This window comes from Gouania willdenowi, chromosome 6 (assembly GCF_900634775.1).
Source record: "Gouania willdenowi chromosome 6, fGouWil2.1, whole genome shotgun sequence".
In the NCBI taxonomy this organism is placed as follows: domain Eukaryota; kingdom Metazoa; phylum Chordata; class Actinopteri; order Blenniiformes; family Gobiesocidae; genus Gouania; species Gouania willdenowi.
This window is the reverse complement of record NC_041049.1, coordinates 33,694,983-33,824,590: the sequence shown is the minus strand read 5'-3', so window position 1 is coordinate 33,824,590 and position 129,608 is coordinate 33,694,983. Positions and strand designations below refer to the sequence as shown.

At 38.9% G+C, this 129,608-nt stretch overlaps 3 protein-coding genes and 1 long non-coding RNA gene across 5 annotated transcripts; 1 reads left to right on the top strand and 3 right to left on the bottom strand.

The window, feature by feature from the left end:
- Positions 1 to 8,736: 8,736 nt before the first annotated feature.
- dbx2 (developing brain homeobox 2) lies at positions 8,737 to 14,300 on the top strand. The gene is made up of 4 exons (XM_028451474.1): positions 8,737 to 8,966; positions 11,136 to 11,216; positions 13,061 to 13,245; positions 14,005 to 14,300. Exons 1-4 carry the CDS (start codon positions 8,756 to 8,758, stop codon positions 14,194 to 14,196), a joined length of 669 nt encoding a protein of 222 aa, XP_028307275.1. The 5' UTR covers positions 8,737 to 8,755; the 3' UTR covers positions 14,197 to 14,300.
- A 937-nt stretch (positions 14,301 to 15,237) lies between these two features.
- szl (sizzled) lies at positions 15,238 to 17,715 on the bottom strand. The gene is made up of 4 exons (XM_028451077.1): positions 17,435 to 17,715; positions 17,184 to 17,350; positions 17,013 to 17,105; positions 15,238 to 15,548 (listed from the first exon to the last, which is right to left on the bottom strand). The coding sequence occupies exons 1-4, from the start codon at positions 17,713 to 17,715 to the stop codon at positions 15,238 to 15,240; spliced, it is 852 nt and encodes a 283-aa protein (XP_028306878.1).
- Positions 17,716 to 37,145: 19,430 nt separating this feature from the next.
- mov10l1 (Mov10 like RNA helicase 1) lies at positions 37,146 to 110,444 on the bottom strand. Of its 2 annotated transcripts, XM_028448238.1 has the most exons (26): positions 109,944 to 110,444; positions 109,679 to 109,872; positions 99,589 to 99,748; positions 98,610 to 98,722; positions 93,230 to 93,417; positions 92,463 to 92,603; positions 86,454 to 86,732; positions 86,178 to 86,375; positions 71,065 to 71,179; positions 63,177 to 63,354; positions 54,187 to 54,254; positions 54,035 to 54,126; positions 53,910 to 53,965; positions 51,104 to 51,195; positions 50,956 to 51,028; positions 50,707 to 50,888; positions 50,463 to 50,609; positions 48,813 to 48,934; positions 48,635 to 48,734; positions 48,311 to 48,457; positions 47,888 to 48,061; positions 47,643 to 47,792; positions 44,972 to 45,079; positions 39,013 to 39,153; positions 38,814 to 38,905; positions 37,146 to 37,270 (listed from the first exon to the last, which is right to left on the bottom strand). In XM_028448238.1, the coding sequence occupies exons 1-26, from the start codon at positions 110,029 to 110,031 to the stop codon at positions 37,231 to 37,233; spliced, it is 3,438 nt and encodes a 1,145-aa protein (XP_028304039.1). In that variant the 5' UTR covers positions 110,032 to 110,444; the 3' UTR covers positions 37,146 to 37,230. The 2 variants fall into 2 exon arrangements, with proteins under 2 accessions (XP_028304039.1, XP_028304040.1); XM_028448239.1 differs by lacking the exon at positions 39,013 to 39,153.
- Positions 110,445 to 112,676: 2,232 nt separating this feature from the next.
- Positions 112,677 to 114,243, bottom strand: LOC114466085 (uncharacterized). Its single transcript, XR_003674379.1, has 3 exons — positions 113,908 to 114,243; positions 112,975 to 113,088; positions 112,677 to 112,864 (listed from the first exon to the last, which is right to left on the bottom strand). It is a non-coding gene; the product is annotated as an uncharacterized LOC114466085 (long non-coding RNA).
- Between the last annotated feature and the right edge of the window lie 15,365 nt (positions 114,244 to 129,608).

Here is a 129,608-nt window from a genome sequence, read left to right as displayed (position 1 = left end):
ATGTATCAAAAATAAGGATAATCCATGTTCTTGTGCAGAAAAAGGATTGATTAAGTAGAAAGGGGAACACTTAAAGGTGCAGTCTGCAACTCTTATAAAAGTGACTTTTGTCATATTTGCTAAAGCTGTCACTATGTAAGGACAGTTTTACACTAAACTAGTAGTTTGTGTGAAAAAAACAGGCTCATTGAGCTCCGCCCCCTGCTCCTCCTGCAGCCTTTGGCAGATTGCCAGAATGCACCGCGACCGAGCAAAAAGAACCAATCAGAACTAGGATGGTGTTTGATGGGCTGTCTGACAGCTGTTGCTCACAGTCCCCGCCCTTTTCCCGGGGCTATAATGCTGTCTTTTTTACAGTGTATGGTCTGGAAAAGTAGAACATGGAATTAGTGACTTTTCTGCTTGAAAGGTAATTACTGCTGCTTGATTTACATTATGTTTAATTTGTAATTGTTACATTAGAACTTTGTGGAACTATGTGTTGTTCATGTGTGCGCAGCAGCCTCCGTGTGAGCTGCTGTAAGTGACACTGTGTTGTTGCTGTTGCTGCTGCTGCTGAGGTGTGTGCACATTGAGAGAGAGAATTGCCGCAGTAATATGCTTTTAACAGAGCATGTTATTATACTGTAATTTTGCTGTCTGGCTAACGTTAGCTTGTTAGGTACTCTGAGGGAGGGACTTTGGAAAGTTTGGAGGCAGGGCAAGAGAGCAGCGGGGAGGGAGAGATAGGGGTCATAGAGTCGCGGACTGCACCTTTAAAGAAGCATACGCCAGAGCTGATACTGAAGCTAGAGCACAAGAGGAATTCTCTAAGACTAACCACGCTGAGGGTGAGGGGTAGTAATGAGATTGAGCCCAGTGCTGCAAGACTCTGAAGTTTGCCGCCCAGAAGTAAAACTTGAAATTTGGTAGAGCAAGGCTAAAGATTTTGGTCTCTGCAGTAAGACTCTGCCAAGTTTAGGAACTTTCAAGTTCCAGATGAACTCACTAGATTATCAATTTTATGAAAATAGGTAAAAATTGAAAAAGGTATGAGCAATTTGGTATGGTCATCTTGACTGAATTTATGTGTGCGGTTAAGGACAACGGTTGTAAGGAACCTATCACAGAGACAGTGGATCGATTTACATATTCTACATATCAAATATAAGGACAATCCATGTTCTTGTGCAGAAAAAGGATTGATTCAATAGTGGATGATTCAAGCCTGTTCTAATTCTGTCCCTGTCCCTCTTTGCTCATTGGTGACGGCGGCAGCGCTGCAGGCTGCTCCGCTCACTGCTGCGCTCACTGCTACAGCTGTTACTATGAAGTGATGTCAATTCAATTAATTACAATTCAAAGCACACCAGACATTTAATGCCAATAAAGGCTGTTTCCCTGTTTTCATTTGATAATTGGATGTTGAATGAAACCCACTCCTCTGATATGGCCACTCGTTTTTCTGCCAAGACACCAGTTGCTTTGATGTCCCTGCACACTCCACAACCTGAAAGTACATTAAAACATGGTTAAAATTATATAACATTAGTTTTTACAAAGTAACATTGCACTCTTTGCACTTTTAAATCTACAACTTAAATACCACATTTTTAACATTTACATCAATTCATTGGTGATTCCTTGTATAAAAAATATTAAATTACCTCCCTTCCCTACAAACATATGCTACACTTTTATTAACACATCTAACAGCATTCATTATTCTGCACATTTGCATGTTGACTGGTATTGACCTAACTTTCTGTCCTTCCATTCTAACCAAGGATGCCTGTTTTTAAATTCCCCAGCCTTATTTTGGGTCCACAGAGCTGCCCAAGAATTCAGATATAGAAAGAAAGAAATAATACAGATACAGTAGCAAAAGCATTTCTAATTCTATTATATCCACAAGCACACACACATGGCTTTATTGGCTGCACAGAAATATCAACATTACACACAATTCACAAGTTAGCTTGACTGACAGCTAGATGCAAAACCAGCTAGCATTGGAAGACTACTTGGCAGAAACGCTAGCGGCGTCAGGCTCATCTTTATCGCTAGAACCTTCATCGGGAGCGTCAGAGGCCGAAGGGCGCTTTTGAAAACAATCAAAAAGCGTGACTTGTTTTTATTTAATTTTTTGTGTCAAAAATCAACACTTTACTTGCCATAAGGTAGTGGTGGGCAATATGGAAAAAAATTATGTTTTCTTTGTAATAATCACAATCACAATTTTATCACAATTTTTTTAATTCAGATGATTTAGACTATTTTCAAGTTATTTACTAGTAAACAAACCAATTCACCCACTTAAAACCATCACCCTAAATGGAAAAAGGAGATACAAGATAATTTTAGCAGTGGTGGGCCATCAGGGCCAGCAAGGCCTTCCCTGCTGGCCTAAACATAATCAGAAAATAAATTTCATTTTAATATTTTTTTTTCATAAATATGTATTAATATGTATCTGTCTCGACGGTAAAGCGCAGCCTGCGCTTTACCGTCGAGACAGAGCCCAGCATAGAGAGCTGCCTTTGGACGTAAATGGTTGTCATCTTGGGGAACTGACTGCGCATGCGCAAACACATAAAAACATGCTATGGGAACAGAGGCAGAGCAGCAACGTGACTTTGAGAAGGGGTGTGGTCTCCTCCTACCTTACAGAGGTTAGGAAATAGCAATGTTTAGCGATTTGGGCTATGAAAAGCACAAAATGCTGACACTTTCAAACTTATAGGTATTGTAGGCAATCGGACAAATAATCAAAATATCAATTCATCCTTGGTAGGCACTGCCTACCTTGCCTACCCTGACTGGTATATATATATATATACCTGATATTGTAGTTTTCTATATTGCCAAAATAAAAAACTCAATATACTGTATCTTGAATCTCGACATATTGCCCAGCCCTTATACCTACATCATAAAACAGCCTAAAGTAAAACATAAATGGATATATGAAGCACATTTGTTTATTTAATATACTTTATTATACAGTTCATATACAAGTCAACACATTGCATATTTACTGTTAATTTCACGTTGCTTGTCTGTAAGTTAGACATTAATTTCTCATGCTCAGTCATGTGGTTCTCTGGTATTCACTAATGACTTATTAGACACATTTATTACAGACTTTACATCCTTTAACACTTTTTGAAAGGAGTGTATATTTGTGGCGCTTGTGATTGGCTGATTTTTTATGCTGACTTACGTCGTTCCTTCCGCTGTGGAAGACGTTAAAATCTCAGTTACTAATCTTACAAATCGTGCAACTGTGTCCTATCCTGCTGCTCTTTAGGAAGGTAAACTCTACGTCACATTTTCCAAGGTATTTTCAAGAGTTCTTTGTTTTTTTCTCACCAGAACATCTTCTTACATTCATCCATCTCTCTACTGAGTTGTTTCTGGGTTTGTTGCCGCTGTCGGCACTAATCTCGCAAGAACTGCCACTCAGGCCATTTCAGGAGGCAGTTCTCGCGTGGCTAGTGACGGTGTTTAGTTTGGAGAGAAGGAGGAATGTTTTTATTTATTTATCTTTTAATTATTACATTAAAATACGGGCTATTTACGGGAAAATACTAATACGGGAAGATGGCGGGAAAGAGGTGTAAAATACGGGAGTTTCCCGGCCAAAACAGGATACTTGACAGGTATTGATAGAATGTCTGTAAGGATAGCCACTGCCTAATTATGCTTTTTGTCACAAATACAAAGTAGCAGGATTAGTGCACAAAGTGACAAGATGCACCAGCTCAGATATTTCTATAATGCATTTTATTTGAACTAGATTTATATTTGAGAAAGTAAAAGTATCAAGACCCTTTTATTAGTCACTAGCAGTTCTATATCAACATTTTGTTCCACTTTTGACTTTTCAACCTGCAACTCACGCTTAGCATCTCCTTCTAGAGCGGCGAGCAAAAGATGGCCTCAACATGGCCTTCACCTGAACCTTCCATTCTCCAAATTTAGCTCTGTTACCATCAAATTTTGGGATCCATGCAGCCCCCATGACATGAGAAATTGGGCCATAATGGCTGGACTATTGCTCCCCTCTGCTGGTGGGTGAACGCTAGTACCTGAAGTTGAATCCATTTCTTATCAGTGGAGCTGGTGACCTGTCGACAGCGCCAAATAATGTCACACAAGCATGTGAGTTTTTCCAAATTTACACCAGCATGTCATTTATCCACTGACAGAAAAAGGGCAACATCCAGATACCTTTCAGACATGTATACTGCATTTTCTTTACCAATAAAAATGGATAGGAAGCCAAGATAAAATGTTCCAAAGTTTTCACAGTAAATACAATTTAAAAAATAGTCGAGTCCATCCAAACCCGTGTCTATTTCGTTTTTAGTTGAAGTTTGTCTCAGTTCACCATATTATATACATATTAACACTGGGTTTCAATACCAATGACAGCCAGATATTTCCACATTTGACATTTTATTTTCTGTTTTGCAACCCAGTCTGTGAACAGTTTTAACTAAAGTTTACATTTTGGTGCCAACTGAGGTGAAATATTGCATCAATTTCTGCCCTTTAGGGTTAGAAATATAATAGAACAGTATTTTGTTGAAACACAAATCCATTATTATGAGAAAATATAAATGAAGGCAATTCATTTAAGAAAGAAAAAAAAAGTTGGTCAACCCACTTTAGTGGATGACTACTATTTGAGAATCCTTGCACCACAGAAACTAAATTGGATTACATTGTTGTCAATTTTTATTTTCCTCCTACTGAGTTGTGTTTATAGATATGTTGAGCTATGACAGTATCTAATCTGCACATTCCCACTAAGTCCTGTTGTGAATGTGTGCAATGAGCTGACTCATTGGCTCCTCCTATTGAATGGCCTGCAGCCATTCACTTACCAAACAGAAGCTCATTAGAACTCTATAGCCACACAATTGTGAGACTCACATTAGACACTTCCTGCTCCCGGGCGCAGACATCGCACACAAAGTGCCAGTTTGCTGCTAAGCTAAGTACATTGTCCTCCTGATTCACAAAACCTGGCCCTCCATTCACAATATTAAGTTCGAGTGGTGGAATATCAATTGCTTGTGCAATGGGCCAGTGTCTTTTAAGAGCTTTGGTTGAGTTTGAAAAGGAGGTAAAGGATCTCAGTCAGTGTGTAGAGCTCGAGCTTTCAACAGGGCCATTGTTGGGGATCCTGAAAGAAGGGTCCCCTGTTTTTCCCTCCAATTCTAAAAATACATCAAATGCATTCACATGAGTTTGCTTCATACTGAGTCCAACCATTTAAACATTTCTTAATTATACCACAAACTCCTGGAGAGCTTTATTGGATTGAGGCAAATTACAAAGCACCTAATTATGAGATTGGTACTGGGGATGTCACGATTACCAGTTTTCACAAATAATTGCAGGAATAAACGTTATGATTTAGTTTCCTAAAAACTGTCAATTTCCAGAAAATATTATGTCTGAAACATACGGTATTAGTACATCAGCCATGATGTACCAATCCAAGCCATTATTATTATTATTGTTAACTTGGGCAAGAAATGCCTATGTGGCCAGAAATACAGTAGCTCTGTATCCCTGTGAGTGATCAGCACCAGTGGCCATATCCTCCTTCTTCTTAGCGACTCATCATACGACTCATCACTGAGCATGTGTACATGCTGATATTCTTGCACTTTAACCTAAACTGAAAAAAAAACTCAAAGCAAGTCTGTGTTTGCACCTGTAGCCTTTCACACTTTATTTTGTTGTTGGAGGAAAAACACAGCTGGTTTGTATGTAATTTAGTTATTTATTCATTTATTCTTCACTTTGTTTACAGTATTGCTTTTGTGTTAAAGTGGAAGCTAAGTTGCGAATGGGCAGCTGTAAGCCAAAAGCTAGTCTTTTCCTTGTGGTTTCTCTTCACAGGTTCAGAAAAAGGCTCATTTAATATTTTTTGTAATGTCATTTAAAGAAAGAACTCTCCCAAGTCTGCCTAGGTAGAGGTCCTCTAGGCTTTATATGTATTCTCAGAGAAGTACATAGTTATTATAGCATTTATTATTTACATAGCAGATGAGATTATTGTTTAATTTCAAATGGGGTTATTAGGATTTTCTCTTACTTTGCATTTTTTATATATGATTTTGTTATGAGAGCATCCAAAAATAGAAATACATTTAAATTCCAGACCTAGAAGGTCCGTTCATGTGATTTTACTTATTCTTGGTAGTAATTAATGCAAAAATAATCATGATAATTGAATAATCACAATTACTTCCCTGACAATAACCACACATCTGTAATTGTGACATCCTAGATGGGCGACCGAGGTCATCCAATAACCAAAGGGTTGGCGGTTTGAATTGCTCTATCCAAGACAATGGCCATGGTTACATGATGTTTTTTTAATTCAGAATTAGTTATTCCGAATTCAATTATTCGGAATGAAAGTGTTCTGCTTCGTGTTTAAATGGAGATAGTAATTCCTTAGGTTTACATGGAAAACAGGTTAATTCAGCTTTATTTAATTCCGCTTTAGGTCTGGGGGTTGGGAAGGGTTCTGATTGGACAGGGAGAGAACGTGATGTATTTACGTCTAGTGGAAGAAACACACAATACATTTTTCATTTTTGGCTACAACATAGAAGACCACATAATAAGTACTATTTTCACTTTTATTTTGAAAGTAGGTTTGAAGCAGTATCTGGATGATAACATACTGTTTCACTTTGGTCTGCTGAGCAGAAGAGGGACATAGAGCAGCGGAGAAGTTTTTCCATTTTTTGTTTTTCTGACCTGAAGCAAAAGAGCTTGAATTTGAAAAACAAGGTGTTTTCCATTTTTTCATTTTGGTTTTGGAAACAAATGTCAAATATCGTTTTTCATGTTATTGTTACATAATGAAAAACGAATGAACGAATGATACACGGATCATCCACGCATCATTAGTGAAGCTCTGGTGCTTCATGCCACGATGAAGCCTGGTCCGTGTGTGTGTAATAAGTCTGTGTGTCTGTGTGAACGTCCGCATGTTTATGTTTCCGTTCATTCATTCTTTTCATCATATCCATGTCTTCTAAGGCTCTTATTAAATAAATAGTCTCGGCTCGAGTTCGGGCCGCCATCTTGGACTATGTCCTCACCAGCGTGTCACCTCGACACAGAATGACTTAAAGCAGAATTAAGTTTACAAAGTCAGTTTAAAGAGGAATCAACTTTTATTCTGAAATAAACAAGTATTAAAGCTATATATGTGGCTACTGTCATCGTGTCCTTGAGCAAGGCACTTTACCCATATTTGCCCAATGAATGGGTTTGAATTATGTATGAATGTTGGTGGTGGTCAGAGGGGCTGTAGGCGTGAAATGGCAGCCACACTTCTGTCAGTATGCCCCAGGTGGCTGCGGCTACAATGTAGCTTACCACCACCAGTATGAAAAAAAGCTATTTATAAATCCAAGCCATTATTATTATTATTATTATTATTATTATTATTATTATTATTATTACACACTCTTCACCTTCAGAGTGAAGGTGATGATTGTGATTGTTTGTCTTCTGTCCATCACAGCCTCATACAAACATTCTAGACAAGACATCATGTGACAGAGCGCCAAGACTTCTCCACCAGTCTGAAGAATAAAACCTCAAATTTGATTACAAGCAACCTTTGGCTCTCTGGCCGTTGCACAAAAGGCTGAGCTGTCTAAGCCAATTTCCATGCTCAGCATGAGGTATCTGCACACGCAGCTTGGAGAACCCATTCATTTGCACACACACCCACACACACACGCACGCACGCACGCACGCACGCACACACACACACACACACACACACACACACACACACACACACACGCACACACACACACACACACACACACACACACACACACACACACACACACACACACACACGCTCCCTGATTGGAGTTGATATGCCTGTTTACTGTTGGAGCCGTCACCCCTGTTGTTGGACATTCTATCACCATGTTGAGCACCATTATTTGGGGTGTGAAAGTTAAACAAGCCCTTCATGTAAACATGACACTTGCATGTATGTTTGTGTACACTTGTGTTCTACAGTTGTACGTCGCATGAAGAATTAAACATTAGTTGTTGTTTTGTCCTGTTCAAGCTCCTGTGAAATCAGCTACTAAAAAGATCAAATACATCTTGTTCTCCAGCAGATATTATCACAATAAGGACTTTTTTCAAAGTGTATTAAACAAACACCTGAAGGTTCTTCCCTTGCAGATATTTATTATGAGAGTAAATAGCTGTCATTTACACGCGATTGTGCAAACAAAATTAAATTGTGAAGAAGAGAAAACTGAGAGTATGGGCAATGTTTCTGGCCCTCAAAAGGAAAACAGCTTGTTTTAAATGAACTCCAGTGGCACTCTGAGGGAGGCTGAAAAAAAGGAGAGAACTATTTACTGCTTTTCGGTGCGCGTTAAACTTTGGCCAGCACCTCATTGTCTCCGATGTCTATCATTTAATAGGCTAGTTGACATAATGAATGAGCCAGACCCACCTTCTGCCACTCTAGAAAGGACTCATCTGAATTGAAAGGCATATTAGAGCCTCTCAGCCAATCACAGCACAGCTCTGCAGCAAAAGTGTAGGCCCAAAGAAGGAAGAGCAGAAAAACTTTTGTTTTCTCCAGGGTTTAATGAAGTTGGCTAGGTCGCTCAAGGAGGGATTAGAGAAGAATTTAGTGTCAGTAAGCTGCAGGGTCACTGTGCACATGATGGTCTCAGTCCGAGGCTGCAGGACCAACATGGCTGGCATTCCTCCTTCTTTTCCAGGATTTGGTAGCTCAGGAAAGAGCTTTCTCATCGACAACCTGTTGCAAACACCCTTAAACCGACCAGATGGGACAAAAAATGGACACCTGAGTAGAGACTGGAAAGAGCAGGGAGTCCACCACATTCAGAGTCCAGGTCCTCAGCGAAGGAAGAACTTAGGAGGACCTGCTCTGCTGCACTCAGGTAGAGAAAGAACAGCAGACAACGCCTTCACTTTTTTTTTACATTAAATCCAACAAACCAGAGGCCACATCTTTATCTAGTAAAGACTCTGGACTCTAGTTTATTGGGTGTTTATTGTTAGCTGCTAAAAAACAACACGTTGCTGATTCTTTTCCTTAAGTTTACTGTTTTACTGTTTTACAAAACCTTTGATTTTATTATACTATTCGGTAATTGTAGTTAAATGCAAAATAATCTGGAAGGTGAATGCATTGGATGCAATATAGTGCAGAGGTTTTGAGGGGTCGTGGAGCTGTTTTCAGTGGGTTGTATCCATTTGCAAGCAAAGAAAAAAATTACATATTTCTTGTGTTAGTGCAATTTTACTTGCTTTTGACAATAGGAAGCAGTAGTTTGACAATCATGTTGTTGTTTTTTAATCGTATTTAGTTTTCTTGATAAAACCAGCAAAACCTACACAACCATTCATGAGATTAACAGTAATATGATACATGCACTACAGTATACCCAAATTAACCACATTTTATTATGGCTGCTCAATAACTTAAGTTTTTAAAGTTTGGGTTGCAGCTTGTTTTTAAGGGGTGATAGTAGGTCAGAATCAGGTGAGAAATATTGATCTAGTGCCTAAGTTCCCAAAGTGAGGTACGGGTACCCCCGGAGGTACGCAAATTGTCATGGGGGTGCGTACAAATAACACATTGGTCTCTGTAAGACTACCCATAGTGAAAGAGAAACAATCCAAAAAGCACAAATATGACAAGAGCTACACTGCTTTGCGCTATCAAGAGTTTGATGACCTTTGCCACCACGTTCTTGTGTAAAAGTGGATTTTCATCTTTGACAAACATGAAAACAAATTACAGAACAAGACTTTGAGTGGAGAATTATTTGAGACTCAGACTCTCTCTAATTCAACAGTGCAGAGTTATGTACATCCTCTCAACCTCACGTTTCTCATTAAAGTTGTAGTAAGTTGCACATTCACAGTTTCAGGGTGATGAAAAAAAGAGATTTTTTTCTCACAGAAAATTCCAAGAGGATAGTTAAATAAATCAAGTGATAATTCTAAATAAAAAATTTTTATTGTGTCCTGACAGATTCTTATTATTTTTTTTAATTCTATGTTAATCCTCAACAGGATAGAGAGACAAATTTCCCAGTAGGGCTACGTTGTATATATACTATATGTACAAATAGGAAATAGGGAGAAACTGGAGAGAAATAAACTACTTATTCATAGACTACATGGAGGAGGTGAGAGAAATGAGTGAAAAGAACGAGGAACAAATAAAAAACGAGGTTTGTATGTTTGTACGATAGATTGTAAATAATACATTATTATTATTATAATTATTATATAATTTAAGTTTTGTAAATAGTATTAATTTTTAAACCTTTTTTTAATAAAAGAATGATAATTTAACTGATAATAGAGCTTGCAGTACTTAAAATAACTGTTGTGACTGCTGAAAGAAAACTCTCATTTCATTTGGTTTTCAGTGTGAGAAAAGCTTCATATTCAGGCAATTTGTTTTTTATTTTCTGGTTCTATTCATTTTCAGTTTAAATAATTGTAAAATGTGATGTTATTTGTGCATCTCTCCATTCTGTTACACTGGTGAGGTGGTGAAGGAAACATGTATTTGAAAAAGGGAGCACGAAGCAACAACTTGAGGTGCTCCTGAAGTTTGGCCATGAGCACCAGACCAAAACATTTATTGTACCCCTGTCTATAAAGCTACTGAGAAGAACTTTCAGAGGAACATGTACTTGTCTTACTGTTAACACTATTTCACCTGAATTTAGAAAACCCAATAATTTTCTTTTTTTTTAAATTCAGAGCTAAAGTATCCACAAACTCAAGGCAATAAATCCAAAATAAAATGTCCTCATTATCTCATCAGTAGGTAAACAAGAATAATCATTACAGCCAGTTTACTGATTTTTTTTTTTTTTTACATTTATTTGACAAGAATGTTTAACTCATTTTTGAAAGTGACAGTGTCAACAACATTGTTTATTTGAAAAATGAAGAGACAACTTAATCCTGTTCAAAGTTAAAGAGGTTTCTTCTCAAGTTATTTAAACAAGCCAAATCCCCAGTGCACTGGAAAACCTGTTACTTTCAAACATCTGTGGCATGACTGTCTGTCTGTACTTTTTTAGGTGTGCTGAATAGTGTGTTCCTGAGGAGTCCTTATGTGCTGGCCTGCTGCGGTGGGTCTGGCCCCCCACCCGTTTTCCCCAGTAAGTTTTTCATCCCTCGTCAACTGCAGCAGCAGCTAATTACTGATGCAATACCAGAGTGCTAATTATGCGTTCATCCCTTTTGCACCACTCTATTCATAAGTATTCACGCCTGTTTGGGATGGGGAGGGAGGGAGGAAGGGAGGGTGTTGCTGGGCTTTTAGGGGTCCCAGAGGCATCCTGCTTTGTCCTTACAAAAGCACATATTCACTGCAATGTCAATCTGTAAAGCTAATAAACACCTTGTTCTTTCAAATTGCAATGATAGCCACCAGGTTATTACTTCTATAAGACAAAAAAGGGATTTAAAGCATTTTTTTTGAATTGCCAAATTCACAAACATGTACAGAGAGCTACAGAAAAGAACATTTTAAAAGATCAATGACAATTTTCCTCATTCACTTTACTCTATTTCAAACAAAAATGAATCTTTGTTAAAAAAAAAAAAAAAAATCTATGTGTGGAGCAGCAGCTTTTATCTACCTTTATTGTTATTTATGAACAGCTCCAAAATTTGTGAATGCACCTGTGCTGCTTTTAACCCATCACTGAAGAGCAGTAGGCAGCCACGGTGCAGTGCTAAAGGAGGAATTACGGTTAAGGGGATTGCTTAACATTGATGGCTTATGTTGGATTGGAATGGGTGTCCCTCCAGCTACAAGTCCATTTCCTCAACCACTAGGCCACCACTGCCCAGTTGATTGAATCCTGTCTTTGTGTTTTGGATCATTGTCATTTCCCAGCTGTGAGTTATTGGTTGCTGCATATTACTATGGTCGTCATTGGTTGTGGACAAAAACACAAATCAGAAATCTTTCATCCCACACCTCCCCTAAGGTCCTCTTAGCAGGCGGACACTTTCCCACAGTGCCCAGCAACAGAACAAAGCAAACTTCATCCATGACCAATTGGCACATTCAGTCTGCTATCAACACGCGACCTCTCTGCAATTTTTCACTGCAGCAATGAACTCCAGGGAGCACAAAAAACTGCTCCATTTCCTTGCAGAAGGGGCAGGACCAGGAACATCCCCCGCTCATTGTGTGGCCAAAGAGCCCGGCTCACGGATCCCCCGTCCTTTCTCCCCTCCTTCAGCTCTCATGCCTTCCCATTGGAAATTCCAAACACGGACATAAAGCATTCAAAGAAAGTGACTTTTATAGACTTATTCGAGCTCATCTTCACATACAAACTAGCTTCTAACTTGCAAGAGAAAAGATTTTGTGTTGGCTACTGAACCATCCAGTAATTGCATTCCCATTGAAGTGCTCTTTTGTGTGCATACCACAGAGCTTCGTAGTCAACCCACTCGAGCAGACACACACGTTGCCCAGGAATGACCAAGTAATAAGCTCTTTAAGAAAAGCTATTGACGAGTGAGAGGCATGTCCAAACCCGTTTTGTGCTACCTAGAGGTGGTCCATGTGCAGATTTGTCGTACAGATTAAAAAGGCAACGCTGAATGAGTTGGATAAATTGTCCCACTTGACTTTTGTTGTGCGTGCACCTGTGAATGAAGCGGCGTGGGATTGGTCCCCATAGGTCACAAATCCCCTTTCTCTTTTAAATTGGATTTTTTTTCTCTTTAGTCACCCCCAAGTTGTTAAATTGGGCAAACAGAAAATGAGTGATAAAGTAACTGTGGAAAGAGCAACTTATTGTCAGGAAACATTCCCATCCCAAACACATTAGCTTATTTTGCAAAACTTTCTTATTTTTCCTCAAAAAAAGGGGACATTTTTTATTTTTTTTATTTCGAGTGCATCATTGACCCACATAATCACATCACCTTTCATGCCTATGTTGGGAGTTGTAAAACTTCTTTGTGTGCATTTATGTTTCAGAAGGGGCCAATATTCAAATGTGGCCGTCTAGCGTGAGTCCCAAATCACGCAGAGGAATCCTAAGGAGGGCGGTGTTCTCAGAGGAACAAAGAAAGGAACTGGAGAAAACCTTTAGAAGACAAAAATACATCAGCAAAAGTGACAGGAACAAACTGGCAATTGATCTCAGTCTGAAGGAGTCTCAGGTATGAGTGAGAGGAGCATATTAAAGAGAACCTGTAAACTGCTTAGATGATCTTTTATTTGCCTTACAGAACATTTTTAGCTCAGACGATGTTAGACTTCCCATGATGTGATAGCATGATGATCAGAGGGTAATATATTTAAACACTATGAACTTAAAATACCTGACAACATGCAGTATTATCAGTGGTGGACAAAGCATTGAATACCAGAACCTAAGTGCACACTGACTGCTTTTCTAATTCAACAAAAGTAAAACCAAAAATTGCTCAAATAAAACATATTCAAATAGAAGAAGAAAAAAGAGGAAAATTAAATCAAAGAGCTCCAGAGCCACAGGCCCCTGAACTAAAGAGACAAAGATCACCAAATCCTGGCCTCTCTGCACCTCCATCATTCTAACACAACTCATTTATTTATTCCTGAGCTCCTTAAGGGCTGCCGCCCTGCCTATTTTATATGTCTTACTGCTTAACCCTCTGCTTAACACTAACAATTGCAAAAGACAGGTTACTGGGGAAAACACAAAAGGACCTCAATATCTGGCCTATCTCTTAAAAATACCCAGCATAACACACCTGACTGGCTTGAGAAAGTCAGACCTTTTGTAGAGAAGTATGATGCTATTCATTTGACTAAGTTGGGGCAAGGAGACGTCTTTAACAGGCAGGACCGCAACACTCGAGGAGCCTGGGTGCAATGCTGAATAGACTGTAAATGTGTGCTTTGAGTCTAAAATGCTAAATTTTCTGCTGTTTAAGGTAAAGATTTGGTTCCAGAATCGCCGCATGAAGTGGAGAAACTGCAAGGAAAAGGAAATTCCAAACATTTGCTCCCCGATGGACGAGCTCATGGCTCAAGGTCTTTCTCAGGAAGACGAGAAACCCTCACAGACTCACAGTAATGCAATAACAAAGAGAGCTTCCACACAGAAGACAAGCAGGGACACATGAGATACCATCAGGAGAACTAAGGACTCACACATCCAACACACTTAACAGGAACACTGTTAAAATACAATGATTATAATTATCTATCAAAAAGTTCATGTTTATTAATCCCCTGAATACCAATGCCACAATGTGTTGCTTCAAATACGCTAGTAATGGATTCCACCAATAATCTTACTCCTTGTTTCCAGATCCAAAAGATTATTTCCAGGTTACCTCAATAAGACATGTTATTTTGCTGTTGCCACAACTTTGACCACAATATGCTAAAGTTCCTCAATATCTCCACATGCTTTTCAGACATTTCCTCACACGTGATCTCAGTCAAATTTTATGAACTACATTCTGCTGTAAATCATTTTCATAATAGCCACTTAATCAGCTGTAAATAAAAATTTTCAATAACGTGTTTTTTATTGTGTTTGTTTCTTTTCGATTGTTTAACTTTAATTCCATCCATCACTCTCCATAACTGTTGAGTGATGGTCATTAGTGATGTTTTTCACTTCTAAAAAACAAAACCAGGGTATCCAGTCCCGCACATTCCAAACCTGTTCATACTGATGCTAAAAGTGTCAAACCCATAGTGGTTTAGAGGTCAACTTCAGCCAGTGAGACTCAAATATTGTTAGCAGTTTTTGTAAGATGAACTTGCAGTTTTAACAGTTTGGTGTACTAGTTTATCATTGCCTCTCAGTTGACATGTGGCTTAAAATGACATTCAATAAAATACCATTGTGTATTTGGCTTTAGCTTCAGATTTATTAACCGCTTTTACTTTCAGTTGAAAAAGAAAGATCTCAGAAGTAAAGGAATACACATTTTAAAAGTGGTTTTAAAGGAACATTTTTATTTTGAAATCACCACAAAATAACACTATTGTTATAGAAATATAATTCATCTAAAATCAGTTAATATTTATATTCAAATGTACATATTTGAGTGCATCCATTGCTGTGCTAGCACAGCACAAAGTACACAGAGCTGCAAAGTAAGGAGAGAAGCTCTGCTTCAGTTCTTTATATTCTTTCAAATGACCCTGACCTAACATCTGTGGTACTGCCACTTGCGGATGGCCACTGCAATGTTGGCGTCCTTTTTGTGCCATGGAAAGAGTCGAGTGAGTGCCATAGTTCCGTCAGGCAGCACTGAGCCCGTCATCACATAAAGCTGGGAGCGGCCCAGACGCACCAGAGAGCGGGCACACTTCAGGTTGATGAGCAGCCACTGCTGGAGCAGATGCCGGCTGTCGTAAGCCATTAGAGGCCCCTGATGAATGAACTGAACTCGACCCCTGATCTCCAGCTCTGGTTCTCTTCCAATTTGGCGAGGACGATGAAGATGAAGGGTCAAAGCTGGAGGGAAAGTGAGAAAAACCAACGTCATTTGCAAAACTGGATGTAATCGTAGGAGACAATATAGTAAAGCTCACAATTGTTCCTCTTTTTTGTAATTTTTTATAATTCTAAAAAAGGAAATTGTGCTAATTAGAAAATGAAACTCTAATCACTAAGGGAAAAAAGACCCACATCTAAAAGTAATAAGAACATATATAGGCTATAAGTAAAAACTATGAAAAATAACATGTAAAGTAGTTATAGCAATGAACTTCAGCAGTAATGAAGTTATTGAATGTTTTATCATTTATATTTTTATTTTACTTTGTTTCACAACATACTGTGTAATAGTCTTTTTACTGACTATATTGATTGTTTATTTAACTTTAAGTTTTATCAGATGACTTAACAGCATTTTTTACCTACTGCTTTTTTTTTATTATTATTATTACTATTTCTCTCAGCCTGTCTTATTTTGACTTACTTTTCAGTGGTTTGAATAATGAGCACTGTTTCCCCTTTTTGTTATTAGCTTAAAGTTATTTGTTATGTTAAGCAATTTCTTGCTGGGATAAATAAAGTATTTCTTATTCTGATTATGTTTCTTAACTTGGTTGTGACCGAAAAAAAGGTCACGACCCTGTTTTCTGGGGGTCGTGTACTTTTACATAATGTTAAAAAAAAAAGAAAATGTCTTTATTATTATTATTTTCCATATGCTGTCATCTGTTACTATTTTAAAAATAGGAGGCATTCATTTGGTTCTTTGGTTTTGAAGTATCTAACTACTGATAATATGTACTTTTTTGTATAAAATTATAATATTTGTTTTTACTTCATGCATTACAAAAGAAGTAAAAAAAAAAAAATCAATGTTTTTTTGCCAAAACCAAAAATGTTACTGCACAGCTACTAAATTGAAAGACAGTGACAATATAGCAGTGGTTCCCAACCTTTTTTGGATAGTGACCCTATGTTGATATGATTTTTTTTCTCAAATTAGTTTTTGATCATGTTTGTTATACTGTATTACAAATACAGAGTAGCCAGGAACAATGACAAATTGGGCTGCATTTTAGTTGAACTAGATTTATATTTGACAACGTGAAAGTATAGAAAACAGTTGTTTAAGATTGTGCGTTGGTTTGATTAAAAAAATTCAAGCGACCACCATTAAACTCCAGGCGACCCGGTCCTGACCCCAAGGTTGAAAAACCCTGCATCATAGTATCTATAGTACTGGGCTATATCTCACTGCATGATATTATGGTGTAAAATACATGAAAAGCTGGCCTTGATGATTATTTCAGCTTATTTCTCATGAGTGATCAATGATATGCCCTCAAGCCAAATGAATTGAAAACCACTGACCTAAAGTTTGTGTAAGAGATATTGGATTCACTGCAAACTCAATCTACCTACCGCAACCAATTAAGTTACCTTCACCTTGTATTCAAGCTACAAGTAATGTCTGTGACATACCAAAGTCGTAGAGGCAAAAAGAGTGAAGGACCACTCTAAGGGGAGGATCTCCATCCACAGATGGGCAGTTCTGGCAGGCAGGTTTGGGTAAATCTGTAGGCAAGGGTTAAATTACTTAGAAAGTCAAACTCTAAGACATTGCAAATGTGGCTAGTGAGAGGTCAAACTTACCTTTAGGGATGTGGGTAAATCTTGAATGTGGAGACAGACACATGTCATCCTCATCAGGAAAGCGATCACAGTCCAGAACTTCAGGCCACTGACGTCCCTGGCACGAGAGCGCCGAGGCACAGCTGTCCCTCACCGCTATGCAGAGACTGCGGCAGGGCCAAATAAAGCTGCAGGAAGGAAGGATGTACTGTTAAATCATGACCGACACCAGTAACTGTTTCACAGTATCTTTCCATTAAAGACCATCTTACTTATCAAGGCAGACCGGCGCCATGAGAGAGCAGAGGAAGGCCTGAGCCTGAAGATGGCAGCCCGTCAGCAGCAGAGGCTTCCACTCCTGGGAATACGGCACCACCTCAGCTTCAAGGTCACTGTGACCCAAAAAATTAGGTAGCCTCATCTCAGAGTATCCAACATCCTTACACATGGTGAACTGGGAAGGGATGGCGACACATCGAGTGCTCTGACCAATATCAAAGGCCAGCATAGGCCTACAGAGAAGCACTAGTACCAAAGTGAAGAAAACAGCCATAATGAGAGGTTTAGTCTATTTGAGGGGAGCAAAAGGGGTCCTTCTTTGTCCTGCAGTGACGTCTCCTGCTGCTGCACATGCCTTATATACAGTGAGGTCAGACAACCCCCACAGCCAGTGAGTCTGTCATCAATTACCTATCAAAAAAGGCTAGACGATTCTTTTGGAGACAGCCGCTTTCTTTGTGAGCGCCACAGACAAAGAGGAGGAGTTGTGTGAGTCAGGGGGCTGGAAAGTTCTGCTCAAACCAACCTGAGAAATTGGAAAACCCAAGAAAGCATGAGAAATGTGACCTTAACGTAAAAATTCAAAAGTCTTCCTTTGATAATGTATTTTCCACAATCAAATGAACAGCAAACCTTGGGAAAAGGTTGGTGAATGTTGATTCAATTGTTAAGCATTAAAAAAAATGTTAACACTTATAAATTGACATATCCTATAGATGAATTTAGATGATTGATCTAAAGCTGAAAAAAATAAGTTTTGTTATCAATTTATGTAAGTAATGTCTTCAGAGTCATTTATTGCACCTTTTACCCTTCAAACACACAATACCCCTTTCTAAGTGGGCATTGCCATTTTGGATATTTCAGCCAATTAGCTTTTGCTCAACCTCATTAAACCAGTAGCAGTTCCATGACTCTCTCACAGTATGTCAAACATGTTGACCTCCACAAGCATGTCTTTAAAGTACTAATTATTCTATAATGCAAGTTCTTAATCACCTCTCATTCTTATAAGTATACATATAATAGTCTTTCAGTTTAGCTGTCTTTGTAAATGGGGTTAAGTATCCTATTAAATAAAATGAACAATAAATTAATAAAACAGACTTTGCATATGACCAAAAAAACCCCAACACCACCACTGTGCAGGTAGACAGAGGGAGGCTGCTCAGAAAGACCAGAGAGGTTGTAAAATGAAAAAAGTTATCTTGACAAAAAGGTCCTGACACTCCTATTTCAGAACGCTTATAGCCTGATTGTTTAGGCTGCTGGGTAATCTTTATCTTTAATGTTGTACCAAGCAATTTTCATACTTACTTCAAATCTATTTAAATATGAAAAACGTATTCTCTTTACAGCCTTGCTTTATACAGTCTCCTGTTGTTTTTTCTGCAGTTATCTTGGCTCTGACCAAATGGTGGAGGGAGAAGGTCTCCACCCCCATTCTGGATCTGCTGAAGGTTTCTTCCTGTTAAAAAACGTTTTGTTTTGTACTTTTCATCGTCACTTATGCTGCTCTTTTGGATTTTTAAAAAAAAAAAAAAATTTATGGCATTTAACTGAATGCACTTCTAGCACAGCAGCAGCTGCAATGCTTGGGTTTTGACAGTCCCAACAAACAAAGCATAGGTTAGATCCTATAATTCAGATCACAGGCAGTCTCCTCCTTGTCTGGATGCCTTCAACCAACAAAGAAGCTGCATTGAAGCATCACTGTGTTTGTTTGCTTTTCACATACATCAGATGCATATGTATTGTTAAGCCTTGTTCAAAACTCACTAACAACTGTGCCATTATGCTTCCAGAGACGCCTAGGGAAAGTCCATCTTTCTCAATCCTACTAGGCATAAAGATGGTGAATCAATGCTTCTACTGGTTCTTGGAGTGAATAAGGGCTTCTCCTGTTTTATGTGGATGAGTTTAGACAACAAACAGTGATAAACAGGGTAATTAGAGTCACAGCTCAGTCTAAGAGGAGAACACGTTTAACAAGTGGCCCCTGCCAGGAGCCCAGCAGGGGTGTGTTGTTGGTCCTAATGATTGCCCTGTAGACACTGAGTCTGTCATGATAATGTTTGTCTGCTCCCGTCTGTGTTCATTTCATTCATTTGTTTGTTTGTTTGTTTTTCTACCATGGCAATATTTCAAATCATCCATATACTGTAAATGAAGAAAACACACAAAAAATCAAAACAAGAAAAAACAACTATATCAACTTAAACATATTCCACGGCCATAGAGGAACTGGAAGAAGAAAGCTTATTTTACCTGCCTCTCAAGTCACAAATAAACAACTGAAACAGAAGGTCTTCCTGGTTACAGTCACTCTGTAATCAATACAGCATCACCATGACAGAAAAAAAAAGTAAATGCTTTATCTGCCTCAAGATTTATACAAAACACAGATACATATCTATCAAGTTCATACAGTGCAACTATACTTTTTATAAACATTTTTTTTTAAAACTATAGTATGTTCACACAGCCCTGAAAATAACTCTGGAAGGTATATCACACATTAACCTCTATTAAAAATAAAGTACCATTAAATGGACAGGAACTACTGTATGCAAGGGAGGGCAGGGATGTGCAAGAAAAGATAAACCAGAAGAAATAGTGGTAAATTGTTACACCAAGAAGAAGAAAGGGGAATAGTGTGGTGATAACCTCCCAGGTATTTATGAGGCTTTCTGCCTCTTCAGCACTGTTGGTAAAGGTGTTCTTTCATGTCTATGGTGACTTTATCAATTGTCTGATCACCAATGGAAGTGTGCACAGGTGTGTTGGAGTGTGATAATTATAGTGTGTCTGTCTCCCACTCTGTCTCAGTGCTTCCCTGTCTGTCTCCGCCTGTGTGTGTGTCTCCCTGTTGGTCTCTGTGTCCCTGTCTATCTTGGTCTTTGTATGAAGGTGTGAGTTAGTTGTATGGTTGTGGTTACATTCAGGTTCGTCAGTGGGCAGGTGTGTCTGATCTAAACAGCCGGTAACATTATTGAAAAAAAATGAAAAATGAAATAGGTGAACCCTTCTCTATCCTATATGAGTCACAACCTCTCATCCCCAAGCTCACCTCACTTGTAATTGCGGCAATAAATCAACAAACTATATGTGATTATGTTCTAGCAATTAGCAACACAAGCATGTATTATCATAAATCAAGGGGGAGGGGATTAATTTACCAACTCTCAATCCACGTCTTCCCATAGACATGCCGTTGGTCATGGATGGTCTTCTTCTAGGCCTGTGTGGGTGTGTGCAAAGGCCATGCATTGATTTCATTAATTGTGACCAAGGCATTCCCAAGCAGAGAAGAAGGTTCTCCTCCATCAGCTAGCGATCATGTGGGAGTGTCCTCCAGTGCACCAGGACAGGCTTGAGGTGATGAAAAAGAAGCAGCAGTGAGCTCTGGTTTAAAGCTTTAAACCTCTTTGTTAGAGCTCTGTTCCACTGGGTCCATACAACTTGTTCGGGTCCTTCTCTTGGGTGAGCAGTAGTGTCCAGACGAGGTTGCTCTCTCACAGCGCGCACTCACCAGGTTTGATAACATGCAGAGGGATACTGTGGAAGAAACAGACAATAACCCAGCTTGATGGCTCTAGGAAGGAGGACCAAATCCGGGAAAGCTGTGGCGTTCCCTGTTCAGGAGTACTTAGAAACAGAAGGAGGGAAAACATTAAAACCCAGATGAATCATTTAAAACTGCACTTTTTAAGATTTTTCTTACGTTGGATTATATTATTTTTCCTTGGCGTGAAATGATCATGTTTTGAAATTGGTCAGGTTGTAATTTTCAAAATATTACCACACTTTGTCATTTGTTTTGGTATGAAATGTCAGGAAAAGTGAAAAAGGGAAAGAGGGTTAGGAAGCAAGCAAGTCTTTTTTGCACGAGTTTGTGTGTGTTGTATTGTACAACCTTTTTGCTGATGGCCATTTGTATGGTGACTATTCACAAGGACTGCCTCCCCTTTATCTTGCCCCCAGATGTAGTCTTCACACTGCTGTTGGGTAGAGCTCACACATGAGCGAGGAGCAGTCAGGACTTTGTGGGTTCAAGCCTTTGAGTGGAATCTTTCTGTGTGAAGTTTGCATGTTCTCCTCGTGCTGGCATGGGTTTTCTCCAGGTATTCTGACTTCCTCTGACAAGTGAGTGTGTTTGTGAGTGTGTTGTCCTGCCGTGTGCACATAAAGGCCACCATGAGAACGAAACGGGTTGGAAAATGGATGTATGGAAAAATGAAACGAACACATAATTTTTTTACCAAAGATTTTCAGAGGAGAGGTAGGTTATACACATTAACAGTTAATTTTTTTCTAAAAACGATTCAATTTTGAGCAAAGACAATAATCTATAGAAGAGGATTGGGTTATAGATTGTTTTGACATTTAATAAAATACATCACAGGCATTCTAATTTACTAGGTGAGATATTAATGAAATTTAAAATCCTGTATGAGACAGACGACCATCTGAACATGGCCAAAGATGGAAAGTCATCTACACAGTGATTAATCACAAGATAATACAGGAAAGAAACTGTTTCTCTACTCAATAATGTTTGCATTTCAATCAAATCTAACACACTGAATGTAAGTAATTAATGAAAATTGCAGAAATGAAAACACCACTAAAAGCAAAATGTTTTTCTCTAAAATCCGATCCACAGCTACTGTTCAGAGTAATATGCACTTCTTAAAGGTTAGAAGTAGGGAGGGACCGAAATTGAAATTCTTGGCCGAAACTGAAAACCAAAAATGAAAAAGCCAAGCATGAAAATTGAAAGAAATTATTATGCAAATAATAAGTCCCATTGTGTTTATGGCTCTGAATGTGTACTAACCTCAATAAAATTAAAACATTGCAACTGTATAAATATCATATAAAAGCAAGGAATCTCTGTCTGTCTGTCTGTGTGCGTGCATTCCTCAAATATCTCTGTGAATCAGGATCAAACTGCTCTGAGAATTTCAACATGGCTGCTGCTTGATTCAATGTTGTGCAACGTTGGATTTTTTTCAACTGCAATGATACGGTTAATAAATTATTTTTTAAATGCCGCGAGCATTGTCCACCTGAGCCGCCACAGTCACTTGTGCTCCAGAGCCAATCACTGCACATCGTAGCCACGTGCGCACCATAGCCAATCACTGGAGAGCCCAGCCCCACGTAAACACGCTCAAGAATTCACCTCCTAGAGGGACAGCGAACAGGTTTTATGCAAACTGTTGTTTTCGTGCGTGTGGCTTTTTAAACTAATATGACACCATAGCCCCTCCCCCCTCTGCTCAGCGCAGACAGAAATGAAACACACACATATTGACCAATCAAATGCGGCTTGAAGAGAAAAAGAGAGAGAGAAACAAAGCACTTCCCAGTCAGGAGCCGGCTCACATCGTTCACGTCAAATAGCCTGCTCTCAGAGCCGGTTTGTTAGCGACCACTAGAATGAGTTACTACTCAACGTAAGGCTGTGGGTGTATGTGTCTGTGAATGTGTGTGTGTGAATCTATGTGGGTAAGTACACGTGCAGCAACCTGGATGTTCTTGCATGATGTGACATGCATGCTGATTGAATTACTCCCATTTTGTTACATGCATAAATATTACATATATTTAATCATTTACTGTACAGTATATGATTAAAACGACCCTCACTTAAACTAACCCTCACCATTACTGAACAATTTCTCATTCTAATAAAATTAACAACAGCCGTCATTCTCTATCTACCTCATCAATTTCTGTCTTAAAACTAATTATTTAGAACTTAACATGTTTGTTTAAACATACTAAGGGTTTGTGTTCAACACCAATGCAACATCTCAACCATGATAAACAATTCATACTTATTACAATATTTGACCAAACATATCCTTTAATTATCCACAAAACAGAAATCTAACCAGATTTATCCTTCAAAACACTTTCAAATATCATGCTGTTGCATTGCTGTTTTTGCTTTTTCCCAATGACTAAAAAAGGCATCGGTAGTGGTACTTTCACATTAGTGTAATGGGGTTCAACTCCCTACAGTGTCCTTGCTAAAAGCCAAAACTGAACTGAACAAGTTAATATTAATGTTTTAAATAATGAATCAACTAAAAATATGAAAAAATATATTATACACATTCCAACAATGCCTAATATAAAATAAAATGTTAAACTTGTCTCACTTGTAAATTAAATAATATTTTACAGGCCAATAACTGACTGAGCTGCTGGAACAGGGTCAAATTAAATATGTTCTCTCATTAAATTCTGTACATAGTTTCTCCTGCAAGCTGCTTTAATCCCATCCAAGTAATGATCTTTTAACGTGGACCAAGTACCATGGTGATGTAGTAAAGAACCTCTTTGTGTAATGTTCGCTGACAATCTAAAACCAGATTCATGCCGCGGATGCTCAGCCATTCAGTGCAGCCATGCTTCAGCAACACGGACCAAACAACAGGTTTGAGTTGACCGAGGCTTATACGTAACTATAATGTGGTGTGACACAGAGGCATAAAACACACTTACTGTACGTGCCCCATCAATTCTGCTCAGAAAACTCTTTGGTGCTCCGCTGGCCCATTTCCAGACAAGCACGCGCTGAGCAACGTGTTTGCTTGCGTCATCAAAACATCCTGTTTCGGTCAGCTTTTTTGAGAAAAAATATTAACTTAATAAAAGATAACAGTCTGACAAAATTTGGAAACTGCTGCTGTTAAACTGTTAGGAGTTAGGTTAAGGGGAAAAAGTGTGTTTTGTTCTATGTCCTATGTTTGTGTTGACTTTGCATGAATGACATGGAAAGTTTTGTGGTCATAAGTCCAGATGGGTGGAGATAAGAACAACTAAACGTGAAACAGCAAATGAAGTTTCAAAATGGCTGACCATGGGTTGCCTGAAGTGATCCGCTCAGACAACGGGAGCCACTTTTCAAGTGAACCCCTCCAGAAGGTGGAAAAAGTATTTTGCAATCAACACAAGTTTGGCTCTGTATCAACCAGCGTCACAGGGTCTGGTGGAAAGAGCCAACGAACCATAAAGGAACAGCTTAGGGCTGGGCAAAAAATCGATTAATTGAATTTTTAGATAAAAATGATTTTTGTTTTGCAAAGTCAAGTTAAAAAAATAAATACAATTAAATGTTTCTTTCTTTCTTTTTTTTCCCACCAGTTTTTTCGGACTTTTTCGCGTTCCGCCCTTGTGAGTTACCGTAGCGCGATGTGAGCCAGCCCCTCTTTGTTTACATATGTTTACCCATTGTGCTAAGGGAAGAGTTTATTATTGTTTTAATTGTAATGTTGTAAAATATGTATTTATCCGATTTCTTAATCAGAGAATTGAAGCCACTGTGAAGTTGCTGTTGCACTTTTGCTTAAACCTGGGTTAAAGCTTGAAATTGTTGAATGACAGAGCCTCATTCACTTTTTATTTTGGGATTGTTCTATGCATTTTAACTCCCAACCAAATTCAGCTCAGAATCAGAACCAACTTTATTGGCCATGTAATGTATGTTATACACACGAGTTATTTGACTTGGTGAACTGTGCTCTTTCTCACAATGTAAACAATAAATTATAACAATCAACTAGAAAAAATATAAACATAAATATAAACAGTAGTTAGACTAATGTGTGAAAAACTAAATAAAATAATATAACAAGATAACAATAACAAGACTGTTTTTATGGCGGGTAGTTTTGGCGTACAGTGATCTGTAGCGTCTGCCGGAGGGGAGGAGTTTGAACAGATAGTGTGCAGGGTGTGAGGGGTCTGCAGTGATGCTACCTGCCCGTTTCCTGACCCTGGACAGGTATAAGTCTTGGATGGAGGGCAGATCAACACCAATGATCTTTTCTGCAGTCCTGATTATCCGTTGTAGTCTGTGTCTGTCTAGTTTGGTTGTAGATCCAAACCAGACAGTGATGGAGGTGCACAGAACAGATTGAATGATGGAGGTGTAGAACATGATCAGCAGCTCCTGGGGCAGGTTGAACTTCCTCAGCTGACGCAGGAAGTACATCCTCTGCTGTGCCTTTTTCCTGGTTGTGTCTATGTGGGAGGACCACTTCAGGTCCTGTGAGATTGTGGATCATGGGTCACGGACTGACACCTCATGATGTGTTAAAGGGGAGTAAAATGCCAATGCACAAATCCAAGATCCCTTAATTTGAAAGGGCATTATCTGTTGAACAATGTACCAGCTTTATTTGGTAAGATTGTTGCAGTGTGCAGTTCAGCTGCGTTTTTCTGTCTGAGTCACAGTTTAAATCTCATTTTTCCTAATACAAATGACACATTTAGGTTTGTGTGAAAGCCCAATTTCATTAAACAACTGTAGGAACTGACATTCCTGCGTTCAGAAATTATACAGGCGTATATATTAAAATGTAATGTATTCACTTTTGTCCCATCTTGGTAACTGGAAAATGTGTAAATGGTGAACATATTAGAAAATGCTGATGGTGAATCCTTTGGCATACTTCTGCTGCCCTCTCCATAGGTTCTCATCTCAGTCAATGTTTCCAGGTGTCTTCAATTGAAGCGATCATATACTGTAACTGGCTGGTTAATAATCTTTAAACCATCTGTGTTCATTTCTGATCAATGAATAGTGCAGTGGAAACAGAAGGGAAATGTTGCAGGTTTATAATATTGTCCATAAAATAAGCAAAGAAGAAAAAAAGAAAAGGAAATGGAAAAAACTGCTCAACAGTGGCAGTTTCAATAGACTCATTCTGAGCGTCTCTTTTGCAATATTATCTGGTCACGCCCAGGACACGGCTCAAAACAATGGGCGACAGGGCCTTTTAAGCCGCTGCCCCCCGCCTGTGGAATGCCCTCCCAAACCACCTCAGGGCCCCACAAACGGCGACATTTTTAAGAAAAAACTTAAATATCACATTTTTACAGAAACGTATTTTAACAGTTAATGTCTCTTTTAGTCCTGTCTTTTAATATATGTTGTGTTTTATTTATTTATTTTTTAATATTGTAGCACTTTGAGATTTGGTATCAACTGTAAAGTGCATTACAAATAAAATTTATTATTATTTTTATTAGTATGTGTTGTGTAAATTGTAATTGTATCCAAACCTCAAGTACTAGTTTCAATTAGTGTGTTTTTCACTCTAGCTTATCAGTCACCCCCAAAAATTAAACTTAACCACAATTCATTCCAAAAAATCAGTGTATCATTCGTTCATTATTATGTAACAAAAACATAAAAAACACTCATTATTTGATATTTGTTTACAAAACCAAAATAAAAAAACAGAAAATGCCTTGTTTTTCAACTTCAAGCTCTTTTGCTTCCGTACAGCTTTTGCTGTCAATGAAATCAGACGAAACTTATCAGTTAATAAAACTCCAGGCTTGTCTTAAAGACATCACATCCTGGATGAACCGTAACGTTCTCCTTCTTAACCGGTGATTTTATTTGGTCCAACACACTTTAGAGAGAAATTATCAGAGCAAATAGTGTCTCTGGACGGCATTACATGGTCACCCAGTACCACAGTAAAAAAAACGTATACTTTAATTCTCATATTAAGCAAATCTCAAGGACAGCCTTCTTCCACCGCCGTAATATCTCTAAAATCAGGAATATCTTGGCCCAGAGTGATGCTGAAAAACTAATCCATGCATTTAGTCTCTTAGTCATATAGTCTCTGGTCTTTGGAGAGAGCAGACGTGTTTTCATTCGCTCCGATAACACGACCTTGGCTACAGCTGGCTACAGCTGAACAGCCTGAAAAATTGGGCCCAAGACTGAAGGAAAATGGTGAAAAAACCGCAGGGAGGCCCTTCAGAACCCAATTCGGGTTTGGAAGAGGTCAAGGAGATGATATGCGAGGGTCTACGAAACCTATCTGCCGAGATAAAGTCGTTAGAAAGGATGCTGGAAAACTCACTGGAAAACCTACAAAGCGAAGCGAAGGTACTGAAAGAAAATAATGAAAGAAATGCTGAAGAGATAAAATTGTTGAACGCCAGGGTTGAAAAGTTGGAACAAAAGGAAAGAGAGAAAGATGTCATCATCACAGGAGGAGGAGGAATAAAAAAAAAAAAAAAAAAAAAGACAACACTGACTACAGATGAGAATACACAAAAAAGGACTGTTCAGAACAACTCAAGAATGTTTGACCAGAGAGACATGTAAACCCATGTAAATTTGCGATGGTAAAACAGGGGACGGGACCCAGATAAGCAAACTGCTTCTCTCGTCTCCTTTTTCGGCATGTACAAAAAAAAAAAAAATGTAAAAAAAAAAAAAGTGAATGTAACCATGTCGGAAATAAACTGAATAAATAAATAAATAAAATAAAAATTTGTTACATCTAGATTTGATTTTTGTAACTTCCTACTGTCAGGATGTCCTAGTAACTCACCAAAAAGTCTTCAGTTAAACCTGAACTAAGTAACTTGCTTAGCGCTCCCCCTAAAGGTTCCTTTTGGTTATGTCACTGTTGTAAAAACACCCCCCGCCGCCTGCCCCACCCTACAGATACATGTGTACCTTTGCTCTCCCAAGACGGTAGCAACCAATCATTGAAAAATCTTAATACAACAGTGACACTAAGGGTGCTTTCACACATAGTCCCATGTGACTATGTGAACAGTATGAGGAAGAGAGACAGGTAAAATAAATGATGTAGGAGTAATTTGGAAGGGAGTGTTGAAATGAGTGTGATGTGTTAGTTTGTGTGCTGACTGGATGGATGGATGGATGGATGGATGGATGGATGGATGGATGGAGAGATAGAGAGATGTGTGTGTTGCTGCTGAGCTGTCACTACATGGAGTTGCTCAGTTCCTCGGACAAAGGTCTTCTCTGACTTTTTTTTCTGTTGGCTCCGCCACAATATAAGTTTGAGAAAAATGAATTTGTAGTGCAGCTACGGGGCTGGTCATAATCTAGCATTTGTTAGTATTGGGCTGCCGTAAAGCAGTACATTTTGCCACTGGGTCGGAGGCAGTAAAGTTGCAAGTGCTGCTTTCTGACCAAAGACAGCAGGGGGGGATTAAAGACCCCCCAATCACCCCATAAACACTTGTATACTTGGCTTTATAAAGGTGAAAAAGTTACTTAGTTCTGCTTTATTTCAGAATGCTGCAGCCAGAATACTAACAGGTACTAACAGGAGAGAGCATATTTCTCCAGTATTGACTTCCCTCCAATGGCTTCTTGTAAAATCTAGAATAGAGGTTAAATTCCTCCTGTTACCCTGTTTGTGCCCTATCGTCCGGGCAAAACACTCTCAGTCTGCTGGTCTTCTTGAAGTTCCTAAAGTGTCCAGAAGTAAAATAGGAGGCAGAGCATTCAGCTACCAGGCTCCTCGCCTTTGGAACCAGCTCCCAATCTTTGTACTGGAGGCTACTACTTTCTCCACCTTTAAAAATAAACTCAAAACCTACGTATTTGCTAAAGCATATATAGTATAAGAATGTGCAATATATTGTCAAAAATATTCTCACCGGTAAGAATATGTAATCCCACAATAGAAACGATAAATGCCCACGTCAGAAATTAGCAAGGGCCAAGGGCCACGGGCCATTTGTCCCTCAATTTAGCCAATAATGCCCATAAAAACCTTGTTCCAGGGACCAAAATTGCCCACAAGTTTGTTGTCAACAGCTTATTATTCTCCGGAGCGGAACACTGTTCACGGGAGCTGCGCAGCGGAGCCTCCACAGTGTGAACCACCGCCACTCCCACCCCAAGCCCTCACACACACACAGACAGCGGTGCTTGTCATGGCTACCTGACGCTACCGTGCTGCGATACATCATGGACCGCTACTTGGTTAAAACCAGAGAACCATCTAACAAAGTGAACCAATCCAATGCTAAGCTAATTCACCAACACACAGACTGGGCTAAGAGCTAATGCTAACCACTACATATAAGGAATAGACCAAGTAAAAAGAACACGTCTTACTGTCATAAAGCCACAAAGAGCCACCGATTTGTTTATGGTCAGATTTAACACTTGTATGGAAGAATAAAAGCCAAACATGTCACACATTTTGTGATATAAATGTTAGCATAACTACTAATGTCACTATTCACTTTTTTTTTATTATATTTCACATGTTCACAGACAAAGCTGGTCCCATTAGACTAATGTAACTATTGATTTTATTCCACCAAAATATACTGAATGATTAAATCATCAGCTTGGTCTGGTTTATGTATAGGAAATCAGAATTATTTATCAATCATAACTTTATGTAACTCATTATCAGATAAATGAAACAAGAATAAAGTTATTTGTGCTTTTCAAGTCCTTTTTTTTTTAGAAAATAACTTCATTTCAAGTGAGGAAATAAATGAATTGCATGCAATAACACTAATAGATGTTTGTAAGGAACCTGTTTACACTTTAAGTTGGGAATTGTTTTATTTATTTATAGTTTTTTATTTATCGTGATGTTTATCGTTATCGTGGTAAATACCAGAAATTATCGGGATTTTTTTTTTTTTTTTAATAGTCCATATCGCCCATCCCTAATATCGTATAATAGCAGTAATATAAAACAGACACAGTCTCGTGATTTTGGTCACAATCACAGACCATTACATGTAAATGGTCAACACCTTAGACAATTGCGAGAGAATGTTGCATTCAAAACCTACTTATTTACTAAAGCGTACACCACATAATTGTGATAATCAAAGCGGACAAGCATCCCCTCTGTAGAGATGGCAAACCTTGTCTGTAGTGGTAGCATTTGAGCATGGAGGATGGCCGCATGACGTTTAATATTCACCTAATCACTAGGAACGAGTGTATTATAGTGTATAATGTTTTTCCTGCAGTCTGTGCCTTCTCCTCGCCCTCCGCTCTCTTTTCTGTTTCAGGTGTCTTGATGCTGGAGCTGGCATTTCCTCATTAATGGTGCCTTGATGCCAGATCTTCCTTCTGTTCACTAAACTCCAACTGGTCGAGGCAGATGACTGCCACCTCTGAACCTAGTTCTGCCGGAGATTTCATCCTGTTATAAAAACAAAATAAGAAAGTGTTTTCTTCCCACTGTTACTAAATGCTTGTTCATGTGGATCTTGTTGGTCTTTTTCCTTACTATGAATTTTATACTGTTAAATGCTTTGAGATGACTGTTGTATTTTGCGCAATATAAATAAAGTTGCATGGAATTGAATTGAATTAACCCCCCTCCCCTCGCGATTCTCGCAGTGGTTTGGTCCAATCTGTTTCTTCTTACTGATAGAGCTATTAGGAGCACGATTAAATAAGTGTATTCAACTCAGAGCAGTGAAAAGGTTATTTATCCTCCATTTTTACAAGCACACAAAGCTTGAAGTTAAACTTTAAATCCATTGTACAAAGTCTGCCAGCATTTTTTATACAAACACAACAAGCTGGTTAAGCTAATTAACAGGGTTTTTGTAACAGACAAATCCTCAAATATTCTACTATTTTACATTTCTCTAGTGAGATATTATGGTCCATATTTATAATTTCATTACTGTAGGCTATTATTACTTTCAGTTTGATGTTCTATTCTAGATGTATTGATTAAACCCTTTCATGCATGAATATATGGAAGGGACCCATTTTTCATGGAGTTACGGAGACGTCCAATTTAAGTGGATATCATGCGCTTGAGTCTTGTAACAAAGAAACAAAACAAATTACAGAAATTGAGACATTGTGTGAAAACTATGACGGGAAAACATTTCTGATGCTGCTAATCTGATGTCTTCTCACTTTTTAATATATAACATTTTTCAAAGTAATGCAAAAATGTTGGCTCCCAACCAATGAACTGTACATTCTTGATCGTGGATATCTAATGTATGACACAGATCTGTTATATTTTTCAGCCCTGTGTGGGGCATCTTTTGGTTATATCTTTTCAGTCAGTAATTTAGTTAGTGCGTTTGTGCTGTTGAGTGATCAGACTCTCTCCTGTTTCCACTAAGGTGCGCTGCATTTCCAATCTTTTTCGGACATCCAGACGACTACATTACATTTAAAATCAATGTAAATGGCGCATCATCAAGCAACCTTAACTGTCTGTAGAGCAGACACATTCTATTCATATTATTCCCCGGTTGTCACTGAAACAATGAAGTGATGAAGCAACCAAAAAGTACGACAATGTTCAAGCAACTTATCACGGGCGATTTAAGCGGCTTTAAGTGGCATTCTGAACACACCTTTATAACTCATATTCCACTAACACCTGCTAATTCCACCCATCAGGGTGAAATAACTACTCTCTTCCAGCTCGTTACCATGGTAGTTTGTGTTATCTTTGCTCCATTTATGATGGCTTTTTATTGCGCTCATGCACGTAAGTAAACCAATGTTGACATACTCAGAGTTGATTGATCCAGTTCATACCAGCTGTAATGGAATCGGATACTAAGAATTTCCCATCACAGGATATGTTGACGCAGAGTTTATGAATAGATTCAGAGGTTGTTGATCCACCTTTCTGGAATACACCTCTGTTGATTGATCCTGGTCCAACTCTCAACATTTTAGTTAGACTAAAAGACTTTACACCAAACGTGACTGAAATGACTAGATTACAGTGTAATGAAAAGTGTATAAAGTGAAGTTGTAAGTCGTGTTTGGTGTGAACACACCTAAGTATTTAAATTTGACATATTTTGCTGTAAAATGTCAGAGTGACTGTCCTCTAGGGGTTGAAACCCGGCTATTACAATTGATGTTTGCTATTGGCTGAGAACAAAATCACGTGACATTTTGGGTCCATCTTGCGTCACAAACAAGCGGGGGGAGCAAGGGCTCCCAAAGCTTTCAGCCAGCGACACTCAATATATATTCTTTTGAGCGGGCGCTTTGGAGACATTGAACCCACCTCCCTGCTGGGTACTTTGGGGTGATGGCCAGAGCGAGACCGCCGCGCTGAGTGCGGTTTCTTTTCCGAGCGACGGACGGACGGCACATCGGGCTGTGGCCCCCGGTGAGCTTGTCGCTTGATGTGGGAGGCCAAGTGTGGAGGGGCGTGGACTGGCCCCGGGGCCAAAGCAGTCTGTAGGGGGAAAAAGGGTGAGACCCGTACCCCACCGGTTACACTCCGATCACGCTGATAAGACTCTTGAGTTTTTTCAGGAAAAATGAGCCAAAATATTTCCAACAATCATCCCTCTTTGTGAATTCTACTTCAGTAAACCAGCGAGCACTGTTAGCATCATATGATATAAGGTAGCAAAATGTACATAAGCAATAAACAAACTGTCTGTATTGCGTCATCAAATTGTATTTTTGCAGCACTTGTTTCCTCCAGCACGACAGAGACCATGTTTAATGCTGCAGGCAGTATCAGCTCCTCTGCTGTGATGTGGGCTTTTTTTACACTGAGCAATCTGATATGCTGGTTAATTTGAATTTATTATTATTTATGAAGTTTATTTATTTTTCAGTATCAAATAGTTCAAGTCGGTCAAAATTACATGCTGCACTTGTATTTACTCATTTGTTTTATCATCATTATACTGTTTCTGGTTTGTTTGCTTTTTGCACAATAAACCAAGATAAATTCCTTGTATTGTTTTTAAACTGTACTTGGCGATTAACACTGATTCTGAAAATGTTTATAGTTTAAATACTTATTTTTTTTTTTTAATTTCAGGCAAATTGATGGACATCAAATATTTTCTGTTACAGACTAAAAAATGATGTTAAAGTTATTATTTGATGTAAGTTGAGCTATATTTCTTTATTTTTTTGTTTTCTTTAATGTTAATAAGGATTGACAAATGATACTATTTATAATCGCGGCGTAGAGTGGAGGGGCGCAACAGAAAATAATTGAGAAGCACTGGGTTAGTCGTTAGTTACTGAGTGGAAGTATGTACAATAAGGTCCTGTTATAAAGGAACAGCGAGGCTGCCATAATAGTATTGCAAGATTGTTGTTGACACAAGGCTTTTTAGAATGTTTGTTTACACAATCACTAAATGTTTCTTTTGGATACTTTTTTTTTTATAACTGCTTTAATGTGGTTATTCTTAAAGTATCATGTAAAGTATACTCATCATGTAATAAATATTTATTATTTCACTGTTTTTTGGGTCATTTCTTATCTCTGTCCTCCAGGTGTATACCACAGTAGTCGAGTTCTCTCCAGATGGATTTACACAAGCTGCATTTCTTGATGTATATTTGTAAAAGGACATCTTGTATGTATTGTTTTAATTGCAAATCAATGTAGCATTTATAAAATATAATACAATATTTGAAGATGTTGCTTGTTTAAACATGTAATAATTTAAATTATTTTATTAGTAATATTCACATTATAAAAGTAGAAAAATAGCTCATATTGCCATTCTGTACGCTCATATTGATTTGACAAATCACACTCGTTTGAACACTGCGCATGCACACGTCAGTAGCTCTGCAATTGGTTTAAAAGTGTGGAGAAAATGTAAGAAGCCATATGATTGGCTGAAAGCAAACACACCTGACTGGCTGATGAATCTGTCAATCTGTTTTATCAGCCAATGGTGACGTTCGTTGACCCACGATGTCAGGACAGTCTCAAAATTCACCACAGATTTCTCTCACAAACGCACAGAAATTTCACAGCACAGAAACAGTTTGTAAATGCACATTCAGCAGTTTGCATTATCTGTGGATTTATATTACAAGTTTGCATAAAATATATGTTTGCGAAACAGATCGTGTGCATTTGTGAATCTGAAATACAACTACGAAACAAAGCATGTGCATTCGTGAAAAACCCTGCAAGAGTTCATTCATTATGATACTGTTCTGATTCCATAAGGGCTTGACTCACAATCACAATAGCCACTTAAATAACCATGTGTTTTACTTTAACAATAACAAGAGTGTGTGGATCGCAAAAGAAATTTGCTATAATGATTAGCTGTGGCATAGTCTGCGTCTACAGACACGCCCACTCATGCATCTGCATTAAGAACCTAAAACAACTTCACAACTCTGAAATTGACTTTTCAGAGGACTAAAACTCTGGAAAACAGGCAAGTTTTGGAAAATAAACCTGAAATACTATGTTGTTGGGGTTCTGAGAACAAATGGAGATGGGTGAAAATTAGCATAATACTGGACCTTTAAATAATCTAAAACCCATATCTTATTATATGCAAGTCCCACTATCAAATTATAACTGACATAAAACAGACACTGTCGTTCAAGAAAAAGGAATCAGAGACATTTTTTGCCACGTTATGTTTTATTGAACATATTTCATTCACCAATGAATGCTTTGTGCGGTTGTACATTTATATGCTTATGTTTTAGGCCTTTATCTTGAATAAATGTAACAATTTCATAAAATCGTACTTATTTTGAAATAACGTTGATTTGTGAGTGGAAGGTGAGTATGAGAAACCATTCTCAATGTGACATTCTTTTAGTTTCACCTTTGTTACTCATAGCCTGTGTTTGAAGTACTTCATAAAATGAATGCAACTGTAGGTTTAAAATAAATCAATTGGATCACTTGTGCTACCACATGGTGTGGTGAAAAGCTGAAACGTTAAAGCTTCCATTAATGACATGATATCTGGTGTTCAAAGACTCAAAGTCCCGTGGCCAAAAGATGTACTTTTAAGGTGTATGTGAGCACAATCACAGCCCAGTCTCCTCATTAAGGGCTCTATTCTCCCATGCACACAAGTCAGAAAAGCTGCGCAGTGGCGCTGTTTTTGGCAGCACACTATTCTCCCCCATCCTATACTTAAGTCAGTCAATGCGCGCCTCCATCCCACTCTGGGTGGAGCGACCCTGAAATATGGGCGTTTCTATTGAAATCTGGCTTTACATGCATTCTCCCGTCTGCTTAAATTCTTTTCCTCTTACGTGCTTCTGAACCTGGAATAAGTGCAGCGCCCCGATAAGGTGAAACATGATATTGCACAAGAAGTATGGACTTAGTTAAAATTTAGGCCACACATACTCATAATATTACGGAAGAGGCTCCCGGAAAGAATCTATCCAAACTGATACTGTCACAGGGGTGGTTTAATCCACTACAAGAGTAAATAATTGAAACATTGATGACAGACGATGACAAAACGCGTGCTGATCCTTTCTGAATGCAGGAATGTAAAAAGTTAATAAAATCCAGCTTTCCACGCAAACGTTAATCTGGCGCTGAGGGGAAAAATAGATTTTAACTGTGGCTCAGACAAAAAATGTGTCCGATCTTCACCCAGCAGTAATCTGATCAAATCAACCTGTTACATTGTTTATCAATGAAGGCATTTCAAATTAAAAGTGCGCTTTTCATTTTCACGGATTTCAATGACATTTACAAGTGTTCGGAAAACTCCATGTTCCGTGATTTCTTGACAGCCCAAAAATAATGATATCATGGCCCCGTCTGCCTCCTTTGCGTCAGACTGCCTTCTTTGACAGACTACGTGCGGTGGGCGTGTTGGGAGACTGGACCAGAGAATACACGCAGGAGCAAGGCATTCAACTGCACGCACGTAAAAAAACGCTTCAGTCCAGACAGTAAAATAGGGCCCTAAATGAATTGTGCACTTTATGTAAAATCTAACTTTGCTTCAAGGTTCTGCTGTCAGGACACGTTCTACAAATAACCTGCACAGACATATGAGAACAGTGAAATTAAGTAGATATTTTGCCTGCTTTTGATTATTTATTGAGAACTGGACCTTCTGATCTTTACTCAAATAATAATAATTTATTATTATGTAATTCAGGGTTATTGTTTGCATTACGTTGGTGTTTACATCTCCAACAAATCTCTCACTCCAACAAGGTTAAAAAAGAAAGAAAGAAGCCAAAATATATATATACATATTTTGTTTGAAAGCTTCATATTCTGTGAGGCTTTGAACAGATGTCCTACTTATATCAATATTGTGTAGACATTCTCCTCTATTATGGTCCTTTCGTAATGTGGTTACAGGAAAGTATATAAAAGTGAGCATCAAGCAACAATCCAAGATGCTTCCCTGAGGACCAGATAAAAAATGTGCACCACCGATTATTTATTTCATGTTAAAGTGAGTTTTGTTTTTTGTGTTGCCTGCTTGTTTGTGCAGCTCTGAAACCCTAAAAAGTTCCCTTAAGGGTCAATAAAGCCTCTTTACTAATCATCTGTGCTCCAGCACCAGTGCATGCAGAAATAAGAGATTTATATTTTTCACATAATCTCACCAAATGCTGTTGATAGCCTAGCGAAAAAGGTTCACATCAGCTGAACAAACACTCTCCTCATAGACAGAGGTGTGCTAGGACATAGATGAAGACTGCAGTCTCAGGTCAACTCAGACAAAAGGCGTCTCCGCCCTGAGAAGAGCCTCATTAACTGGGCTCCAGCAGGCCTGATAGAACCCACGCAGACTGCTTTATGAATAACACTCGACTGTCGAGCCCCTTCCTCGGAGCCTTATGAGCAGACGCTGCCAGGCTGCTCTGCAGACAGCATTTAATCTTCAACTGTAAAAGCATTTTACTACAGTCAGGGTTGTTAAAATGTTAAATGGACTATGCTGAAAAAAACAGCAAGGCATGGTTTTTGATAAGTTATATGCTATATGTTATATTACCATACAACAGTTTTATATATAATGTTACAGGTATATGGTTATAGCAGTTTCATGAAGGTAAACAGACCCACTTCAGACCAGCTTATATCAACCACATCTTTATTTCTAATCCCAGTGGAGCTCTTATCCACTCAAACAGCCAGTATTCCTTTAAAGCCTTGACTCGTAGTGAAATTAATTAGAACAAGCGCCAAAGAAATGAAGAAAATCCGTTGGAATATTAATGTAAAGACGTTCACACCTTCCTCTCTGTGCTCATCTGCTCCTCCACAACCCTGAGAAAGTAGAGACACAAACACATTTTACTCCCAAAAAACATTAAACTATTCCTAATAGAGCTGTCTCGATCCGATATTGATATCGGTCCGATATCAGCCAGAAAACAAATTTTATCGGACTGCATCTAAAATCTCCGATATATATTATATTTATTCAATTGTAGAATACTGTAGATTTAATGTTGAAGGTTAAAATGTATGTAACCAATTGGTTAATAATAAATGGGTCGGTTTTTCTCATACCGACTGTTGTTGACAACTGTTCTTTGTTTGAGTAACATCACTTGATCAAGCCTTTTCTAACATTCCACACTACAAAATAAGTAATAAAAGTATGTATGATTCATGCTGATATCGTATCGATATCGGCCAAATACTCAAGGTGGTAATATCGATATTGTATCAAAAGTGAAAAAGTTGTATCGGGACATCCCTAAATTCCAAGAATACATTATTATTCAGTTTAGTTTGCGTGGCATTACCATTGTAAATATAAGAGTTCCTTTTCAAAAGCAGATCACTGTCTTTATAAATTTGAGTGAAAAATTTGTAAAATCGAAGTCAATTGGCTTTTGAGAGGCGATATCCTCTCCTTTGATTTGATTTGATCACCCATGATCACGCACCTTCCCTCCTCTGAACCTCTTCAGCCCGTGCAACCATTTTCCTCCTTTAAAATTCCCCCCGTCAGAAATTTCAAACCTTCATCAATCCAAACCCTCTTCATGTCAGCTTGATCCCATCCCCACAGTCCTGGTCAAGTCCTGCCTCCCTTCTCTGCTTCCCTTCATATCAGCCATCATGCACTCCTCCCTGTCCAATGGAATCATCTCCTCTCTCTTTAAATCCGCAGTCATCACCCTCATTCTGGAGAAAACCTGGTTCAGACCCCAATGACTTACTTCAATAACCTCCGCCCCATTTCCCACCTTCTCTTCATTTCAAAACTCTTCGAAAAAATTGTCGCCTCTCAACTTCACTCCCACCTCACCTAAAACAGCCCCTATGAAAAATTCCAATCTAGTTTCCACCCCTCCACAGCCCTGAAACTCACTATTACAAACGTCAGCCAGTTTGTAATAGTAGCATAACAGCATAAAGTTGCCAAATCACCACTTTGGATTTGTTCAGAAGCGATCGTGTCCGTGGGAGCTCACGGTAAGAAGAGCGGACAAAGCGGTTTATCAGTATGGTTTCAGTAAAAAGTGACCATAAAAAGCTGTAAATTAACTGATATGTAAACGTGGGGCAGTGAGGAAGAGACTTCATGTAGTAAACGAAACTTGTCAGTTGAAACACGGACATTTCAGTGAAACCTAACTTGGCCGAGTTGTCTGAAGGGCACGCTCATCAGCCAATAGAGTGTAGCCTATGTTAGGCTGCGACATTTGTGTGGATTTTTCTTAGAAAATAGCTAAATTATTGTAATGCGGCCAATAAAACAGTGAGCTTTATAGCCTGGAAATTACGGTACGTGGAATGGTCATATCATGCAGCACAGTAATTCACTGACAAAAAAAAAAAGCACATTTCTACTTACATGCGGGAGTCTCTCAGGGAGGGAGGGGGGTCACAGCCTACATATGCTCCATTGTCAAACCCATAACGTAACAGCGCCCCAAAACATGGATCCTGCAAAGAAACACAGACAGTCTACAATGTACAGAAAAGTTTAAGATTACATAGTACTTTGGTCATGTGATCCAGTATATGTTTGGGCCACCAGTTTTCTCATCCACCTGAATGAGAATGTGTGGGTTTCCCACAATTATAAGCAGAGCCTTGGAACGAGTGATGGCCACGTTGAAGCGCTTCGGGTTTGACAGAAAGCCGAGAACAGTCTGCGAGTCTTCATTGTGAGTCGAGTTGCTGGAGCGCACCTGTTTTAGAAAACACCATTTAACACATTAGCACAAAGGTGCAGATGACAGAAAACCAAATATTCTGTTGAAATAAAGAAAATATAAACACCAATGCGCTCCTTTGGAGTGTGTGTGGTCTGATAACAGAGCCACGCATAACAAGCCCTTCACTGAGTACGTGCTAACATTGAGGGCAGCAGTAAAAAGGAAAAATGTGCCGAGCAGAGTGATAGAGCGTACACGCTCATCAGAATCAACATTGAGGGGCCAGAACTGATGGACTATGATGTTCAGCTGTGCTTCTCCCAGGGCAGGGGTCTGCAACCTGCGGCTCTGGGGCTTAATGTGGCCCTTTGACTCTTTTGCAATGCTCCCTATAGCTTTAAAAAAAACTATTGAATTGACTTATTTTTTAGGCTATTAATGCTAAAATCAAGATAAAAACAATTTGTTAACCTAAAATAAATCACGTTGTGCAATGACTCAGCACCTTCCTACTTTACCTCCTGCAACATCTACAGACCATCAACTTTCCCTGCACCTGTGGCTAACCTTAAGTTTTAAATCCCTGGTAAGATAACTAAACCAATAAAAAACACTATTCTGGAAGAAAATAGAGATTTTAATTGTATGGGAACAGATTTATTTAACCACCAATGTACCGGTTAAATATGCAAGATTTATGTGTGGCAAGAAATGATCACACGATCATGTGTACTTTTGTAGGCTTTCAAATACATTAACTAAACTTTTTTATATAACATTGTGCTCATGTAAACTGAGATGTGTAAGAATTTGAAGATGAAAGATACTGTTTTATTTCTTGATGTCAATTTTTTAAATTTTATTTTAAACTGTTTTTAAGTTTTCATTAACATGATCAATATAAATCAAACATTATTCTATATAATTTACACCAAATTGTCTTCATTGAGAATGTATTTTTTTTTGGCTCCAGGAGGACTTTAATCCAGGTGAGATGAGGTTAAATGGTTTCTTGTAGAGTAAATGTTGCAGACCCCTGACCAGGGGAAGAGGGTTAGGAGACCCCACTATAAGAGCTGGACCCTCTGAATTTAATTCCATGGGGTGAAACAATGCAGATGCTAAGTTGGTTATGGTACTGTTAAGTTAATTCAAGTACAGCATTTCTGCAAAATAAAAAAACAGAATACATGTAACCTGTTGTTCCCTTTCAGTCGACTCACTCGGTACAACACAGTATGGGATATCACGCCCCCGCGTGGCCCACTAAAGAAAACCTCTAATCACGCCTTTAAGGCAGATGATCTGTGACGACATAAGTGAGGCTCTGCCTGCCTCATAAATACACTGTCATCACAGTCATCCTTCAGTTCTTACGCTCTTCACCTCGCTAAGAACACCTCTACTGATTGGAGCTAACAAGCTGCTGCTTGGCTACTGCCTACTTAGAAAATGGTAGCTGGTAAAAGGACTTGTTTTTTAATAGCGCTTTATGCCCACACTGAAGCAGTCCCAAAGCGCTTTACATATCAGCTCATTCACCCAATCACTCTCACATTCACACACCAATGGGACAGGACTGCCATGCAAGGCGCTAGTCGACCACTGGGAGCAACTTAGGGTTCAGTGTCTTGCCCAAGAACACTTGGACACATAGTCAGGTACTGGGATCGAACCCCCAACCTCTCGATCAGAAGGCTACCCTCTACCACCTGAGCCACGGTTGCCCCAGAATTAGTTTAACTGCCCCTGTTGGTGCTACCAGCTGCTGCTGCCGCCCGCGGAGCGCTAATTCTATTAACAAGCTTCAGTGTTTCAAAATGAGCACGAAGGCTAAAGCAAAGAAGAAGTCTTCTGTTCGCCCCTGTCCTTAGGGGTGAGGCTTCTCCTTGCACGATAAGGACCAGCACAAAGCATGTACCGTCTGCCTGGGGATAGTCCACGCCAGGAGAGCGTTGACACAGCCGGAGTCCTGTACGTTTGCCGCCAGCTTCAGCATTCAACCCCGGAAAGGCGGATCACTTTCGTGGAGAAGGTTCTGGAGAAAGCTGCAGTCGCACGGCACGACCCTCTCCTATCCGAGGCTCGGGACCCGGCTTCGTCTGTGTCTGATAATGAACCTGTGGTCAAAGTCCCCGCTACTAGCTGGGCTGACCACATGGAGTACATGCACGGGTTGGCCGAGGTCGAGCCAGAGTTCTCTGAGGGTTCTAACCTGCCTACACGCCGACCGTGAGGACAATGACGTACTGGACATCGGTCTGGACATTCATGGTTTGTCGGAGGATGAGCTAGATGCGCTGTCGCCTGGGGAATGTGCCGCCGCTACTGCGCCGGTTAACCAGGACGACATCTCTCTGTGCCGCCGTGCAGCTGAGAGACTGGAAGTGGAGTGGCCCTCTCACCCAGTTAATAAACCGTCATGGTTTGTGGGGTTTTTTCTCAGTGAACACGAAAAACAGCTCGCTGACCCAGAGTCAGCAGTTTTTTTCCTCGGTCTGGAAATATGTTCTTTAACCTGCCAAGCGCGTCTGTCGGAGGGCAGGGTGAGCGCGTTTCTCCGCTGCCTCGCTCATTTTCAATTGGGATGCAAACTGCGTTTCCGATTGGTCTTGCAGCTGTAGGGCATTACGGCATCTATGATTGCTGTAGTGCCGCTCGGACTGTTAAAGACGCGCGCTTTTCAGCGCTGGTCTCGCTCACACCGGCTTTGTCGACAGCGTCACCTCCAGCGGATGTTGATAACTCCGTCTTGTATGATGGCTCTCCACTCTTGGAAGGATCCCGGGTTACTAAGCCAGGGCTCCCCGGCAGGGAGGGTGTGCTTTCGCAAAGTGGTAACCACAGCTGGCTCCCTGATGGGATGGGGGCTCTGTGCAACGGAGCAGCAGTGAGAGGACTCTGGACCTCAGTACAGAGCAGGCTTCACAGAGAGGTGGTTCATCCACGTCCGGAAATGTGGCAGCTACATGCCTACCTGTTGAAAGGTCAAATTTAATGGCTCAGGGTCTGTGTGGTGGCAACGATCCAGAGTGCTAGGGCATCATCCACTTGTGGCTTATATGCTTATAAATGGCGAGCATTCGAGCAATGGTGTCAGGACCGAGATGTACTCTCATTTCAGTGTTCAATTGTGGGGGTTTTGACTTTTCTTCATGAATTGTTTGATAAAGCGCTGTCCTTTTCCACTATTAAGGTTTATTTGGCGGCTATATCTGCCTGCCATGTTGGTTTCAATGGAGTGACACCGGGTACGCATCCGCTGGCCATGCGTTGTTTAAAGGGAATTCGCCGGCTGAGGCCTGTGGTGAAATCCATCATCCCCTCATGGGATTTAACTGTAGTGCGGGATGCTCTCTGTGGCCCCGCTTTTGAGCCTATGGAGTCAGCAGATATGAAATTTGTTTCATATAAGACTGCACTACTTCTCGCTTTGACCTCCACTAAGTGAGTGGGCGACCTTCATGCTTTGTCAGTGCATCCTTCTTGTACCCAGTTCACTTCAGATGGTTCCAAGGTCACATTACGCCCAAACATGGCATATGTGCCTAAGATCATCCCTTCAGCTCATAGCTCCATGATTTTTGAGCTAATGAGTTTTTGCCCTCCTCCTTTTGTATCTGGGGAGCAAAGGAGGTGTCCTGTACATGCTCTACGTGAATACATAAACTGCACTAGGAGTGCGCGTTCATGTGACCAGCTGTTTGTGTTTTGCTAATCCAGCTAAGGGTAAAGCCCTATCTAAACAGCGGCTTTCTCACTGGATTGTGGAGGCTATCTCCCTGGCCTACACCAGCAGGGGTCTTCAGTTACCTCAGGGTGTAAGCACATTTGACCAGGGGCATATGTACGTCGTGGGCTTTGTTTAGGGGGGTATCTTTAAGTGACATCTGTCGTGCTGCCAGTTGGTCATCACCACACACTTTTGTTCGGTTTTACCGTCCGGATGTAACGGCCCCTTCGGTGGCCCATTGGGCTCTTTCCACTGGGTCTAACATGCACTAGAGGTGCTGGAGGTTGGTTTCCGGTTCATAGCTGCTCTACATGTCCCATACTATATGTGTTGTACCGAGTGAATCGGCTGAAAGGGAACGAAATGTTATGTGTAACTTCTGTTCCCTGAAGAAGAAGAACGAGGTACAACACTTCTTTGCCCCGCTACACAGCTGGGCTCGGTGAAGAGCGGCTACTGAATTGAAGGATGACTGTGATGACAGCGTATTTATGAGGCAGGCAGAGCCTCACTTACGTCATCACAGATCATCTGCCTTAAATGCGTGATTAGAAGTTTTCTTCAGGTAATTGTAGCGAAAGAGTTAGCTGCTGCTAATGCCACCTTAACCTGGTCTGTTCCTTCAGGTGTACGGGTGGCTTGCGCAACTTTAATCTTCATTCTGCGAGCAGCGGATTTTTAAACATTTATGCATCGTTATCGAATCATCACGTGTTGGATCGCAATTAATCTAATAATCAATGTATTGGCACACTTCCAGGAAATATGTTTTATTTTGATGATCTTAAAGTTAAATTGAAATACTTTGACTAAAATGTCAAGACTTGAAAGAAAATCAACAACACTACTTCAGACACAAATACATTTGGTTTCAGCAGAAAAAAGAATTTTGGAATTACTTTAAGAATTTAAAATAATATTTCTAGATTGTGCAAGAAAAATATATATAGCAAGGTTATTAAGATGGTGCTTATTTGATTGCGACATCTCCTTAAACTAAATTAAACAATATTATATTTTCGGGGATAAAAAAAGTGATACATCTAAACTGGGAAAAGTTTGACTGAGCATCTTTATTCTTCTCCTTGGACTACTTTGTCTTCTCTTTGCACTGTGATGACTGATTCTGACAGCAGATAACAGCTTGAAGCTGCTTTTACATTGATATTTGAGGGCCGGAGGAACCAATGTTCTAAACTTATTAGCACAACATACTGGAAGCACCAGACGTATTATTACTTGCAGATTGTTGTAAACAGTCTGCTGGCTCTGAATGAAAAAGCTGACAGTTGCAATCTGACATTTCCTTGCCGTCTATTAAAGGTTACAAACTTTAACAGGGGTTATTCTAAAAGCTCAAGGCAGATTTTTTACATTTCTGATAAAAGCTTTAAAGCTGATATCCGGAATTTCTGAGAAATGTCTTGATGTCCCGAGCTGTTTAAGCTCCACTTCCTCCCCCTGCCTCTGCCAATCTACCAGAAGCCACGGGCATCGCAAAACATAAGGTCGTATCAGGTCACATTGATATAGGTCTATGGGTCAGGTAAGAGCCAAAATCATATTTATCTGTTTGTTGTTGTGACACGCGGCCTAGTTTCCGTGCACAGTTCCGCATTCACTTTGACAGACTTCGCTACAAGTCGAAGCCTATTGGCTGGGTGATCAAGGTGCTCGTTTCCATTTGGATAAGGGTATATAGGACGAAAGCGGGACTTATATACATTGATGTATATGAATGACCACCATCAGTAGATCATAGTAAAAGACCAACGTATTTTCTTGCACTTCAAAAGAATGATACATAAACAGATTTCTCAGAAACTCCATATATCAGCTTTAATAAAATCCATACAACATGCAGTGCAAATAGGAGCAATTCTTTGTTAAAAAAAAAAAGATAAAATTGATTATTTAGAAAAATTCACAACCTGTCAGAAATTTGTATGAAAACATAGGTACGTGATTTTTGATTGGGTCTTCTCTGCTGACCGAAACTCTTACAACACTGAAGGTCCACAACTAAAAAGTAGTGACCTTTGTATCAAAATTATTGACACATTTTCCATCTCTGTTAAGCTATACCTCATTACATATGTTTGCCCTATTTTGTCTTACTGTGGACAGGATAATGACGAGGAACTCTTGGCCCTGAAACTCCTCCACTGAGCCAACTTTAATGTCTGACAGCCCCACTTTGCCCAGAAGCACTCGGATCTTCTCACACTGCAGAATAAAAATGCGGTTATTTTGAAAACAGAAAAATTATAGAAATGTCAAAATTAAAAAAGTAAAAGAGAGCATTGATCAACAATTTAAAACCAGAAACAAGCTTACTTGTTCAAAAATGAGCAGGAAAAGCATTTGCTTTATAAATCCTTCACCAAATTACAAAAGTATTAAGACCAACTCAGACAACAAAACAAACCAATTTAGTGTTTACATTCACTAACAAAACAATATGTCCTGATAATTTCACAATTCTTATACTTTATCTTAAAGGTCCCATATCATGCTATTTTTCACCCATCTAAATTTGTTCTAAGAACCCCAAAAACAAAGTATTTGGGGTTTATTTTCCCAAACTCGCCTGTTTTCGAGAGTTTTAGCCTCTGAAAAGTCACTTTCTGAGCAAATCTACACAAACAGCCTGATTTGCGACCTACTTATGCATATTCATGAGTGGGCATGTCTATAGACGGAACACTGACTTCCTGCTCCCCGCACGGTGACGTAGGGCCAGAGGACGGCCCGCCCTCCTCCCAACCACTTAGCAGCAGAGCTCATGCTGCTTTATAAACACGAGACAGAGCGTGGGGGCTGGGCGTTCGCCGGTACATACATGGACTGTAGAAAAAGCAAAACATAGCACTGCGCGAAGGATGCTGAAATACTCACCTTCGTGGACGTGTCTGTTTACACATCAATTACGGCAGAGAGCTTCCTGGAGGCGCGGCTTCTCCAGCTCAGTGCTGCGTCAAATTCGTCATCAAAGTGGGAACGCGTCATCAAATTGGAGTGAGGTGTTTGGGCTCACCCTGCAGTAAGAAAGGAGCAAATCACCCTCTAACTAACGATTGAAGGAATTAATCAAAAAAACCCTTTGGGCATGTGTATGAAGCCCTAACAGCACTTTCATGATGTTTAAAAGACAGAAAAGTTGATTTAGCATAACATGGGCCCTTTAAATTGAGTAGGGATGCACTGAAATAAAAATTTGTGGCCTAAACCGAATAAAATAAACCAAATACCAAATTTTTTTAATAGTGCATAAATAGCCTAGAATAAATTTTAGACGTGTTTTTTAAAGACAGTAAATGTTTATTGAATATTCTGACATTTTTTTAAATATTCCAATAGCCTTTGCTTTAAAAAAAAAAAAAGCACAACAAAGTTTTTCATTTATAATAGGCCTTCAAACAAAACACAACATGCATTGTAAAAAAAAAAAAAAAAACTAAAGAGAATAAATGTGGATAAATCCACAACAAATGAATTGTTGTCCTTTTCGCACAAGTCTGCTTAGCTACAGTAGATAGGATAATAATGTAAACCTAGGGCCCTATACATTTTTTTTTCCAAATTCCGTTTTATTTTTTCCCAAATTTTGTGTTCTTTACTTTTTTTAGTTATTTTATTTATTTTTTTTAATCATTTTGTTCAAAGAAAATATTAGTTTTTAACAACAAAATAAATATTTGACAAAAGGAGAATGGGAGAGTACGGTTGTGTGTGAGATTCAAGTCGTGATTGTAGGTGCCTGTGACTGTAGTGACACATCACTGTGTGTATTACCATCTGTCTAATATCGTAATACTAATGTAGTGTCTGTGGGGCTGTGTGTAACAGTTGAGAGGATGGCGCTCTCTCACTGGCAGCACTGACCAGCTGCCTGACTGGGCATGTCTTACTGCTGCAGGAGAAACACCCATAATCAAAGCATTTTTCGAATTTCCACCCTCGTGTCAGGTCAGCAGAAAGCAGGGGTTTAGTTACTCTTTAATGTTATTTTCACTGCACTGTTTGTACTTACGCCAGAGGTCTCCAGTAAGTATGGATTAAGCCAAAAGTTACACTGTCAAGGAAAGCAAATATGAGACACACACGAACAAGCCCTCCTTGGAAAGTGCCAGAACATACCTATTTTTTTCTTATCTGTCAATAAATTATGATAAAAGTAATTACTTAATGGAACAACTTTTCACGACCTAATGCTTTTTGTTTATTGATTAACAATGTTATATTTCGTATCTGACCATTTCCCTCAAATTCAATCTAAAAAAAAGTTCAACAGAAACAACCATGTTCTCTTCCTCCATTGTCGATGCGGCCGTTCGCAGCTGTGGCCGTAAAGTCTCTGGTGCCTGTCGTGGCGGCAATCCCCGAACCCAATCGCAGAGGCAAAAACCCAAAATATATTTTATAGCTTCCACATCAGTATGAAATTGCCTTGTAAAGCAAATTTAAATAGAGAACAGTTACCAATTTCTCTAATGACCAAAAACATTACATTTTGTTACTTTGCCCAATATAACTAGTTTTGTCACCAGTTATAACGATCACTAGCAGTAGTCACAACTGATACACCAACAGACAATCTGTACTTCGTTGAGAGCTTCTTCCCTCTCCATGTCGTCACAATTTGGGACAACAAAAATTTGGAATTTATATTAAATACTTTCGTACAGAAGTCAGTGTCCGATTCATTAATTTGGTCCTCGATGTTTTTAAAACTAGAGATGTGATCAGCCAGAAGTGTCGAACTGAAGCATTTTTAGGTTTAGCTTACCTGTTTTTTGTAGGGAGCGATGATGCCGATGTCTGAAGCAGCCACAGGCTTGTAGAGCTTCTTTGCCAGTTGGCAGCAGTAGAGCATAACCTGAACAGCTTCCACAGGGTTAAACCAGGATGGGTTGTTTCCCTCCCTCATCTCTGTGCCCTACAGCAGAGAGCAATCTCTTGTTCATCACATACCGAAAGACCTCATTGTACAAAAAATTCAACATTAATAGAATACTCATGGGCCTCTATTACCCTAACACCATGAAAAAGAAGTGGGAAGCCTTTCTTTGGCAGGTTTTTCCAGTTGCAAAGAGACTCTGTCACATCTTTGGATGCTTGAAAGCAAAGCTCATCATGGTAAAAGAGCTTTGATGGCAGGGAGAGTAAGGCCTCGTGAGAGCGGTAATTGAAGATCAGCTTCGTTACCTGTAACACACATGTAGTGTTTATGTCAAAGCTCCTAAAACCGTGAATAATCAGCATTAGGGAGAATGTAGCAAGCATCTGATAGACAAGTGGAATATATTGGGGCAAAATACACCAGGTACCGTTAATTTCTTCTGATAGTTTGCATCATTTCCTTGTTGCGTCTTTTTACATCTTTCTGCCCTGTTCCAGCTGAGTTCTAGGGTCTATCGTGGCTTGAAAGCAGGCCTAATAACCCATTGCACTTACTAGCTTAGAGTTGTAGCCCCATTTCTGTCTGGAGTACAGTGTTGTGGCCATCAGTCTCTCCAGAAAGGACAGGCCAAGGCCGAATGCAGCAGCCAGCTTGGATTTGACAATGGGACCAAGCTGATGGGGGTCGCCTGCCAACACGATCTAAAGAAAAATCTGAACCGGTAAACTGGGACAAACTTTTAATTTAAAGCAGGAATAGTTGAACTAGTCACACATTTTATGAACAAGCATGCCAGAGTCCTGCTGAAGATGTATGGTTGAGATATAAGTCTACACTTTATCTCCATGGGTTATAATTCTGAGGAATTTGTTGCTCACCTGTCCATCTTTCTCTGACACAAGACTTATGGGAATCAGGGACTCTGGCTCGGTGGCCTGGCCAGCTTCATCCAAAAACACGTGAGTGAAATGTCCCACTCTGTGGAGAAACAGTTTCCACAGTTAGAGAGCTAAGATTCACACTTAAAAAAGAAAGAGGGTTAGATCTTCAGCTCACGGAAGTCCCATGTTATGAAAGAGTCCGGCACTGGAGCAGGTGCTGACCACAATCCTGTGGAAGGCAGCATGACGGATGTCCTCTCCTGCCCTCGAATAAGGCCTAAGCACCTCTGGAATGAACTATGGGAGAAAAAAACAGAACAAAGACACACAGAATACACACTTATTGGCCAGTTATATACGGAACACATTACGTGAAGACAACACATTTAATGTCTGCCCTCGATATAAAGCAAACATTCCCAGAGGAAGTAAAACATTTTATCACCTGGAAAGACCCCCTATGAATTGAAGCGTTTGAAAGCAACACTGTCCAAATTGTAAAAAAAAAAAAGCTGTAAACGACATGGCAGGTAAGTTTTTTAGTTCAGAAACATCATTGTAAATGATAGATTAATAAATGTATATTTTTATTATAAAATATTTTTGTTATTGTACTCTTGTACCAAGCAATATGGTTCTTCCACCTTACAGTAGGCAATGATTTTATTTTGAAAAAAAAAAAATCCCAAAAAACTAACTGTTCTTCGTGGGTTTGTGAGATGTCTGTGGAACAGCTTCCTGTGCACTCCGCGCAATGCTGTGCTCACACGTAAAGTATGAATGCATGTTACCCTGAGTTTTTTTGACTTTGTGTGAAACTAGTTTATTGTAATTAAAGAGCAACTACACCCACTTTTTTCTGCTGAATACATATGTATTTGGTAGTACCATTAATTAATCCTAGTCCATCTTCTATAAAGAGCTGATTCTGCGCTAATCAGAGGGTTCACCAAGCTAAGTGTACGTACAGACACATCATGTGTGTATTCCCGTCTGTTTCTGCATGTGCGCAGACGTGTGTGTACGTCTTATCGCTGTGTGAGTGAGGTAGTGGGAGAGCAGGGTTGTAGGTCTGTGTGAGCTTTATGTCGTGATTGGGTGTGCCTGTGATTGCAGTGACACATCTCAGCTGTGAACACGCTGTGTGTGTATACAGACATCATGTGTGTATTCCCATCTGTCTCGGCGTGCAGCGTTGTCCGGCTGCCTGACTGGGCATGTCTTACTGCTACAGGAGAAACACCCATAATCAAAGCATTTTTTGAATTTCCACCCTAGTGTCAGGTCAGCAGAAAGCAGGGGTTTAGTTACTCTTAAATGTTATTTTCACTGTACTGTTTGTACCAATGCCAGAGGTCTCCAGGAAGTATGAATTAAGCCAAAAATTACACTGTCAAGGAAAGTAAATATGAGACACTTAAAAACTAGCACTCCTTGGAAAGTGCAGGAACTCACCTATTTTTTTTTTCTTATCTGTCAATAAATTATGGAAAAATAATTATTTATTGGAGCAACTTTTCATGACCTAATGCTTTTTGTTTTTTGATTAACAATGTTTGTTATATTTTGTATATGACCATTTCCCTCAAATTCAATCTAAAAAAAAGAAAGTCAAAAGACACTTTTTGTAAAGAATAAAACATATGATGCACTTGTGTTAGACACACATTACCCTGTTGAGGGTCCTTACAAAAGTTGTAATGAATAAAATAAATGATTTGTTCAACAGAAATGAAAGATCCCAGCATTTGATTGCAATTGAATGATACTTTTGTGGACAAAGACCCTGCACACCCAAACATGTTCTTGGTATGCAGTTCAGTACCTCAGTTGGCCTACAGGATGCATTGACACGGGCTAAACTGGCAGCATGCAGGAAGCCGCTGTAGTGCAGGCGGGTGCAGATGAGGTCTGCCGCGCTGTTAGAAGGAGTGCACACAAGCAGCCGACTACTAGGCAAAAAATGGTATACCTGGAGGAGGAAGCAGATCAGCAGAAATTCAACTTTAAAACTTTGAAAAGTCAAACTTCAGGGTGGTAGCACCTAACCAGTTGGTGCAAGCATTTACCTGCAGTATGGTTTCTATCAGGGTGATGGTTTTTCCTGTTCCTGGAGGTCCAAAAAGCACATAGGGCATTGGGCGACACTCTCCCTCAAGGATCTTTTTTACAGCCTCTTTCTGATCAGGATTCAGGTCCATGTTAAAGAATTGCCCTTCTCTTGGGGCCACTTTGGTTGCGAGTTTTCCATCTGGAAGTAGTTGACAACATAAGCCTGACAAAAAGGTAAAAAGTTTGTGGAAAACCATGAAGGGTACCTCGTGTCTGTGTCGACTTTGATGTCATGTCGATGAAGCCAGTCGGTGTGTCTTGATGTTCTGCAGTCGGAGTCTGAGGTTTAAATATGTTAATATTTGTTGAAAACAATGTTCCATTTGAGTATTATTCTTATTTTCCAAATTTTACCTCATTCTCTCTCATATTTCTGTGGCCCTGGTCACCAATCCATTTCCCAGCCCATTGAGGAGTCTGAAGTTTCACTCTGGCAGGAAACAGAACTAAGGAAAAAAAAGTAGAAAAGTCAGAGAATGAAGAATAAAACATGTTAACGTTTCAGTCTTCAAAGTTTTTTTTTAAGTTTTAAAAAGAAATTTGTGCAGCATTAAACCTTAACATGTGCACTTTAATAATAAAATAATAACTAAAACTTCAAACGTTTTGTACAAAGACAATAAGTTAATATTTATAAAGTATGAGGCTGGGATGGGGGTGGTCACAGTAATTCACAGGGCAGTGGTGGAAAACGGTTAAGTGGACTTGTAATCCGAGGGTCATAGTTCCAATCCAACATGGTTCGTCACTGTGGGATGTTGAGCAAGTCCCCTAACCTTAACTGCTTGTGTTGTGATGACCAAAAAGACAAACAAAACAAAAGCCACCACTAAAACAACGCAATTCAGCTACAAATGTCCTTTGCAGGGCTCTACACAAACTTTTCCAATGGTGGCACTGGTGCGGCCAACTGAGAAAGAACAGGAAGCGTCTTTATGCTTTGGTGTCAATATTAAGTGGCTGAAATAACAGGTCATTTCTTTTATATAATTTTAAAAGAAGAGGTAACAACATTTTTTAAATAACAGCAACGCATAACAACAGGTTACATATAGTCTGTTTTTTTATTTTGCAGAAATGCTGTACTTGAATTAAATCAACAGCAGCATAACTTAGCATCTGCATTGCTTCAAACCATGGAATTCAATTCAGAGGGGCCAGTTCTTATAATGATGTCTCCTAACCCTCTTCCCTGGGACAGGGGTCTGCAACCTTTACTCTCAAAGGAACCATTTTGCCTCATCCAATCTGGATTAAAGTCCTCCTGGAGCCAGAAAAATACCTTCTCAATGAAGACAATACAGTGTATTAAATTCTATCCAGTTAAAATTATATAGAATAATGTTTGATTCAATTTGACTTCATTTTATTGATCATGCAAATGGCAACTTAAAAACAGTTTAAACCTTTATTGTATATAATAATAATAGTGTATTTGTTGGTTTAGTTAACTTAACAGGGATTTAAAACTTAAGGTTAGCCACAGGTGGAGAGAAAGTTGATGGTCTGTAGATGTTGCAGGAGATGAAGTAGGAAGGTGGCAGTCATTGCACAATGTGATTTTTAGGTTGACAAATTGTTATATCTTGATTTTATTTGTCATTAATCATTAATAGTCTTTGTAAAAAATTACCCCATCCCTCCAGGTCCGATAAACGCGCCCCAAATGCGCTCCGTCACTATGCTCGGTGAGCCCGGCGCGCTCTACCCTGCTTCCTTCGCTTGTCGTGCTCCCCATGCGCTCTGTTGCTCCGCGTACCCTGACGCCTGTCCCCAGTGAATGCGCCATGCATCAACAGCAGCTTCAACAGCAAAAGCAGCTGTTTCAGCTGCTTTAAACATTTAGTGAAGCTGCTACTTTGCTTTATTGTCATCCCATGTAGAGATTACAGTTGTAGTCCATTCAAGGTGATAGTCCGCTGTTTTGTCCAAAACGCTTTGTCGCGTTGTGTCACAAACCCAGTGTTGCAAGATTCGTGGTTTGTGTTTGGGCTGTTCTAAGATGTGATTGGGCTGGAAATTGTCCATCTGATCTGGCAACACTGATTCCCGATTTCATGTGTGACGTCACAAATGTAGAAAATTTTAAATGGAGCAATTTTCTCTGTTATAAGACTTAGACCACAAACAAACGACTGGATGGTTTTATTTTACATTTTGTGACAAAAAAAATACAATAGATTAAAAAAAAAAAAAAAAAACGCTCTTCCATATCAACCACGGGCCGGATGTGATGTACAATCGGGCCGGGTCCGGACTGCGGGCCAAAACAACGGCATCCCTGCTTTAAGAGCAGCGTCCGCCGGATAGTCGAAGCTTGGATCCAGGAGGAGCAATGTGGTTTTCGCCACAGTCGCGGAACTGTGGACCAGCTCTACACTCTTAGCAGGGTCCTTGAGGCCTCATTGGCAGTTTGCCAAATCAGTCCACATGTTTTGTGGACTTGGATAAGTCATTTTACAGTGTCCCTCTGGGATTCCTGTGTAAGGTTCTCTGGGAGCATGGGGTTTCGTACTAATAAGGGCTGTCCGTTTCCTGTATTACCAGTGTCAGAGCTTGGTCCGCAATTCCGGTAGTAAGTCAGATATGTTTCCAGTGAGGGTTGGACAGTTGTTTGCCACTCAAATATGTAATGATAGATAATTTTCCTAAAATAAAAAGCTCCAACTATGTAATTTGTTTAATTGGGTTCTCTATCTAATTTAATGACTTCACAAATCTGATGACTTTTAGGACATATTTGTATATATTTACATATTTTCAAGCACTGCTGTACATGAAGTGTAGAGCTAAAGCTACGGGCGACCGTGGCTCAGATGGTGGAGGGTCGTCTTCTGATCGAGAGGTTGGGGGTTCGATCCCAGTACCTGACTATGTGTCGAAGTGTCCTTGGGGAAGACACTGAACCCTAAGTTGCTCCCAGTGGTCGACTAGCGCCTTGCATGGCAGTCCTGTCCCATTGGTGTGTGAATGTGAGAGTGATTAGGTGAATGAGCTGATATGTAAAGCGCTTTGGGACTGCTTCAGTGTGGTTATAAGGCGCTATATAAATCTAGTCCATTTACCATTTAAATGTCTGTCAGAATATATGAGAGAAATGTCCTGAACAGTTATAAAGTGAGTTTTACTTGAACAGTCTAAATTCCAACAGGAAACTTACCATTTCCAAAGTGTTTGGCTTGTTCCAGAGCATTGTGACATCTTCTCATGGTCAATCTGATAAAGAAGACAGTAAACAGTTGAAACTTTAAGTAACCGTCACCTTGGCCTGACCTTTCCCCTCACCTGTTGTATTTGAACTCTACGTCAAGTAGTTCTCCATGGTAGCTGCGCTGAAAGTCTGAGTTAACCCTCAGACTCACCTCCTGATCATTGATCTGTCATGAAATCCTTGTTAAAAATGATGCATGTCTGAAAAGACAGATTGGTAAACATACCTCTGTGACATAGCTCATGTACTCCATCACCATGCTGTCACTCTGTCGCTTCAGTAGGATCTTGTCACCTGCAAGGAGAGTCTTTGTCAAACCTGATGTGGACTCTCACAGGACACTGAGATCTCAAAGTGGGAAGCAGACCTTTTTTCAGTTAGTCACAGGTGTTTGGGTAAGTAAAACAATAATAATTAGGAACAGCAATGTCAGCCACCCACCTGCCCCATCATGAAACACAGACTGTTGTGTAACTGCACAGCGGATCATACTTAATTTGGAGCATGTTGACCAGCTCACTTGAAAGTTTAAATTCCTGAACATGATGACAGCATTGATGAGTAGCTGCACATAGCATGTTCTAGCATTTAATAATTGTGTTCTTTAATCCATCCACCTTTTATTTAAAAATCCAAATTCCACAAGGGTTATGAGAGCTAATACTGTAGGTTTTGTTTTTAAAGCTGCTTTGATTGTGCATCGCAAAATGTTTATTTTCTCGTGGGATTTATGCTGCTCATTGAGGATTTTGTTTGGAAGCTAGCTTTTGTGTTAGATCAGACTGAATTAGCTGAAGATATGTTTTTGATTCTTATATAGTTATATGCATTTCTTTTGTAATACGATTACTGTTGAATTTACTGATGTAACATAAATAAAGATAATGGTGATACGTCTGTTTGGTTACTTTAGTTAATGATACCAACACATGAATCTTGTTTAAAATTATGAACTAGCCACAAAGTGAGGAAAAAGGAATTAGAATCGAAAAACGAATTAATCGTGATGTTCCGTATATCAGTGGTTCCCAAACGGTGTGAGGCAAGTCCAGGTGTGCAGTGGGATTTTGTGACAACTATACATTATTATTTAGGGGCCTATAAATGCCATGTTAACGAAATCGCGGACGGAATCAACCAATGAAAACTAAATCCTATGTTGAACACGGAAATGAACAGAATCGGCACGAAAGGCCGTCACCGTGAGGCAAGGAACATTTTTTATAGCAAAATGTTTCCGGAGAACACTCATTAGGTGCACCACCCTTCCCCCTCCGATCCTTGCCTCATTAAACTCCCCCTAAATCACCCCAAACACCATCTAAACTGCCAAAAAAAAACTACGCAAATCATCACTGACTCCTAAATACAGAGCCACCAGTGTCCGTTTAACTTTGGTATGCCTGTGAAACTCTGTACGTTTCTTGCCAAGCGCTGCAGGGCTTCATAAAAACATGATCAGCTTCACCTGTTGTTTAAACAACATCTCATCTGTGCTACAGAAGATCTGTAGGAAAAGTTGCATGTTGTTGTGAACGAGACCATATATGCCAGGGTTTGTAGAGTCTGAAACATTGTAGGTTAATGATAACTTATACTACATAATACCATTCTATAACACACTACACTGATGATGCAACATTATGTTGGTCTGTAAATTAAAATAACTGGCTTGAATAAATTTGCTCTCACATCATGGCTGTATCAAATGCCTTGAAATAGGCCTCCGTCTCTTTAAAGGTGCAGTCTGCAACTCTTATATAAAAGTGACTTTGTCATATTTGCTAAAGCAGTCACTATGTAAGGACAGCTTTAAATCAAACTAGTAGTTTGTGTGAAAAAAAAAAAAAACAGGCTCATTGAGTCCCCCCTGCTGCTCCAGCAGCCTTTGGCAGATTGCCAGTATGCACCGCGACCAAGCAAAAAGAATCAATCGGAGCCATGATTGTGTTTGATGGACAGCAGTTGCTCAAAGTCCCCGCCCCTTTCCCGGTGCTAGAACAGTCTTTTTTACAGTGTATGGTCTGGAGGAGTAGAAGATGGAATTGGTGACTTTTCTGCTTGACAGGTAATTACTGCTGCTTGATTTACATTATGTTTGATTTGTAATTGTTACACTAGAACTCTGTGGTGCATGTGTTGTTCATGTCCGCGCAGCAGCCTCCATGTGAGCTGCTGTAAGTGACACTGTGTTGTTGCTGCTGAGGTGTGTGCACATTGAGAAAAAGAGAGAAGCGCTGCAGTAATATGCTTTTAACAGAGCATGTTGTATTACTGTGATGTTGCTGTCGAACTAATGTTAGCGTGTTAGCTCCTCTGAGGGAAGGACTTTGAAAAGTTTGGAGGCAGGGCAAGAGAACAGCGGGGAGGGAGGGGGAGAGAGGGGTCTGAGAGTTGCGGACTGCACCTTTGAGAAGTTCATACCCGTTCCGACACGCCCCTTCAGCATGCTGTCTGTGGCGTCATCACAACACTACTGCATCTCCTCCACATGCAATGAAACTACTATCGATCTTCGGTGCATTTCAATTTGACTGTTGGAAGGAGCTACACTTTTTCACTTTGTGAACAATGGCCATGCAGGATATTGTGCATCCGTACAAATTTGATCCTGCGTCTGACCCAAAAAGTGACTGAAGACAAACCTGAAAGAGTTCAGAGGCTCTCACAAGACGTGTCTGCATGGTAATATTCAACCTTCTTATCATAAATAAATTATACGTAATTTTGAAGCAACATTTTGCAATTCAGTAATCTATAATGAAATTATGTTGCAATGAAATCATAAATATAACATAAAATGCAAAACATTTTTTAACATAAAGGGAAACAGCTAAAAGTTTGATTAATAATTTATTTTATGTTAAAAGCAACATAAATAGTTAAAGTCCAACCATTTTTGACAAACAGCCTCATTTTTTGGAAGACTAAAAAGAGGGCAGATGTCTTGGCATCCAAAGACAAATTTTTTCCATTACGGCATTTTGTAATTTTGAAAAGTGTCTTGAGTATGATGAGCTCAGGAGACGTGCAGTTCCACCAGGTGTTAGCTAATTGCTGTAGTGTTGTTGACTCAGGCGAATCTACACCTAAAATGGCTGCTGTCAGAGTTTTTAAAGATTACTCAAACATACATGAATGAGCCAAGGCAACACTCCAGGCATGTTTTTAATGAGGGAATGACATAGTAACATGATAAAAAATCTCAAAAAAGTTGATTTTACATAATACCCCCCCTTTAAATTAAGTTGATCAAAACTTAATCAATAAACCCTATCAGATTCAGTAAACTATTGATCCATAAGGAGAACTTGCTATTGGGTGATTAATGCTGCTCTCATACATCTTTGTATGACATAAATAATTAAAAAAAAGCAGTCAAAATAATCCATGTCACAACAACTTACAGTAAATCTACCTTTTATTTGTATCTTGCTTTATTTTTTACATACATTTTTGTTTAATTATGGGTTTTTTTATTTATTAGTATTTTTGTTTCCTCACAGGAGTTAAAAACTATTTTAAAAAAAAAATTATTAATATTTCTTTCTTTATATGTATTTTTTTTATTGAGTCAAACAAGTTTTATCACATTTTCTGGACAAAATCCATTTTTTTTCACATATACAAACAATTAAACCCCTCACTCCCACTATACCCCTCCCCTGGCACACATCCCCTTAAAAAAAAAAAAAAAAAAGAAAAAAGACAATACAAGAATAACAACAAAAAGTAAGGAAAACAATTTTTCAAGATAGGTTCTCAGTCAATATCAAGATGACATTCTGTGCTCTTGACATATGAAAAAAAGGTTTTAAGTTTTTGCAAAAGACCTCTCAGATCCAGACATGGTTAACCTGATTTTTTCCAGTTTAAGGAAATAAAAACCTCTTTAATCCCATATACAGGTGGGTCTGGAGATTTCCCTCCCAGCAGAATCAGCCTCCTGGCCAGCAGGGACAAGAACACTATCAGGTCCTTCTGGTTTGAGGAAAGAAAGTGTAGGCGGCAACACTGAGTAAAACTGTGTTTAGCACAAATAGATGAGTTGTAAACCCTCTGCAAAATTCCCTCCCAAGCGTCATCTGAAATATTCTGCCCAAATCAGTCCCCCAAATAGTTTTAAGAATATTTAAAGAAAAGTTTGAGCAGAGTTTATAAATATTAGAATAAATGACAGATATTTTTTGAATAAGCGGAAGTGGAGAATAAAAAAGGTGAGTACAGTAAGAATTTCAATGTAAACGGAAGTGCAGAATTTGCTTCGATCGCCAGCTATAGTGGAGGGCTCTCAATACTCTCAAAACAAAGCCAGTAGTTTAGTTGCAATATATACAGGAAGCGTGGAAGAACATTCATTTTGATAGTTAATTCGAGCAGCAACGGTAAGTCGACGTAAGGACCATCTTTCAATGTCTAACTTGATTTGTTTAAGCAGGGCGACAAAGTTCCACTTGCAAAGGTTGACCAATGTGTCAGCTGCGTACATTTCCACATAAACAAAGCCTGATTTTGATATCTTGAATGGAATTTTTTTAGTCGATAATTTCACTTTTATCCAAGTTTAATTTATATCCCGAAATCGCACTAAAAGTTTCTAGGACTGAAAGGGCTTCAGGAATGGAGTGAGATAAGTTGGACAGAAACAGCAAAAGGTCATCTGCATAAAGGTCAACCCACCCCATTTCTTGTTATACCATTGAGATCAGGGTGACACTTTAGAGCAGCTGACAAAGGCTCCATAGCAAGGGCAAACAGAAGAGGACTTAATGCACAACCTTGTCTGGTGGAGCTTAACAGCCAGAAGTATTCTGAGTTTGTATTATTTGTTCTAACAGAGGCTTGTGGAGACAAGTACAATAACTTAACCCAAGAAACAAATTTCACTCAAAATCAAATTTTTGCAAAACAAAATACAAGTAGTCCCACTCCACTCTATCAAAAGCCTTCTCAGCATCAAGTGCCAATAAGGCTTCAGGAAGAGTTTTTGAAGGAGGGTTATACATCACATATATAAAGTAAAATAGGGTTAAAAATGGAGTGTCTGTTGTGAATGAATCCAGTTTGGTCTCGTCAGAAATCTGATGGTAGGACACCCTCTAAAAAAAATAGCTAGAAATTTAGAGAGCAATTTAAAGTCCAAATTTAGCAAGCTGATGGGACGATAGGAGCTGCATTGTAATGGATCATTGCCTCTCCTCAAATACATGCCTGATTTAAAGTTTGAGGGAGCTCACAAAAAACAGAAGCCTTAAGCGTTAAGATGATGTAGATAATGTAGGACCTTACTTCGTTTGATTGGATTGTTCAAGCCTTTGCAATTAAAACTAACAAACTTAAAATCTCCATCCAAATTAGGCGGTGTACTATTGGGCTGGGCCAATAGAAATTTAAAATAAAAATATTTGAAAAAATAAGTCATAACCATATGTGAATAAAAAACAAAAACAAAAAAAACATGTCATCCCCCCCATAAAAAAACAAAAACAAACAATCCCTCTAGGTCCCCCTCCCCCTCCTCTCCTAGCAGAAGCATCCTAAAAAAGGTGCGCGCTATCTTACCCCTTAACAAACCAAAACCTGTTTGTGCTTGTAACTTAACCGTAGTCTTACATGGTTTTTCGGGAATGTAAAAAACGAACTGTGCCACAATATCAATTAAAAAATTGTAATATTACACATTCTCTGCATAATAAAATAGTGTCATCATTCAAAAACAGTGCTACACTCCCGGGATCCCACAATACAGTCCTTAACCAGGCAGGAATACCTTATAGATAAAATCTGAAAACAGTGAACAAAGTTGGAAAAAATAGAAACGGTGCATGATAACATTTAACAGGAGTATGTAACCTCAAAACAGCAGCTTCACTGCGCTCCCTGATGTCAATCTCAGTCCTCATCTGGATCCTGGGTCTTCCTCAGCCTTTTAGTCACGAATTCCAACGCCTGGTCCGGGTTGACAAATCTCTGGGTTGAGCTGATGGGTAGGGTGATATGTAGTGCGCCGGGTACCGGAGGCTGAATTTCAAGTTAGCACAAGCATGCAGCTCCCTCTTTACCTTGATGAAAGTCGCCCTCTGCTTGGCCACAGTAAAGGTGAAATCCTGGAAGATATAAACTTTTTTCCCATTGTGAATCAGAGGTGAAGTTTCCCCAGCACGACGCAGGATGAAGTGGTTTGACCTGGAGATTGTTGATTCTGATGACCACTGGTCGTCCCCCTGCGGCCTGGCCAGCAGCAGGCGGTGGACTCTGTCCAACTCAGGCTCGGCTTCGATACTCAACAAGTCTTTCAACAATTTAGCCACAAATTCTGTGGGATTAGGACCCTCAGTTCCTTCAGGCAGCCCACAAGCCAAATATTGTTGCGCCTGGAACGTGCCTTTAAGTCCTCGCATTTCTTACCCAGGGACTCCACTGCAGCCGATAGCCTAGCCACATTTGCTTGTGGGCCCGTTAGCTGAGCCTCGTGATTATTAGCCGAACGCTCCAGGTCTGAAAAAGTCTCTTTCTGGAAGTCAACTTTCTCTTATAGCGGTTTCAGGGCACATGAAACTTCAATCTTAACAGACTCGGCTATTGTCGACTCAATCTTAGTGATGATTTCCATCCAGAGATTGTCCATCATGTCTTTAATGCAGCGTAGCTTAAAATCGTGAGTATCTGGCTGTGCCAGAGACCCAGCCCCCGAGGCTTGCAGTGGCCTACCATGGACGGCTTTAGTTGGTTAATTTCTCGGCCAAAGACTCACCATTCCTTTACTTAAGGCTCCAAAGAACCAGCACTGCACAGCACGGAATGAGTCTTACCAGTGGACAGTTTTAAAACATTGAATAAATATGTTAAGTATCACATTCCCGCAGAGCTACCCCTACATATATCCTACATAGTCTGCATCCCTAAATATTTCTAAAAAAAAAAACAGAATTTTACAAAATCAATGTAAAATTAATTAATTTAATTTGGGAAAAAATAAAATGGATTTTATAGGGCCCTAATTATTGCAATATACAACTACACAGAAATTATTTTTAAATTTACTACTTTGTATACACCAATTTCATAATACATTTTTTTTTTTTAAATATTTCGTTAATAAATATTTCATGAGTAATATAGTTGTCTTTCACATTTTATTTGTCATTAGTAAATAAATATGCACATTTCCAGATATTGTACATGATATGAGAGATAACACGTTATAAAGGTTATTTTGCACTGGTGTGCCTTCAGATTATTACTTCTCCTTTAATGTGCCTTGGGCACAAACAGTTTGGAGACCACTGCTTTAGATTGCACAGCCCTAATATAAGGGGCTACTTGAATCACCATATTGGTGTCATTTTATGCACCAAAGGCTTGCATTTAACATTCATAGAGTGATTGAAAGGAGAAATCAAAATATCAAGATATATACCGTACATCAAGATTTATCCTAAAAATATTGATACTTGTTTTAAGCCATATCGTGCAGGCCTACTTCATATCATGATATAGTTGTCTTATTTACTTACTTAACTTTAAATTAAAACAAAATCTGTTGGCATATTTACATACAATATTATTAAAAATAATTGTGTTTGATACTCAAAATCTAAAAATGAAGCCAATTTTATATACCATAAATTCTGGGCTATAAAGCGTACCGCTGTATTGGACATTTCAATAATTTAGCAATTTTCCTTGAAAACTCCATACAAATGCCATATCGTCACATAGGCTGCACTCTATTGGCTGATGAGGATGCCCTTCAGACGACTCAGCCAATTAGAACGTGCAGGTAGGTGGGATGCTGTACTCCCGTTAGCCTACTCTGATGATTTTCAACTGATAAGTTTCATTCTCCACATGAAGTCACCTCCTCACTGCCAGAAGTCTACATATCAGTCAATTTATAGCTTTTTATTGTCACTTTTTACTGGAACCAGACTGATACACTGCTTTGTCTATTCTTCTTACCTTGCACAACTCGTAACGGAGCGATCACGCTAACCCCCAATTTCCACCACAACCGTACGTGCTCCGAACCTGCAATGCAGCTGATAAGTTTCCATTCAAGTCATGGTGTCAATTTAGACGGCATTCGAATCTGCACCAGCAAAGCACAGGACCGTAACTGCTGCAGCAAATATGAAGACCTTCTATTTCTGCTGGAGCTGTGCTGCAGCAATTTAACAAAAATAAATCTGTGAGGCAGGAAATGGTGAAACGACACAGAATAAAATATTTGGATTATTTTTAAAATAAATACTTCATGTTCAAGGTGGATCATAATTAAATTTATTGACAGAAATTACCCCTGACAGAGGAAAACACCAACCTTCCGGGGCCTCCAGCAGGCCTATTCCGGACTCTATCCGAAAACTGTGAAAATTGTCTTTCGGCTCCAATTCGGACCAAGCACATATTTGGACTAGGGGGGACCAGACCGTTTCGTTGATACCATGATGAGCACTAGGGCTGGGTAGGCAGGGTTTTGCAAATCAAGACCACCAATGTCGCCACCAATGACAATTTCATGTGTTTCTGGCTGGCAAGTGTTAATCTAACAAAATATCAAGACCGTAAAACACTATTGAAGAAACTTAAACAATTATTCAATATCGGCCTCCATACTCTCCCAACAAGTAATATCTTGTGACACGGCAGCGCATTAGTTGTTTGTGTTGGAAACACAAACACGAAAAAAATGACAACAACAACAACTCAGAGCAGCCAGTTCAGTGAGGCACATCCACAAAGCCAAACCTTCCTTTTGTACCATTCACTGTGGAAAGCACAAACAATTTTCTGACCTTTCCTTTGCTGAAGGTCAGGTAGCTCAGGTGTTGGCATCCCATCTTTTAAAAGCTATTGTTATTCTTCAAAAGAAAGTGTCTTTATTGTCTCAAGCGTTGTCATCCTGCCTGTAGTGTTATACTGCCAACTAGCTAGAAAACGTAGCAACAGTCAAGTCGTATCAACAAGCAAATCGTTTTATCTCTCTCTCTACAGCTGCATCACTCTTTAGGGGATCAAAATTATGTTGGGGGCCCAATGCTCAAAAGAGCTGGCGAGAACCCTGTATATGGGTGTGTTTTTTAAAGTGTTTTTTAATTATAGATGTTGTCTCTGGAAATCAAAAATTGGTCACCATAATACTTATTTTTCAAGAATGATGGTGCATATAAATGCCAAATCAGTTGGGAACAACTGCTTGAGTTCAAGGCTTACCGATGTTCAGACTGGGTCTTCCTTCAGCCAACCCGTGGACTTCCAGGTACAGATATGTGGCACCTTTTCTGAGAAGTGCGCCGCTGATAGAAAACTCTCTCAGCTCTCTCTCGGCACTCAGTTCTTCAAGCCATAGGAGGGTGGAAAACCGTGAATGCATGTTGGATGCTGACAAAACCTTTAAATCATAAATATAAAACAAAAAATAACATTGTACTTTAGACTCAGACCATTGCATTGTCACATCTGATCCAGTTAGTTTCATGTTAAACCTCAAACTTATTCGTGCGGACTGCGCGGACTGCCCACAGTCCTCAGAGCTTATATATTCGAGCGCTACGCCGCATAGTAGTTTCAAGTAAAATCCTACACAATATGCTTGGTGTTTTCGAAAAGGTATGGTTTACTAACACTGCTGTGCATACAACTGGTGTCCGCTCATTTGATAAATACCGTTTTTTTGGACCTACGCACATTCTATATTTTTACGAACAAATTTTAAACCTTTTTCAAGCATGGCGGATATATGATACATCAGGTTTCAGCTGCACAGATTAAGTTCAAGATTTAAAACGGCAGCAACCAGAGCATTATAGTGAGTGTCAGTCCAGAAACAGCTCTGACCAGTTGTGTAATTTACGCAGCGATGGCGTGGGGTTCCCGCTCATGCGCGTGACAAAGCGCTACACAGTAGCTCTTCTTCAAGTGCTCCAGACTGCCTTGTTTGTTACTAAAGTAACTCAAAATCAATAGGTGCCTGTTTTCAAAGGCCAAGTATGAGCAATCCAACCGGGACTGATAATGTAGCCTACATTATATTAGGAAAAACTGACATTACATTCAAGTAAGAGCACTTTTATTTTTATTTATTGTGTTGGCTTCACAATGAAATTCAGAGTCAAGATTAAAATGTAAAACCTCACATATTTGGGATAATGCACAGTTTACTCCTGGCAGGGCAGATGGTGGTTTTCAGGTTTGGGCCGACAAGGGGGTGCAAAAAATTTGAGACTTATATGTTCAGGGCACTTTACTAACATTTAATGTCCTTTGTTTGAAATATTCAATTCCAAAAAAATACTTTTTTAAATACAATTGAAACATTTCATCTCATCAAAGCAGCCGCCGCTGTCCTGCCTTGAGGGCATTGTGTTAAAACACAAATGGCAAATCTCTACACTATATACAGCACTTGTCTGGCACAATAAGGAATCTAGTCCTGTTAGAAGGAGGGCATGGAATTTAGACATTAAGGAAACAATTGAAGAAGCTGAGAGGGCGGCAGCTTGTTTTTAAGCTCAATCACAAACCATTAATACTCAAATAAAACTGCTACAACATAAGTGGTTAATGAGGACATAAATAAGCCCGGCAAAACTCAGTAAATGGTCCCCTGGCATTCAAGATACGTGTGTGTAGTGTTTGACTGAAGAAGGTACTTAAATTCATTGTATATGTGAATATCCTAAGCTGGTAACTTTTTGGAATAAGGTTGTCCGCCCTCTAAGTAAAATCAAAGGTATTCAGGTACCCTGCATGTTACATTAGAAAAGCGAACATATGTCATTAGGGGTAAAGTGCAAGAATTTGAAGAGGTGTGGGCACCAAGCAACAATAAATTATATTTATCTGTATGGCTTTTGAGTGTGACAATTGTTGTTTTGTTTTTAATTATTTTTAATTTATTTATTTTCTACTTATTTTGTAATTATTTACTATTATTGTCTTCATTTTTTTTTTTACTTTACTTTTTGTATGTGTGTGTATGCAGCGAGGTCTGCTTGCATCTCATTGTGCAACTAGTATGGTATGTGTCGATGTGTTTTGTACGTCCTTATTGAAAATCAATAAAAAACAATTTTTAAATTTTTTTTTTAAACCTTTATTTGTCCCCAAGGGGCAATTAGTTTTACTGCAGTAGCAGGACAAAAAGTAAACAACAAAGACGACAACAAGGTTGAAATAAAAACCTGGGGGGTATTTCTTCAAACCCAGGTTTAACCAGAGAGTCCGGCTCAGTTAAACCGGGTTCTAACTGGAACGGCCTTTTCATAAAAGAGAAAACACCTTAGTTGCCATAGCAACAGTCTGTGGTCAACCTTGCTCTGGACCACGTTTAAGCAGCAGGCTTGGCTTGCCTGCTGCAGACGCACTCAGATGAAAGCACGTCATGATTTAAAAACATCTAATTTTGTAGTGCTTTAAAGCACTCAAAGATCTACAAAAAGGAAAAGGAGTCAAAAAGACTTCTGTTCTATATTTTCGCAACAGCTACGGCTTTAACATGGTATTTTAAAAGGAAATTAAACAAACTATCATAGCAAATGTTTAAATATGATTTTAAATAGATACTAATAATGATAGAATCATCTTTTTAAGCATTTAACTCACTCGGTGCCAGTCATTTCAAATCCAAAGGCGTTTTTTCACGGGGATTACTAGAAAACACCCTGGCGGAGGTTCCTCATCAATATCTAAGCTGTGGGGTGTTGTAGTGACCAACTGTGCCCTGAAGATGGCAGCAGTGCACCTTTAGATGAGAGATTAGCCACTGATGCTACCCAGCAAAGGAGGAAGAAGCAGAAACAGGTCAGATTATGGCGCTCACAGCTCCACATACCAACACAGAACATGTATGGTCATGAGTAGATTATTGATAATGTTGTGATGGTGAGATAAAACCATCAACTAACCGGGCCAAACGGGTCATCACTGCGTGTTGGGAGGGGGGGTCAAAATACCCCCAGCCTGTGAGCCAGATAGCAAAGTAATAGGTGACACGTAGGAGGTAGCCGCACACCTTTGGTTGAGAGATGCTACGTACGAGAGTTGACGTTCTCAACAGTGCACACTCAATCAGAGCATGTGTGGAACTCTTGATAGTGTGGCAATGGTGAGATAAAACGATATAAAAAAAAAACGGGGAACGCAGTGACACTGTCACTGACAGGGTTTTTTAAGAAAAAGGCCGTTTTCTCAGCTTTTTGCTCTGAAACTGAAGATTTGTGTAAAACTTGCTCTATTCAACGGCCAATTACAAAAGAACAAAACGAGCCAGAAAGATTTTTTTTTGTGATGAAAGTAGAGGCTTCAATCTTGCAGAATGATCAATAACAGCTGGCACAGAGGGGGGAGAGAAAATCTAAAAATGGCTGGCATTGAATGAGTTAATGTGTACAGTATTTAATAATGAGATGATTACAGTCCATGTGTTTAAACAATCAGTAATAATTCTATATAAGGATAAGGTACGTATACATCGCCTCCTGTTTACCGCACAGTATATATCCATTCATTGAGGGTCCAGAGATTGAGCTCTGAATACAGACAGGGAGAGGCTGTTCAGGGACTGGGCACAGGGCAGAGCTCCCCAATGCCAAAATCCATGAATACTTGCTTTTGCTTGAGGTGCGCTGTGCACACCTCCCATGCACTCTGCAACTGCGCTCGGAGCGTCTGCGGTGTTAAACGTGACATTAAACAGCGTCACACAGCACAGCTGCTCCCTCTGTTCATTTGAATTTAATGTTTAATGCTGAGCTCAAAAAACTATTCATTAAACACTAGGGATGTAACGATTCACTCAACTCCCGATACGATTCGATTCACGATACTGGGTTCACGATACGATTTTCTCACGATTTATTTTACAAAATGGGAATGTTGACAAACGACTGAAAAATATTTTTATTTTTTTGGGGAAAATACTGTACTATTTTCCTTTTATTTTTCATTGTCAAAAGAATCCCTTGATAAACTATTCAAAATGATGCAATTTAACTAAAAATAAATCTTGAATGAAATAAATAAAGGAATAATACAAATGAAGAAGCCTATTAATTTAAATTCTGGTTCTATAATAAACAATTCAAAACTGCGTAATAGTTCTTTTTCTTTTAAAAGTGCAACTGAAAATGTATTTTGTGCCTTAACAATTAGACTTTAAAAAAAAAAACAGTCATTTTACTGTATTTACGTCAGATATTTGTTGTGACCAGCAGAGGGCGCTGGTAACCCAGTGGTCGGTTGGCATGCAGTTATTCCACCAGTGAAGAAGAGAAGCTATGCTAGCAGACAGAGTTAATAGAAAAACCTGACTTTTACAGATATTCACGTAATATTACAGATATTCTTTCGGTGCTAAAGGAGTAAAGAATCATTTATGAGCATGTTTAACAGTAAATGGCGGCCAGAAAGAAAATAGTAGCAGATTCCGCCCGTCACGTCCGCTTCTGGAAGGATTAATATATAGCGCCCTCTGCTGTTTAAAAAAAGTACTGCGATTCATTTTTCAGAGCATCGATGTGAACCGTGGTACCTATGAATCGATTTTTAACTGCCTTACAATTAATCGTTACATCCCTATTAAACACTCAAGTCTCATTAATGAAATGTTATTTAAAGGGGCAGTGTTATGAAATAAATCACATTATAATGGTTTTGCCACAGTGATATACATTCATTTAGCCTCATTCAAAGGGTCAAAGTTGAAAAAGTTCTGTTCCCTCAATCCCTGGTTATTCCATATTTTTTAAAGCGAGCTCCAAACGTGTGAGTTGGATTTTTCTCACATTGTGACGTCACATCACGGTAAGAACTCCTGACAATCCTGGCTCCTCCTACCCTACATAAGAATGTGAGCTCCTCCCTCTCCAATGTCCTCAGGTAAAACAAACACTGTGGTTAAATAAGGAATATATGTTATACTTTGTCATATGTGAAGCTACATACACAAAATATGTTCTCTGCATTTAATCCCTCCCTGAGGAGCAGTTCCACATTTAATAACCGTTCTTATCACCTTTGACATGATCTGACATGTTTGTGACCCAATGCGACGCAGCGATTGGACACAACAGTGGATGTTTTAAATGGACTAGTTCTGTGGTCAGATGTGTTGATGACAATAAAGCAACATAGAAGCTCTGGTGAGTGTTTGAAACATCTGAAACAGCTGATTGACTCCACTGCTAATGTGATAAACACTCCATGAAGCAGCGTTTTTATGGTGCCCACAATCACAACAGTCTCTTTAATAGCATGTGTTTTTCTGTAATGTGCAGTTTTTGGCTGTAAACAATACAAAGAGTGTGTGGAACGCAAAAGAAAATCGCTATAGTGATCAGCTGTGGCATGAAGTCAGCGTCTTCAATGCATACACTCATGTATATGCATTGAAGGCCCCAAAACAGCCTGTTTTTAGAAGCGTCATGAAATTGGCTTTTCAGGGGACTAAAACTCTGGAAAACAGGTGAGTTTGGGAAATAAACCTGAAATACTATGTTGCTGGGGTTCTGAGAACAAATGAAGATGGGTGAAAAATAACAAAACGGGACCTTTAATTATGAGTTACTGCAGTTTTTTTCTTAAACGCTGACAGGTGTTAAAAAAACATCAAATTAATTAGTGCGTGGTGAAATGCTTTAGTTCTCTATGATACATTCATGAAATAACGCCAATTTTAACCATTTACTACGTAAAATTTTTTATTACTTTAAAAATGTTCAAACCACAGAAACTTTGTTTGTCAAATACGGTGCACAGTTCAGCTTTTAAGTACACAACATGCATCACCAGATGTGTGTGCCTGTTATGTGCTGTAGTCAGTGACAGACAGTCACTTCCACTCTTGTTACAACCCCGGCCGATGGCCCGCCCCCAGGAGCCATATACCCCACTGTGATAGGTGGATTTGTTCAGCTCCAGCTGATTAAATTAAATTTGTCGTTCACATAAAACATAAAAACATTAAACTTTGATATCAAGGTGGGGGCCACAAAATATTTGCAGGTTTGAGACTCCTGCTATAAATAATCAGGAAAAGTTAAAAATGCTGATGTAAAGGACTAGCTAGACAATCAGTCTTCGTGTTTACATGGAAATAGTAATTCCCGAATTGAAGTTTACATGGAAAACAGGTTTATTCGGCTTGATTTAACTCCGCTTTCAGTCTGGGGGTTGGGAAGGGTCTTGACTAAACGGGGTGAATGGGAACGTGTCTAACGTCTATCGGGGAAAAAAAAACACAACACACCTTTTATTGTCGACTGTAACACAGAAGACCACATGAGAACTGTTTTCACCTTTATTTTGATTGTAGTTTTGAAGCAGGAACTAATCACCAGTAAATAAAGCCCACCAAAACTCTGTAAAATAATAACCAAGAATAAATAGTTGCTCTCTGGTAAAGATAAAAGCTCCAACAACTAGTACAATGATTAACTTGGTAATATTACAGCCTGTGCAGCAGTACGAGGACGCATTTACTCCGGGTCTTAGTATCACCCGTCCAATGAAGCCGTTCCGTTTGCTGATCTCCGTGTGTGTAATAAGTCCATGCTTCTGTGTGAATCCGTCATCCACTCTTTTCATTATATCCATGTCTTTTAAGGCTCTTATTAAATAGTGTCTGCTCTAGTCCGGGCCGTCCCCATCTTGGATTATGTCGTCACCAGCGCGTCATCGCCGCAAGACGAGCAAGCACAGAGCGACTGGAATTGACTTTTAAACAAATGTTTAAAAGAAAGAATTCAGATTTAAATGCAATTCGGAATTAAATTAGCATTAGGAATTGAGTGTTTACAAGGTCAGGTTAAAGAATAATTAACTTTTATTCTGCTTTAAAGAGGAATTAAAGCTCCCATGTAAACGTGGCCAGTGATCAACCGCCAAACCGGTCATGCTAGAGCAGAACGTTCTGTACGGTGTCTCCAGACTCTGTCACATCTGTGACGTGCTCAGGATGAATCTACTCTAATTTGTGATGGTCAAAGGGTGAGAATGACCCTGCATGATATTGGGCTGTAAGCGCAGGCACCCCTTGAGAATGTTGTGCCCACATACCAAACGCATGGAGTCTGTTTCTGAGAGTTAGAGCTTTGTAGGGCTTTTACACAAAAAAGCAGACAGTATTGCGGCTACATTGTTTTCCTCCTATGGCCCCCCTCCACATCTCCTGGTGTACTGGCCTGTCACCTGGTATCTACTCCATGCTCTTGACGGTATCTTACTACATTTATTGACATTCTCATGAAATTTAATGTGTCACGTTCTCCGGTAAGGTCAGGTTGTCTTGCCACAGAGTATTTTAATGTGCCATCCTGAATGGGCTGCACTATATGAAAAACTTCTGTGGGTTTTAGACACCGCATCATGCTACCTTTAGTGTTGACGGTGCTGACAAAAATGCAAAAATGAACAAAACTCCACCAGAAAGGATGAGGACAGAAAAATGGTCAGCGGTCACCCCTGTAGAACCATTCCTTTATAGGGGTTGACTTGCTAATGTCCTCTTATTTCTACCTGTTGTGTGTTTATGTGCACAACAGCAGGTGAATTTGAATCACAATCAGTGTTTCTTACTAACCGGACAGGTTGATTTTCCATAAGAGTTAAGTTTCCTCATTATTATTTTTTTTTTCAGCAGTGTAATTGTTATAATAAAAATTGCTGCTAGCACTTCCACTGATCCACCCTAAAAACCCAGATTGCTTAATGATCCTAAATTATTGTACTAGCACTTTGATTCAGTCAATTTTAAACCAAAACAAATTATTCAGACACAAGATGCTGAGTTTTTCGTTTCTGAAAGAACAGATTTTTGTAACATCTGACAGTGGCCCATTAGAAGGTATTTTGACATACTTTAAAACATGATAAAAAGGGTAAAGAACATTTTGAAAATAAAAAGTGATAAATATAAATACTGCGGCCATCACTGCCATTTATGATCACTGACTGGGAAACATTAATACAACACGTTTTATGCAATATTCTGATCGTTTGACCAACAACAAGCCAATAAAAAGTAGGTTATAATAAAAGACGGTCATCAAAATTAGGTCATGCTTTTACATCCTATGCATGTATTATAAGTAAATGTTCTCACCTCTCCCAGCTGAGAATGAGTCACTAGCACATCTCTTTTTGCTTCCACACAGTCTCGAAGAATCTGAGGCACTGGGAAGTGGGGAAGAAAGCTTGGTAGACATCGCTTGGAGAGCCTAAAGAACAAAACGTTTTTTCACAGATGAAAGATACTAAATATTATAGGCACGTACTAATGAAATCATTCAAGGATGTAAACAGATGTCCAAATGAAAAATATTCAGGTTATGATATTTATAGCATACAAATGAGAAAGACTGAAGTTAGCAAAGCAACCATTAACCCTGTAGTTTTGTTTAATCTTAAAGAAGTTTTGTCAATGAAACTACAATTTTCTTATGAAGATTTTTAAAAGCTGTAACCTTGGTTGTGGTTGGATATGAATTCATACTACAAATAAAAAAATATTAGAAAGAGTTTCTGATGGTACTGTGACTTTGTACTAGTGGCGGGACACGATTAAAAAGAATGAATCTAATTAGAGATTAAGTAATTATTTAATCTCAATTAATACTTAAACAATATTTGACAGAAGCAGCAATGTTTTCCCAATTTAAATGGATTTGGGCATATGACTGTAACGACGAGGTGACGTTACTTATGGACTGTTACACTTCTGAACTGTTGTAATTTAAAAAAGAGTCAATTGTAATACTGTGACAAACTGCAGTGCTTAATGAAATTAAGAGACACATTTTTGTTGTATTGGTTTAATTAATTTATTGGTCAAATGGTGAAGCACATGGTTCAGGCCACAGGATACAGACTGAATCAATGAAAACAATAAATGAGCTTAAACAACCAAATTGTATATATTATTTTCATCACTGAGTGCGAACATAATGTGCAATATGAAAAAATAATATAATGATTGCATTGTTCACAAAGCACAAACTTAAATTCTTTGGATTCTCTCTTTCCAAGATGGCTGCCACTGCATCTCTCTACAATCCACCAAAAAACATTGGAATCTGAGACATTCACCTTGAAATGCTGCGTACAGTAGCTGATGGTGAGGGAATGCAAATTTCCACTTTTTGGAGTGATATTGCTACAAAATTGGACTTACCTGGGAAACCGTGTGTGAATGATTATAGTTAGCTGCTGTGATAGTAGAGCTGAAACAATTCCTTGAATTACAGGAAATATTTGACGTAAATTCTCTGCCTCAAAGCTTCGTTTAATATACGTGACGTCACAAAAGTCTGTATCATGGCCGCTTTGTACGCGGTCTCTGGTTTCATCCAGACTGAATTAATCAACGCGCATCATTTTCTCATGAACACCGGTGGAGTGCAAAAATGTCTAAAGTGTGGGACCAATTTACACTTCGCAATGCGGACAACGTAGTCCAGTGTAGATGGATCTAGCCTACCATAACAGGACTTTTACAATGCTGCAGCAGCTGAAAAGAAAACATCCTCACGTGAATTCCACTTCTACAAGTGGAGTAGGAGCCCCCACAAGGTAATGCATTTTATCCTGTATTATGAGTTAAAAGTGATGAGGCATATGTAACAAGAGGGAAAATGCGCGACAGTCTCAATCACATAACCTTCCGCGGACACACACGCAGACACATCACCACACATAAGGTATTTACAATAAAAACTATACTAAAATAAAGTAAAATGAAACAAAAACTAAACAATATTTATACAAAAACGACAACAGAAATGCACAAAAATTGAGATTACAGCTGAAAAGGTCTGATTCTTATTTAGAATTGTTTTACTTACAATTATTTTTTATAAAATGTAAACATTGTGTACTTGTTAGGCTTGATATTTTATTTTATATTCATTCTTTGTTCTCAGATGGGTAATTTGCAGAAAGTGCAATCCTTTTTTGTAAAGTTGTATTAAGACAAAAGGCCAAATGACTAACTATTTAAGTTAAAGTTTGTATTCATAATTTTGCATGTTTTACAGTAAGTTGACCTAACTGTATTGTTATTAAATTGTTGGCACTGGCACTTATGACACTAAATGGTTAAATTGCAATAAATGGGCTTAGTTTTGAAGCCAAATGTTGAAGATTTTTTTTTTTGAGAAATAAAAGCCAAATGCTTGATCATTTTACAGCCGCATCATTTTCATTATGCATCATGTGTTTAGGTTGCATAAAAAAAAAAAAAGTATCTGAATAATCGATTGATAAAGTGCTAGATTAATCGATTCCAAAAAATAATCGATAGCTGCAGCCCTAATAATTGGCTACTGCTATAGCTGGCTGCTGTGATAGCTGGCCGCCACGATAGTCGGCTGCGGCGATAGCTGGCAGCAGTGATGGTTAGCTGCAGTTATAGTTGGCTGCTGTTATAGGCAGATGTCACTAAGATGGCCGCATCTAGAGACGGTGAAGACACTGCTCCTCAGTTGCCGTAAGAGAAAAACATTTTACTACTAAACGCCAACAAAGAAATTCCCAAACGACGGGAAGAGATTTGCCACCTTTCTAACAAGCTTAAAAAGAAACTACTCACCAAGTATACGGACACGATCGTACAACAGTCAAAAACGCTGTCGTCCTTTCTCCATAATACTCTATGTGACAATGATAGAGTTCCCTGGGAGAATCCGAGTTCAAGACTGTCCTGATCCACACCACACTCAATTAGGCCGACTGAAACAACCGCCAGGAAAACGCCTCTCTAATCCGCCTTTTCTGAATTACTTCAATGTCAGCTGTTGACAGGATCCCTCGCAATGCTAAAAGGTTGCCAAGCATGGGGGGCCAATAAGAGCTCATTGACCCCGAGAAAGGAGGTGGACTGGCTATCGCCGCTGGTGGTTTAGATGAGGCGTGTACTCTACTTAGACATTGCGCAGTAAAACCTTATGAATGCATGGACGTGAAAATTGAGGCATGAACGTGTGCGGTGCATGAATGGCTGAATGATGACACATTACGTATGCCTGAGAGAACCGCGTTGTGAGTGCGAATGTGCCGTGGATGTGTCATTGAGTGATTGATCGATGAATGGCTGTTTGACTACACATGTTCCTCTGTTTCACCTTCCTTTCCTCCTGGGTTTTGATGCACTAAATCTTCTCCCTGTTTTTGCCAATCATGTAGTGGGGTGTTCAGATTTCACTGCTGCTGGTTAATGGAATTATGATTTTTGGCCTTGACCTTCTAAATGGTTTACCAGGTTTTAAAGGTTATTTTTCTGGGTGTTTAAAAACATCAAACGTTTTTAATATATAATACCACTTTCAGTGGAATGACTGGCTTTGACCTTGACTGACCTTACTGTTCATGTTCAGTCAGGGATTAAAGTGAAAAATAATGATTTGACTGAAAAGAAATTGGCAAGCCCAACCCACATGGTATGCATTATATAGTGATTTAACAGTAGCCCACTACATCCAAAGTGCTTTTCCGACTCAAGCGGCTGCCACATAGGCACCTGCACACACCTATAAAACAGAATGACAATCATCAACAATCATCATAGTTGTATCGTACTAATTGAAATTGGTCTCAAAAAGGCCCTTAAGAATATGGTCAAACCATTTAGGTTTCAATAATTTCAAGAAAGGTTTTACCTAGCTTATTTAAGAAATAATTGTCCACATAGGATTCCAGTGCACATTTTATTTAAACCTCACAAAAACAGACTACAGTAAACATTTTATTTTGGACCCCAAACAGCTGCAAACATGGCAAAACTTCAGAAGTCACTTTTTCTTTTTAGCCACAAAGCCAAATGTCTCAAGCATGTGTAGACAGGTACGACGCATGTGTATTTGACATTGACAATCTAGAAAAAGCACTTCGATCCTCGGCCATGGCAGTAACTAGTTTTACTAGGGGCTGGGCTAGAGTAAACGAAAGATCGTGTTCAGCTATGAAAGCACATATGCTCACTTTTTGGTTGCACACACGATCAGCCATGGAAATGGGGGCCTCGGCTGTTACTGTAACGGCACCAGGCAGAGAGGAGGTATGTTTCAGCGCTCGAACAGCAGCCTTGTGCTTAGCATCTGCAGCATGCCGTGCTAACACTTTCTTGCCATTGCCGCCATACGGGATTTTTTTATGACAAATAACGCACATACACACACCTGACAATGTCATCTTTTTGCACCATGTGCGAAACAGCTTTCCATCATCCCCCGCTTCGTCTAACCAAGCCCATCTCCATTTGTTTTTTATCTTCCCGTCAATTTGACCAGTGTCGGTACCCTCTTCAGCAAACAACGACTCCATGCTGTCATTAGGCTCAGTCAAGTTACCTGGGAAGGTTTTACGAACTAAGCATGCTGAATCCAAACAACAAAGAGAAACGCGCCCCGCAGTAATCTACCGTAAACCATAAGGTAGAATAGCGAAATGTCTACTGCTACACTGAAGATTATACATTCAACTGGTTATACTGCCGCTAGCCTAGGCTAGCTTACTGCAGAACGACAAAATGCCAACATGAAAAGCAGAACATTTTTTAACTTACCTCATAAACTGATCTTTATCCATGGCCCAACCATATCCATACATACTTGCCAACCCTCCCGATTTTCCCGGGAGACTCCCGAATTTCAGTGTACCTCCCGGGGCCACCATTCTCCCGATTTTCTCCCGATTTGACCGTCCTTCACTGAGCGTCGTTTCCGGCCGGACAATAATAACGATTACACCGCATAAGAAGAGGAAGAAGAGTCTTCTTCCTCTTCTTATGCGGTGTAATCGTAGTAATAATATTGTTGTAATAATAATAATGTAACGGACTGGGTCCTATGTTTATGTTGTTCTACTTGTTGTGTATTCAATGATTCACTAATGTTGAGATGTCCCATGGCTTTGAATGCACCATCGTTACGTACAGCTTTCCCTACCCATGAGTATCTTTGTTTACGGGAGTTCTAAGTGGTGATTGGCTGGGAGGCTGGGGAGAGTCGGGGGTGAGTTTGGAGGGAGTAAGACGGTACCTGCGCTCTGTTGTTTGTTGGCGTCGACTACGGCCCACAGTAGTCGGGTTTCATCGTACGTCATTAAAGACTACAAAACTTGGATTACGGCTGGAGGCTCGTCATTACAATAATAATTTTAATTTGACGGAATTCCGTCACCCTGACGGAAAACTTTAATCCCTGTGTTCAGTGTCCATGTTTTTGTTGTTGTATGTGTATACTCGTTGTTGTGTACACTTGTCTATGTCTTCGCCTTAGTTGTTATTGGGTTTTTTTCCAATATACAGGACGCTGGCTGTATATTCAAAGGAGACGAATCAAATCCAACAAAAGAAAAGGGATATTTTAAATGATTCATTTAAGTCTTAATGTTTCCTCTCTTTCTGTTTCTGAGTGTTTCCGAACAGAAAATGCCACCGCCTTTTCGACTCCGATCCTGCCTCCTACAGCCGTCATGCCTGGTCACTGCTTCTTATGATGAAGGATGAGAATTAAAGGGAAGTATTGTCCATAACTATAACTGGGAAGCAAAGGGGAAATAGATTGAAATAGACATGTGACAATATAACATATTGTGGATTTTCTAACATAATATCTATTCCAGAGACTACAGAGACTTCCAATCCAACTGCGAAAGTGGGGACAGATCTTCAAATTTCCAAAAGGAGCATACAGTTGACCCTGGCTTTGACCTTTAGGAGGAGGCGGAGGAGGTTGAGGAGGCTGGAGGGCACAAAAGCAGGCGGGCACAAGAGAGGAAAAAGGAGACACATCCAAAAGGATCAATTAAGTGATTTTCCAATGATATTTATCATATAGTTTTAAGAATCCAAATGTATTCTTATGTAAAAAAGGGAAGGGAGAGGGCCAATGTCCCTCTGATTTTTGATTTGTATTTTATCATAGGGAAATGATATACCTCAAAACCCTCCAACCCTTTTCTTCCCCCACCAGCATTTAATCTCCAAGGCCATAAAACACTTTCACTGGGTCTAGACATTTTTAAGGGTAAAATTAAGTGTTCTCAACATTGGGTTGGTGGCCCAATATGGGTCGCCCGAGATTTAAAGAGGGTTAACTTTAATTCTGTCTAACCTTAAAAGGGCCAATAATCTTGCTTAACTCTGGTTCAAACACAGAATAGGAGACACTTTTGCCACCAATTTACCTTCAAAATTAAGTAAATTACTTCTCAAATAACAATTATGGGGGAAAATAATGAAATAAATTAACTGACAAATTCAGCTCTATAAAATAATTAGGTTATGTTATTAGGTGTGGAGTGTTAACATTATTCAAAATAAATGAAGGATAGAATAAGATTTCTCCTTCATAAATAAGAGATAGCAAAGAAAAACAAAACAAACAATTTAAATAAATAAATAACTATTTATTTGGTTAAACTTATTTGGCTTTTCACATCTCCATGTCTCCCAATTGTATGCATTCATCTTGGGAAGACATGTAATCACGCTCCACACTTTTCCCTCTGACTTGCATGTCCTTCTCCTTCTGACTTGCATGCCCTTGTAAACAGTGGTTCTCAAATTTTTGCTTCTCACCAGGTATCAGCGTACCACCGGTAGTAGACGTACCACAGTTTGAGAATCAAGAATAAATTCATTAAAAATATGTCAAATATTTTAGACTAACATTCCCACAATGCACAATATATTAAAAAAAAGTACAAAGAAAATAAAAATAATTTTATCCACGCTTTCATTTATTTCTAATAATAATGCACAGGCCTATAACAAGATAAAATAACCCAAATCATAAATGGTCGAATGGCTTTTTACATGTTTTAAGGAATACGTTTCTGACCTATTTAATGTCTAGAAGAAAATGGCTGAATTTGCTTTACACGGACTTAAACGATGAAAAAAGTGAAACTGTTATAATAGTGAAAATTTAGACTGAAAGTCTACATTTTTGAATAGCAGTTTTTGAAATGAGTTAAAGTTTTTTGTGGTAAACAACAAATGTTTGTTTGTTTTGACTTTGTATTTATTTACATTACTTATTTTTAAAACATGTATTTATTGTTTAATTAGAAATAAAAAGATGCCAAATAATTAAATGATTTTCATTTAATAATGTTTGCCGGTAATGCACGTGTACTGAGTATACTTATTTGAATAAGTGTCTGCCTTACAGTCAATATTTTACGTTGTCGAGCTGTGTGTATGTGTGTGCTAGCGTGAAATGAACAATGCCAAACAACATAATGTCAGTGTGTTATGATGCTGCTAGCCAGGCCTGTGCTTGTATTTCTTTGTATGCTTAAGTGTGTGGCTGTGGGATCATCTCAAAATCCTTTTTAACAGTTCATGTAGGAAAACATCAGCAACAAAAAAAGCAGATCTATAAGCACACAACTTCGAAGCTTTGCGTGTTAATAATTAACTTGCTCATCTTTTACCATTTTCATTTTTACTATAAATGGTGACTGCACAATGAGCTTTTGATAGATTTGTAAACTTTTTTTATTTGTATATTAACTTTTTAAAAATTCATTTATTGTTATGTATTATTTTAGAATGGTTTTGAACATTAACAAATCATCTTTGTGTGCATGTTGTGTACAGATATCGGAATACAGAGTGCTACAGGTGCCAATAGGTGAGTTTTGTAATTTGTGTACTATTTGAATTTTTTTTTTAAATTTCACCCTGAATTATTCACAATGTTTAGATTTTTTGAAGCAGAACAGACTTCATCAAATTACTGATGTGTTGTCAACTGGTTGGCATAATCATGTTCCCCCTCATTCAAAATCTTACGCAATTTTAACTTGTTCAAATTACATTTTTGAATAGCCAGAAGTGCAAAACAGGGCTGAAGTGGTTTAGACTTTAATTGAAAATATTTAAATCGCAGGTTGATGTTGGCCCAATGGAGTGGAAGTGCAAGCCGTGTTCTGCGACTTCAAATACGCCAGTTAATTATTTTGGCACTATACTGTGCTGCATAGCCAATATTCAAGTGTCCCCCCTGCCATGTCTCTATGACAGTTCCATTTGCACTTTTCCATCATTTGAAACTATGAAAGCTCATCTGTCAAGATCTCAAAGATTAATGCAGAGTAGATGCAACTGAAGGAGCATGTGGTTTTTTTACATGTCCTTTGAGTAACTTCGAGCAGCCCTTTTCTATTTGGTCATTTGAGAAGTAATGTACAAAGTCATGAGATGATAGCAAGCCCATTCAAGAACTGTAATTACAGAACAAATAGCTACTCTGCATTTATTGCACACCCATCCATCCATCCATCTTCATACCCGCTTATTCCCGTTTAACAGGGTCGCGGGGGTCTGCCAGTGCCCATCTCCGGCTTTCATAGGGCGCTGGGCGGGGGTACACCCTGGACAGGGCGCCAGTCATTTAATTCACACAAACGTCGAAAACATTGTGGTGATTCAGGCTTTGGTGAATGTGTTGTATTGTCAGACAATGTGAGTGACCCAGTTGTAGTTGCAGCAGAAAGTGTTGGGGGACCTGCTGAAAGTCACAATGCAGGGTCTGTGGACACATTTGATCTCGATAAGGTAACCTGTCAGTGTGACATAGGCATTTTAAGAGCCCAGTTAAACCACAACTTGGCATCATTATTCCTAAAGATGCAATCTATTTTTCGTGTATCTGACTTGGCATCTCAAGAAATAGTGGAACATTTGACTCAGATATTTTCCTTGTCCCAACCGATACTCAAACATGACATTAAAGAGGTCTTACAGAGTCATGACATCACCGTCAGTGAAACACTTCTAAATGAGGTTTTCAGTACTGTTATGTACAATAATGTTATTGTCAGTGCAAACAGCTAAGGGGAAGCAGTTATCCTCAACCAAGAGAAGAAAAATCTTCAATGAAAATGATTACCCTGTGGTAAAGCCTGTAGAGTATCTGCTACAGCCAGGACACACAGCAGTGCATGTTCCCATTCGTAAGATGATACAAAAAATCTTCTATCATACAGATATTCTGGACAAAATTAAAACAGTCATTATGTAACCAAGATGGTGTGTACTTCAAAAAGAACCCATTCTTGTCTTCAGATGAGTTATAGATAACACTAATTTTGTACATTGATGATTTTGAAATAGCCAATCCACTTGGCACATCACACAAAATCTGTTCAGTATACTGGACACTTGCTGATCTTCCGAGTAAATACTGATCAGCTCTGCATGTGATTCAGCTTGCAGCTTTATGTAAAGACATTTGGCTATGAAAAAGTCTATTGCACGGTGGGCCAATCCTGGTCCTCAAGAGCCACTAACCAGCATGTTTTAGGTGTTTCCCTCTTCCAACACACGTGATTCAAATGATTAACTCATCATTAAAAAATTTAAATTTCTTCTACTTCTGTACTGGTATCAATGCTTTCAAATGTTGCCAAGACACACATTGAACAAATAACAGCAAGCAATGTTTTTTACAGCACATCAAAGGTCTGTATTGATGGAACTGATTATGATGTAGGAATGTTTTTGTCTGTGGGACAAGAGGGAGGACTGCCTAGTTACTGTAGAATTAAACAGATTCTCCTACTTAACAGTAATGTTGCTTTTCTTTGCCAAGACCACACACCACACTACATTGAACAGCTGAGATCTTACATAATTTTCCAAAACAATCTGGCTGTTTATATCCCATCAGAGCTAAATGACAAAACACCTCTCTGCGCTTACAACATAGATGGAAGATTGCTCTTGACACCCAAATGTTCCATATTATTACACTAAATTCTCTTGGAGCTGTGCGAACCAGTGGGGCCATGAATAAACTGCCCCACTCCAGCAGCTAGCCTTCCATACATCCCATCGTTCAAGTGGTGCCCCAGTGTTTGTGTGGGCATGTGGACATGTATATGTTTTGTGTGTGTATGTTACGCGAGACACTGCGCTGAAACTTACTCTACTTGAGCGACCAAAGTCAGTGGAGGAGCTGAAAGAAATAATGCAAGAGAGGTTCAAGTCAAGACTGGATGGGGACTTTAGCCTGCACTATGAGGATCGGGACTTTGATGGTAATCTTTGTCTTCTTGTGGACATCCAGGAGTTACCAATGAAGGGCACATTGAGAGTCGTCAGTCATACTCCTACACGTACCTGCATTACAGCGCCAGAAGAGTTGGCCGGATCACTTTGTTGTTCCTGGTTTTGGTTATGAAATGGAGCAAATGCTAGAAGAAGGAAATTGTATTTATGAAGAATCAGGAAAATTGCTGAAGTTACAGAGGTCATAGAAGAGTGAAATACTTTAAAAAAAAAAAAAAAAAAAAATAGCTGAAACGATTAACAGTTTTCAACCATACCCACTTGTAAAGGAATTGGCAATGGCCACTCAGGCTTTGATGACAGCTCATCCATGTCTCAAAATGATGGCTGGTGATGACGGGTAGTTGGGATGGAAACGCCACATAGGGTACAAGGTTGCGTCATACCATAACAATCTGACCAAAGCTGGGGTTGCAGAAGTAGCAATCAACACAGGGAAGCGGAGCAGAAACAACCCGGACAATGATCACCCCATCAAAACATAAAGAAAAAGCTGAGGTCAACTATATCATCAACCTACCAAAGGATCAAACCCCAGCCACTCTGGAAACAATGACAGAAGAAATCTTACATGAAGTCCAAAAGACAGAGAAACCAATTACTCATATGCAAGCTCAAGAACACCACCTTCGTCGCCAAGAAATCGTTGGAGCCCCTGTAGCTCCGCAGGTGAGAGACGTCGTGGACAGATGGCTAGCCCTACTTATAGAGTCACAGGTAAAAATAAATAAATAAATAAATAAATAATATTTTACTGTTCTTCCTGTTGAGAGCAATTTATCAACATGACTCTTTAGCAAGCCCACATTGAACATAATTGATTTTTCCAATATTTAAATCTAAAAATCTACATTTTCAAAAAATTCACCAAAAAGCAAATGGCAAATGTAAAAGATCATCACACTGACATATTTTTACTATTCACAGTAAACAAAGTATATAGAGGTTTATTTTTTTAATTTCCTTTAGATAACGCTATATAGCCTGTTTTAAATTAAAGAATGACAGTAAACTGTCTATTTTCACCTTGGTTCTGACTTGTCCCTAATCGAATTGCTCTCGGTGTTGCTACCTGCCAACTAAAAACTTCTTAAAATACATTCACAATTGTGTTCCTAATTCATTTTTGTACATTTGTGTAGTTCTGTCCATGTACAGGTGTTTGCAGAGTTTCACCGAATCAACAACGTTAACCTGCGCAATCAATTCTTCAAAGAAGCTTGACAGACACATGCCTAAACTCATCACCTTGTTCAGAGACAAGGCCACTAAAACTGGCAAGATAGCTGAGGAGCTAGCCAAGCTTAGGATTTATGACCTTCAGGTAAATTTTTAACTTTGCATGATTCGGAAATATATTACAAACAGATGGTTTACAGACAACTGTCAGAAGCCAAGGTGTGAATTGCTGCAAAGTATTTTCCTTTGTGAGTTATTGAAGTATTCAAAATATTAAGTCATTAATTAGAAAATTGTTTTACTGAAAAAATGGTGACTCAAAATACTGAATCTATCATCTATAGCAATGACCACCATCAGAATATGGAGCTATTTAACACTTTGATTTATGTATTTAAATGTTTGCTCTGCATTTGTGTAATTACTATTGCAACTGATATTTTATTTCTGATATTTTCCATCTCGGAACAACGTGATGTAAATATGAAACGGGCCCTCTTCCTTTGTGCACTTCCTGTGTACCTGCGTGAAGATGCCTCCAAGTTCTTCAGGACCTGTAATGTAAGTACGACTGGCCTCACTATCGATCCCTTTGCCCAGCTATTCAGCTTAAACATGAGACATCACTCAAAGAACTCTAGGAAAACCAGGGGGGTAGTCAACAAAGCAGGTTATGTGAAAACTCAGAGTGAACCCTGAGATGAGGGAAACTCTTGAGTTATCCATTCCAGAGAGCCATTTCAGAAAGGAGGTACAACAAACTCTGAGCCTAACCCTTAACTCTGAGTTGACTTACCCTGTGAAGTAAAACTCTTGAGTTTTCAATTCCAGAACAGCGGATCTGAGTTAGGTAAGTCCACTCTAAGTATGTTAACTCTGAGCTAAGTTCGTGCCTCACGACTAGTAAAAAGCCAGCATCAATGGAGCTTCAATACTGTGATTCACCATGGCAACGGGAGAAAATAAGAAGCAGACATTTTCTGGCTGCGGCCGTAATAAAAATCACTGAGTTTCATATGTGGCCGTCTTTCCATTTTCTATTTAAAATCACTTTCTTTTATATTAGCCTTTGAGGAAGTGGTTGAATGTTGTCCAATGTTTTATTTCATATTAGGCTATTTTATATAAAACAGGCTGAAAATGAAATATAAAAACAGTCTCACGATGGCTCCTTACTTTGGTTTAATTTCACATATTAAACAAAGTAAAAGTTTATTCAGTAGCTACTGTAGCTTTTACCACCAACAGATGCTGCTTAACACACATCTGTGTCCTAACATCCTGCTGAAATAATAAACACGAAGTGGTGCTCACCTACACCACGTACAACAGAGGCAAAGGACAGAAGTCACTCTCCCTCAGGACCCTAGGGCCCACATTGAAGGCATACACACACACAGATAAATTAAGTAATTTTATGTTATCCTCAATGCGGCGGAAAATTAGAAACATAAAATGTAGCACTATGAGATTGTTTATGAAAAGTGTTAAAAATAAAATATATTATTTTTATTACTTAAAAAATATAGAGATGCCTACTAATTGCCACTTTTGTAGCTATCTCTATGAAATAAAGAAAGCCAAATGGTGTTATTTCTCATTCGGGCTGCTGGAAGGCGATTGATGGTAAATATGGTAAATGGACTTGATTTATATAGCGCTTTATTCCCACACTGAAGCAGTCTCAAAGCGCTTTACATATCAGCTCATTCACCCAATCACTCTGACATTCACACACCAGTGGGACAGGACTGCCATGCAAGGCGCTAGTCGACCACTGGGAGCAACTTAGGGTTCAGTGTCTTGCCCAAGGACACTTCGACACATAGTCAGGTACTGGGATCGAACCCCCAACCTCTCGATCAGAAGACGACCCTTCTACCACCTGAGCCACGGTCGCCTATAATTGATAAAATTATTGATAAATTGATTGATAAAAATGCAAAGTGATAAAAGAAAACAAAAAAAGGAAGAAATCAGATCAGACTACACATCATCGATGACGTGGAGTCTGATATTCGCTGTGTGGCCAGAGAATATAAATAGACTGATGAGAAGCGGTCGGCTACTGTTCGGTTGAGTTCTCGTCGGGGAGCTCATTTAAACGAACATAATTCTCCTCCTGTTGTAAAACTATGTGAATTATTTCTGCTTCAAAATGATCAGACTGAGAAGGGAAGGACAGAGGCAGTCAGACTCAGGGTTTGTTCAAGTTATATTCACAGAGTGTTTTGTTACATAATACCTACCTTGATGCACTACCTTAATGTTGCCAGTTGAAGCACGGCACAGTAGAAAACAGTACTTTATTTGAATGTTTTATTTTATTTTTTATTTGAGTTGTAGCCTTCAAGGAACAGTAAGTGCCAAAACCTTTTTGAACAGTGTTGAATGGCTCCACTTTCTGATAGTTGTCATTGCTGTTGAGGATGGAATATACTTAGAATCTTATTGAACTTTATCGTGAATCCTTTCTGAGTTATTATCATAATGTTTACTGAATGAGATGAATGTGAGATGGAGACCCAAAATACTCAATCTACCCTCTGTATTTATGACAAGCAGTTTGTTTTGACTGAGCTGCTTTGATTTGTGCCTTTTAAAAAAAAAAACATTGTGTTGAATAAAAAAAATTGTTAAATTGTCACTGTGGTGTCACTTTCATGTTTTCTAACATTATTAGCTGATTATAATTGCCGACATCAGTATTTCAGTTTAGAATTAATTTTAAGTGCATGTCCCACGAGTTAAAATTATTGAACATTTTGAGTTTATTTCTTACATTATATGAGTTGAAAAATATTGAAAATTTTGAGTGATTTACTCCCAAATTTTAATTTGAGGAATAGCAATATTTTTAAAATAAATTAGGGTTTACAGTGTATGATATCTCAACAGATAGTAGTTATCAATATCCTACGACAGAGAAAATTGATGATCTGGTCAACAGTGCAATGTTGTCACTGCACACAGCTCTGGATGCTGTTGATCCGCTTAAAAAGACGACGATATGTCATATAAAGGTCACTCCCTGGTATAATTCTGAATTGCATCTTTTAAAACAGGCATCGCAAAAATTGGAAAGAAGGTGGCTCTCTTCAAACATGGGAAAAGTTCATATTGCTGAAGAAAGAGATGTTAGCTTATAAAAATGCTCTTCGCAAAGCTAGAACTTCCTATTACTCAACTTTAATATAGAAAAACAAGAAAAAATACTCAGTTTTTATTCAACATCCCTACAAACTTCCTTTAAATCACGGCCACGGACTTCACTTCCTCCTCCCTTTCCATCACTGTGGGCAGTGGCTGTGCTGACGGCCAATAGCTGACCATATCACAAACTATCAGCTTCTTCAGACAGAGGAATGTAACCTTTTTGTGAGCGGATGGGTCCACAACACGGATACACTATGTTTCTTCATAGATTATTCTGTGTTAAGATGTTAGCAGCTACAATGCGCACCCGAGCACACGATGCGCAATAGTGCCGGGATGTACATGTTGAACGCACACAGAACCGTTTAGAGAGAGAGTTGCAACTTTGGTGATTCCCGGGTCTCTTTTTTATCTCTCAACAACCTGTGACGAATTATGTGCATGTGCGCGGCTAACGCGCGTGTGAGAGATAACCCACGGAAGGAGGAGATGGAGGTAGCCACACACACAGTATTTATAATTAAAATAGATACTATGATTCCTTGTGAATCAAATCGGGAAATTCAAATACCAGCCCTATTCTGTATAATGCAGTTCAAACTGTAGTAACTTGTAATTAAATACATTTGAGAATTTTTACATTTTTCAAATCATGGCAACAACCAATGCTCTGTCTTGAGCTTCTGCTTTATGAAATGCTGACTGGCCATTTAAAAACTAATAAACAGATGTACCAAAAAAATTGGTGGTTATTTGGTATTAAACTGAGTATAACTGGTCTTTGAACAGGTGGTTTGTGGTACCTGGGAGGATCCCTGGGTGCAGACACTTTGACCACTTGTGACTCCACTGAGAGTGCGGGAAGTGTTTCACGCATTTCGTAAGGCGCAGACGGCAGCAGCAGGTTCTCGTCCTCGCAGCTTACCGTGACATCCAGGCGTCTCCCTATAATAAAGGATGAAAAGTGCAGCAGCAGCAGCTCGGTACAGCTTCCCAGACTCCTGCAGACAAAAAGACACATCATCACACTCGTGTTAAAGCAACAGCAGTACAAAGCTTCTCAGTTTAATCCAACTGACTTTGGCTGGCAGGATATCACCAAAGATAGTCTCTCTCCTGGTAAAACATCCACTTCTCTGTCCTCTCTTCTTACTCCAGAGCAGGTGGTTGCTGCCGTCAGCATATCATCATGCTTTGTGTCATTTTTCTCTGAAGGCTGTGAGTTTTTTTCTTGTGAAGATGTTTGTTCCATGCCAAGTAGCATTGATAAATTGGCAGGAATGATGGTAAACTGTTCCTCTAAGTCCCAACCGGCAAAGTCACATCGTGTCAGCCGGTGTGTCTCTGAGCCTTTGTTTCTGTTTGAACAGAGAGAAGTCAGCCCGCTCATCTTACCTTGTTTTACTAAAACAAGGTAAGGCCAGGCAAATGTATTTGTATAACGCATTTCATTAACAATGTGCTTTAGATGATTTAACATGCAAGAGAAAACATTAAACAAAATTTAAATCAAGAATAAAAACATTAATTACACTAAACAGAGTTTGAAATAAGGTTGGGCAATAAAACATGGACAATATCTATTGCAATAAACCGGTGATCAATTTCAATCAAAATTTGTCTGATTGAATGTTCAATAATTTCACTGAACTCCGTTAGAAAAAAATCCATTCTGGGGGATGTCGGCAGAGGAACGACCATCAACAGTAGCAGTTTTGTGTTTCGCCATCGTGCCTCATAACTGCTGACAAAAAAAAACGCATGGAGTTAAAGGAAAAAATGAGTAAAAAAGCACAAATTATGCAAGGTTGTCGATCCTATCAAGTCAGGCAATAAGATAATTTTATTTTAGCAACTCTCATAAGTAGGAGTACAGTGGCAACAGACCACCATCAAGAAGTACTCAGCAGCAGTGCCATATGACAAAACCTCTAAACGATAGAGACGGATGTAGTGGCCTATCATTTAATGAAGGACATGCTACCAAATCAGCACAGTTGAGAAATCTGAAACTTATTCACATGCTTGACCTTCATTACATTCTACTGGGTCGATAACACTAACCTTAACCCGGGGAATGAATGAGCAAGTGGAGAGGAGGACAAGGAGAAAGAAAATGAGAAATATTTTGTTTTGGCTTTTTGTGGTGCAAATTTGAATTTGAACACAAACCGTTTACAGAGGAAAACTGAAACATACAGGTCCGACAGACATTAGGTATCTATATAAATGAGGGACTACTGTATATACGTTTGTTTTACTGGTAAGCCTGCTTTTATTAACAACTACAGTTTTGTGCGAAAGTCAGGGGACCCATTTAAACACAGCATATTTTATGTATTAAAAAAATAATATTCATATTTATAGTTTCCCTGGTATATGGGAAAAAGACAATATCAGGAAACATTAATGCATAGTTACATTTTATTTTACAAATTGAACAAAATTAAAAAAATAAAAAATATAATTTTGGCATGTGCAAAAGTCTGCACCCTGAGAATTTCAGAAAGTGTCAGATTCTTTTTACAAGCAAAGACCTTTACCAGCTCATTAGTCCTGAAGCATGTCAACAATTGTCATTATGGAGCGTCAGCTGGTGCCAATTTCAGGGTTTCATAAATACGGCGACTCCACAAGCCTTGTGCAAACACTCAAACATTTGACTTTGAAAGACCTGCAGAAGATTTAGCAGACTCACGAGTCGTGGCGCACCCTTCCACTGTGCGGCGATACTTGCACAAATAAGACCTTCATGGAAAAGTCTGCAGAAGAAAGCCTTACCTGCATCCGCCTCATAAAATACGTCAAAATATGCAACAGAACTTCTACAGAAGCCTGATGACTTTTGGAAACAAGTGCTGTGGACTGATGAAGTTAAAATAGAACACTTTGGCCACAATAAGAAAATGTTTGTTTGGAGAAAAAAAGGAGCATCATTTCATGAAAAGAACACCTTGCCAACTGTTAAATATGAGGGTGAATCCATCATGCTTTGGGGTTGTGTTGCAGCCAGTGGGACAGGAAACATTGCTCAGGTGGAGGGAAAATGGATTCATTAAATACCAGCAAATTCTGGAGGCAAATCTCTCAGCATCTGTGAAAAGAATGAAGCTGAAAAGAGGATGGCTTCTACAATCATCGGAGAACAAAACAACAAGGAAATAAAATGGAGTCGATGAGCTTCCAGCAAGAAATCAAAATCGCCACCCCAAAATTCACCTACTTCCACCTCATCCAGCTTCTCTCCTACCCCTGCCTTCTTGGATTTAACTGCCCAGATAAACGAGCTGGTTCTGGCTGGCACAAGACTAACACCCCACCCTTTATCCCACCATGGTCCCATCTTATCTCCTCTAAAGAACCAATCTGCACCACCCATCCCTCCTTGACGATACCAGGCTCAGAATCGCTCTTCTCCTCAGGCCAGCTGTGTTCATCTTAGAGCAACACAGGTCTGATGTGTCCTGGGTCCGGACTGCAATAGCTCTATTTTTCGGAACAACCAGAAAAAGTCAGGGCCTTATGGAGTTAATGCAGCTTCTTTAATTCCTGTGGTGACAGGTAACACCGGTAAAATTGTGAAATTAAAGAAAAGCAAAAAGCTTTATAGAGATAAAAATTTGGCTCCTATAACATGTCATCCAAAAATTCCACGAGTGTCTCCAGTAAAGTCTTTAAAATTAGCTCTTCTTAATGTTAGATCTCGTGTTAACAAGTCACTACTAATTAATGATATTATTTTGACACATCACTTGGACTTTTTATTTCTTAATGAAACGTGGTTGAATGATGGTATCAGTAATACTATTCTCAATGAAAGTGCACCACAAGACTTTATTTCAATAAGTGTCGTACTTGCAGGAAAGGTGGTGAAGTTGCTGCCATCTTTAAATCAATATTTCAGTGCAAAGAATTAACATTTGGTGATTTTATATCCTTTGAATATATGTCATTCTTACTGAAGGGTGATTCAAGAGTTCTGTTTTTACTTGTTTATAGACCCCCAAAATATTCTGGAGAATTCATGGATGAGTTTGCTGAACTGCTGTCAGTTGTATGCACTGAATACAACTGACAGCAGATAGCCCCTGAATTACTGAATTATCAGCTGGAAAATGCAATGAATTTTCTGTATATTTCAATGAAAAAATACAATCAATAAGGTCAAACATCAGAACAAACCAGCAAAATAACAAAAACCTTGAACAGCTTCAACCACCTTAGCCTATATATGCTTCCTTTAGGACAAATTTTACAGAACTGTAAGGTTGATTATCAGAGCTACGCAGATGACACAACTATATCTATCACTGAACCCAGATGACTATGGTCCCATTGAGGTGTTGTGTGACTGCTTAGAAAAAGTAAACTGCTGGATGAATGAAAACTTCTTTTAACTAAATCATGACAAGATGGAGGTGATTGTCTTTGGTAACAAGGAAAAGAGGACAGCTGTCAGCAATTATCTTGAGTCTCGATCTTTAAAAGCTAAAGACCAAGTCAAAAACCTTGGTGTTCTGATTGACTCAGATCTGACATTCAGCAGATCAAATCGATCACAAAAACAGCCTTCTACCACCTAAAGAACATCTCCAGAGTGAAAGGTTTAATGACTCAGAAAGATCAGGAGAAACTGGTCCATGCTTTTATCTCCAGCAGACTGGACTATTGTAATGGTCTTCTGACAGGAATCCCCCAAAAGAGCATCAAACAGCTACAGCTGGTTCAGAACGCTGCAGCTCGGGTCTTAACCAGAACAAAGAGGTCAGAACACATTAGTCCAGTTTTAAAGTCTTTACACTGGCTCCCAGTCAGCCTCAGAATAGACTTTAAAGTTCTGCTGCTGGTGTATAAATCTGTGAATGGGTTTGATCCAGAATACATCAGTGACATGTTAATCAGGTATGAACCCAGCAGGTCTCTCAGATCTATGGACACAGGTCAGATAGTGGAGACCAGGATAATGATCCTAAACATAACTCAAAATCCACCATGGACTACCTCAAGAAATGCAAGATGAAGGTTTTGAAATGGCCTTCACAGTCTCAAGACTTAAACATCATTGAAAATCTGCACGTAGATCTTAAGTGTAGCCAGCACTCACAGCTGTTGCTGGACATAGAATCATGTTTAGGCATTAAATTACTTATATTTGATATTTAATCTTTATCTCCTATATAACTGCATTGCATTTTTTTTTTTTAATGGTATTGAAACTGACACCATTGCTATTTCATGACACTGCGGTATACGGTATTTACCGCCCAAGCCTAATGTGCAAGGATTAGGTGGAATGATGCTGGAAGCCCTGGATGACGTGATGGAAGACTGGAATATGGACAAAAACAAAATGTCAGCTGTCACCACTGACAATGCATCAAACAGAGGGCTCAAGACTGCAACTATTTTGTGTGTGCGAGTGAAAATTGAATGTGTTCTCATCTGTGCGAGTGCCAAAGGTGAACTTATTTTGAAAATCCAAAAGGAGGAAGCGGCTGTTTCGCTTGACGCATCCGCGAGGTCAGCGCGGCTCTGTCGGTACAAATTACTTAATCTTTGCCGCCTTGAGGCGTCCGGGCACGTGTAGTAACAGAATGCATGTGGGGCACGCTTAATGGACCTGGTACAGGGGGCGGGGAAGAACGTGCCGAGCGGAGAGCATACATATGCAGCGCATACTCGATTCCACACCAAAGAAAAACAAGCATTTCGCTATTTCAAAATGAAGCGATCCATCACCGGTTATTTTAAAAGACAAAATGAGGAGAGAGGCGGCGGCTGGTGGTTCAGGAGAGCCAGCAGCAAAGAGCTGCTTCTTGTACGACAGAAACAGAGTCAAACTACACACACGCACGTACGTGTACGCATCTTTTTAGAAGTCCACCAAGCAAATTTTGTTTTTCAAAAATAGCTGTTAAAAACACAAATACACTACCGGTCAAAAGTTTTAGAACACCACACATTCCTGTTTTTTACTGAAAATTATTCAGTTTGTGTCATTCCACTCTGAAATGAAAGCATAGTTTTTTTTGTTTTTCAATTTTTACTTTGAAGCAAATGTTTTAATGAACATTTGTTTCAGTCTAATTCCTACTTCACCAGTATTATGTTTATCATGCACCAAACAACATTATAAGTAATTAATTATTAATTACTACTCTAATTATTATTATTAAGTATTTATGTTTATAACTTGTACAAATTAATCGCAGTTCATAAAAATGATAATAATTAAAAAAGGCTGCAATATTGCGATAATACCCGGAACCGTGATACTTTGTCTGGTATAGTATCATTGTTACTCATTTTTGTATCGTGACAACTCTAACGCAGCATACTTGTTGTTTCTATTAGCAGCAGCAGTAGCAGTGAGCGCAGCTTCAGCGCTGCAGGCAGGAACATTGAACAGAGGAGGGCTGCCTTGATGCCATCCATCGTTTATACAATCCTTTTTCTGCACGAGAACATGGATTATCCTAAGCTTTGATACATGGGTTATGTGAATAGATCCACTGGGTCTCTTGTGCTCACCGCACACTTGTTTGTGTTTGACATTTCCTTGTTTCTACGGGCACTCATCTTTTCTGCTGATATTAACAGTTGTTTGCTAATAAAAGCGGGCTAAAACTAAAAATGTAAATATGATGGTTATAAATATCTGAATTTCTGTCAGGTTCGGTTTTGCTCTGTTGTGTTTGGGCCACAAAACAAAGCAAGAAAATAATTACAACATCCAATCGGCCCATGTGTGGATATTTATCTGCTTTTGGTTTGACGTTTTTTGGTCTCTATATAGGTCCAATAACTAGACCTTTTGAATATTATAAGTCAACAAAACACTCTGAAAAGGGGTTTTCCTGATCCCGCATCACTCACTTTAGTTGGAGTACATCGTGCAGCATGGATAATTAATATGCTTACTCGCCACCAATTGGTCAGCGGTGTGAATTTCAATCAGTCAAAATGAAAGATAACCATCTGATTTTTTTGGCACCAATATTCGGCTAGCGTGACCCCTGAAGTTACAAGTCAGCAGTTATGCTGTCTTAGTAAACAATATTATTTAGAGTTAAATTAGTTTTACTCACTGTATCCACATCACCAGCTCATGCCTCTTCCCAATCATCACGTCTCCAAACTGTCCATAGTCAGTAACTTCCAACCCTCCTTTGTTTTCCAAAACGCTGTTGAGCTCACTGTCCAGGAGAGGTGCAGCAGAAACATTCACACTGCAAAGGAGGGACAGATTAAAGGCTTCTACACACTTCACCAGATCAAAAACCTTTTTCCATGACAGAAAAATGCATATAACTCTCATATACAAAGTTCACACAGTCTCATATTTGATACACGACTGATCAGCCCTAAACAAAAAAACAATGTGAAAATTACCCATCATGCTTTGCGTTCTCAGATGGCGCACACGCCATAATAGAAAAATGCATATAACTAATATACAAAGTTCAAACTGCCTCATATTTGATACACATGATGACTGTCCATCGCTAAACAAGACTGAAAATTACCCATCATGTCTTGTATTCTCGACTGGCGCCATTTAACACACCATAATAAAAAAATGCTATAACTCTCATATACAAAGTTCAAACAGTCTCATATTTGCACCAAATTCGATCAGACCGAACCCAGATCCCCAACATTGGGATACGCGACTTTCGGCTCCTACGATGGGCTTGCGGTTTTAATTATGCTTGTTCTCTTAGCCCTGGTTTTGGACATCTCTCTTCTTGTTCTCAACACACTGCCTCAACAAAACTTTGTTGATCCGGGGTCTTTTGATTTGGATATAAGACAGGTTTGTGTTGTAACGACCACTGTGGAGAGAAAAGCTCACCTTGTTTGGCAGGGTGACATGCAGAGCGCTCGCCAGCTGTACAGGGATTGGCTGCTTTCCACCATCACCAAGTTCACCAGGTGCCCAATCACAGGCTGGTAATTGGCGGGCAGCAGCAGGGAGTCCAGGCTAAAGAAAACACTGTCATTCACAACCCCGCTGTTACCAAATAGGCTGGTCACGACAACCTAAAAAAAAAATATTCAGAGAAAACGAGTCAGCATTTCTTTTACCTTTTCATCCATCAATCAGACAAACATGCAGGTACCACCAGCAGAAAAGCATCCAATTAATATCGTAGCTGCGTTCACACACACACACACACACACACACACACACATAATCAGAGCTATACTCAATAGACCCATTTCAATGTGGACAAACATGAGACACATGACTAACGTGCACGCACATACTCGGTGCAGAAACCATGTTGTTTACATATGTGATACTTGAAAAATTTTAAAATGGCAATTAATGAACCGCTGTTAAGGCTCAAAAATAGTTTGAAGTACGTAGAAAGCTTGTCACCTGAGGATGAGGCCGCTTATTTAGGGAAACTCACTTTAAGTACAGGTGAATGATTGCAGGACCCATGCTACATTCCCAAAAACTAGTGGTCATCCGATGTACGCTCCTTGCCCAATGTTCAATGGCCAAACACTTATACATATCTGATAGAAAAACCCAGTGTAGATACAAAAGAAAACTTAAAAGCATTAAGTCACTAGATGGTTATAACTACTTGTTATGAACGGGCAGGTAGGCGGGCTGCTGTACTCCTGTTACCGAAGGTTTCCGTGTATTTTCGTGTATTCTGATCAGTTTCAACAAATGAGTTTCCATCTCTACATTAAGTCTCCTCCTCACTGTCCCACGTCTGGATATCAGTCCATTTACAGCATTTTATGGTCACTTTTTACTGGATCCAATAACGCTGTCTGCTCCCGTGCACCATTGCCTCAGCAGCAATTACGTTGACACGATTGCTTCTGAACAAAGGTGACATGGTTATTTGGCAACTTTATGCTGTTTATTTCTATCATAAACCAGGCTGATTTTTACTTTATCCGGAATGTTTCAGCGCTCTCTCTCTCTCTGTGTGTGAGAGATAAGTCAGCTGTCAGCCTCTATTTGATAGCATGCAACCATAAGTCTCGTCTATTCTTCTGAAAAGGGTGCCCACCAGCCGGTATGTTGTAAAATTTAAGTCCTGGATTGTTGGTACTCCTATTTGTGCAATCAGCAACGCAACGCAATGAAATTGTGTTTTTATACAAAATCAAAAGTGTTTCAATCTCGTGCCGATGCTAGTACAATGCAGTTCTCCGGTTGTTTTGCACCAAGCCTGCATGCACATGCACCTAATTTAGTATGCATAAGTCACATGGAATGGGTCTATAGAAGGTTCTTTAGTTGGTTGGCCCAGAAATGTGCTTAAAGAAACATGATTTAGTATAGTGTTTGCTCTTCATCACAAGCTGTAGATACAGACTTCATCATTGACTTCTGTATCCGTCCAACTGTCTAATAGCCCATCCACTGTCATTTCTATATTTACCTCCACCAAGGTGGGGTTTTTTTGCAACGGTATTTTATTTATTCATTTATTGATCTGTAAAAATTCTAACTAAAAAACAAAGGGACAGATTGACGACATTTTCAGTATTTATCTGAAATGGGATGAAGAAAAAGTGATTACATTTTGTGGATAATCTGGAACAATATACTGATTCTGGATCAGTTAGGAAATATCCTTATGTTCAGCTCTTTGAGCTGGTTCTACTACACCTCCTGTTGGTGATTTAGCGCATTGCATGCTCTAGTCATTAGTTCTGTTTCACTGTTCTGTTCACTGTTTCACTCGCTCAGCCACATGCTAGAAGTTTCTTTCTAAGAAATTAAGCTTTTAAAGGGCAACGCACCAAGTCATGTTGATGCTAAATGCAAGAACACACTCTAAATAGTGTCCACAAAATATTTTACCTTATGTCCATCTTAACATTGAATTTGGTATTTAATTGTTGCTTTTAACACATTTCCGGTCTGCTTTTTGGGTTATATATGGGTTATGACACAGCAAAGAGGACCTGAAAACTCATACTGATGACACCTACAGTGTTAGATAGCATCATAATTATTATTAGAGCTGCACCGAAAAATAAAATAAAATAAAACAAAAACAGTCATCAACATCCCCAGCCAGATTGAATCTCATCATAACTCACATCCTTTTCCTAAATGTCTCAAATGTTTGTCTCAAAGTTATTGCGCAGTGGAGCCGGAAAATGAATGAGCAGGTGGAAAGAAACTTTGACCAGAACCTGACAAAGCAAAAATGAAACCGACAGGTACCCGACAGACATCAGGTACTTATATCAGACCGTGACCCAAAACAGCCAGTTAGACCTTTTTTTTGTCATACAAATGACATATTTACTATACTTGTTTCAGTGGTAAGCCTGCTTTTATTAACAAACTGTTAATGTCAACATCAGATCAGCGCACAGGGAAACAATCGCACGTCAAACACAGGTGCACAGTGTGCACATGAGACATTGGTTGTATTGATATAATACACGTGTCAAATATAAGGATAATCCATGTTCTTGTATAGAAAAAAGATTGATTTAACAGTAGATGACTAAAGCTTCTCTCAATTCTCTCCCTGTCCTCTGCTTCATAAAGCAGATCGAGGACAGAGGACAGCTGCGAACACCACTACTTTCTTTCAGCGGTGCTATAAAGTGATGTCAATGTATCAAATGCGCATTAAATCCTCCTTGACCATTCACAATGCTCAGAACTGATGAAGTTTAACAAAGGAGAGTCAGACATCTGCACTGAACCTCAAACAGGCAGCTGCTAACACAAGAAAGCAGCATCGCTGTGTCCATGCACTGTTTGGGGGGTGGGGGTGACCATAGTTTCTGTGGGGATTGAGCTCTGATTACCATAATTCTTCAGACTGTCTATAGTACTAACATGAGCCTGACTAGTAAATGGTATGACTTGCCAGAGAAAAAACCCTTTGGCTGTGCTGTGTATGAGCCACAGACGGCGAGATGGAATGGGATGAGAAGAGCGCTCACTCCATGCTCACCAGAAATTATCGTGGTGACGTGACTAAAGCACATTTATGACCTACCTGATCTGAATTTAAGACAATATATTACTTTTTAAGGCCTTTTATTTAAAAATATATATTTAAGACTTTTTAAGTTTGGGCGTCCAGTAGTGCAGTTTGCATTTACATATATTGCAAATAAGTATAATATATATTCTATATTATACTGCAGTGTTTTTTTTTAGCTGTTAGATAGTTGGAGAGAGAGGAGCTTACATTCTAGGAGGCGTGCATCATGTCTATGTTAGGAGGAGAGAGGATTGTCAGGAGGGCTTTCCGGTAGGTGACGTCACCTGCCGGGCTAAATCCAACTGGCCTGTTTGGAGCTGACTTTTTACAAAATGTGGAATAACAAGGGAGGGAGGAAACAGAACTTGTTCAACTTTGGCCCTCTGAATGAGGCTAAAGGGATGTACTATATATCACTGTAGCAAAACCATTATAAAGTGATTTTTTCATCATACCTCTCCTTTAACTCACTCAGTGCCATTGACGAGATAACTCGTCATTTCAAATCCAAACGCTCAGTGCCATTGACAAGATATCTCATTTGCGTTTTTTCATGGGGATTACTAGAAAACACCCTGGCGGAGGTCCCTCATCAATATCTTAGCTGTGGGGTGTTGTAGTGACCAACTGTGCCCTGAAGATGGCAGCAGTGCACCTTTAGATGAGAGATTAGCCACTGATGCTACCCAGCAAAGCAGGAAGAAGCAGGAAAAAGGCAGATTATGGCGCTACAGAGTGATATTGTGACCTATCCAGCAGCTCACAGCACCACATACAAACACAGAACACGTGTGGACCTGAGTGGATTATTGATATTGTTGAGATGGTGAGATAAAACCATCAACTAACCATACCAAACGGGTCATCACTGCGTGTCGGGAGGAGGGGGTACAAAATACCCCCAGCCTGTGAGCCAAATAGCAAAATAATAGGTGACATGTAGGAGGTAGCAGCACACCTTTGGATGAGACATCATCCATGCTCAGCAAAGCTCAGAGGAAGAGAGGAAAGGAGTTCATGAGACAGAAAATGGCCCTACGTACAGAGTTGACGTTCCCAGCAGCGCACACTCGACCAGAGCATGTGTGGTACTCATGGATAATGTGACGATGGTGAGATAAAACCATAAAAAACAGGACAAGCAGTGACACTCTGCATGTCCGGGAGGAAGAGGAAGTTCCATGTGTGCAGACGTTGCTCTATTCAACGGCTGATTATAAAAGAACGGAATGAGCCAGAAACAAATTTTTTTCATGACAGTAGAGGCTTCAATATTTAAGAATCTGGTGTCAGATTTCAGATAGTCATAGTAGAAAATATTCTGTGGGTCTTTAAAATCAGTCAAAATGCTCAAAAACGGCTGGCACTGAGGGGGGTAGAAAATTTGAAAATGGCTGGCACTGAATTGGCTCATTTAACATCATACCCTTGACCCAGAGCTGATTCTTCAAATAGGACTGGAATTATCTGCTGCTGTGAAAAAAACACAGGTTGGACTTGAAGGTCTTTGTACAACAAAATATTTAGGTATAGGTCCCTTGATGTAATGTGGTTCTGTGAAATGTTTTTCTGCTTTTAAATAAGGGTGGAAACCTCTGGGTACCTCACGATACGATACGCAATACAAAGCTCACAATAACGATTATCGCACGATATGGCAATATTGCGATTATCGATATATTGGTCATAAATCAATCTACAATAATCTATGACATAAGAAAAAAAAAAGATTAATTGAAAAAATTAAATTTTTATTTTACGTCTCTGAAAGACAATAAATTGAAAAAGTGTCCTATGAACAGTGACACCATTTTAGTGCAACATTTCTATAAATAAGTGTCATACCAATGTAAACAATGTCTCCAATAGTGCCTTCTGTAAACAAAAAATAGGGTCTTTCTTACCAGTGACACCAGCATAGTGCAATATTCCAGTAAACAATATATTGGTTCCTTCAACAAACAGTGACAAAATTTCTATGAAGAACGACCTGCACATTTTAGTGAAAAAACAGAATAGGTTTTGGAGGAAAAAAATAAAAAATTCGATACTTAGCGGGAGCATATCGACAATTGATCGTGCGGAAAAATATTGCGATATATCGCCGTATCGAGATATTGTCACACTCCTACTTGTAAATATAAAATTACTCGTCTCATCCAAAGTCCCATGTATGAATTGGTATTTCAGCGTCAATAGGACCAAACAATCAAGATTTGGTTAAGTCAAATAGATTTGAGTTACCTGGTTCTTGCGGCAGTAGCGTAAAGGAGCCACAGAAATGGCTTGAGAGGTCCACCGGGTTGGATTAATGAAGAATTTAGCGTGGACCGAATCTCCTTTCATTGGCACATAACCTGTACGACACACAGTGAGAGAGCAGGCTGGAGACTCAGAGCTACGGTGGCTGGGAAGTGTCAGGTGAATGCATTTACAGAAATGAAGACAAATGCAAACAGGTCACAACACGAATGCAAACAGGTCACAACACGAATGCAACAAGTCACAACACGAATGCAACAAGTCACAACACGAATGCAAACAGGTCACAACACGAATGCAAACCGGCCACAACGGAAGTGTTTCCGACGGACCGGTATTACAGTCGGACAGTCGGACGGGTATTATGATATGATAGCCTGATGTGAAAAAAATAAGAGTATCCTAATCAACTTTCACTTACTTTCATACGCGTTGCGATGTCCTCTTCTTGTTCTTAACTGTTCTGGTGGGTTAAAAACATCCGCCAGAAATACCGGTCCGTCGGAAACACTTCCGTTGTAGCCATTTTGGATTCGTGTTGTGACCTTTTTGCATTTGTGTTCATTTCTTTAAATGCATTCACCTGACACTTCCCGGCCACCGGGTTTCCGCAACGGAAGTGTTTCCGACGGACCGGTATTACAGACGGACACGTTTCTGGCGGATGTTTTTAACCCACCAGAACAGTTAAGAACAAGAAGAAGACATCGAAACGCGTATGAAAGTGAAAGTTGATTAGGATACTCTTATATTTTTCATATCAGGCTATCATATCATAATACCCGCCCGACTGTCCGACTGTAATACCGGTCTGTCGGAAACACTTCCGTTGTGGCCGGTTTGCATTCGTGTTGTGACCTGTTTGCATTCGTGTTCGTTTCTGTAAATGCATTCACCTGACACTTCCCAGTCACCGTACAGAGCAGATCAATGTGAAGGATGACAGCAAAAGAGGAATTACCTTCCCAAAGACTAGACCGTGGAAAGTACGTGGTCTGGTTTACATAGCCGCCATCACCATCAAAAGACGTAACCATGCCAACAAGAGGCCTCAGCTGCGTGTAGTCATCCTCAAGGGAACTCTGTCCTCCGTCCTCCCAGGTATGAGAACTCTTTTCTACCTGGAGGAGAGGTTAACGTTACCAAAGCAAAGTGCTAAACTCAAAGTTACGATGTATGGCCACTTTATTGGGTACACCTGCTCAACTGGTAATTATTTCAAATCACAAGAGAGCTACTTGATGTATTTTTGCATGTAGGTCTGGTTAAGAAGAGCTGCTGAAATTTAGAACTTTTGTTTATTTATTTAACAGGAACAACGCAATTCAACTTAGTTACAAAATAAGTTTGCAGCTGATGTAGTACAGATTGAGTGTATAGCTAGTGCTAATTCATAACTCCTATCCCTGGTTGGGCCTTTCTACACTACAGTGAAATACACAGTCAAAACAATGAAACATATCCACCCACAATACAAAGATTATAAAACACTCACATACACATATACATGCACACACAGCTATTTACAAATGGGTACAATTTTGGTTTTCTTTCAGCCAAGAGGTGAACGTTTTAAACTCTGATATGGTCTTGAGTTCAGATTGTAATGGATTCCACGACTTAGCACTTTTGTATATAACGACAAACTGACCAAATTAAGTCCTGCAATGTGGAATCTGCAGTTGAGATTGATAGAACCTCTGGTAACTGTTATTGCCGTTTTGTCTCTAGATAAAAGAATTGACTCCAAACTCTCACTGCGGTTGCAGCGTGCACCCAAACCCTAATTCTAATAGTATGAATGTAGTGTGTGAGTGAGTGCTGGTGGTGGTTGGAGGGGCCGATGGTGCACTTTGGCAGCCTCGCTTCCATCACTCTGCCCCAGGGCAGCTGTGGCTACAACAGTAGCTTACCACCACTACGTCTAGAATGAAAGAATAATCCCTTCATTCTGTAAAGCGACTTTGAGTGTCCAAAAAAGCACAATATAAAAACGATGCATAATTAATATTATTATTATCAACCTCAACAGTCATTCAAACCATAAGCAAACACACATTCAGAACAGATCAAAACGCAGAGTTCTTGCCAGCTCTGTTGAGCATAGGGCCCCCCCCGACGCTGTGGATTTGAACTGTGATGATCTGAGATGCTGCTGTAAACAAACTGCTGACATAACACTTTCAGAGTTTTGGTTTTGCCATGATGAAATGGAAATGCTATATTTTAACTCTGTATACTTTACAAACTATTTGTATTTTCAAAATATATTTCAATCTAACTCAGTTTTTAAGGGTTACGGTTTCAATATTATGATATTTTATTATACAAAATAATTACTTAATAATTATAATATAATTTATTATACATTTCTAAATGTATAAATTATAGTTTAAATATTTCAATTATAACCCCCAAACACAGTAGATCGCGAAGAACTGTCTGTGGTAGAACTAGCTTGAGAGCCGAAAAGTGTGGGGAATTTTTTTAAGAGGTTTTCAAAAAACACTACATTTTTGAAAACAGTGACAGATCACTAATTTACATTCATGCATGTATATTAGTAGGGGTGGGAATCTTTAGGCACCTCACGATTTGATTCGACTACGATTCAAGGGGCTTCGATTCGATTCTAAATCGATTATTAATGTATTTTGATGCATGTTTTATTCACAAAATATCTGTTGTATTCACTGTGTCCACGCACTGTATAAAAATATATATATGTAATTGTAGTTAGTTCATTATCCTTTATTACACTAACTAGTGCAGTGCCCGTAGGAACTATGTCTTGCTATAGAAAGGTGGGACGTTAAGTATGGATGGTTACATGGGAGCTTTATTTCTTCTTTAAAGGGGACATATCATGCTAAATCCACTTTTTTAGCCCTTAAATGCATTTTGTTGTATATTTAGAGTGATTAGAAGTACAGAAAAGTTCAAAATTAGTCTCTTCAGGTGCTCCGTTGATATCTTTATATTCTGTTTTGGTCATATTTTTCAATCAGTTTCGAATGTTCGATTCTCTATTACGTTTTTTGAACAAAAACGTCACAGTATTTGCAGCAGAACTGCCAAATTAGGACATCGACTCCAGGCCCAACACTTCAAGCAATCCGCCATTTTTATTTCTCGCTTATATTTTGTAGTCCAAGCTCAAGGATGCCGAAGTTACGAGAGGATAAGTCATAATGTTCGATTACTGGATGTAGTAACCCACACGCTTCATTACACCGTCTCCCAGCATCAGAACCTTTTCGAAGTGCCTGGTTGAGTTTTATTTTTCACAGAAATGTACCCACATCTGTGGGTAAGGTCATTTTTGTGTGCGCGAAGCACTTCAAGGATGACTGCTTCTGCAACCTCCGTTAGTATAAAGAAGGATTTGCCGAAAGACATTGTCTGATTGAGGCGGCAATTCCTTCTCTCTTTAGAGACGACGAACAGAGCACTTCGGTAAGCTGTAAATAACGCTAAAAAGTGATAAGACGTCCCTGTCATTGTTTTGTTAGCATTAGCAGTTGCACCGTCTTCATATGTTAGCGCTGTGTGCTCATTTTAGATCCTTGATGATATGGCCTACGTGACTTAATTTAAGTCTAAAGTTTTCATTAGTCAATTCATTTTGCCGTTTTTGTCTACGAAAAGACTGCATTAAAATGCATTTTGTGACGTGAGCTTGGCGCTAGCGTTAGCTTGGTGCTTGTGTTAGCTCACTTGTTAGGGTTCTGCAGGTTCATCATCATTTTCATCTCGCTCCGCCGGGTCCGACTTTGGCTCGAGCATGTAAGGCTGGATGGACAAGTCTTCTGTTGTTGACATTTTGTAAATAACGTGTGAATAAACATTTTCTGCATCGCTAGACAATCGTACCTCTTCCCTCAAACTACAAAAATGGCCGAACAGGGTGGAGTTGAACCGAGTGTCACCTCTGCAACCTGGCGAGGGGGCGGGGTATGAAGTGTCTCATTTGCATTTAAAGAGACCGCACCAAAAGAGTTGCTCTCAGAAGCACATCAGAAAATGGCAAGGCAAATTTATTTGTATAGCGCATTTCATACACAAGGCAACTCAATGTGCGTTACATGATAAAACATTCAATTGTTTAAAATCAATAAGAACATTTAAAATCATCAGTAAAATCAATTAAAATCATCAGCAAAATCATCAACAAACACATTACATCAACAACATGACCAAAAATCTCTCTCTCAATCATATGCAGTAGAGAAAAAAAGTGCCTTTAACTTTGATTTAAAAATGTTCACGTGATGCTGACTTCAGCTCTGCTGGCAGTTTGTTCCACTTCTTTGCAGCATAACAACTAAAAGCAGCATCACCATGTTTACTGTGAGCTCTAGGCTCAACTATCTGACCTGTGTCCATAGATCTGAGAGACCTGCTGGGCTCATACCTGACTAACATCTCCCTGATGTATTCTGTACCAAACCCATTCACAGATTTATACACCAGCAGCAGAACTTTAAAGTCTATTCTGAGGATGACTGGGAGCCAGTGTAAAGACTTGCTCTGACCTCTTTGTTCTGGTTAAGACCCGAGCTGCAGCGTTCTGAACCAACTGTAGCTGTTTGATGCTCTTTTGGGGGATTCCTGTCAGAAGACCATTACAATAGTCCAGTCTGCTGGAGATAAAAGCATGGACCAGTTTCTCCTGATCTTTCTGAGTCATTAAACCTTTCACTCTGGAGATGTTCTTTAGGTGGTAGAAGCTGTTTTTGTGATAGATTTGATCTGACTGCTGAATGTAAGATCTGAGTCAATGAGAATACCAAGGTTTTTGACTTGGTTTTTAGCTTTTAAAAATCGAGATTCAAGATAATTGCTGACAGCTGTCCTCTTTTCCTTGTTACCAAAGACAATCACCTCCATCTTGTCATGTTTAGTTGAAGTTTTCACTCGTCCAGCAGTTTACTTTTTCTAAGCAGTCACAACACCTCAATGGGACCATAGTCATCCGGGTTCAGTGATAGATATAGTTGTGTGTCATCTGCATAGCTCTGATAATCAACTTTACAGTTCTGTAAAATTTGTCCTAAAGGAAGCATATATAGGCTAAACAAAAGAGGTCCAAGAACAGAGCCCTGAGGAACCCCACAGAACATTGGTAATCTGTCAGATTCAAAGTTTCCAATGCTTACAAAATAACTTTGCTCCTCCAAGTAGGACCATTGCCTTACTTTTCCATTTAGTCCAACCCATGTTTGCAATCTGTGCAACAAAATTGTATGATCTACAGTGTCAAATGCAGCACTAAGATCCAATAGAATGGAACAGATACTTTTCCGGAATCAGTGTTCAACCTTATGTCATTGATCACTTTGATCAGAGCAGTTTCAGTGCCGTGATGAGAATGAAAACCTGACTAAAATTTTATCAAATATAGGGGTAGAAAAGGGGTCTGTGGAGCTATAATAATGAGGAATTCAGACCTCAGCATTGCAGTTCCGCTTTATATAGACCACAACTGTATGATTTATATGTAAAAGTGAAGGATTTAAAAGCATGATATGTCTCCTTTAATTCAGAATAAAGTTAAATCCTCTTTAAACTGACCTTATGAACACTTAATTCCTAATGCATTTACTTCTGAATAAAACATGCACACACACATGCGGATGGCACCCCGGGCTGCTACGGCGCCTCCACCCAGGACAGGCTGCCCCCGGCTGACACTGTCGACCCTCTGCCCCGCTGCCCACAGAGTGATTGGCTCTGGTGTGCCCACAGGCTGCCTCTAACCCAGCCAACTGAGCCGCGTGACAAAGGCTCAATCCACAGTGATGATGTCATCAGTTCTAAAATGTCATAAAATTGTCGGCTCCAGGTGGACAATTTTATGAAATAATTTTTTAATGGTATCATTGCAGTCCAAACAAATCCAATGATGTGCACCTTTGCACAGACATGTTGAAAGTCTCAGCTTTGTCTGAGCCACACGCGCACACCTTGCTTCAAAGATAGATAGCACAGTGCCCGTCTGAGTATGCGTTCATGTGGGAGCATAAGTACAGTTGTCAATTATAGCCAAATGACAATATATTTGAAGGTTGGATGTACATAGAGTTGTACATACTCTGTACTCTAATGTTATAAATGGGTTTATTTGCGGGCGCAAAGTAAAATAGTGTGTGCGATTTCCCTGGTTTAATTTTATGGGACATGCGCATGATAAATGTGTTTGTTGTTTTTTTTATACTCGTTTTTATATTTTTTGTTTGATGTATTTTTCTGTAATGTATGTTTATGGAATCATTGTGTGTTTTTGGAGTGTTTTTGTATATTTTTGTGCATTTCTGTTGTCATTTTGTGTACTTTCTGTGTAATATTGTTTAGTTTTTGTTTTATGTCATTTGTGTATTTTTTGCCTTAAGTAGTGTGATTCTGGAATCATTTTGTATCTTTTTTAGTGTAGATTTTTGCATTTCTGTTGTCTTTTGTGTATTTTTTTTGTATAAATATTTAGTTTTCTGTATTTGAGTCATTTTCATATTTTTGTTGTATTTTTTGTAATGTATGTTTTTTGGAGTCATGTGTATTTTTTTTTATCTTTCAGTTGTCGTCTTGTGCATTTTTTGTGTTTTATTTTACTCATTTAGTATCTTTTTATTATAAATAAATAAATACCGTGCGTGCGTGTTCGGTGAAATGTTAGAGATGCTGATAACCAAACTCCATAGTGATTGTAGCGTCAATCAGAAAAACAACCAAACTGCGCAAAACAAAACGTAAAGCTCCAAACTACATGAGTGAGTAAGTAAATTAAAGTATTATCTACTATTCGGCTGTCTTTTTTGAAAAACAAAAATCATTGTTTACCTTTGAACCGAGTGGTCAGTGCTTAGCTTCCATGCACGTCACCCCTGAGAATCCGCAGTTTTCAAGATGGAGTATTGAACGGGTAAGAAGAGGAAGAAGACTCTTCTTCCTCTTCTTATGCGGTGTAATTATATTATTGTAATAATAATATTGTTGTAATAATAATAACGATTACACCGCATAAGAAGAGGTGTAATCGTTATTATTGTCCGGCCGGAAACGACGCTCAGTGAAGGATGGTCCGCCCGGACAATGTCAGTGGGAGAAAATCAAATCCAACCATGTGTAGGGAAGTGTTTCTGTTATGGTTATAGCCGTTGTTGTATAGGCTATGTTTAATTTTCCTTTTGTTGATTATTTTTATTTCAAGCATACATTGCATAGATTGATGGATAATTTATGCAATGTATGCCTTTTTTGTTTAATTTTATGTAATTTATTTTATTTATTCTACTACTACCACCATTTACCATTTGCACGGGTACTGTGTAATTCTCTCTTTACTTTATATGTGTTTTTCAAATAAAAGAACACTGTGAAATTGAATTATTTCATTTTCTCTTTAAAAAGCAAACTACCCCCCCCCCCACTCTTTTGAAAATGTATTTAAGTGTGTATCAAACTGGTAGCCCTTCACCTTAATCAGTACCCAAGAAGTAGCTCTTGGTTTCAAAAAGGTTGGTGACCCCTGGTTTAAACAATGTGAAACGTGTCTGTGAAGTGAGACTTAAGAGCTTTGCTAGTATATCAGAGTGAGCGCGGCTGCTCAGACGCTCCTCTCCCCTCTCCAGTCTAAACTATCTTCCTCTCTCTCACTCGTCTGTTTACAGTTCGCGTCTGCTTTGCTGTGTGCGCAGCGATTGGCTCTGACTGCACACGTGACTCTTGCTCGGGTGAGGAGCTGTGTAGTGAAATAAATATAGATCGCACCCCTTCACAATCTGAGGTCAAAAGCTGCCGTCCAGAAGTGAAATAAAATTAAAATAAACATTTGGAAATTACCAAATTACTCCAAAATAACAGATGCACAAACTCTGGGTATTTGGAAGCCGTCGACAAAGTTTCAGGTCGAACGGGCACCACGTTGGGGAGATATTCGCGGCGCGCACACACACACACACACGCACGCACGCACGCACGCACGCACGCACGCACGCACGCACACACACACACACGGAAGAAGTATGTGAACTGAAAATTTACAAGTTTTTGTAACAAAGGTAGTAGCAGCCTTCCTTGTAACTAAACTTCAATTTAAAAAAAAAAAATGATGTGAGACATTAGCTTCCAGTCATTAGAGATAAAGTGCACGGTTATAAGATGCCCACGCATCACATCACTGCTATCCTACCCACTAAATCCTTAGCAATCGACTTGTTAATCCACTTTACCTTTTCTGAAGAGGGTGGAAGCTTTGTTGTGACTTGTTCGATAGCACCTCTGCTAAGAACATTTCGCCACAGCAGCAGCCGACTTTGCCTCCTCCTCCCGGTGAAAACGTGCTATATGGCTTCTCATGTTTGTTGTGTTCCCAAAGGACTTAATTTTAGTGTAACAAAGGTTACATACAGCGTGGCTCTTGTCCATAACCCACAAACAAGCAGCGTTTTTCTGTTTTAAAATTAAAACAGACAAAACGCTGCTTGTTTGTGAGTTATTCCGTTTTGCTGTTTCTGGTTTTAAATTAATAAAACAAAGCAAAAAAACTGTTTTTTTCAATTTTTCAATTTGCTTTTGAAACAAAATGACCAAAGACCAAAAGGTACACGAATTATTGTGGCAAATCGAGTTTAGGCATTGTGCGTGGTATGACATAATTGGTTGGTTGAACATTTTAAAGAAATATCAGATTTTAAACTGCACGGGGCTGGTCTTAACTCCCGCACATCCATGCTTCCTTGTTGTGGTGCTCTCTTTAAAGTGTCCCTCTGGAAATGCGCTGCACGCCACAGTTCCGCTGCCTTTTTGTTCAGACTTTTAAACTAAAATTTAGATTTTCGATTACTGGAAATTAAAGAATCGATTCAGAATCGTCCACCTCCGAATCTCGATGCATCTAAGAATCGATTTTTTCTCCCACCTCTATAAAATAGTCCTTCAGAAAGAAATTTTAATCTATCTAAAACTTTTCATATCCAAGTTGACAGTTCAAAGCTATTAAAGTAAAAGTTACTAATCTGAGAACAAAACACACAAGTGGTTTTTCTGAATGCTACTAGGTCATTGTTTTTCAACCTTGAGGTTGGGACCCCATGTGGGGTTGCCTGAAATGTCTAGTAATTAATACAAATAAAAAGATTACGGACATTTCAATTATTATTATTTATTTTTATTAAAACACAATCTGTATTCTATGCTTTCATTTTGTCAAATATAAATGGAATTCTTCTAATTTCATTTAAAATCCAGTAAAAAAAAAAAAAATAAATACAATTTTGAGCTGGCTCAACTTGTAACTAAACCTGGCTACTCTATATCTGTAATACAGTATAACAAACACCATACAAAGCTAATTCTAGAAAGAAATAAACATCTTTACCCGGGGTTTCCACTGGATACGTCTCGGCACCGATCCGGTATTTCACCGCTGTCCGCCGTCCGGTAATTCACACCGGTTGCGTTTTGAGTGTGCCGCGGTGCGCTCCGGTTGAACGACTGTGACGTCACGAGACAGAGGAGTTCCCACGATACTTATATAATCGCGCGAGAACGCGGTTAAATGTATGTGTTAGAAACGCAACAATAAACAAATAAACAGGTCAGTGTTCCTAACGAAGGAGAACAAAAAGGTTGGACTCTGGTTTTGTCAGCCACATTTTTTAGCGAGATAAAACTGCACCATTAAAACATGAACTAAATCAAAGTAGCTGCAGTTTACAGTGTAGTTGCAGTATGAGAGGAATCAATATAGTGGATGTGAATTTGTTTTTACACATTATGACGTTTTGGTGATGTATTTACTTGAAATATAATCTGAAGCGTTTTATTTTGAAAAGTAACCCAATATTTTTTTGCGGAGTACATGCTTAATTTCCTGTTTAGCTTAATTTGCTCTGTGCTGATTGATGCGTCGTGCTCCGGTGTCCGCCAAAAATAGAAGCCCTGCATATATCTGGCGGAGGGCACCGGACTACCGCATCTGGGAAGGAGCAGACGCATCGCAGCAGACCCGGTGGAAATTAACACAGACTAAAGTGGAAACCTATCAACTGCATGCAGTGGAAATTGGGTGTTAGGGTTACCAGAAATCCTTGATGTCAAAATGGGGTCACGATTCGAAAAAGGTTGGAAACCGCTGGGTCTAGATGATGTAAAATTGGCACTGTCTTTCTTTTTTATGTTTGTCTTTTGGTTTGTTGTAAATTTAAAAGTATTTCATGGTTGTTTTAATTATTGGATATTTTACAGTTTTATGTTTGTTTTGTTCATTAGGTAAGTTAATTAACTTTGATGCTGCCATGTTGGCCAGGACTTCCTTGGAAAAAAGCATCAGTAGATTAATTACACCACCTCTGGTTCCACATATCATCTGCATGTTTTACGTAACATCCATTGTTTTGGTTTTGACTTATCTATGTATTAAAAACGTTTAAATTCACCGTTAACGTGACTTATGCATTGTTTCTTTTTATGTCCGGACCGGAAGCAAAAGTCCGCCCAGTCACCAGTTCATTTGGATACTATTTGGACCACAACACTGCTCGGTAAAGTTGGCAGATATTCACAGATTCGGACTTCCAGCATCAATAACTATTCAACGAAACGTCATCGACACACAAATTACACCTCTACCATCATTGTGAGGTGGAAAATATGGTACAAGATAATTTTTACCAAACGCAGCAGAGGAAAAAGTCCCTCTGTGTGGTGAGATTAAAACATGTAGCTCTCGTCCTAGTTTCCGCCGTAACTATCAAATACCACACAAACAGAACCAGTTTTAATTTTAAAACAGAAAAATAATGCTTTTTTGTGGGTTATTGCGGTTGTTTGTTTTTTTTTTTGTTTTTTTCTGGTTCTAAATTAATTAAATAATTTTTTTTAAAAAAAATGAAAAAAAAAAAATGATTCTCAATTTGCTTTTGAAACGAAATAACCAAAGACGGAAAGGTACACGAATTATTGTGGCAAGTCGAGTTCAGGCATTGTGTGTGGTATGAAATAATTGGTTGGTTAAACATTTTCATGCAGAACTTGGGAACACTGTTCCTCACCTTCACAGCGTTCCATCCATCTCCGTCAGCACCTCTAACAGCGATGCAATTCACCAGGTCTCCTTGTTTGAGAACCACTCCTCCCAGCACCTCCGCACTGGTGAAATACACCGAGTTATCGATGAGGCCGTAGTCCAGGTACAGCCGGGTCACCACGCTGCCGCTTAGGTGACGGACGGCCTGCACACATGCGCCTGATGCACAAAAACCACCAGATAATGAGCCTTAATTTACAGAAACACCAGGTAAGTGCAGCGTGTCTTACCTGAGATAGAACCTTCTCCATTTTCCTCCACAGAACTCCACAATGGGGAAACCAATTTGGACAGCACAAAGCGAAGAGCAGTCAACATATCTGCAGAACTCAGGACCGAACAGTGCTTATCGGACCGGAACCGCGTGAGTAGAACCACCGGAAACAATCACCATCACGGCGCCAAATACACTAAAAGTAATTTTTTTAAATAATAATATTTTTTACTGCATAAACAGTCATTAGAAATCAATGTATGTAACCAAAGAAGAATACTAACATTTTTAATTTTATTTGTAAATTTTACAAATGTAGATAAAACTAAAACTTTTTCTTTGCATTTCCCAAAAATCTTGGCTTTTATTTTTATTACGGACTATTTATTTATTGGACTAAGCTGAAAATTAGTTTACATCTCCAACTTTTTATGAACAATGAGGTTGGGTTTTTTAATTGGTTGGGGTGTTTTATTATTATTATTATTATTATTATTATTATTATTATTATTATTATTATTATTATTATTTATTAATATTATTATTATTATTAAATGATATCATTGATATTAGGCAAGGCAATTTTATTTGTATAGCACATTTCATAGATAAGGCAATTCATTGTGCTTTGCATGAATTAAAATTTTACAGTTTCAAGATGAATAAGAACATTATCGGCAGTAAAAAAAAAAAAAAAAACATTTAATCAACAATAATTTAAAATATCACTCTCAGTCATACGCAGTAGAGAAAAAAACTTCTTTTTTCTCTCTCTCTTTTTTTAATTTATTTATTTATTTTTTGACAAATACAAATATACAAGTCAGAAGTGTACACTATACAAAGATACAGAAAAAGGACAAGCACACAAGAATCATACATACAGAATTGAAAGAAAAATAAAATAAATAAATAAATAAAAGGGGTAAATCAGTCATCATTCCACCTCAAAAATATTGATGTATATTTTCACAGTTTTTATGCTTTTTTTGTATGAATAAGGGACAAAGTCTTGATATATTCTTTAAATTCACACAGAAAGCTTACACAGAGGGAAAAAGATTTGTTGAATTTACATTTGTGTATGTAATATTTACCATAAAAAATGGACAGGTTTACAATGAAATCAACTTAATAATCTGCATGCTTTACGTAACATCCATTGTTTTGGTTTTGATTTATTTATGTATTAATAACGTTTCAATTCACCAATACCGTGACTTATTATAATATATTGATGATAATAATAACAATAGTAACTAGAACTGCAAGCAGTCATGAAAGGGATATGCAACAAACTGCATTTTTATAGCTAGCTAGAAAACTTAACTCAGTAATTATTCAAGCATATTTTGAGCCAACAAATTTCTTTCATCAACTTTAGATCAAGTCCAACTGAAGACTCTACGTGCCAAGTTTCACGCTGATTAGACAAAACCCCAAGGAGTAATTTGAAAAAGTAGGTTTTTGATATGTCATGATTTACAAAGAGCAACATGCTGTGGGAGTGGGCGTGGGCTATGTCAGAAGATGTGACTCTATGTTGGGAACACGTGGATATGAAGTTTTAGAAGATGTGAATTAAATTGTGAAAGTTAAAGACCAAAATGCGTTTGCAATTATAGCGCCACCTCGTGGCGCAATTTTTGGTATGGGTGGTCTGTGTGGGCTTCTTTATCTACCCTGTAAATTTTGCAGACCTTAACATAATAATTCAGCTGAAATAAATGTTTGTTTATTTATATGTTATGATGTAATAAGCCATGCCCACTTTGACCGTTTGTGAATAACTTTGAGATATGGCCTCAGGAGGGACCCAAGATTATACCCACCAAATTTGGTAAAAATCGGTCTTGCCGTTTAAGAGATATAAATATCCCATATTTGCAGCGCCCCCTAGTGGCCTACATTATTCAACTTTGGTGCATACCCTCACAGTCACATGACAACCAAGGGCCTCAGATTTGGTGTTGTTAGCAATTTTTTTAACCAAGATATGCACCAGTTTGAGTTTTTATAGCAAGCTAGAAAATTTTTATTCGTTAATAATTTCCGCAAAATTATTCGCTGAACTTTAGATCAGGTCCAATTTAAGACTCTACGTGCCAAGTTTCACGTTTATTGTACAAAATCCCGAGGAGTAGTTTGAAATAGTAGGTTTTCCAGTTTCAACAAAAATTAGGCGGAAATGGGCGTGTCCTAGCAGAGGTGATTCAGTGCTATTCAAGGAATCTGTGGATATGAAGCTTTTGAATGTGCAACAAACGGTGTGGGAGTTATTGGCCAAAACGCGTTGACATTGGTTATAGCGCCACCTGCTGGCGGACATAAGTGAGTTTTTGTGTCCAAGGTACGCGGGGGTCTGGATACACCCTCCTTGCACGGTTTAGCCTGCAGCACCACTTTTACCGGGGGAAACAGAATAATAAAAATCCTTACGATTACAATAGGGTTCCTAGCACCACTGGTCCTAGGCCCCGCGGGCTTGGCCCCCTAACAATAATAGTAAACTGGCAATTTATTGATAGAAATTGACTGAAGTTAAGCTAAAAAACAAAACACAAACAAACTGTAAATTATTTATAGAAAATTGTATTAAGTAGTCAGACATCCAGCAATCTCCATAATATATGCATTATACTGTTGAATTACTCTTTTTCAATATTAGATGCATATTAAGCATATCGTTCTGTGTTAGAAAATAAAATGGCAGTCTAAATTATTTTCTCCATGTGTGAGGGGCCTCAGTCTGTAAGAAAAACTGATGAAGAAACAGCTCAGATTCTGATGTGAAGTTAGTTTATTGAGCACCAAGCATTTCACCAAGTTCAACAGTTTTTATTAATTTTCAACCAAAGCAGTTCGTATAAACACTGCAGAACTATTGTCTCATTCTCTGCTGCGGTGACGAACAGCTGATTCTCCTCTGAAGCAAATCTCAGCAATCAAACACAAGAGAATTCACAGACATCAGTACTAAGTAACCTCTATTTTCACATTAAACATTTGTTCAGTGTCTTGCTTTGTAAATGCGAGGCTTTGCTTACATTTACTGAAAGTCTCCGTCCTCTGCTGAGGTCTGTAGGACTCTTCAGTGGGCTGTTGTGGATGCTGGTGATTCCATCCTCCATCTTTCTCTTCCACCAGTAGATGCTGGGCCTCTACTCCAACATTTTACAGGCATTAATACATTAGTATAAAGTAACATCTATTTTTACTAAGGATGCACCAATCAATCTGTGCCGATTTTCCCTATTTAAGGGGATCGGCGATCGGCTGATCCTTGCATATGAAACCGATCTTTTCCGTCGATCTTTTCTACCTCCACAAACATCTTTAAGTCAGTCATAAAGTCAGCCACTGTCCTTTTCGGCCGTGAAATGACTGACAAGCCCGCCCACCAGGTCATGTGTGCATGTGCATGCTACATGCCTCTGCTATACGGGATAACAACAACAACGCCCGGAGCACGGTTAGCTTAGCATGTCAGTAGTTCAGCAGTAGTATACAAAAAAAGAGAGCAAAAGACCGCAATTTGTAATTCATGCAATGCAGAAACAAATCTTGGTGGAGTTGCAAACGAAAGTTACCTCATTCACCATTTAAGAAACCACTTCACCTCTGAGTATGCATCATTTGAAGCAAGCAATCAAGCTAATGCTAAAGCTAAAGATAGGGGAGCAAAGAGCCAGTGGTCTGCTGAGAGCGCTTATTAATTTATTTTTGAGATGACTACCTCATGTGTAGTTAAAACAACAAATTTGTATTGTTTCACAGATATTCTTCAATAAAGAAGTTTGGAGCATTCAAGGTGTACGCTGGTCAAAATCAGTATTGGCAGGTCATGCTTTTAAAAAATCGATGATGAGTAATCGGCCAGAAATTTAAATCAGTGCACCCCTCATTTTTACATACGGCAGCATTCTGACATTCAATGTACAGTCGGTTCAGTTTCTGTGTAAATCAGAGGCTGTACTTACATTGATTGTTTTGGTTGAAAGAAGTCTTTCTGTCCTCTGCTGGTGTCTGCTAGTGGGACACTTCAGAGGGTTGCTGTGGATGCTGGTGCTCCCATCCTCCATCATTCTTCTTTTCCACATCGTCATTGGAGGCTGCCGTTCCTATCTTTGCTTAAATTGTTTTGGTTGATAGAAAAGTCTTACAGTCCTCTGCTTATGTCTCCTCCTGATGTCACTTGCTGGGAATAAAAGAGTTTTCACTAACTCTAACCTAACTAAACCTATATATGGGGAGTGGTGGCCTATGGGGAGTGGTATTTGCAAAATAAATGTTTTGCAACTCTCTCTAAATGGTTCTCCCTCTCTCTCTCTGTGTGTGTGTGTGTGTGTGTGTGTGTGTGTGTGTGTGTGTGTGTGTGTGTGTGTGTGTGTGTGTGTGTGTGTGTGTGTGTGTGTGTGTGTGTGTGTGTGTGTGTGTGTGTGTGTTGTTTGTTTTATTTTATCCTTTACCAAATTTTTCATTAGGCTACTGCTACTGGCAAGATATGGTGCCATTGTTCTAAACTAGGTGTAAGGGAACACATAATAAACTATTTTCAATCTAGTTTTAGGTAATAAGAATAACTCATTTGGTCATTTCTTAGCAAATAAATTCTAGTCTGACAATTTTTTCACCTGGCCAAGCCTAAATCTTCATTTTATATTCTAAAAACCAGTCTTCTCGACTAGTGCAGATTCATATTTTCATGTCTCTTTGCACACCACTAGGGGGCACTGCTGAACTACCAGTGAAAAGACCAATGACAAAACTGAAAGTGCATACAAAGTACATACAACTTATAGTTGTTAATGTTATCAATACAATAATGTAAATATTTAATTAATTTAATAGCAGTGAATAATTATGCTTTTGTAAAACAATGCTTTAAAAAATAAAAATTATGCAAAGTACGACAAAACAATTTATTTCTAAATAGATAATGCTGTGTCAAAAGCCTTGGTTCCTAAAGTGAGGTATGGGTGCCCCCAGCGGTACGCAAATTGTCATGGGGGTACTTACAAATAACACATTGGTCTCTGTAAGACTACCCATGGACAGAGAATTATAATAATCAAAAAAGCTAAATATGACAAGGCTACATTGCTTTGAGCTAGCGAAACATGCTATCAAAACTTTGATGTCCTTTGTATGGGGTGCCAAATGTAAAATCTCAGTTACTTTTTCATAGCCGACATATTTTGAACATTTAGCTCACGTAACTCACATTTAGCACATTTTCTTTCATTTGAGACAGAAATTCATGTAAGTCGCATGTTCTATATCATTGTTAAAAATGTGTACACATGAAAAATAAATCAAAATGTAAATGTTTAATCTAAATGTAAATGTTCAACCCAAATGTAAATCTGAATATTAAAAACTAAATGTTTAGAAATTATGGAAAGTGGGCTGGTCAGTGCCTGTCGATCATGACTGTGGCTGAGTGAGTGAGGAGAGGGGAAGAGCAAGATATTGCAGGATTTCTCCAAACTGACGAACTCAAAAGATTGGTAATGACTAGTGTATGGGCTGCACAGTGCACATCAGCTGGGGGATTGTCGCTGAGACTACCGGCATGCTGTATGTCAACTCACTTTTGCCAGTGATGGAGACACCGAGGATGTAGAAGGAGGGTGGGATGAGCAGAATGTGGGTGACCTGCCCACTTTGTATAACTTCTAAATATTTAGCTTTAAACTTGGTAGAGATTTAACATTAAGATTTACATTTAACATTTACATTTAGAATCAACATTTACATTTAGATTTAGAATTAACATTTACATTTATTTTTCATGTGTACACGTTTTTAACAATGATATAGAACATGCTGTTTTACATGACATCTCACAGAAAATGCCAGTAGGCTAGTTAAATAAATGGAGTGATAATTTTAAATAAGATGATTTATTCTTTTTTTTTTTTATTATTATTATTATATATTGTTCCTCAACAGCATAGAGAGACAAAGTTCCCTGTAGGGCTACATTGTATTGTGTTACAATAATGTGTTTTTTAAGTGTGCAGAAGTAGGGAATACATGGCTTCAGATTAAATGTCTGAAGGGTTACAGGACTGTGAAAAGTTTGGAAACCACTGCTCTAAACTAACCTCAGCTTCCCTCACAGAGTGCAAATGAGGCCATGGAAAGGTTTTAGACCTGATAGTCATCTCACTTTGTGCTGCTATAACTGGACCATGTGGGGCACAAGGAATACCAGGAAGATTAGCCAGCTTTATGAGGTGCAGATGAGGGGCGGAAATCCTTTACTGACCAAGACTAAGGTATGACCTTAGTATTCATAAAAAAAAATTCTGTATTGTGTTTGCGTTTTAATTTATCTGTGTCTAAATTAAACCATGTGTAATCATAAAAATGAAATTAACAACTTTTGCCCAATCACAGCACTGCAACAACATCACCAGCCTAGTATGTTGAATATCCCTGTTTTTAGTTTTTTACAGCTAAAGCATTCTTGGAATGCCAGTGCATCATTTCCTCCAGACCTTCATAATTTTGCAATGTAAAATTGATACAGGAAAGATTGTATTGTTAAGGTCAATATTTCTGGAATTCTTTGGACCTTATCAAAATGCAATTTGTAAGTAGTGTTGTATACACAAATGAATTAAAACTTTGAAAAAAAAAATCACAGCTCTACTTAGTTTGCAACAATGCTTATTTAAAAGCTACTTGTCAAAGGAGCATCCATATGGATGGAATAGAAGGTTGTCCAAAGCAATGCCAGCTTGCTACCTCCACCCACTTATCTTCTTTCCATATTGCATCCTGGCCCATGTGTTCCAGGTGCCACACACAAATCATTCACGTGATACCATAAAAAAAAAATTAAAAATCCAACATGGCGGCCTATTTTCAAGATGGTTGCCAAATTAGCCTCGCAAAGAGTCCCTGTTCACAGACTAATTTGAATGACATTAGTGTAAATGTATCTTTAAGATGCATTGTATTGTATTGTATTAGTATAAAGACATTTAGATGACATCATTAATGGAAAACGAGAAAAAAGCTTAATATATAACTATTGGAAAAATAACAAAACACCAATATAACTGTGTAACACAAAACACAAAAGTTCCTCTGGCTGCTACCGGTCACATATGCAGCTGCAAGGTAGCCCTGATCTGAAGCACTTGCATTTTTGGTTGCATTTTTTTTTTACAGGAACACTTTGTCAGTTTCTGACAGCTACCTGCAATGGGGGTAATGTTGACCAACAACTTGGATGCTTGTGCAAGTACTGAGCCCACATCTTTCTCAAAAGCCAGCATGACATCTCGTTCCTGGTGTTGAGCTTGCAACTCAGTAGCATGAACATGTGGTGATTCAACACCCAGCTGCTCCAGTCTCTGCTTGTAAAGTGTGGTCAGATCAGCAAGCCTGAAAATGGGTGGATCTGTACCATCACTGGCAGCTTTTATTTCTGATATGAGTGACCAATTCAGAGAAGGCCATTGGATATTGCTTCCTTCCCATTCTCCTGTGCTCTCTCTTGCTCATGGACCCTTAGGTAGACTTGTTCTTTGTTATACAGAGCCACCAAGCAGGGAGAAGGGTTAGTTAGAAGGGATACTTCAGTTCTTGTGCTATGACATCTCCGCCACTCAGTTTGTCAAGTAGTGTCCCATCATTTAGTGGTCTTGCACATTCATTAATACTCACATTCACATTCATTGTCATTGCTTCTCTTAGCTCACCTTGAGTCTCACATAGTGTAGTTCAGATAATAATGATAGCTGAGGCTAGGCACTGGTTCTGTGTTGTGCACTAGGTTCACACCAGGGTGTCGGCCAGAACACCATTTAAGGCCACCGTTCCAAAGTATGATGGAGAAAAGAGCAGAGAGAGGTTTCTGACTCAACTTCTTCTTTACTTGGTGTGTGTGTGTGTGTGTGTGTGTGTGTGTGTGTGTGTGTGTGGTGTGTGTGTGTGTGTGTGTGTGTGTGTGTGTGTGTGTGTGTGTGTGTGTGTGTGTGTGTGTGTGTTGTGTGTGTGTGCGTGCGTGCGTGCGTGCGTGCGTGCGTGCGTGCGTGCGTGCGTGCGTGCGTGCGTGCGTGCGTGCGTGCGTGCGTGCGTGCGTGCGTGCGTGCGTGCGTGCGTGCGTGCGTGCGTGCGTGTGGTTTCTATAAAGACAGAATAACAAAATTACAATTACAATAATAAAGAATAACAAACATAAATTGATTTCACTTATGGAAAGTAACATTATCAACTTAATATAAAATATATAATCACAGTGATAAAGTAATTCAATTGTTAATATCACATTTCTCCTCATTCACACCATTATGAACTAACATATAAAACACAGAATTCACAGTTACTTAAACATACCAGTCTTATATCAAGTTACTGCTAACCATCTTTATGTGACATTTCCGGTTATATAAACCTCTTTAACTGTGGAAACCCACAGGCTACTACATCCTGTCACTGAATTAACTTAACTGACCAGCAGCCTGATTAAACACACTTAATTCACACTAAAAACTTGGAACTACTGCTCAAACATAACCCATACTAACACTACGTTATAAGAGCACAAAGAATCATGCTTTCAATCAGACATGATGCATGCAGAACTGACGACCGAGCCAGGTGGGCCACCATGAACGCACCGATTACACCGCGAGCATGCAGGCTGGTGCTTTCACTCACATTAACCAACCAAACTTACGTGAACATGAGTAAAACACCAACGAGATGACAACTATGCAAGAGGTGGGTACTCACGCTTTCATTCATGCACACAACTTCTAGTAAGTCATCACTTTACCGCCGAAGCACACTGATCAACTTGTCAACTGTTTTGTGTGTAACACCCCTTCTTTTCAGTCTCGTACTGATCAAGTGAGCAAGTCCACCTCTCGCGGTAACTGTGGTGAAAAAACATATTCCACACACAAAAATAGATAAAACAGACCTCCACAAACAACTGTAACTATTATTATTATTAACTTTGTAGCCTTTTCTACACATAGAGAACACTATTTTTTTTCTCTCTTGGGCCTTTCTTTGGATATTGCTTCTACTGATATTGCTTGATCTTTTTTCAGATCTTTGTAAATCTGTGTTGCTAAACAGGAGCCTACACGTCTCATGATAGTGTGCCTTGTTTTGTCTCAAGGTTTCCTCTATCCCCCCACTTTCATAAAGTCTTGCAGGGTCTATGATGATTAGTACTGTAGTTGATGAAGTGAATGAAACCAAGGAATATTCCTTGCCATGGTGACACACCATCATCTCCTTTATTGACAGGATTGGTCTGGGGAGACTTTTGATCTTCCTTTTTTATCTTGTTGACATATGCAACACTTGGTCCAGTCAGTGGTCCTTGATTTACTTGTAGAGCCAACAGCCATTGCTGGTCTGACTTTTAGTTTCAAAGGCTGATGCTTTTATGACCCTGGAACAGAAAAAATATAGCCTATTCAAATACAACCTGATCAATTTTTGCGGCCAATGCTGGTGCAAATGTTAGAAAGGAGAATGTATTTTTACATCAACTAGTGCAGTGCACATAGGAAGTATATATTGTCTGGGACACTCAGATGGACTATTCTGTTTTCACCTCTGTTCACTAATCCCAACCAGTCAAAGCAGATGGCTGAGATTTCTTCCTATAAAAAAGAGGGAGTTTTTACTTCCCACTGTCACTAAATGCTTGTTCATGTGGATCTTGCTGGGTTGTTCCTTTCTTACTATGGACTTTATATAAGGGCTGCAACTAACGACTATTTTAATAGTCGACTAGTCAACGTTTATTGAAACAATTAGTCGACTAATCGGATGACAAATCGCACATTTATGTTGCTACAATATTTTAAATTTGGTTTGGGGCAAATTACGACAAATAAAAACAATAAATAAAACAATCCCAACTTAGTGTAAACAGGTTCCTTACAAACACAAAAGAAATTGAATCCATCAACACTAGAATTTCCTTGAGTAATAGCATTTACACATTAAAAAGCTTGTGCATATTGGTCATTCCATTAGTGTTATTGAATATAATTAATTAATTTCATTATAATTAATTAAATTATTTTCTAAAAAAATAAAAAGCACATGAAAAGCAAAAATAACTACATTAGTGATTTTACTGTTAAATAAAATGCTGCTGAATCTAGTTTAGTTTATATCTAATGAATTACATAAGTTATGGCTGATAAATATCTCTCTGATTACTATAATAAACCAGATCAAGCTGATGATTTAATCATTCAGGATATTTAGGTGTAATAATCATAATAGTTAAAGTAGTCTAATGGAACAAACTTTGTCTGTGAACACGTGAAATATAATTAAATATATTGCGTTTCACAAGTTGGGACGGATGAATAGTGACATTAGTATTTATGCTAACATTTATTTCACCTGACATGTGACATGTTAGCATTTGTCCTTCCATAAAGTGTTACATCTGACCATAACCAAATCGGTGGCTCTTTGTGGTTTAAAGACGATAAGCTGTGTAGTCTTAACTTGGTATATTCCTTTAATGCAATGGTTAGCATTAGTTCTTAGTCTTATGCGTCGGTGGGTTAGCTTAGCATGCTTAAGTAAAGCACCGTCACTGTGTTTGTGGGAACTTTGGATGGATCTGACGGAGGAACTTAGACTGGTTCACTTTGCTTCAGGTAGACTGTGACTGTGACGAGCAGAGCTACGTGTGTGAGCAACGTCAACAGCGCGCGGTAACAGTGACATATTCTTACCAGTGGGAATGTTTTTGATGATATGTCTCCCGCTAACCACGTCCGTAACGTGCATACAGCTCTGAGCACAGATATATAGAAGGGGGATGAGACACTCCTCATGAAAAAACTATGTTCAGCTCCGTCCACAGGTTGAAAAGGACGGTGATGACGTAACCGACAATTGTCAACAAATACATTTGTGGGTGACTAATTCTGTTCTCGATTTTTGTCAACAATGTCCACTAATCATTGCACCCTTACTTTATAATTTGTTAGAGATGACTTTGTTATATTTTGCGCTATATTAATAAAGTTGAATTGAATAGAAAAGTGGGAGGGTAAGTAGCTTTTTCATGGATGGCCAAATGAGGTTGTTTGAAAGTGGGACATCATCACTGTAGAGGTAGTACTGATGACATCATCACTCAAATGTTCTAACTGATGACATCATCACTGTAGAGAGGTAGGACCAGTTCCAATATTCTAATGTTCTAACTGATGACATCGAAGTAGGACTGATGACATCATCACTGTGTCCGTTGACTCATGAGCAGTGTTAATTTTGTTGACGAAAATTTTTCGTCATAGTCTTCGTCAACTACATGTTTTGTCTGACAAATACAAAACGATAACTTAATAAAAACTACCGCACAGGGATAAAAACTATGACGAAAGTTATTGATATTGTCGTTGACGAATAAAAACGAGACGACAAGACCTGTGCCATCAACATCCAATCAGAGGAACTGTTAGTATCGTAAGGCGGGATAAACACAGAGACGTCCAACCAGAGGACGATGTCTTGCATAGTCAGGCTTCAGCATTTCCTTGTGTCTGCAATGGAAGTATGAAAATGTCGACTGCGGGTAGAAAAAGAAGAGCCGACATATGGACACACTTTAAATATGATGTGAACCAAAACAAGACGTTGTGTACACCGTGTGGAGCAACTATTAGCGGTAAAAACACAACAAACTTGAAGCGACATTTGCAGACAAGTCACCCTGAAATCCACTCAAAGGTAAGCATGTCATAATTATGTTTAGCTTTTTGTTGCTACACTAGAGTTACGTTTGTAGAGCTATATTGCCCATTACTGTGGTATGGTAATTAAAAAAGCCTGAAACGTTTTAGACAATAAGTTGAATGCTTTTTCTTTTACCCGCTTTTTTTCTAACAGTTGCAGAAGCGTCCAGATGATGACAGCGGGCCGCCGGGTGCAAAGAGGGCTAAAACTACTCAACAGAGTATTTCAACAGCATTTCAAAGTGTCTTAAAATACAAGAGTAACTCAAAAGAGCAGCTGAGTAAAGAGGAAGCAATAGCGAAATGGATAGGAAGGACAGGATTACCAGTCACTACTATTGAAGATGAGGACTTTATTCTAATGATGGAAACTATTGACAAAAAGATGACTATTCCAAAGAAAACCAAATTGGGTAACTTGATAGACAAACAGTACGAAGATGAAAAACAAAAATTTAGGGGGAGACTGGCTGCTGCTCGGAGGATATCTGTAGGAATTGACTTGTGGACAAAAAAAGGACTGACTGCTTCATTCCTGGCCATTAGTTCATGCTATTTTTGCATTGAACAAAATAAACCAGAGCACATTTTGTTGGCTCTTGAACAGGTAGCCCATCCACACACTGCACAGTCAATCAAAGCTTGTGTGGATAAATCTCTGCAAGAATGGGATATACCAACTGAGAAGATCATCGCAGTGATAACAGACAATGGGAGCAATATGGTGGCAGCATTTAAAAATACAGCTTCAGAGGGAGAAGACGTCACCTCAGATGATTCAGAAGATTTCCCAGTCATGGAAAGTGACTCTGTGCCTGAAGTTGATGATCTCAGGTGAGCAATTATCTTAAACCTCTTTTTATCCAAGTTTGATTGCATGAATAAAGTTGGAGTATGTTTGTGGTATTTGGTTTCTTTTGCACTTTTAATTTATTATTTTAAGTTTCAAATAGAATATTTAAAATAATTGTTAATTTGTGTTTGTTGTTGTTATTCAGGTACCATAATGTTAACATGGAACGGATTCCATGTGTGGTGCACTCCATACAACTTGTGGTCCACCTGATGCAAAAGGAGGCAAGTGTCAAGCGACTCCTGGACAAAACAAGGTCGGTGGTGAAGCTCTTTCGCAAGTCATCTGTTGCAACACAAAGGATCTTGGATGCGTGTGGTCTTATTGTCGTAAATGACTGCCCCACACGCTGGTCAAGCACATATAACATGATCGCACGCCTCCTCAAAGTGAAAGACTCGGTCTGCCAAATAGCAAATGACATGGGTTGGGACAGCTTGCTCCCCAGTGAGTGGCAAAAGCTTAAGTCATTGCATGAACTACTGCTGCCATTTGCAGAACATACACAAACCCTTCAGAGTGACACCATGTCCATGTGCCTGGTTGTCCCTGCTCTCCTTGACCTGCTCAGCCACCTTGATGACTTTAAAGAGAACACCAGCTACCGAGACCTTGGTACTCTTGCAGAAAAAATGAAAGTCAGTATAAACCTTCGTTTTGCATACATCTTGGATCCAACTGATGAAAAGTTCACGCCACTTGCAGCAGCTGCCTGTTTTGTCAACCCCAGTGTATGTGAAACCCTTGTTAATGTAACTAATGACAATATTCGGGAACTGCTCAAAACAGCAGAGGAGTATGTGGTAAAATCCACACACTCGCAACAAGAGGATGAGTCTGATGTTAATGGAGAGGAGAGCACAGAGGAACCAGTAGTACCATCCTCATCAAAGAAGCCGGTCTTCAGGTTTCTCTCAAAATGCTGCTCAACACCTAAACAAAGATTCTCTGAAAACAACATCAGGCAGCAAATCAGAAAGTATAAGGAAGAGCTTTCACAGCCCATCACTTGTGACACAGGAACAGAGTTTTGGCTGGAAAAAAGCGATTCTCTCTATCACAACTTAAAGCCTTTTGCTTTAGACCTCTTGGCTGTGCCAGCTTCTCAAGCCTTTGCAGAGCGGGTGTTTAGTGTTACAGGAGACCTCACTAGAGGTAAGCGCAACAGAGCAAGGAGCACTTTAGCACGAAGCGCATTCCTTAAAATGAATCGAAGCAAATAAAAAGGGATATTAGCTATACTTGTTTTGCAACAACATACACTATTTCATTCTAAAAATGTAGTAAAATGATTTTGTTTTTGAGTGTTTAAAAGGCTGTCCGCCATGCCAGTAGATTGTTTTTTTTCTGCCCTGATGGTTGTTGTTTAGTAGTTAGGGTAAAATATTGTTAGAGACTGCACTTAATGCATATGACTACTTTTTTTTCATAAAATCTTGAATATGTGTTCTTTCTTTATTATTAGTTTTAAATACTTGATGGAATTATATTTTTATATTTTGTTTCCTTTGAATGTATTTATATTTGAAGATTTTTGTTGAAATACTTCAAATTAATTTTCAGAATTGTTTTATTTTTAGTTCAATTATTTTAATTAATTATCCAGGGAGTGAAGGCCTGCTGACAGTATAGCACATGCACTTTTCTTTAAATGTTTTTCCAAGGGTGAAAATATATACTACATATGGCAGTTAATTCAGTTTTTTTGTGTCAAGATTGTCCAAATTTTTTTTATGAACAAATGTTTTTTTTCAAGGAGCACTGTTCCTTTATTTCATACAGAGGAAAGCCAAGTTGATTAAAATTGTTTTCATATAAGTAAAACCTTTGTGTCTTTCTGTTCATACTTAATTTTTAATTCATTGTAGACATAGAAACATGTCAACACAAAAAGAAATGTACACTATTTCCGTCAACTAAATCTCTAATGGTTTTTAGTCAACTATAACATTATGATATTTAGTCGACTAAAACTAAACTAAAACTAATAGAATCAACATGACTAAATCATGACTAAAACTAAACAACCATTTAGTCAAAAGACTATGACTAAAACTAAATGAAATTTTGCTGTCAAAATTAACACTGCTCATGAGGTGAGGCGTGGGGGTGGGGTGTCCAAACAAATCAGACTTTGCTCACCTTTGAACCACGCAGCAGCCATGTTGAAACTCTCAGGTCAGTCTGATCCCGATTCGCAAAGATATTTGAGGAACACACACATATACACACAGATTATTTGCTTTTATAGGGAGATCTGCCAGTACTCTTTAGATAAGCTACTGTCAAGTCAACTATGAACTACTGTCAACTATCAAGAATTACTTCATGAAATGCTTAAAAAGAACTTTGAATCATTGTTTGCTAAACTTGTTTCGATGTAGCCTAATTTAACATTGTATTTGAACATTGGATGGATATCATGAGTTGAATGTATTTATTTAATGGGCAAAAAATCCATGTATTTATGTTTTACAAAATACATTTTTGTGTTCTACCCTATTTAAAGTCACAAAATCCAACTCACCATATTTGAAAACATAGGAATGGACACCAAGATCAAACAAATCAGAAAACTACACACACTTATATGAAAGAGGCAATTTTGGAGGCTAATTTAGCAGCCATCTTGAAAAATGGCCACCATTTTGGATTTTCAAATGTTCAATTGGACAGATTTGATCAGAAGCCTTTGGAGAACAAATACACCAAATTTCATGATTGTATCATAATTTGCACAATTCTACAAAAATTCTGCTTTTATCCACTCCACTATTGATGCATAGATTTGTGAGATTATCCAATATCAATTCATCGGAGAATAAACGGACACTCTGATCAGGTTCACTTTTTTACAGCACAGACGTGTTTCTGTTCACATCCATAATAATAATCATAATGCATTGGATTTTATATAACACTTTTCATAGACACTCAAAGCACTTTACATTGATGTGGATCATGCTTTCGCTCCACACACAGTGGTGGTAAGTTACTATTGTAGCCGCAGCTGCCCTGGGACAGACTGACCGAAGTGAAGCTTAATAGTGCGCCATTGGTCATACCACATTCATACTAATCAAAGTGAGTAAAGTGCCCTACCCAAGGACACAACAACAATGATTTGGACAGAGCGGGATTCAAACCCCAAGCTCTTCAGTTATTTGACGACCCACTCTATCTTCGGGTGCAGTCTGTGTCTCTGATGCTGTGTTTATACAGCCTACACCATAAGGTGGACGTTATTTGTATTATACAGCCTGTATTATCTTACATGACTGAGGCTCTCTGCGTCAGAGTCAGAATACTGTATATGAATGAATGAGTTGATTGTAATTGTACTCAAATACAAATACAAGTAAGTCATACATAAAATACTCAAGTAAAAGTAAAAAGTAGCTTAGTTGAATAGTACTTAAAGTAAAGATAAGTAGTTACCTTCACCCCATGTTTATTTTTGGTAATACATCTTACCACAGTTCCCTTGCATATACAGTAAACATGTCATGTATAAATTTAAAAAGGAAGAGACTAAAAATTGGAACTTAATTTACTGTATTTTCCACACAGGCATCTGTATTAAAAAAAGTTTGTCAAAATGTACAATAATTTTTTTTAATGAAATAACATTAATTCAATTAAACATTTAAAAAATCTCTGGCTACATTTATGAACTCTAAAACAGTGCCGTGCCAAATGTGCCATGTGGGTAACAACATAATAGGTAGAAACCACAACCTGAACCAAAGAAAGTGGCTGGGCTTTGATCACAAATAGCACAACAAAGAACATATGGATTATGTTCAATGTGCCTTCAAAAAATGCTGACCTGAAATCAGTACAGTACTGTGGTCTTAGGTACCTTATTGAAAATAACAAACTCTTAAACAACTCACTGATTCATTCTAATCTTCCAATAGTTTTATATCAATTTTTAACCTGAGCGAGGACAGTCTACAGGAAGCTTTGGATTTTTAGTGCTGAAGTTAGTGTCATATAAAAATAAAAAAACAATTAAAAATTTTACATAGCTTGAAAACAATACAAAATAAAGTGCTGAATCAATAAATCATCTCTTTAAATAACTCATTTGTCATTTATTTTATTTAATCTGTCGCATCTTCACTTCTCTCTAAACCTGTGATTCAGTTTAAGCAGAAGCAGATTTCCAGCAATGGCTCTCATTGCAGTGAAGAGGAGCCCAGCAGAGCTAAAAAGTCACTTAATTTCAGCAGCATTACGTTATTTATTTATTTATTTATTCAGTTTATTTCCGACATGGTTACATTCACTTTTTTTTTTTTTTTTTTGTACATGCCGAAAAAGGAGACGAGAGAAGCAGTTTGCTTATCTGGGTCCCGTCCCCTGTTTTACCATCGCAAATTTACATGGGTTTACATGTCTCTCTGGTCAAACATTCTTGAGTTGTTCTGAACAGTCCTTTTTTGTGTATTCTCATCTGTAGTCAGTGTTGTCTTGTTTTTATTCCTTCTCCTCTCTATCTTGTTCGTGTTGGCCTTGTTCCCTGCCAGACGTTGTTAGCATTCCTCCAGTTCAAGAATAGTTCCTCTTTCGAAGGTGTTTGGAAGGTTTTTCCCTTTTCATCCATAATGTCACTACTCGGGAATGTCTCTTTTGGACACACAAGTTTGCAGCTTGTTTTGTCTCTACGTCAAGGTTAATCCAGCTGTTGTTAGTTCTATTGGCAGTGTTGTATTTTCCACTGTTAGATTTAACTTGTATAAACACATTATTATATCTTAGTTCATAAGCAAGGTAGTAATTTCATTGTACAGGAAAACGTGTTTCTAACTGCACATATGGCAATAAACACTTTGAATTTAAATTTAATGTAATCCTTAATCACCCCACCACCTAGCAATTGAAATGAATAAATGACAGACCTTTTTTACTCTTGGTTTCCACATTTAATTCAGTCTCCGTAAAAAAATCACAGTCTGAGTTTTGTTTCCAGTGTTTATATAGATCTGGGTCCATATCCATGATTACCATCAGTAATGTTGTTGTTTAGGTGTATCCTTCGTATTTTCCCAAGTCTTCCATCGTTTTGATGAGGATTGGTTTTCCGTTCTCTTCTCCCAGTGGTGTGATGTAAATCCTGCAGTTTCTTGTCCACGTCCTCACAATTTTTCCTCCTTTTTTTATTTGGTGTGCCTTCCATGCAATGCTTGCATTTTGTTTCGTCAGGTTTTCATTGATGTACACCTTCGTTCCCATCAGTTTTTTTCCTTGCCTCAGTAGTTCTCCTTTAAATTTCATATTCGTGAAGGTTATTTTTACAGCTCTGTTATCATTTTTCTTTGGCAGGAGATGGCAGGAGTTGATGTTGTCAGGGTTCAGGACAATGTCCTTCGACTCCAGGTAGTCAATGACCTGTTGTTCAATCGATTTTGTTTCTTCGTCACTCGCGTAACTCCTGGGTTTTATCTTTAGGCCTGTGATGATGACATCTTTCTCTCTTTCCTTTTGTTCCAGCTGTTCAACCCTGGCATTCAACAATTTTATCTCCTCAGCATTTCTTTCATTCTTTTCTTTCAGTACCTTTGCTTCGCTTTGTAGGTTTTCCAGTGAGTTTTCCAGCGTCTTTTCCAACGACTTTATCTCGGCAGATATGTTTCGTAGACCCTCGCGTATCATCTCCTTGACCTCTTCCAAACCCGAATTGGGTTCTGAAGGGCCTCCCTGCGGTTTTTTCACCATTTTCCTTCAGTCTTGGGCCCAATTTTTCAGGCTGTTCAGCTGTAGCCAGCTGTAGCCAAGGTCGTGTTATCGGAGCGAATGAAAACACGTCTGCTCTCTCCAAAGACCAGAGACAGTATGGTTTAATCTGCTTGGTCAGCTATGATGTGATGCCTTTGATTGTTGTCTCATTATTTCATTTTTTTGTAGTTTCACAATGTCCGTTGATCATTTTAAAACAAAAAATAATAATTTTCTCTGTAATTGTTGGGTGTAGAAATGTAACTAATTACTTAACTTCTTTTAAAATGTACTTAAGTATAAGTAAAATTACTGATTTAGAAATGTACTGAACTCCGTTACTTTCACCTGTAATTATACCAGCACTTAATCTGGTCCAGACCAGGAAAGCTGAGCACCGTAATTTACCATGGTAATTACCCTAGTAAAAAGTTAACCAGTGTCATAGTGCAGCGCACAAAATAAATCCCAGTAGTTAGCACGATGAGAGGAAATCCAGCTTCATAGTACAGGCCCTAAATGTCATTAAGGAATCAGGGAATAGCTACACACAGGTAAGGTATAATGTTCTGCAAATTGCTGTTTGTCATACAAACACTACAACATGGGTTTCAAAAACATCAATTATGCATGTACTGTACATATTCAACCTTCCAGGGATTAGTGAGCTTTTAAATCAGCCAGTGTATAACCACTCTGTGTTTACGAGGTAGCCAACGATGGACAAGAATGATGCCACTCCGTCTCTGTCATGTGTGAAAATGTGAATGTATGAGCAGGTGAAACATAGAGCACTCAGAGAGAAGTGAAATAAATGAATAATGTGGGAGTAATACGGAAGAGAGAGTGAAAATGTTTGACATGTTTGTTTGTGCGCTGGTAAAGCGGGTCTGAAAATGGATGGATGGATGGATGTTTGTGTGTGTGCTGCCTGCTGGAAAACTGGGTTGTGAGTGTGTGCGCGTGCCTGTTGCCGCGATGACAGTGTGTGATTGCTGCCCTGTCACTGATGGAGTTTCTCCGTCACAATTCAAACGTAAAGTCCTATATTTGGTACTGGTTTGATTTTTTACATGGTTTAAAACCGCACCATGCTTCACTTGAGCCGAACCGAGACTCACATTTTTCAGAGGACCAGAGTTTGCTTGTTTGCTCCGCACCAGAGTTCGAGTGAACCTTTCACATATCACAAAAAGACAAAACTATCCGAGGAAGCAAAGCATGGTGCGGATCAAAGAGGTGTGTGTGAAAGCACCCTAAGACACAAGTCAGTGGTTGGCTATTAAACTAAAAGCTTCTTGCCCCAAAAGATGGTGACAGGAGGTGTGATGGATAGATAGATAGATAGATACTTTATTCA

Coding starts and splice junctions, on each gene's coding strand:
- dbx2 (XM_028451474.1), top strand. CDS start 8,756: ATGGCTGGCATTCCTCCTTCTTTTCCAGGATTTGGTAGCTCAGGAAAG. Junction 8,967..11,135: donor ACCTGCTCTGCTGCACTCAG/GTAGAGAAAGAA, acceptor GTACTTTTTTAG/GTGTGCTGAATAGTGTGTTC. Junction 11,217..13,060: donor CCCCCCACCCGTTTTCCCCA/GTAAGTTTTTCA, acceptor TTTATGTTTCAG/AAGGGGCCAATATTCAAATG.
- szl (XM_028451077.1), bottom strand. CDS start 17,715: ATGGCTGTTTTCTTCACTTTGGTACTAGTGCTTCTCTGTAGGCCTATG. Junction 17,351..17,434: donor GCGCCGGTCTGCCTTGATAA/GTAAGATGGTCT, acceptor TCCTTCCTGCAG/CTTTATTTGGCCCTGCCGCA. Junction 17,106..17,183: donor ATTTACCCACATCCCTAAAG/GTAAGTTTGACC, acceptor CCTTGCCTACAG/ATTTACCCAAACCTGCCTGC.
- mov10l1 (XM_028448238.1), bottom strand. CDS start 110,031: ATGTTGACTGCTCTTCGCTTTGTGCTGTCCAAATTGGTTTCCCCATTG. Junction 50,610..50,706: donor TGATAGAAACCATACTGCAG/GTAAATGCTTGC, acceptor TTCCTCCTCCAG/GTATACCATTTTTTGCCTAG. Junction 37,271..38,813: donor TCCCTGAGAGACTCCCGCAT/GTAAGTAGAAAT, acceptor CTACTTTCTCAG/GGTTGTGGAGGAGCAGATGA.